Source organism: Leuresthes tenuis, unplaced genomic scaffold, assembly GCF_036924035.1.
Source record: "Leuresthes tenuis unplaced genomic scaffold, fLeuTen1.0.hap1 SCAF_21, whole genome shotgun sequence".
Classification (NCBI taxonomy): Eukaryota; Metazoa; Chordata; class Actinopteri; order Atheriniformes; family Atherinopsidae; genus Leuresthes; species Leuresthes tenuis.
Window position 1 is genome coordinate 32,255,976 of NW_027325375.1, and position 103,786 is coordinate 32,359,761.

At 46.3% G+C, this 103,786-nt stretch overlaps 5 protein-coding genes across 7 annotated transcripts; 2 read left to right on the forward strand and 3 right to left on the reverse strand.

Moving 5' to 3' along the window:
- The first annotated feature begins 763 nt into the window (after positions 1-763).
- lcp2a (lymphocyte cytosolic protein 2a) lies at positions 764-29,455 on the forward strand. 2 transcript variants are annotated; one of them, XM_072375235.1, is made up of 21 exons: positions 764-1,270; positions 7,649-7,711; positions 7,873-7,919; positions 8,365-8,427; positions 9,054-9,079; positions 10,269-10,309; positions 10,756-10,936; positions 11,132-11,226; positions 13,613-13,676; positions 13,857-13,934; positions 14,014-14,033; positions 14,289-14,311; positions 15,809-15,916; positions 15,996-16,014; positions 16,186-16,201; positions 18,375-18,450; positions 19,488-19,525; positions 19,890-19,969; positions 27,114-27,188; positions 27,577-27,726; positions 29,010-29,455. In XM_072375235.1, the coding sequence occupies exons 1-21, from the start codon at positions 1,196-1,198 to the stop codon at positions 29,145-29,147; spliced, it is 1,476 nt and encodes a 491-aa protein (XP_072231336.1). In that variant the 5' UTR covers positions 764-1,195; the 3' UTR covers positions 29,148-29,455. The 2 variants fall into 2 exon arrangements, with proteins under 2 accessions (XP_072231336.1, XP_072231337.1); XM_072375236.1 differs by having other exon boundaries at positions 14,292-14,311.
- Positions 29,456-37,787: 8,332 nt separating this feature from the next.
- foxi3a (forkhead box I3a) lies at positions 37,788-39,487 on the forward strand. Its single transcript, XM_072375582.1, has 3 exons — positions 37,788-37,844; positions 37,978-38,557; positions 39,072-39,487. The coding sequence occupies exons 1-3, from the start codon at positions 37,788-37,790 to the stop codon at positions 39,485-39,487; spliced, it is 1,053 nt and encodes a 350-aa protein (XP_072231683.1).
- A 6,390-nt stretch (positions 39,488-45,877) lies between these two features.
- Positions 45,878-50,041, reverse strand: nhp2 (NHP2 ribonucleoprotein homolog (yeast)). The gene is made up of 4 exons (XM_072374575.1): positions 49,756-50,041; positions 48,981-49,050; positions 48,648-48,753; positions 45,878-46,237 (listed from the first exon to the last, which is right to left on the reverse strand). The coding sequence occupies exons 1-4, from the start codon at positions 49,925-49,927 to the stop codon at positions 46,112-46,114; spliced, it is 474 nt and encodes a 157-aa protein (XP_072230676.1). The 5' UTR covers positions 49,928-50,041; the 3' UTR covers positions 45,878-46,111.
- Positions 50,042-51,438: 1,397 nt separating this feature from the next.
- LOC140279932 (uncharacterized) lies at positions 51,439-61,780 on the reverse strand. The gene is made up of 7 exons (XM_072375156.1): positions 61,593-61,780; positions 60,542-60,874; positions 57,154-57,234; positions 56,761-56,828; positions 54,852-54,936; positions 54,701-54,725; positions 51,439-52,330 (listed from the first exon to the last, which is right to left on the reverse strand). Exons 1-7 carry the CDS (start codon positions 61,624-61,626, stop codon positions 52,207-52,209), a joined length of 750 nt encoding a protein of 249 aa, XP_072231257.1. The 5' UTR covers positions 61,627-61,780; the 3' UTR covers positions 51,439-52,206.
- Positions 61,781-65,983: 4,203 nt separating this feature from the next.
- On the reverse strand, positions 65,984-71,362 carry LOC140279933 (uncharacterized). 2 transcript variants are annotated; one of them, XM_072375158.1, is made up of 8 exons: positions 70,173-71,362; positions 70,026-70,090; positions 68,633-68,834; positions 67,440-67,576; positions 67,301-67,345; positions 66,869-66,942; positions 66,559-66,667; positions 65,984-66,477 (listed from the first exon to the last, which is right to left on the reverse strand). In XM_072375158.1, the coding sequence occupies exons 2-8, from the start codon at positions 70,075-70,077 to the stop codon at positions 66,410-66,412; spliced, it is 687 nt and encodes a 228-aa protein (XP_072231259.1). In that variant the 5' UTR covers positions 70,078-70,090; positions 70,173-71,362; the 3' UTR covers positions 65,984-66,409. The 2 variants fall into 2 exon arrangements, with proteins under 2 accessions (XP_072231259.1, XP_072231258.1); XM_072375157.1 differs by having other exon boundaries at positions 70,026-71,361.
- Between the last annotated feature and the right edge of the window lie 32,424 nt (positions 71,363-103,786).

Genomic DNA, 103,786 nt, shown 5'->3' on the forward strand with positions numbered 1-103,786 from the left:
ATAACTGAAGGCTCTGCCTCCCATTCTGCTTTTAGGGGCCTGATAACTGAAGGCTCTGCCTCCCATTCTGCTTTTAGGGGCCTGATAACTGAAGGCTCTGCCTCCCATTCTGCTTTTAGAAACTCTGGGAACCACAAGGAAACCTGCAGCCTGAGAGCAAAGTGCTCTGTTGGGGAAATATCCAACTGTGAGATCTTTAAGATGTGATGGAGCTCGGTCATTAAGAGCTTTATATGTGAGGAAAAGAATCTTAAATTCTATTCTGAATTTAACAGGGAGCCAATGAAGAGAAGCTGAAACTGGAGAAACATGATCTCTGCTGTTAGATCTCATCAGAACTCTGGCTGCAGGGTTTTGGATCAGCTGGAGGCTTTTCAGAGAATCTGTGGGACAGAACAATAATAAGGAATTACAGTAGTTCAGTCCTGAAGGAACAGATGCATGGAGCAGTTTCTCTGCATCACCCTGAGACAGGATGGTCCTGATTTTAATGATATTACGAAGGTGAAAGAAGGCAGAAACCTGTTTTATATGTGAAATGTTGTGCAGTAAATGCAAAACTAAAGTTCCTCCATACTGCTAAACTTTCTTCTTTCGTTCCAGATGACTGAGCCGAGCCGTCAGCCCAGTGATGGAGCTGTCTGTTTGCCTTCCTCCTGTTCGACAGCCGCCGAGTTGCAGCCAGTGGGTGCAGCTGCATCGGCTGTTCCGCTCTGTGGTCAGACGGGGGGGGGATGCTGCCTTCACCCCCCCACTGTCACTTCCTCAGAGAGCGAGGGAGGAAAGAATAGCACAGAGGTAGAGACGCTGAAAGAGTAGAAAGAAGGAAGCCATTTTGGGCCCGGGTGACATGTCTGCCTGCACTTCGCCGTCTTCGGTCTGGTGTCTTCGCTCAGAAACACGTCGATACGACACCAGCGTGATTTGAGGAAGTAAAAGCTGAAGACGGTTATTTTGTGTTGTGAGTCTTTAAGAGAGGCTTGGTTTCACAGGAAGAAGCGGTGGAGAAACGAGGCCCGTCACATTGTGGACGGTCCTGCTGAGGAAGGGCAAACAGCAACGATAGCAGGAGCCCGGCAGGGTTCAAAGACCTTCTGCTCCTTCCCTCAGATGCTGGTCTGCTCTCCTTAGAGCAGGAAAAGGCGTTCGACAGCGGCTGGGCGGACGGGTCTTTGAGCGTTAAACAGACCTAAGGATGAGTCTGGAGCGGCCCTCCCGGTCGGAGGTGATGGCCTGGAGCCCACAGCAGCTGGCAGAGTACCTGAGGAGGGTGAGGCTGTCTGAACTTTCTCTGCTTATTGTGCGGTTTTTCCTGGAGTCTGACACAGCAGTAACGTTAGAGGCAGGAGGGGGAAGGTTCCTGGTGCTTCCTGGTAACTGAGCTCCTGGTTCAGATGGGTTTTACATTTTTACAACGAACCAAAACAGAAACACATGAACACAAGTTGGTCTCAGGGACTTGTTTGAGCTCTACGGCTTCTTCCCATCTAATAATTCAGCTCCTGGTATTCATAACTTGGGCCCAATTGGCTTTACCGATCCCTTTTGTTGGGTTAGGGTCAGAGATTAGTGGTCATCTGGCGTTTCTGCTGATGGGGCGAGATGATCCTGAAAAGAAAAAGAAAGCCTTTCCCCAGTAAGACAAAAAGATAGGGCCAAGACTGGGACTGGGCCTGAATCCAGGTTAGAAACACGTTCAGAACAGCAGTATCTTTCAGATTAAATGATAATCATTATCCCTAAGCAACAGAGGACAACAATATTCCTTCTTCCTGTTCCGGTGAGCATATATTAAAATGTTTACCAGCCCAAAAACTTTGTTTTGGACCTCCAGGACAGAAAATATCTCACCGAGCTGTTCATATTCAGTGTAAACTTATGTCACTCCTTAAGTTGGCTCCGCCTCCTCTGCTAAGCCCCGCCCCCTCACCTCCACCCTGCTGGACGGATGAAGCCAGCTTCTGGTGGAAATGTTCTGCTGTCAGCTGCACTGAGGAGCATGCATCTTCCATCCAGCAGCAGCCTCAGAGGATATAAGAGCCCAGTGGATAAACTATATCTGAGGCTAATGTTCCAGCAGAGTTAGCTAAAGACTGTGAATGTGCAGCAGACACTTTTCATCCCACTGTTTTAACAACTTGGTCCAGTTCAACGCTGGACTGAAGGAACTGAGCCACAAAGAGGATCAGTTCCAACTCCCAGAGCCTGAACTTCAGAGCAGGGAAATGGAAGCATCTGAGAAATAACTCCTCATGGTTTATTTACTGATTTATTTCCTCCTTTAGCAGCAGCTAACGCTAACAGCTTAGCTAATGAAATAACTCCTCAGGGTTTATTTACTGATTTATTTCTTCCTTTAGCAGCAGCAGCTAACGCTAACAGCTTAGCTAATGAAATAACTCCTCATGGTTTATTTACTGATTTATTTCTTCCTTTAGCAGCAGCTAACGCTAACAGCTTAGCTAATGAAATAACTCCTCATGGTTTATTTACTGACTTATTTCTTCCTTTAGCAGCAGCTAACGCTAACAGCTTAGCTAATGAAATAACTCCTCATGGTTTATTTACTGATTTATTTCTTCCTTTAGCAGCAGCTAACGCTAACAGCTTAGCTAATGAAATAACTCCTCATGGTTTATTTACTGATTTATTTCTTCCTTTAGCAGCAGCTAACGCTAACAGCTTAGCTAATGAAATAACTCCTCATGGTTTATTTACTGACTTATTTCTTCCTTTAGCAGCAGCTAACGCTAACAGCTTAGCTAATGAAATAACTCCTCATGGTTTATTTACTGATTTATTTATTCCTTTAGCTGAAGCTAACGCTAACAGCTTAGCTAATGAAGATGACGTACACCAACTTCTAAGGAGTTACTGCTGCTCCTTTCTGAAAGATGAACATTATTGTTCCCACATTACTTTGTTAGCTGAAGCTTTCTAGCTGAACGGTTCCGTTCTGTAACTCAGACAACCTGCAGCCCAAATCTCCGGCTTGGTCCATTACTGTTGATGAGAAAGCATTGTTTGCAAGCATCTGCTGCTAACTTACTGCTAACTTACAGCTAACTGCTAACTTACAGCTACCTGCTAACTTACAGCTACCTGCTAACTTACAGCTACCTGCTAACTTACAGCTACCTGCTAACTTACAGCTACCTGCTAACTTACAGCTAACTGCTAACTCACAGCTAACTGCTAACTTACAGCTAACTGCTAACTTACAGCTAACTGCTAACCTGTTTCCCTCTGGGATCAGTAACTATCTGTATCTATAGAGCTGGAGTGTTTCTGACTGCAGGAACAGCTTCATTCTGTCTGTGTTCCTGCATTAAATCACCAGCAGCTGTCCAGATGTTGATGAGGTAACGTCCGTAAACACAGCGTCACAGCAGCCTGACGGCGTTTCCTCAGCCAACGGACAGAAACCGACCAACGTGCTACTGAAGCCTCGATGGCTGAACCTTTCTGAGCTCAATGACTCCAGTTCAGACTGATATAAATCCACAGATCTGTCAGAGAGTCTAAAGAAGAACCCGAAGAGGCGAAGGTCTGTGCCCCAAACATCCTGCAGAGATGTTTCAGTCAGAGTCACAGAAGGAACAATGAGCTCAAACAAGACCTCAGAAAACTGTGTCAAATTATTCAAAAGGACGTAAAAGGGCCGTGAAGTCACCTTTAATTCAAGTTCTACATGAATTTACACGAGTTTTAAAACTTTAGCTGTTTCAACATAACACCTTTAAAGTAAAACCCACATTTCTTCCAGCGTTTAACTTTCTGAAGCAATTTTAAAGGGTGGCAGTGCAGCCACTTCCTCTTTTGATCTCTGCTCGTTCCAATAAACCTCAAACCACCTGTAAGAAAACTCACATTTAATTTTAGAAAGCCCACATAAAACAACTGAGCTATTGCTTGGTTTATTTTAAAAAGAAATGACATCATATTTAGAGATCCTGTTCAATTCATCTGATTAGATTTGGCCGTTCTTTGATTGGGTAACATGTGGAAGGATTCTGGTGACTTCCTGTAAGCAGGAGGCTCGATCCGAACAACAAGCTGTTCTCAGGCTGCATTAAAGCACCGAGGCACCGGGGCTTTAACCACTCTCTCACGCCCCCCCCCCCCTGTCAAAGAACAGCTCGACATATCTGTACAGATATAGAACGAATATAGTCATATGTTAAGTTGTTTAAAGATACACAGCAGAGCCCCGCAGGACCGTTTTCTTCATCCCGCTGAGTTTCTGATCATTAAACTTTGAGAATTTATGCCGCACAATAACAGAAATGCATTGATTTAGTTTCTTCTCCCGTCCAGAAAGGAGAAAACACGTCATTTTATAGGTTATTAATAAAGAGGACAGCTGAGAAACTTCTCCAAATGTCAGACTTGCCTTGTCTTTGTGCTGTAAAGACCTTCTTTGAGCTTCCTTTCCACATCATTTATTGACGTCCTGTTGCTAGGATACGTCCCGCAGTGGGTTTGTTTACAGCCGCCTGGTCCCCTGAGATTTGGGACCCAATGCAGCATAAATGTAAAGAACAAACTAACAGAAAAACATCCATGTAGGCTGTTGGACAGCCTGTTTAATTTCTCTTTATTTTATTTCTGTCGTGTTTGAGCTCCACTTTCTGGTTTCTTTACCGACATTTTCCTTTACTCACAATTTCCACTTGGCAGAGTTTAAAGACCACAACTCATTCATTGGCACATCACACGTTGACAGCCTTAATCATTAACCAATCATTAACCCCCCCCCCACATCACATCTGTACACAGACAGCAGTCAGACCACTGTGGAAGATTTTTTTCTGCCTTTGTTTTTTTCTCTCGAGCCTTGTGTTGGGCCCACTACACTTTTAGCCCGTGCATTAATACGGGCTTCGCTGTGCTTATTTTCTGGGCCTCTTTAAATCTAGGCTAAAAACATACTTATTTCAGATGGCTTTTAATACCCAGTAGTATGGAGACACTTTTATATTATCTTATTCAATTTTGCTGTATTTTATTGCTTTTACTGTTATTTTATTGTTTTGTACTTATTCTTTTCTTTATTTATTATCTGCTGTAAAGCACTTTGGTACCGAAATGGATTGTTGTAAAGGGCTGTTTAAATAAATTACATTTACATTTATCCCTGAAATGACTTCATGTGGGAGTGAAGTGTGAAAAGCTGCTGGGTTTCCCCTCTTTTCTTATGTTTCTGACCTTTCGTCTCCCACGACAGACGACCGGCATCTGTTGGCCTCTGGGACGCCTTCAGCTTCACATCTGAATCATTCACAGTTTTGGTTTTTCTCTACAGAAAGTTCTACAAAACAAACTAAAACACAGAACAGAAGCTGATTCATAGTTTATCCCCACATGAGTTTATCTCCTTTTTTACACCTTAACTCATTTAAAAAGAAAAGACTTAATAAATTCTGTCATTTTGTAAACGTTTGGTGGTCGAGAGGAGAGAACCCTATGAACAACAAGACTAATCAAGTCTGGAGAAATACAAACAGAATAAATATTAGAATAAACCCATGAACACAAACAAGAAAAAACAGAATCAAGATGAAAAAGCAAATCTAAACAACACTCTGCATCTTCAGGGCGCGATGGTTGGTTAATGTGTCCCAGATCTGGTTTATTTGGCCCAGTGTTGGTTAGCTTGCAGCATTTCTTTGGTTAATGTGTCCCAGATCTGGTTTATTTGGCCCAGTGTTGGTTAGCATGCAGCATTTCTTTGGTTAATGTGTCCCAGATCTGGTTTATTTGGCTCAGTGTTGGTTAGCATGCAGCGTTTCTTTGGTTAATGTGTCCCAGATCTGGTTTATTTGGCCCAGTGTTGATTAGCTTGCAGCGTTTCTTTGGTTAATGTGTCCCAGATCTGGTTTATTTGGCTCAGTGTTGGTTAGCATGCAGCGTTTCTTTGGTTAATGTGTCCCAGATCTGGTTTATGTGGCTCAGTGTTGGTTAGCATGCAGCGTTTCTTTGGTTAGTGTGTCCCAGATCTGGTTTATTTGGCCCAGTGTTGGTTAGCGTTTCTTTGGTTAATGTGTCCCAGATCTGGTTTATTTGGCTCAGTGTTGGTTAGCGTTTCTTTGGTTAGTGTGTCCCAGATCTGGTTTATTTGGCCCAGTGTTGGTTAGCGTTTCTTTGGTTAATGTGTCCCAGATCTGGTTTATTTGGCCCAGTGTTGGTTAGCGTTTCTTTGGTTAATGTGTCCCAGATCTGGTTTATTTGGCTCAGTGTTGGTTAGCGTTTCTTTGGTTAATGTGTCCCAGATCTGGTTTATTTGGCCCAGTGTTGGTTAGCATGCAGCGTTTCTTTGGTTAATGTGTCCCAGATCTGGTTTATTTGGCCCAGTGTTGGTTAGCGTTTCTTTGGTTAATGTGTCCCAGATCTGGTTTATTTGGCCCAGTGTTGGTTAGCATGCAGCGTTTCTTTGGTTAATGTGTCCCAGATCTGGTTTATTTGGCCCAGTGTTGGTTAGCATGCAGCGTTTCTTTGGTTAATGTGTCCCAGATCTGGTTTATTTGGCTCAGTGTTGGTTAGCTTGCAGCATTTCTTTGGTTAATGTGTCCCAGATCTGGTTTATTTGGCTCAGTGTTGGTTAGCGTTTCTTTGGTTAATGTGTCCCAGATCTGGTTTATTTGGCTCAGTGTTGGTTAGCATGCAGCGTTTCTTTGGTTAATGTGTCCCAGATCTGGTTTATTTGGCCCAGTGTTGGTTAGCGTTTCTTTGGTTAATGTGTCCCAGATCTGGTTTATTTGGCTCAGTGTTGGTTAGCGTTTCTTTGGTTAATGTGTCCCAGATCTGGTTTATTTGGCTCAGTGTTGGTTAGCGTGCAGCATTTCTTTGGTTAATGTGTCCCAGATCTGGTTTATTTGGCCCAGTGTTGGTTAGCATGCAGCGTTTCTTTGGTTAATGTGTCCCAGATCTGGTTTATTTGGCCCAGTGTTGGTTAGCATGCAGCATTTCTTTGGTTAATGTGTCCCAGATCTGGTTTATGTGGCTCAGTGTTGGTTAGCATGCAGCGTTTCTTTGGTTAATGTGTCCCAGATCTGGTTTATTTGGCCCAGTGTTGGTTAGCGTTTCTTTGGTTAATGTGTCCCAGATCTGGTTTATTTGGCTCAGTGTTGGTTAGCTTGCAGCGTTTCTTTGGTTAATGTGTCCCAGATCTGGTTTATTTGGCCCAGTGTTGGTTAGCGTGCAGCATTTCTTTGGTTAATGTGTCCCAGATCTGGTTTATTTGGCTCAGTGTTGGTTAGCTTGCAGCATTTCTTTGGTTAATGTGTCCCAGATCTGGTTTATTTGGCTCAGTGTTGGTTAGTTTCATCATCCCTTGTAGTATGGACCAGATGTGGAGCATTTTCTAGTATTCTATGGAAATAGACAATGAATCTGTATTTGAATCATTCCAGATGTACAGATAATGAAATAACTGCAAACCTGTGATTTCTGCAGTTGGTTCATCCGTCAGAACTTTAGAGTGAAGGATCTCTTGTAGCTCAGGTTCTTTTTTAATTGCCCAACAAATGTTCTGTTAATGTTTTCCATCTTTCTGCTCCCTTTAAAGCAGACATCCATGGCTGTGAAAACCATAAAAACATAGTGATCAGTGGGAACTCTGAGCTGAACTCGTGTTTTTCTTCCACAGTGTAATCTGACCGGCTGTGACAAAGTGGTGCTGAAGAGCTCCATCAGTGGTTCCAGGTTTGTGGTGAGTTCACAATAAAAAGCAAACAAAGAAACGTGATCATCTGAAAACTTCAAGTGAAACTGGTTAGATTCCCTGAGTCCTGTCTGAGGAGCCTGGATGTTGGAGTGGAGTAAAGGAGGGATGCTGGATGTAACCACAACCTCAATGTCTTTGTTTTGCAGAGTCTGACTGATAATGACCTCCAGAAATTCCCCAAACTGCACACTCCGTAAGTACTGCCCCCTGCTGCCGAGCCCAAGTACTACAGATTAACACAGCAGCAGTTTTCCTTCTTTTAGCGTTGATCTACGTCCACCAATGTACAAAAATGTGTTTTTTTGTCTGTTTTTAAAAGACTTTATGCTCACCAGAGGGAATGGAAACAACTTTGCATCTCATCTGACCAGCAAAGATTAAAATGACTCAGCAGCTGTTTCCACAAACATTAAACTCAGTTATATCCCACATATCCCCACAGATTAAAGTCATTCATAGTGAAGAGCAGGAACACCATCACCACAGCCTAATTTATTCACTTCAAACCAGGAAATGCTACATTTCCACAGCCACCAGCTCCATTTTTTGCCTTTGTTCAACAGACTGCATCAGATTTGTTTTCCTAGTGAACTGAAAGCTAGAAAATGTAACGTGTGATTCACCTTGTGTGTCTGCAGGATGATCTCAAAGATCAGCAATGAAATCAGCAAGAAGGAGGATAAAAAAGGGATATTTCCTAGGTACGTTCATGTTCTACCTAAACCGCCTGGAAAAGGAGCCTTATTCCCTGAAGGCTTCATGAAATGTCTGTGAGGTGAAGCTCTTTCACAGCTCTGTTCACAGCAGCTGGTTTTAGGGACCGATACAAACCTAAACTCAGTCTGATTACTTGAAACGTGTTATTACGTATTATTACGTGTTATTATTACGTGTTATTACGTATTATTACGTGTTATTATTACGTATTATTACGTGTTATTACGTGTTATTACGTATTATTACGTATTATTACGTGTTATTACGTATTATTACGTATTATTACGCGTTATTACGTGTTATTACGTGTTATTACGTGTTATTACGTATTATTACGTGTTATTACGTGTTATTACGTGTTATTATTACGTATTATTACGTGTTATTACGTGTTATTACGTGTTATTACGTGTTATTACGTGTTATTACGTGTTATTACGTGTTATTACGTATTAGTACGATGAACAGCTGCAGAGTGGGATTTTTCTCTGTTTTTCTGCCGGTTAAATCCTGCAAAGTGTTGAAAACTTTCAGTAAAACTCTGAAACGTCTGAAATCAGCGAAGACTGATTTCACCTCAGTTCTGAAACCTTCTTTCTGCCCTTCACAGGTGGACACCCAAAAATCGCGAACCAGGTGAGTTTGTTTCGTTTATCAGGAGTTATTTTCATGGCCTCATCATGAAGGGATGAAACAGAGAGAAAGAATCATGGTTATAAAGATACTGAAAGCGTATGACGAGTTCAGCTCTGACTCCAACGCCACTGAAAGTAACAGCTGGTTAAAGTAACAGCTGGTTAAAGTAACAGCTGGTTAAAGTAACAGCTGGTTAAAGTAACATCTGGTTAATGTAACAGCTGGTTAATGAAACAGCTAGTTAAAGTAACAGCTGGTTAAAGTAACAGCTGGTTAAAGTAACAGCTGGTTAAAGTAACATCTGGTTAATGAAACAGCTGGTTAAAGTAACAGCTGGTTAAAGTAACAGCTGGTTAATGAAACAGCTGGTTAAAGTAACAGCTGGTTAAAGTAACAGCTAGTTAAAGTAACATCTGGTTAATGAAACAGCTGGTTAAAGTAACAGCTGGTTAATGAAACAGGTGGTTAATGTAACAGCTGGTTAATGAAACAGGTGGTTAATGTAACAGCTGGTTAATGAAACAGCTGGTTAAAGTAACAGCTGGTTAATGAAACAGGTGGTTAATGTAACAGCTGGTTAATGAAACAGGTGGTTAATGTAACAGCTGGTTAAAGTAACAGCTAGTTAAAGTAACAGCTAGTTAAAGTAACAGCTGGTTAATGTAACAGCTGGTTAAAGTAACAGCTAGTTAAAGTAACAGCTGGTTAAAGTAACAGCTAGTTAAAGTAACAGCTGGTTAAAGTAACAGCTGGTTAATGAAACAGCTGGTTAAAGTAACAGCTAGTTAAAGTAACAGCTGGGTTAAAGTAACAGCTGGTTAAAGTAACAGCTAGTTAAAGTAACAGCTGGTTAAAGTAACAGCTGGTTAAAGTAACAGCTAGTTAAAGTAACAGCTGGTTAATGTAACAGCTAGTTAATGTAACAGCTGGTTAAAGTAACAGCTAGTTAAAGTAACAGCTGGTTAAAGTAACAGCTAGTTAAAGTAACAGCTGGTTAAAGTAACAGCTAGTTAAAGTAACAGCTAGTTAAAGTAACAGCTGGTTAATGTAACAGCTAGTTAATGTAACAGCTGGTTAAAGTAACAGCTGGTTAAAGTAACAGCTAGTTAAAGTAACAGCTGGTTAATGTAACAGCTAGTTAAAGTAACAGCTGGTTAAAGATGCTGATGTGGTGATTTGTGCTCCTCAGAGGCCACCGCTGATGATCAGGGATGGGACGATGAAGAGTTTGTGAGTCTGATTCTCTTCTTCTCTCTTCTTTCTTCTTCTGTACTTGTTTTTCATGTGGTGTCACATCCACATTATGAGTGAAATAACTTTTTGGATTAATAAAGTTTTATAACATGTGGAACCCAGTAAATTAATTACTTTAAAACTGAAAATATTCACATTTAGAAATAAAACATTTTCTTTGGTGCTTTTAATGTGTTTTACAAACTATTCTGAATAAGATTCTTTTTTTAATTTAATGATATTTCTGTTATAATATATACTCACATTTATCAGTTTTAAATCTTTTTATGTCCCGTTTCACTTTGGGCTTCTTTAAAAAACAGAATCATCACTAAAAAAGTGCACAGTGTTAGAAATCTGAAATGTTTTCGTGAAAAATGCAGCTTTAGGACTCCTGACAGATTAATTTCCACAGAAAAGTAAAAACGTTTCTGCTCCAACAGGACGACGCTGACGATGACTACGAGAGTCCGTACAGCGACAACGATGAAGGCAGCGGGGGAGACTACGAGTCCCCGAACGACGACCTGGACACGGCCAACGACTACGAGCCTCCTCCCTCCGAACCTCAGGAGGACCAGGCGCACAAGCTGTGTTCCACGATGCCCGTCGGGGAGTACATCGGTACCACAGCACGCCATCACGTTCCCACGGTCAAACTTTAGCCAGTCACACTTTACTGGGATAAAACAGAATGACGGTCAGGGTTCAGTAGAGACGAACTGCATGAGTGGACAAACGTGGTGTTTCCTGCTCTCAGATCAGCTGCTGAACACCATCCACTGACCTTTAACCCAACACCAACTGTGTGTGTTTTAGATAAGCGGGACAACCACATGTCACTCAGAGGCCCGCCCCCTGCTTTGTGTCCCCGCCCACCTGTCTCCAACCTGTCGGCTCCGTCCGCCCGGATGGTGAGTCTCCACCCGGTTCTGCCCGGTTCTACCCGGTTCTTCCCGGTTCTGCCCGGTTCTACCCGGTTCTACCTGGTTCTACCCGGTTCTACCCGGTTCTGCCCGGTTCTACCCGGTGTTGAAGGTCTTTGCTCAGAGAAAGATGAGAAACTCTACAGACCACGTGGCTTTCAGCTGTGACTCCTTAAAATGATCATTTCGGTAATATTTGTGCTCCGGGTTCATCAAACGATTATTCAGGTGATAAGAAACACTTTTACAATAATTTACATCATCAACCAGCTTTAAGCCTCAGTTATTTCTGTCCGATATGAACTAAAAACATTCCTCCTGATGCTGATAACAGAACAGCAGCTGTTAGCTTCCTAGCTAACATCCAGCTGTGCTAACATCTGTTAGCTTCTCTCCTCCTGATGCTGATAACAGAACAGCAGCTGTTAGCTTCCTAGCTAACATCTAGCTGTGCTAACATCTGTTAGCTTCTCTCCTCCTGATGCTGATAACAGAAAAGCAGCTGTTAGCTCCTAGCTAACATCCAGCTGTGCTAACATCTGTTAGCTTCTCTCCTCCTGATGCTGATAACAGAACAGCAGCTGTTAGCTTCCTAGCTAACATCCAGCTGTGAAACATCTGTTAGCTTCTCTCCTGCTGCCTTCATAAACTGTTTTAATGCAGCTGAAATCCTAAAAAAGCCTCTTATTTCCTGTTTTATTGTCTGTAATCAGACAGCTCAGAGACTCAGGATGTTAGTCCACATTAGACCTCCATCAGGTCAAGCTGCTACAAACGTGTGCGACAGTAATAACGGTCCGTGTGAAACGACCGCTGAGCAGAACGAGTTGAAGTGATGCATCGAAGCTGATCGTTTACATCGGGGAGTTTTTCTAATCGAGTCACTTGAGGAATCGTTTCAGCTGTATGTGTGAAGCGAGTCAAATGTTCAGATGATGAACGCTCCAACATCATAATTCAGTCTTTTCTCACGTAACTGTTTCCTGAGCTGCGCTCCTTCACAGTTTTACTCAAAGGAAACATTTCATGCAGTGGAGCTGAATTCAGCTTTTTATTAACATCACTTTTTTGGATGAAACATGTCAACATTAAAGGGGAACTCCGGTGTTTTTAAACCTTATTTCTGGCATGAAATACGTTCATCTGCTCACAGAGAACAGTTTGGTGAAAGTCGGCGTCCTTCAGAAGATATTTAGATAACTGGAGATCCATATAACGGAGAGAACGGGGCTTAGAGGATGCAGCCTCTAAATAAGGCATTATCTGTCTTTATTTCACCAATACTTTAAGAAGAATGAATGAATGAACGTGTGCTATAGCTCTGTTAGCTCATAGCTCTGTTAGCTCATAGCTGCTGTTAGCTCATAGCTGCTGTTAGCTCATAGCTCTGTTAGCTCATAGCTGCTGTTAGCTCATAGCTGCTGTTAGCTCATAGCTCTGTTAGCTCATAGCTCATAGCTGGTGTTAGCTCATAGCTGGTGTTAGCTCATAGCTGCTGTTAGCTCATAGCTCTGTTAGCTCATAGCTGCTGTTAGCTCATAGCTCTGTTAGCTCATAGCTCATAGCTGGTGTTAGCTCATAGCTGGTGTTAGCTCATAGCTGCTGTTAGCTCATAGCTCTGTTAGCTCATAGCTGGTGTTAGCTCATAGCTCTGTTAGCTCAGAGCTGCTGTTAGCTCATAGCTCTGTTAGCTCAGAGCTGCTGTTAGCTCATAGCTGCTGTTAGCTCATAGCTCTGTTAGCTCATAGCTGCTGTTAGCTCATAGCTCTGTTAGCTCATAGCTCATAGCTGGTGTTAGCTCATAGCTGGTGTTAGCTCATAGCTGCTGTTAGCTCATAGCTCTGTTAGCTCATAGCTGGTGTTAGCTCATAGCTGGTGTTAGCTCATAGCTCTGTTAGCTCATAGCTGCTGTTAGCTCACAGCTCTGTTAGCTCATAGCTGCTGTTAGCTCATAGCTCTGTTAGCTCATAGCTGCTGTTAGCTCATAGCTCTGTTAGCTCATAGCTGCTGTTAGCTCATAGCTGCTGTTAGCTCATAGCTCTGTTAGCTCCTAGCTGGTGTTAGCTCATAGCTCTGTTAGCTCATAGCTGGTGTTAGCTCATAGCTCTGTTAGCTCATAGCTGGTGTTAGCTCATAGCTCTGTTAGCTCATAGCTCTGTTAACTCATAGCTGCTGTTAGCTCATAGCTCTGTTAGCTCATAGCTCTGTTAGCTCATAGCTCTGTTAGCTCACAGCTGCTGTTATGTGGCTGCTTGCAGCTATAGGAGAGCTAACTGTGTGTAGGCAGCAGGTGGCGCTGTGGGTCACACGGCTGTAATGAAACTGAAACTGGAACAGAACCAGAGAAACATGTTTAATCACTGTTTCTGTGCAGCCTGGAGAGTCGGCCTCCAGGAGAGACCCCTCCCCCAACTCTGCAGGACGGACGCCAGGAAACTGTGAGTAAGGGTTCTGCTGCTGCGACCCGGGAAGAAACTAAACTCCTCCCAACTTTGAGCTCATTCATTATTTAACAGTTTAACTGTGAGGCTGAAGATCTTCCATCAGTTCCATCTTATTGATCAGCAGCTGATCAGCTGATCGGGTCATATTGTTCATGTGTTTGTGCTTCTGTTCAGTGCCTTCTGGACCGCCGAAGATCTTTCGTCAAAACAAACCCGGCAGAGATTCTGGATCCAGCTCGTCTCCTGTCAGAGGTACCGTCGACCCAGGCTGGTTCTGTGCTGAGGCCCGTCATGTCAGATTATGGGCTAAACTTTTCTCTCTTCTCCACAGGACACAACTCCCTGAACACGGTGAGCTTTCCTTAAACTAACTAACTGTGAATAACACGTCAGAACAGAAGCAGAGCAGCAGAACCAGAGCAGCAGAACCAGAGCAGCAGAACCAGAGCAGCAGAACCAGAGCAGCAGAACCAGAGCAGCAGAACCAGAGCAGCAGAACCAGAGCAGCAGAACCAGAGCAGCAGAACCACCAGAACTCATGCAGAACAGACAATCTGAACTTCTTAAAACATTTTCTTTGACCCTTTTTATTTCTTCTTCTTGCAGCAGCAGGGTGCACAGTCCTGGAGGTACACACACACACAGACACACACACACACACAGACACACACACACACACAGACACACACACAGACACACACACACACACACACACACACACACACACACAGTGACACACACACACACACACACACACACAGACACACACACACACACACACACACACACACACACACACACACACACACACACACACACACACACACACACAGACACACACACACACACACACACACACACACACACAGTGACACACACACACACACACACACACACAGACACACACACACACACACACACACACACACACACACACAGACACACACACACACACACACAGACACACACACACACACACACACAGACACACACAGACACACACACACACACACACACACAGACACACACACACACACACACACACACAGACACACACACACACACACACAGACACACACACACACACACACACAGACACACACACACACACACACACAGACACACACAGACACACACACACACACACACACACAGACACACACACACACACACACACACAGACACACACACACACACACACAGACACACACACACACACACACACAGACACACACAGACACACACTATTAGGGGCATTTTACTGAACCTGCATAAAGTTCACCAATAATAATATAATAATAATAATAAATAATAATAATAACAATAAATATTATTAATAATAATAAATAGTAATAATAATAAATATAATAATAATAATAATAATAATAATAAATGTGCTCTTCTCAAATAACCCAGACAAGAAAAAAACAGAAAAATAATTTCAGCTACTTAGAAATCAAAATATCAGCTCTGATGGAGGCCGTTCTGGGATTGGGACACAGAGATCAGAGCTGTCGTTTATTTTTATTCCTAAGTAGCTGAAATTATTTAAGTTCTCATAATAAACAGACACTTTTTTCAGCTTTCACACTTTTTCAGAGAAAATCTTCGAAAATCTTCTTCATAAAGAAGGTGAATAAAAGTAAAACAGCTTCACAGAAGTCTTAATGTGGGCCTTTCAAAACAAAAGCCCAGAGAATAAAGTGACCCTGAGGGTCAAGCTGTCAACTCCAACGTTACATAAAGGCACGTTACACATCATCCTAGATAGATATTAATATATATATATAATACTAATATATTATGATATAAATATATATGTATATATATGATAAATATAATATAATATATATATGACAGCCTAAAATAATCATAAAATAATAATATGACAGCCATAAAGTGAATAAATATTTGTACAGTAGCGTTTTTCAGTCTTTATGCAGGCGACACGTTTAAGAACAACATAAATACATAAATATATAAATACATGTATGTAATAATAATAACAATACATAAAAGCTCCACACATTTTACACTAAATTCAGAGATTATTGTGACTTTTATCCACACATCAGATTAGTTTCTGATCAGAAATCACTGACCTGTGGTGATGATGTTTGTTCCAGGCCGGAGGTCTCTGATCCCACCACCAGGCCCAAACCTCCCATTCTTCCTCCTCCCTTCCCCACCTCCGTCACCAGGAGCAACTCCTCCGCCCGGCCTTCGCCCGGCAGGTGCTGCTCCTGAACTGTCTGAGTCCAGCTGTTGAGTCTGTTCCACCTGATAATCGTCACATTTGGTTTGTTTTCACAGGAGTGAGGGACGGAGAGAGGTGCGACACACGAACCCACACGTGCACACATGAATACTGTGCACGCACACACGTGCACACACGTGCACACACGTGCACGCTGACAGAAACATCTGTCACTCAAACACACAAAAAACTCGACCAGTTATGCAAAATGAGTGTAAACTGACTTTTTCTTCTTTTCTCTCACAGCAAACTCAGGATGAAGGTGAGTTTAAATCTTTCATTTTTACATTTAAAGCAGAGCATCAGCGGAAGTTTTCTTTTTCAGGGCGAACGTTCTGTAGTTCATTAACAACTTCAGTTCCAAAAAAGGTTGGATTAAAAACTCGAATTCACAACTGAAAACATATCAAAGATATTTTACTGCTTCATGAAAAATCCTGGATCCAATGGCAGCATAAAGGCAGCTCCATGTTCCCCTGAGCAGCGTCTCCTCTTCCTTTAACTACATCTGTACACATCTGGAACCCCAGGAGGAGACCAGCTGCTGGGAGAGGAATGCTGTCCCAGTCCTGTCTGACGGAGGATTCTCTTCTTTGTTTAAATGTTTTCAGGTGAAACATCTGGACTGCAGCAGCTGGACTCCTCTGCTGCTGGAACAGATGCAGGATGTGGTTTAACTTTGTCCTGCTGAGATATGCGAGATATGAGATATCCTTCCCTGCAGAAGGGAGCAGATGTTGCTCTAACACCCGTTTATGTTTCTGCATTCAGACGCTTTTATTCAAAGCCACTTACAGATGAGGATATAACATCACGGCTAATGTCAAAGCTAACAATATGCTATCAATAAGCTATCAATAAGCTAACAATAAGCTATCAATAAGCTATCAATAAGCTAACGAAAAGCTAACGATAAGCTATCAATAAGCTAACAATAAGCTAACAATAAGCAATCAATAAGCTAACAATAAGCTATCAATAAGCTAACAATAAGCTAACGATAAGCTATCAATAAGCTAACAAAAAGCTATCAATAAGCTAACAATAAGCTAACAATAAGCTAACGATAAGCTAACAAAAAGCTATCAATAAGCTAACAATAAGCTAACAATAAGCTAACAATAAGCTATCAATAAGCTATCAATAAGCTAACAATAAGCTAACAATAAGCTAACAATAAGCTAACAATAAGCTATCAATAAGCTAACAATAAGCTATCAATAAGCTAACAATAAGCTATCAATAAGCTAACAATAAGCTATCAATAAGCTAACAGAAAGCTAACAATAAGCTAACAATAAGCTCCATAGAAGGAACCCAGGAGTCCGACTCTGTCAGAGGGGACAGAGTAGAGATAGGGTGCAGGCATAGAAGGAAGTGCAGAAAGATAAAGGGCAGAGATAGAGGGGGGAGGGAAGTACAAGGTAAGTGCTGGGATAGGAGATGCTCTCTGAAGAGCTGGGTTTTCAGGAGCTTCTTGAAGATAGACAGGGACGCCCCTGTTCTGGTAGCGCTCGGTAGGTCATTCCACCATCGTGGGACGACACATGAACAGAGTTTGGATTGTCTTAGGCGTGGTGTAGGAGCTGCTAGACGACAATCCTGGGACCAACGGAGGGACCCAGTTGGGACAGAAGCCTTTGCAAGAGCATCCAAGTAGATGGAGCCGTTCCATTAAGCTCTTTGTAGCTAACATCAGGGACTTGGATCTGATGCTAAGGGCAGCCAGAGGAGCTCAATGAACAGAGGGGGGGCGTGTTCTTTTAGGCTGATCCAAGACCAGACGCGCTTTTCATACCCAGTCATCCTCCTGCCTGCTGCTGATTAACCTGATTAGTTACAGCTTGTTCCTCCAGCTGTTTCTCTGCTCCTATCCCATCGTTTTTAGGCGTGTTTCTGCCATCAGCTTCCAGACGAGTTTTCATGAAACAGTAACATCTGGTGTGTTTTCTATGTTCTAATGTGAGTGAAATGATGTTTTTTCTCCTTACATTTACACAGCCCATTTTGTTCTAATAGTTGCTGCTAAACAAACTGACTGGTCTTCAGAGACCTGATACAGTTGGACTCTTTCTAATCTTTGCTCGTCAGAGACGAAGCTGAACGTTTGTTGCTGCCATGATGCTCTCATGCTCGGGCACTTTAGCGTCTCTCTGAGCGTCTCTTAGCAGTTTTCTTCTTAAAGTGTGGAAACAGAACAGGGAATAACAGGAATTCTGCTTCCAATGTGACCAAAGTGGAGGCTGTTTTGACTGCTTACAAGGAAAGAAGGTGCACATACTTATGCTTTCATAAGGACGTTCAGATATCCAAAGTTATATGAAGCGGTGTGGTCTCTTTTATTTGTTTTCAGGCTGTCAGATGAACCTGATCAATAGTTCAAACACAGCTTGACTGACTGAGGTGAACCTTTAAATTCTGCCTCTCTCCTGCAGGTCATAAACACAACACCTTCCCCTACCTGCCCCCCCGCCCTGGGATCCCTGGGCCTCCCGGCCGTCATGCAGACAGGTGTGTAGGCATCCCTAAACCTAGCCCATCCCTAACCCATCCCTAACCTAACCCATCCCTAACCTAACCCATCACTAACCCATCCCTAACCTAACCCAGCCCTAACCTAACCTAACCCATCCCTAACTCTAACCCATCCCTAAACCATCCCTATCCCTAACCCATCCCTATCCCTAACCCATCCCTAACCCATCCCTATCCCTAACCCATCCCTAACCCAGCCCTAACCCTAACCCATCCCTAACCCAAACCCATCCACTCTTCTAACAGCCAGAGCACAGCTTCAGTTTCAGTACATAATCTCACCTTCTGCGTTTGCTGTTGTAGTGAACCGAAGGACGCTAGCAGAGAACAGAAGGAAGCTAGCAGAGAACATAAGGAAGCTAGCAGAGAACATAAGTAAGCGAGCAGAGAACATAAGGAAGCTGGCAGAGAACATAAGTAAGCTAGCAGATAACGGAAGGACGCTAGCAGAGAACCGAAGGACGCTAGCAGAGAACCGAAGGATTTTAGCAGAGAACGGAAGGACGCTAGCAGAGAACAGAAGAATGCTAGCAGAGAACGGAAGGATGCTAGCAGAGAACAGAAGGAAGCTAGCAGAGAACAGAAGGACGCTAGCAGAGAACAGAAGGATGCTAGCAGAGAACCGAAGGACGCTAGCAGAGAACCGAAGGAAGCTAGCAGAGAACCGAAGGATGCTAGCAGAGAACAGAAGGATGCTAGCAGAGAACCGAAGGAAGCTAGCAGAGAACCGAAGGAAGCTAGCAGAGGACAGAAGGAAGCTAGCAGAGAACAGAAGGAAGCTAGCAGAGAACCGAAGGAAGCTAGCAGAGGACAGAAGGAAGCTAGCAGAGAACAGAAGGAAGCTAGCAGAGAACCGAAGGAAGCTAGTAGAGAACAGAAGGAAGCTAGCAGAGAACAGAAAGATGCTAGCAGAGAACCGAAGGAAGCTAGCAATTGTGCAGCTCTGCTTCAGGGCTGGAATGTGCCGACTCATGATGACTAACATGCTTGTTTCACCTGTTTTTGATCCCCAGTGTTCCCTCCGGCTCTCTGCCACACAATCTGCAGTCAGGTAAGAAAACTACAGAAACATTAAAGAAGCCTTTTTACTGTTTAACTGTGAGAGTAAAACTGCATTTAGACGGAGATCACAGCAGAGGATTGGATTCTTCACTCTGGAGGGTTTTACAGAAACTTTCAACCAGTCAAAAGACATGAAACAGATTCAGTCTGACTTTTGTCCACAATAACCCTCAAAAAACCCTCATTATTGTTCATGATGATGAAGGTTACCTGAGCTGCTGGTAAACTTTAATCTGATCTTCAAAGCTCGACATAAATCAGGTGGATGTAAAATGAAGTGTGAGAAGTCCTCAGATCAGAGGGAGGTTGGGTATAATGTCCTCAGAAGTGATGGAAACAACCGTGTGTTTCAGCGATGGCCGAACACAGAAGCAGCAGCGTGTCGGACAGACCGTCGTTTCGTCCTCCTCCGCCTGCATCTACCTGCACAAAGGTAACACACCGCCTCAGCTCCTCTCAGCTCCTCTCAGCTCCTCTGAGCTCCTCTCGGTTCCTCTCGGTTCCTCTCAGCTCCTCTAAGTTCCTCTGAGCTCCTCTGAGCTCCTCTCGGCTCCTCTAAGTTCCTCTCGGCTCCTCTCGGCTCCTCTCGGCTCCTCTCGACTCCTCTCGGCTCCTCTCGGTTCCTCTCGGTTCCTCTCAGCTCCTCTAGGTTCCTCTCGGTTCCTCTCGGTTCCTCTCGGTTCCTCTCAGCTCCTCTCGGTTCCTCTCGGCTCCTCACGGCTCCTCTGAGCTCCTCTCGGCTCCTCTAAGTTCCTCTCGGTTCCTCTCGGCTCCTCTCGGTTCCTCTCGGTTCCTCTCGGCTCCTCTCGGCTCCTCTCGGTTCCTCTCGGTTCCTCTCAGCTCCTCTAAGTTCCTCTCGGTTCCTCTCGGTTCCTCACGGCTCCTCTGAGCTCCTCTCGGTTCCTCTCGGCTCCTCTCGGTTCCTCTCGGTTCCTCTCGGTTCCTCTAAGTTCCTCTAAGTTCCTCTCGGTTCCTCTCAGCTCCTCTAAGTTCCTCTCGGTTCCTCTCGGTTCCTCTCGGTTCCTCTCGGTTCCTCTCAGCTCCTCTCGGTTCCTCTCGGTTCCTCACGGCTCCTCTGAGCTCCTCTCGGCTCCTCTAAGTTCCTCTCGGTTCCTCTCGGCTCCTCTCGGTTCCTCTCGGCTCCTCTCGGCTCCTCTCGGTTCCTCTCGGTTCCTCTGAGCTCCTCTCGGTTCCTCTCGGTTCCTCACGGCTCCTCTCGGTTCCTCTCGGTTCCTCTCGGCTCCTCTCGGCTCCTCTCGGCTCCTCTCGGTTCCTCTCGGTTCCTCTCAGCTCCTCTAAGTTCCTCTCGGTTCCTCTCGGTTCCTCTCGGTTCCTCTCGGCTCCTCTCGGTTCCTCTCGGCTCCTCACGGCTCCTCTGAGCTCCTCTCGGCTCCTCTAAGTTCCTCTCGGTTCCTCTCGGCTCCTCTCGGTTCCTCTCGGTTCCTCTCGGCTCCTCTCGGTTCCTCTCAGCTCCTCTAAGTTCCTCTCGGTTCCTCTCGGTTCCTCTCAGCTCCTCTCGGTTCCTCTCGGTTCCTCTCGGTTCCTCACGGCTCCTCTAAGTTCCTCTCGGTTCCTCTCGGCTCCTCTCGGTTCCTCTCGGTTCCTCTCGGCTCCTCTCGGCTCCTCTCGGTTCCTCTCGGTTCCTCTCAGCTCCTCTAAGTTCCTCTCGGTTCCTCTCGGTTCCTCACGGCTCCTCTGAGCTCCTCTCGGTTCCTCTCGGCTCCTCTCGGTTCCTCTCGGTTCCTCTCGGTTCCTCTAAGTTCCTCTAAGTTCCTCTCGGTTCCTCTCAGCTCCTCTAAGTTCCTCTCGGTTCCTCTCGGTTCCTCTCGGTTCCTCTCGGTTCCTCTCAGCTCCTCTCGGTTCCTCTCGGTTCCTCACGGCTCCTCTGAGCTCCTCTCGGCTCCTCTAAGTTCCTCTCGGTTCCTCTCGGCTCCTCTCGGTTCCTCTCGGCTCCTCTCGGCTCCTCTCGGTTCCTCTCGGTTCCTCTGAGCTCCTCTCGGTTCCTCTCGGTTCCTCACGGCTCCTCTCGGTTCCTCTCGGTTCCTCTCGGCTCCTCTCGGCTCCTCTCGGCTCCTCTCGGTTCCTCTCGGTTCCTCTCAGCTCCTCTAAGTTCCTCTCGGTTCCTCTCGGTTCCTCTCGGTTCCTCTCAGCTCCTCTCGGTTCCTCTCGGCTCCTCACGGCTCCTCTGAGCTCCTCTCGGCTCCTCTAAGTTCCTCTCGGTTCCTCTCGGCTCCTCTCGGTTCCTCTCGGTTCCTCTCGGCTCCTCTCGGTTCCTCTCAGCTCCTCTAAGTTCCTCTCGGTTCCTCTCGGTTCCTCTCGGTTCCTCTCAGCTCCTCTCGGTTCCTCTCGGTTCCTCTCGGTTCCTCACGGCTCCTCTGAGCTCCTCTCGGCTCCTCTAAGTTCCTCTCGGTTCCTCTCGGCTCCTCTCGGTTCCTCTCGGTTCCTCTCGGTTCCTCTCAGCTCCTCTGAGCTCCTCTGAGCTCCTCTGAGCTCCTCTCGGTTCCTCTCAGCTCCTCTCGGTTCCTCTCGGTTCCTCACGGCTCCTCTGAGCTCCTCTCGGCTCCTCTAAGTTCCTCTCGGTTCCTCTCGGCTCCTCTCGGTTCCTCTCGGTTCCTCTCGGTTCCTCTCGGTTCCTCTCAGCTCCTCTGAGCTCCTCTGAGCTCCTCTCGGTTCCTCTCGGCTCCTCTCGGCTCCTCTCGGTTCCTCTCGGTTCCTCTCAGCTCCTCTAAGTTCCTCTCGGTTCCTCACGGCTCCTCTGAGCTCCTCTGAGCTCCTCTCGGCTCCTCTAAGTTCCTCTCGGTTCCTCTCGGCTCCTCTCGGTTCCTCTCGGTTCCTCTCGGTTCCTCTCAGCTCCTCTGAGCTCCTCTGAGCTCCTCTCGGTTCCTCTCGGCTCCTCTCGGCTCCTCTCGGTTCCTCACGGCTCCTCTGAGCTCCTCTCGGCTCCTCTAAGTTCCTCTCGGTTCCTCTCGGCTCCTCTGAGCTCCTCTCGGCTCCTCTCGGTTCCTCTCGGTTCCTCTCAGCTCCTCTGAGCTCCTCTGAGCTCCTCTCGGTTCCTCTCGGCTCCTCTCGGCTCCTCTCGGTTCCTCTCGGTTCCTCTCAGCTCCTCTAAGTTCCTCTCGGTTCCTCACGGCTCCTCTGAGCTCCTCTCGGCTCCTCTAGTTCCTCTCGGTTCCTCTCGGCTCCTCTCGGTTCCTCTCGGCTCCTCTCGGCTCCTCTCGGTTCCTCTCGGTTCCTCTCGGTTCCTCACGGCTCCTCTCGGTTCCTCACGGCTCCTCTCGGTTCCTCTCGGTTCCTCTCGGCTCCTCTCGGTTCCTCTCGGTTCCTCTCGGTTCCTCTCGGCTCCTCTCGGTTCCTCTCGGTTCCTCTCGGCTCCTCTCGGTTCCTCTCGGTTCCTCTCGGTTCCTCACGGCTCCTCTCGGTTCCTCTCGGTTCCTCTCGGCTCCTCTCGGCTCCTCTCGGTTCCTCTCGGTTCCTCTCGGCTCCTCTAAGTTCCTCTCGGTTCCTCTCGGTTCCTCTCGGTTCCTCTCGGTTCCTCACGGCTCCTCTGAGCTCCTCTCGGCTCCTCTGAGTTCCTCTCGGCTCCTCTCGGTTCCTCTCGGTTCCTCTCGGTTCCTCTCAGCTCCTCTCGGTTCCTCTCGGCTCCTCACGGCTCCTCTGAGCTCCTCTCGGCTCCTCTAAGTTCCTCTCGGTTCCTCTCGGCTCCTCTCGGTTCCTCTCGGTTCCTCTCGGCTCCTCTCGGCTCCTCTCGGTTCCTCTCGGCTCCTCACGGCTCCTCTGAGCTCCTCTCGGCTCCTCTAAGTTCCTCTCGGTTCCTCTCGGCTCCTCTCGGTTCCTCTCGGTTCCTCTCGGCTCCTCTCGGCTCCTCTCGGTTCCTCTCGGCTCCTCTAAGTTCCTCTCGGTTCCTCTCGGTTCCTCTCGGTTCCTCTCGGTTCCTCTCGGCTCCTCTCGGTTCCTCACGGCTCCTCTGAGCTCCTCTCGGCTCCTCTAAGTTCCTCTCGGTTCCTCTCGGCTCCTCTCGGTTCCTCTCGGTTCCTCTCGGTTCCTCTCGGTTCCTCTCAGCTCCTCTGAGCTCCTCTGAGCTCCTCTCGGTTCCTCTCGGCTCCTCTCGGTTCCTCTCGGTTCCTCACGGCTCCTCTGAGCTCCTCTCGGCTCCTCTAAGTTCCTCTCGGTTCCTCTCGGCTCCTCTCAGTTCCTCTCGGTTCCTCTCGGTTCCTCTCGGCTCCTCTCGGTTCCTCTCGGTTCCTCTCGGTTCCTCTCGGCTCCTCTCGGCTCCTCTCGGCTCCTCTCGGTTCCTCTCGGTTCCTCTCGGTTCCTCTCAGCTCCTCTAAGTTCCTCTCGGTTCCTCTCGGTTCCTCTCAGCTCCTCTCGGTTCCTCTCGGCTCCTCACGGCTCCTCTGAGCTCCTCTCGGCTCCTCTAAGTTCCTCTCGGTTCCTCTCGGCTCCTCTCGGTTCCTCTCGGTTCCTCTCGGCTCCTCTCGGCTCCTCTCGGTTCCTCTCAGCTCCTCTAAGTTCCTCTCGGTTCCTCTCGGTTCCTCTCGGTTCCTCTCGGTTCCTCTCGGTTCCTCTCGGCTCCTCTCGGTTCCTCTCGGTTCCTCACGGCTCCTCTGAGCTCCTCTCGGCTCCTCTAAGTTCCTCTCGGTTCCTCTCGGTTCCTCTCGGTTCCTCTCGGTTCCTCTCGGTTCCTCTCAGCTCCTCTGAGCTCCTCTGAGCTCCTCTCGGTTCCTCTCGGCTCCTCTCGGCTCCTCTCGGTTCCTCTCGGTTCCTCTCAGCTCCTCTAAGTTCCTCTCGGTTCCTCACGGCTCCTCTGAGCTCCTCTGAGCTCCTCTCGGCTCCTCTCGGTTCCTCTCGGTTCCTCTCGGTTCCTCTCGGTTCCTCTCGGTTCCTCTCAGCTCCTCTCGGTTCCTCTCGGTTCCTCACGGCTCCTCTGAGCTCCTCTCGGCTCCTCTAAGTTCCTCTCGGTTCCTCTCGGCTCCTCTCGGTTCCTCTCGGTTCCTCTCGGTTCCTCTGAGCTCCTCTGAGCTCCTCTGAGCTCCTCTGAGCTCCTCTCGGTTCCTCTCGGCTCCTCTCGGCTCCTCTCGGTTCCTCTCAGCTCCTCTAAGTTCCTCTCGGTTCCTCTCGGCTCCTCTCGGTTCCTCTCGGTTCCTCTCGGCTCCTCTCGGCTCCTCTCGGTTCCTCTCGGCTCCTCACGGCTCCTCTGAGCTCCTCTCGGCTCCTCTAAGTTCCTCTCGGTTCCTCTCGGCTCCTCTCGGTTCCTCTCGGTTCCTCTCGGCTCCTCTCGGCTCCTCTCGGTTCCTCTCGGCTCCTCTAAGTTCCTCTCGGTTCCTCTCGGTTCCTCTCGGTTCCTCTCGGTTCCTCTCGGCTCCTCTCGGTTCCTCACGGCTCCTCTGAGCTCCTCTCGGCTCCTCTAAGTTCCTCTCGGTTCCTCTCGGCTCCTCTCGGTTCCTCTCGGTTCCTCTCGGTTCCTCTCGGTTCCTCTCAGCTCCTCTGAGCTCCTCTGAGCTCCTCTCGGTTCCTCTCGGCTCCTCTCGGTTCCTCTCGGTTCCTCACGGCTCCTCTGAGCTCCTCTCGGCTCCTCTAAGTTCCTCTCGGTTCCTCTCGGCTCCTCTCGGTTCCTCTCGGTTCCTCTCGGTTCCTCTCGGCTCCTCTCGGTTCCTCTCGGTTCCTCTCGGTTCCTCTCGGCTCCTCTCGGCTCCTCTCGGCTCCTCTCGGTTCCTCTCGGTTCCTCTCGGTTCCTCTCAGCTCCTCTAAGTTCCTCTCGGTTCCTCTCGGTTCCTCTCAGCTCCTCTCGGTTCCTCTCGGCTCCTCACGGCTCCTCTGAGCTCCTCTCGGCTCCTCTAAGTTCCTCTCGGTTCCTCTCGGCTCCTCTCGGTTCCTCTCGGTTCCTCTCGGCTCCTCTCGGCTCCTCTCGGTTCCTCTCAGCTCCTCTAAGTTCCTCTCGGTTCCTCTCGGTTCCTCTCGGTTCCTCTCGGTTCCTCTCGGTTCCTCTCGGCTCCTCTCGGTTCCTCTCGGTTCCTCACGGCTCCTCTGAGCTCCTCTCGGCTCCTCTAAGTTCCTCTCGGTTCCTCTCGGTTCCTCTCGGTTCCTCTCGGTTCCTCTCGGTTCCTCTCAGCTCCTCTGAGCTCCTCTGAGCTCCTCTCGGTTCCTCTCGGCTCCTCTCGGCTCCTCTCGGTTCCTCTCGGTTCCTCTCAGCTCCTCTAAGTTCCTCTCGGTTCCTCACGGCTCCTCTGAGCTCCTCTGAGCTCCTCTCGGCTCCTCTCGGTTCCTCTCGGTTCCTCTCGGTTCCTCTCGGTTCCTCTCAGCTCCTCTCGGTTCCTCTCGGTTCCTCACGGCTCCTCTGAGCTCCTCTCGGCTCCTCTAAGTTCCTCTCGGTTCCTCTCGGCTCCTCTCGGTTCCTCTCGGTTCCTCTCGGTTCCTCTGAGCTCCTCTGAGCTCCTCTGAGCTCCTCTGAGCTCCTCTCGGTTCCTCTCGGCTCCTCTCGGCTCCTCTCGGTTCCTCTCAGCTCCTCTAAGTTCCTCTCGGTTCCTCTCGGTTCCTCTCTGCTCCTCTCGGTTCCTCTCGGTTCCTCACGGCTCCTCTGAGCTCCTCTCGGCTCCTCTAAGTTCCTCTCGGTTCCTCTCGGCTCCTCTCGGTTCCTCTCGGTTCCTCTCGGTTCCTCTCAGCTCCTCTCAGCTCCTCTGAGCTCCTCTGAGCTCCTCTCGGTTCCTCTCGGCTCCTCTCGGCTCCTCTAAGTTCCTCTCGGTTCCTCTCGGCTCCTCTCGGTTCCTCTCGGCTCCTCTCGGCTCCTCTCGGTTCCTCTCGGTTCCTCTCGGTTCCTCTCGGTTCCTCTCGGTTCCTCTCGGCTCCTCTCGGTTCCTCTCGGTTCCTCTCGGTTCCTCACGGCTCCTCTCGGTTCCTCTCGGTTCCTCTCGGCTCCTCTCGGCTCCTCTCGGTTCCTCTCGGTTCCTCTCGGCTCCTCTCGGTTCCTCTCGGTTCCTCTCGGCTCCTCTCGGTTCCTCTCGGTTCCTCACGGCTCCTCTCGGTTCCTCTCGGTTCCTCTCGGCTCCTCTCGGCTCCTCTCGGTTCCTCTCGGTTCCTCTCGGCTCCTCTAAGTTCCTCTCGGTTCCTCTCGGTTCCTCTCGGTTCCTCACGGCTCCTCTGAGCTCCTCTCGGCTCCTCTAAGTTCCTCTCGGCTCCTCTCGGTTCCTCTCGGCTCCTCTCGGCTCCTCTCGGTTCCTCTCGGTTCCTCTCGGTTCCTCTCGGTTCCTCTCAGCTCCTCTAAGTTCCTCTCAGCTCCTCTGAGCTCCTCTCGGCTCCTCTTGGTTCCTCTCGGTTCCTCTCAGCTCCTCTAAGTTCCTCTCGGTTCCTCTCGGTTCCTCTAAGTTCCTCTGAGCTCCTCTCGGCTCCTCTCGGCTCCTCTCGGTTCCTCTCGGTTCCTCTCGGCTCCTCTCGGTTCCTCTCGGCTCCTCTCGGCTCCTCTCGGCTCCTCTCGGTTCCTCTCGGTTCCTCTCGGCTCCTCTTGGCTCCTCTCGGCAGGTGGCGCTGTGGTCTCTGCTGGTCGGAGACGCCGTCAGCTCACTGTAAGTATCTGTGTGCTGCAGGAACTGGACCCTCTGTGGTACGTGGGTAAAGTGACCCGAGGTCAGGCTGAAGGATGTCTGAAGCAAGTCTGGAAGGTAAGAACCTCAGTGTGTGAAAATATGTTGTTCAGAGGAGGGAAAGTCTTCTAAGCATCACCAGAAAACAGACCATAACACAGCGGGATTCTGCTGCTTTCAGAGACGACCGACTGCACACTTTCAGGCTCTCAGGTCTGAGCAGCTAACATACTGTCAGACACACAGAGAGCCAGAACCCGACTCTGAACTCAGGCCTTTTCTTCATGCTAACTCTGTGGAAACACAGGAAGAAACATGGAACATTATCTGAGACGAGAAACAAGAAGGAAACTGTTTGAGACACTCGGTCAGGTGTTTGAGCGGTTCATGGTTAAAGTCTGACTGCTGGTCTGTAAAAACATTCCTCCAGATCAATATGTCAGCTTACCTGTTTGTCTGTGTTGAGGATGGGGCGTACCTGGTGAGGGACAGCACCCGGCAGCAGCCCAACCAGCCCTTCACCCTCATGGTCTTCTACCAGGACAAGGTCTACAACATCCAGATCAGGCAGCAGAACCAGCAGTTCCAGTTAGGAACCGGACTCAAAGTCCAGGAGGTACACACACCAACATTCCCGTTATATCAGGACATAGAAAGTCACATGACCCTGTGTTTCCCCTGCAGAGGGCAGTATTCAGCTGTAGTTACAGTGTTTCCCCTGCAGAGGGCAGTATTCAGCTGTAGTTACCGTGTTTCCCCTGCAGTGGGCAGTATTCAGCTGTAGTTACCGTGTTTCCCCTGCAGAGGGCAGTATTCAGCTGTAGTTACAGTGTTTCCCCTGCAGAGGGCAGTATTCAGCTGTAGTTACAGTGTTTCCCCTGCAGAGGGCAGTATATTCAGCTGTAGTTACCGTGTTTCCCCTGCAGAGGGCAGTATTCAGCTGTAGTTACCGCGTTTCCCCTGCAGGGGGCAGTATATTCAGCTGTAGTTACAGTGTTTCCCCATGCAGAGGGCAGTATTCAGCTGTAGTTACAGTGTTTCCCCTGCAGAGGGCAGTATTCAGCTGTAGTTACCGTGTTTCCCCTGCAGAGGGCAGTATTCAGCTGTAGTTACCGTGTTTCCCCTGCAGAGGGCAGTATTCAGCTGTAGTTACAGTGTTTCCCCTGCAGAGGGCAGTATTCAGCTGTAGTTACAGTGTTTCCCCTGCAGAGGGCAGTATTCAGCTGTAGTTACCGTGTTTCCCCTGCAGAGGGCAGTATTCAGCTGTAGTTACCGTGTTTCCCCTGCAGAGGGCAGTATTCAGCTGTAGTTACAGTGTTTCCCCTGCAGAGGGCAGTATTCAGCTGTAGTTACCGTGTTTCCCCTGCAGAGGGCAGTATTCAGCTGTAGTTACCGTGTTTCCTCTGCAGAGGGCAGCATATTCAGCTGTAGTTACCGTGTTTCCCCTGCAGAGGGCAGTATTCAGCTGTAGTTACCCTGTTTCCTCTGCAGAGGGCAGCATATTCAGCTGTAGTTACAGTGTTTCCCCTGCAGAGGGCAGCATATTCAGCTGTAGTTACAGTGTTTCCCCTGCAGAGGGCAGTATATTCAGCTGAAGTTACAGTGTTTTCCCTGCAGGGGGCAGTATATTCAGCTGTAGTTACCCTGTTTCCCCTGCAGGGGGCAGTATATTCAGCTGTAGTTACAGTGTTTCCCCTGCAGGGGGCAGTATTCAGCTGTAGTTACAGTGTTTCCCCTGCAGAGGGCAGTATTCAGCTGTAGTTACCGTGTTTCCCCTGCAGAGGGCAGTATTCAGCTGTAGTTACCCTGTTTCCCCTGCAGGGGGCAGTATATTCAGCTGTAGTTACCCTGTTTCCCCTGCAGGGGGCAGTACACTCAGATGTGTTCTTTTCCTTCCAGTCTTTCCCGTCAGTTAGTGACATCATCAGACATTACTCCCAGTCTCCTCTGCTCCTCATCGATGCCAAAAACCGCAGCGCCAGCCAACAGAACCAGTGTCTGCTCTCCAATCCGGCCGGATACCACATGACAAGATAGAGCCGGTCGGATCAAACGGGATCACAGCGGTCACCAGCATCGCTTCATTTCATTGGTTGCATCTTGATGTCTGGTATTAGTTTGTTCCCGAGTTTGAATGAGAAATGTTTCCGACTCATTCTGAACCTCTCTGAGCTTTTTCCTGCCTCTTAACGTTGGAAGAAAGCTGTGTTTATGCAGCTTTACATACAAACTATTCAAATGTTTATGGAGAAAACTTTATTGCTTTTGTGACCCGAGCCTGATAAATAAAATAAATAAAACTGTAAATGTGCCAGTTTGTCACGTCAGCTACATCCTGCTTCCCCTGAAGAATAGCTCAATTGGAAACGTCTCTTTCACTTTGAATGTTTCCTATAAAATCTCAGTTTCTCCAGTTAGATTCAGACCTGTGATCTCCAGCAGAACCAGAATCAGATTTATGGGGTCAGATTGCAGTCCATCTCATCCATGTAGAACCTCATTCAGTGGGTCTCCATGGTGAGATGAACTGAAGCTACAGTTGGGTCCTTATCTGAGGGTAATTATCCTTGGATATATGGCGGTGAATGAATGGAATCACTGGCACAAAGCGTGTCATACCCCGGTACCATAGGTGGCGCTGTCCCCATTTCAGCTATCGCTAATAGAGCCACTTCCTGTTGGCGTCTTCACCACCAACAACAACAAACTCAGGCATTCAGAAAGATGGAGAACGCAGGAATATCGTCTCCTTCCACTCCCGGGTAAAACATCTGGAGCATGCTCAGAACGCTCGATCCGATCCACTGTCGTCTAAGTTTGGATCGAGTTATCTCGGGTCTTAACTCGATCCGGTCCAATTCTTAGTCAGATTAAGGCGTCTACATGAGCTGAATAACTTTAGCCTTTAATCCGACCCGATGGCTCATTAAACCCACTGACTGACTCGGTCTGTTGCAGTAACCAGGGTTAGGGTAGCTATATTATACTATATATATATATATATACTATAATAATATATATTCTTATATCCTGTATTCCATCTTTGGAACCAGAAGCACCGTTTCCCACTGACTCAATCGGCCCAGCGAGCTCGATGAAACTAACAGGAAATCGTCACCAACGTGTTGCTGAATGTCGTCAAACTGAGATATTTGTATGAAGTTCAAACTTTCTGTTTGTAAAACTCTGCTGAACCAGGTCTGTAATGAACTCACAGTGTAACACTTACTGCCACCTGGTGGTGAAGCTGCAGAAGGAACCATCTCAAAGTTTATCCGTCCTGAGTCTGTTCTCCGTACATCGTACGTTTAATCCTCTCAGCAGCCACTGATTCCTCCTCTTCCTTCTTCTTCTTCACCCTCTGAACTCTTCTTCGTGTCTTTTATGGTTGGAATACGACTGTTTTAAAGAAAGACAAAGGTTTATTCTAACGTCATAAAGGGTTAAGAGTTAAAGTCAGGTGGAAATAGTATGGTGTTACCTAACCCTGATGGGATCGATTCATTGTGAAGCGGTGCCACATAAATGAAAGCGAGGCCGAACCAGAGTCCGGATTTAAACATGTAAAAATGTTTGGACCTCAGCTCTTCTTTGAATCGGCTCCATGTGAATCGGATTAATTGAATTATGACTGGATGACAGTGAATTGGCTTGAATTGGATGAGATGAGATTTGTTGTTATTTGACGCTTTCTGAATAAAATTGAATTGAACTAAATTTTTGAAAATGAATCAAACTTTTCTGCTGTTTTTTAAAGAAAAAACGTTTTCAGAACCGGACCGGACCGGTTCCACAGCAACTGGACCGAGTTCAAGCTGCTTTCAGAACCGCTTGAATTCTCATGTCAGGTGTCTGGAGTCCAGTCGGGATGAAACGGGCCGTTCTGTGTTGGAGTCGCCCCCCCGGGTCGCTCCACCCTGCACCTGCTCTGGTTCTGTTCTGTTCTGGTTCTGTTCTGGTTCTGGTTCTGGTTCTGTTCTGGTTCTGTTCTGGTTCTGGTTCTGTTCTGGTTCTGGTTCTGTTCTGGTTCTCCTGAGCCTTAAACGTTAGTTTGCTCACTTCCTGGTTGCTCGGTTCTCTCTGAGCTGATTGGTTGATGCTTCCATCTGTTCCACCGCTGAAGGTGTTGAGTTACTTTTCCCAGGAGCCCTTTAATCGCAGATCAGTCCGTTGGTTCAGACTCTTTTGTTTTGGCTGCGTCTCCCTTGAAGGCACCGCGAGGTGAAGATTACTGCTGCCACCTGCAACTGTCATCACGTGCACGCCCACACGTGCACACTGAGTCATTTAAGTTGAACAGTTGATGGAGGCGATGATCATAAATCAGTGAGTCTGACATTAACTTTAACCTCAGTCTGAACTCAACATGTTTCCTGTTCAGCTTCATTTAATCTGGTAACAAACATCATTTCTACACCTCAGACCTGCAGCATCCCATAAAGTCAGTGAACCTTTTCCCACTTAGTTTCCTTCTGCCAACACTTAAAGCCGCTCTGACTCTGAGGAAACCAGGTGATGCAGAGTTCCAGCTGTTATTTTGTCCCATTCCTCCTTAAACAGGTCTTAAGGTGTGCAGCAGTGCGGGGGGGGTGGTTGTTTCTCTGCTGGGGACAGGTCAGGACTGCAGGCAGCCAGTCCAGCACCCGTACCTCTTCTTCCTCAGCCAGGCCTTTGGACTGTGGCAGAATGTGGTTTTCCATGGTCTGCTTGAACAATGCTGGGACGTCCCAGGAAAAGATGTGGCCTTGAAGGCAGCATATGTTGCTGTAAAATCTCAGTGAGCTTTTCTGCATTAATGCTGCCGTCACAGAAGTGGAAATGAGCTTTGCCCCCTGATCCAACCCCATACCATCACAGAGCCTGGCTGCAGGGACTGGCTGCTGACAGCAGGCTGGATGCTGCTTTTGCTCTTTGCTCCGTTTCTTCCAACAAAGATGTGGAATACTGATGGGTCTGACCACAGCACACGTTTCCACCGTGTGACGGTCCATCCCAGACGCCTCCGAGCCCAGAGAAGTGGACGAGGTTAACATCAGGCTTCTTTCCTGCACAGTAAAGCTTGTGAATGGAACTCTGTATTGTGGTGCTGGACAAAGGTTTCCACAGTAATCCCTTGTCCAGGTGCTTCTATCAGCTGCTGATGAATGACGGTTCTTGATGCAGCGTCTGAGGGGTCAGAGGTCACGGGGTCCAGCTCAGGCTCGCTCCCTCGTCCTTTACACTGAAACTCCTCCAGATTCCCTGAATGCTTTAATGATATTCTGCTCTGTAGAGGCAGAAATATGCAGATCCCTTCCAGTCTTTCTCTGAGGAACATGGTTTTAAACACAAACTGGAGCTCCTCTTCACCACATTATCAGCCCTAAAATACTTATTGTGTTGCAGCCCCTCAGGTCATCAGATCAGGATCATCCAGCCGTACCTCAGATGTTGGATGAAGAGCAGATGAGTCTCCATCTGCAGCGTTTACATGAGAATCTGAGCGCAGACGCACCGACTGTCGCTCTGTTGGTGGCTGTTTCCAGAACAATGGACCAGGGCGACGCCTCAAACAGCAGCTGCTGTTCGGTCTGAGCTCAGCCTCTGCTTCAGCTGGATATCAGCTGAATATCAGCTGGATATCAGCTGGATGTCAGCTGGATATCAGCTGGATATCAGCTGGATATCAGCAGAATATCAGCTGGATGTCAGCTGGATGTCAGCTGGATATCAGCTGAATATCAGGTGGATATCAGCTGGATATCAGCAGAATATCAGCTGGATGTCAGCTGGATGTCAGCTGGATGTCAGCTGGATATCAGCTGGATATCAGCTGGATGTCAGCTGGATATCAGCTGGATGTCAGCTGGATGTCAGCTGGATATCAGCTGAATATCAGGTGGATATCAGGTGGATATCAGCTGGATATCAGCTGGATATCAGCAGAATATCAGCTGGATGTCAGCTGGATGTCAGCTGGATATCAGCTGGATATCAGCAGAATATCAGCTGGATGTCAGCTGGATATCAGGTGGATATCAGCAGAATATCAGCTGGATGTCAGCTGGATGTCAGCTGGATATCAGGTGGATATCAGCTGGATATCAGCTGGATGTCAGCTGGATATCAGGTGGATATCAGCTGGATATCAGCTGAATATCAGCTGGATATCAGCTGGATGTCAGCTGGATATCAGGTGGATATCAGGTGGATATCAGCTGGATGTCAGCTGGATATCAGCTGAATATCAGGTGGATATCAGCTGGATATCAGCTGGATATCAGCTGGATATCAGCAGAATATCAGCTGGATGTCAGCTGGATGTCAGCTGGATATCAGCTGGATATCAGCTGGATATCAGCAGAATATCAGCTGGATGTCAGCTGGATGTCAGCTGGATATCAGCTGAATATCAGGTGGATATCAGCTGGATGTCAGCTGGATGTCAGCTGGATATCAGCTGGATATCAGCTGGATGTCAGCTGGATATCAGCTGGATGTCAGCTGGATGTCAGCTGGATATCAGCTGAATATCAGGTGGATATCAGGTGGATATCAGCTGGATATCAGCTGGATATCAGCTGGATATCAGCTGGATGTCAGCTGGATGTCAGCTGGATGTCAGCTGGATATCAGCTGGATATCAGCTGGATGTCAGCTGGATATCAGCTGGATGTCAGCTGGATGTCAGCTGGATATCAGCTGAATATCAGGTGGATATCAGGTGGATATCAGCTGGATATCAGCTGGATATCAGCAGAATATCAGCTGGATGTCAGCTGGATGTCAGCTGGATATCAGCTGGATATCAGCAGAATATCAGCTGGATGTCAGCTGGATATCAGGTGGATATCAGCAGAATATCAGCTGGATGTCAGCTGGATGTCAGCTGGATATCAGGTGGATATCAGCTGGATATCAGCTGGATGTCAGCTGGATGTCAGCTGGATATCAGGTGGATATCAGCTGGATATCAGCTGGTTTCTGTACAAATAAACGCATGGATTACAGAGCAGGACAAACATGGTTTATCCCTGGAGTCTGTGTTCGATCACACTTCTGTGACAGGATTAAACTTGAACTTCAGACGGTTAAAGCAGCTGATCAGTGAAAGCAGGAGGAAGCTGAGGGTGAATGAAAATAAGCTAAAAGACCCAAACTGGAGTCTCAGAGTGCTGTCGCTCTCCTCCGCTCTGACAGATCTGAGGTTTTCTCTCAGATCTTTCTCTCAAACAGCCGCTGTGGAATCAGGACGAAACTCCGCCCTTTATTTCCGATGAGAACAAACCAGAGATCTGAGAAACTCAGACTGAGACAGAAGTTCAGTGAATTATATTATTATTACATGCTAACAACATGCCGTCACCCTGACAACCAGGTTTAAAGAGGCTGAAAATTCAACCACCTGATTTACATGTGATGACATCACTGATGACATCACACTGGATTCTGAACACTTTAGTTTCAGCCGTTCTCAGAGAAATCATCAGTGAGGAGGAGGAACAGCAGCTCCACATCTGTCACATCTGTCTGCTCCACAGCCAACAGCCTCAGAGTGTCTGACCCCCCCGGTTCACTTCATCAGGACTCAGAAACCCAGTCAGACCCCCTGAGCTCCATCTACCTTTACCACATTACCACATTTTGAGCTTCATTCAGGGGATAATTCAGATAAAACGGTTTTATCCATTTTCAGTCCTTCAGTACTCTCACCTCCTCCTCCTTCTTCTTCTTCTTCTTCTTCTTCAGGTTTCTGAACGTAAAGGTTTGGAGCGAACGACCAAGCAGAGCTTCTCCTTTAAGTCTTTAACAAACATACAGAACATGTGAAAAGGAGGCGTTAGACTCTCCCCTAAGAATGAAGCAGAAATGCATAATAACAATAATATTAATATTATTTATTTATTAATAATATGAATCCCATGTAAAAAGAAAGGGGGGGGGGGGTTGGTGAAATCAAAATGAAAAATAAATAATAATTTGGAATTTGAATAAATGTAACTAAATAAATAAATAAATAAATAAATGAATAAATAAATAAATAAATAAATCCGTAACATGAAAAATACTCAAATTAAAGTAAAAAGTAAATAAACTGAAATGTTAATACAAACTGAAACTAAATCATTTTAAAATAACAGTAGAACTGTTTCACATTATATATGATTAATTATGCATTTAAATGTTTCTGTTTTAGTTATATAAATGACCATAAACTTGTTTATTTAGGCCTTTATATATTTTTGGAGTTATTTTGGATTTTGGCACTGTTGAACCTCCATAGCCTCCTGCAAAACTGTGACAAACAGCTGAGAAACTTCTGCTTCTATCAAGTAATAAAAAAGATAAAAAAGATGGTTAAAGATGAGATGTTTGGGCCCAAAGTCGAACCATGACTCCAGGTACTTTTTTTATTTTTACTTAAAAAACGAACGAACTGCTCAGCAGGAAACTAGAAAAATACTCAAATAAGTCATAAGAAGGCTGAAAGAGGCTGAAACCAACAACAAACTGAACAGGAAAAAAGATTAAAAACAGTAACAGGACATATTTAACTTATATTATTAAAAGGAAGCTGACTTTCAAAATAAAACAGGAAATTAAACAAAACTCAACTGAAGACTAAAAACTAAACAGAATGAAGTAACAACAAAATCCAGAATAAAACCGAGGAAACTGAGAATAAATCAGATAAATATAAAACCAAAGCAAGAAAAACAACTGAGGAAAAAAAGAACAGATACTAACGGTGAATAAAACAAGACGAGGATCCAAATTAAGAAAATAAAACAAAAACATCACAAAATAAAACAGAATAAACAAAATAAAACACAAAAAACACAAAATAAAACAGAATAAACACAAAATAAAACAGAAAAAACACAAAATGAAACAGAAAAATACAAAATAAAACAGAATAAACACAAAATAAAACAGAATAAACACAAAATAAAACACAAAAAACACAAAATAAAACAGAATGAACACAAAATAAAACAGAAAATCACAAAATAAAACAGAAAATCACAAAATAAAACAGAAAAAAACAAAATAAAACAGAAAAACACAAAATAAAACAGAAAAATACAAAATAAAACAGAATAAACACAAAATAAAACAGAATAAACACAAAATAAAACAGAAAAATCACAAAATGAAACAGAAAAATCACAAAAGAAAAAAGAAAAACACAAAAGAAAAAAGAAAAACACAATAAAACAGAAAAACACAAAATAAAACAGAAAAAGCACAAATTAAAACAGAAAAAACACAAAATAAAACAGAACAACCACAAAATAAAACAGAAAAAACACAAAATAAAACAGAAAAACACAAAATAAAACAGAAAAATACAAAATAAAACAGAATAAACACAAAATAAAACACAAAATAAAACAGAAAAATCACAAAATAAAACAGAAAAATCACAAAATTAAACAGAAAAACCAGAAAATAAAACAGAAAAACCAGAAAATAAAACAGAAAAACCACAAAATGAAACAGAAAAATCACAAAAGAAAAAAGAAAAACACAAAATAAAAAAGAAAAACACAAAATAAAACTGAAAAACACAAAATAAAACAGAAAAACCACAAAATGAAACAGAAAAACCACAAAATAAAACAGAAAAATCACAAAATAAAACAGAAAAACACAAAATAAAACAGAACAACCACAAAATAAAACAGAAAAAGCACAAATTAAAACAGAAAAAACACAAAATAAAACCGAAAATCACAAAATAAAACAGAAAAATCACAAAATAAAACAGAAAAATCACAAAATAAAACAGAAAAATCACAAAAGAAAAAAGAAAAACACAAAATGAAACAGAAAAATACAAAATAAAACTGAATAAACACAGAATAAACACTAAATAAAACACAAAAAACAAAATAAAACAGAAAAATCACAAAATAAAAAAGAAAAACACAAAAGAAAAAAGAAAAACCACAAAATGAAACAGAAAAACACAAAATAAAACAGAACAACCACAAAATAAAACAGAAAAAACACAAAATAAAACAGAAAAACACAAAATAAAACAGAAAAATACAAAATGAAACAGAATAAACACAAAATAAAACAGAAAAATCACAAAATAAAACAGAAAAATCACAAAATTAAACAGAAAAACACAAAATAAAACAGAAAAATCACAAAATAAAACAGAAAAATCACAAAAGAAAAAAGAAAAACACAAAATAAAACAGAAAAATCACAAAATAAAACAGAAAAATCACAAAAGAAAAAAGAAAATCACAAAATAAAACAGAAAAATCACAAAATAAAACAGAAAAATCACAAAATAAAAAAGAAAAACACAAAATAAAACAGAAAAATCACAAAATAAAACAGAAAAATCACAAAAGAAAAAAGAAAAACACAAAATAAAACAGAAAAATCACAAAAGAAAAAAGAAAAACACAAAATAAAACAGAAAAATCCCAAAATAAAACAGAAAAATCACAAAATAAAACAGAAAAATCACAAAATAAAACAGAAAAATCACAAAAGAAAAAAGAAAAACACAAAATAAAACAGAAAAATCCCAAAATGAAACAGAAAACCGGGTTAATGTTTTGTCCAGACACAACAAACTATATAATATTTAATTCCTTGTAAAGTGAGATATTTAACACTCGATTAAAACAGTCGGCCAACAGAAACGTTAATAAAACGGGGTTTAACCGTATAATGTCTGAGGCAGCTGCAGAGCAACATCTGGAGCCTCCATCCGTTGACATTCCAGCAGTAAATCTGCGGCTCTTATCTCCCTGAGGGAGGAGTTCAGCCCGTTCTTATTCAAATCAACCCTCACGCCTCTCAGCAGGCAGCGGCCAATGGGCCGGGCCGTGGGCGGGGCCGCGGGCTATAAGTGCTGCAGGTGAGCGGCAGGTGCAGACACTCGCTGACATCATGGCGTCCTTCCTGCTGGATCAGGCTCTGTCCGCCCCCCTGCTCGGCCGCTGCCTCCCCCAGCAGGAGCTCCCATCTCTGGGCATCGACCCGTCCGACTTCAGCCTCTACAGCCCGCCGCCTCCTCCGGAGTCCAGCCCGTGGCTGCCGCCGCCGACCCACATGGACCCGTACCACTGGGTCACCGGGTCGGACCCGGAACCCCTCCCCGGGGCCACGGGGGCCCCCCCCCCCGGCGCTCAGAGGCTTCTTCTCGCACTTCTTCGGCCTGCAGAGGACCCTGCTTCCCGGTGGCTCCTGGTTCCCCCTGACCTCTACGGATGACCTGCTGAGCCTCGTCCGGCCGCCGTACTCCTACTCCGCCCTCATCGCCATGGCGATCCAGAGCTCACCCGAGCAGCGAATGACGCTCAGCCAGATCTACCAGTACGTCTCCGCCAACTTCCCCTTCTACAGCCGCCACAAGGCGGGCTGGCAGAACTCCATCCGCCACAACCTGTCGCTCAACGACTGCTTCCAGAAGGTTCCCCGGGACGCCAGCGACCCCGGTGAGTCCTGACCTCTGACCTCCGGGTGCAGAACACGGAGCCGGCGGTACATTCTGCAACAGGAAGTTGTCTCCGATTGGCTGAAATACTTCATGTTTAACTTTATACAGGAAGTTGTCTCTGATTGGCTGAAATACTTCATGTTTAACTTTATACAGGAAGTTGTCTCTGATTGGCTGAAATACTTCATGTTTAACTTTATACAGGAAGTTGTCTCTGATTGGCTGAAATACTTCATGTTTAACTTTATACAGGAAGTTGTCTCTGATTGGCTGAAATACTTCATGTTCAACTTTATACAGGAAGTTGTCTCTGATTGGCTGAAATACTTCATGTTTAACTTTATACAGGAAGTTGTCTCTGATTGGCTGAAATACTTGATGTTTAACTTTATACAGGAAGTTGTCTCTGATTGGCTGAAATACTTGATGTTTAACTTTATACAGGAAGTTGTCTCTGATTGGCTGAAATACTTGATGTTTAACTTTATTTTACACATTTACCTCCTCTGCAGGTAAAGGGAACTACTGGACTCTGGACCCAAACTCTGAGAAGATGTTCGATAACGGAAACTTTCGTCGGAAGAGGAAGAGCAAGGCCGACAGGACGCCACCTTCCTCCGTCTCCTCCTCGTCGACAGAACCCAGCCCCAAACGTCCCAGCATGCACTGCGGCGCAGCCGTGCCGGACGGCGCCCTCAGCAGCTTCCTGTGTCACCTCCAGGACTCCAGCCCTCCCCCTCCTTTCGCCTCCTTGGCGTACAGGCAGGTGCCAGAAGGCTCCGCCTCCTCGCCAGGCGCCGTGGTGCCGCAGTGGGACGTCTGCGGCTCCTCCCACTCGTCTCCGGCACACTTCGCCCCCCTCCTCCAGCCTCAGACCGGCTCGCCCGGTGCAGACGCCGAGTTCCCTGCAGAACTTTTCTGTTTATGAGGATTTCTTTGTGTTTATGATGTAAATCTGATGTTTGTGGAATAAAAAGAAGAAAAATCAAACATTTTCACAGTTACTGAATCACACGGAACAGTTTTACAGTATAAACCCGTAAAAATACAGCTTCATAGAGTTCAGCTGCAGGTTTACTGATAATTTACACTTTAAAGTATAAACTACAGACTTTATCTGCTGATGGATGGTTTGCTACATTAGATTAGATTAGATTAGATTACATTAAGCTTCATTGTGTTTAATCAACCATAAAAACTGATTAATAACACATTTATCAGCTAAATAAATAATAAAAGGTTAAATTAGAGTTCATGGTTTTAAACTCACACATAAAACAAAACTGTCCTGTTATATAGTTACTCTGGATGGTATTTATTTGGCTTCTAGTTCTACAGTGAGGAACCTTGGAGTTATTTCTGACCAGAATCTGTCCTCTGACCCACATATAAAACAGTTTCTGCCTTCTTTCACCTTCATAATATCATTAAAATCAGGAACATCCTGTCTCAGGGTGATGCAGAGAAACTGCTCCATGCATCTGTTCCTTCAGGACTGAACTACTGTAATTCCTTATTATTGTTCTGTCCCACAGATTCTCTGAAAAGCCTCCAGCTGATCCAAAACCCTGCAGCCAGAGTTCTGATGAGATCTAACAGCAGAGATCATGTTTCTCCAGTTTTAGCTTCTCTTCATTGGCTCCCTGTTAGATTCAGAATAGAATTTAAGGTTCTTCTCCTCACATATAAAGCTCTTAATGACCGAGCTCCATCACATCTTAAAGATCTCACAGTTGGATATTTCCCCAACAGAGCACTTTGCTCTCAGGCTGCAGGTTTCCTTGTGGTTCCCAGAGTTTCTAAAAGCAGAATGGGAGGCAGAGCCTTCAGTTATCAGGCCCCTAAAAGCAGAATGGGAGGCAGAGCCTTCAGTTATCAGGCCCCTAAAAGCAGAATGGGAGGCAGAGCCTTCAGTTATCAGGCCCCTAAAAGCAGAATGGGAGGCAGAGCCTTCGGTTATCAGGCCCCTAAAAGCAGAATGGGAGGCAGAGCCTTCAGTTATCAGGCCCCTAAAAGCAGAATGGGAGGCAGAGCCTTCAGTTATCAGGCCCCTAAAAGCAGAATGGGAGGCAGAGCCTTCAGTTATCAGGCCCCTCTCTGTGGAACCAGCTGCCAGTTTGGCTTCAGGAAGCAGACACCCTCTCTACCTTTAAGATCAGGCTGAAACTTTCCTTTCTGATAAAGCTTATAGTTAGGGATGGCTCAGGTGAGCCTGAAACATCCCATAGTTCTGCTGCTATAGGCCCAGCCTGCTGGGGGAGCTCCCATGATGCACCTCTCCTCCCTCTGAGGGTTCATCTCATCAGGTTTCACTGAGCTTCAGGTAGCTAACTGGCAGCAGCTCCCTGTCTGTAAAGCCTAGAGACGTCTCTCCACATTTAACTGCTTCTTCTTCTTCTTCTCCTCCTCTAAGTCCCATCAAACGCAGCCTGAAGCCAAACAGACAGGTTTAAACGGGACATCTGCAGCCCGTGTGGAGGATTGTGGGTAAATGATGACAGCGTGGGGGGGCAGTAAGTGTGCCGCCTGTTTACAGTCTCAGCGGGTTTCAGTGGTATCAGCAGCTGATAATCTTCAGGCTGTTATTGGCACAACAAGGGGAGGAGGGTCAGAGTGTGCCGCCTGTTTACCGCCACATGCCTCATCACAGCCCCCCCCCGTCTGAAACCACAGCATTTGCATGTGACAGCGGGGGGGCTCACCTGGATCATCAGACCGCAGCTGGAGGCTGTTTGTGGTCACCGAGGAGACGCCTTGAAGCTCGTCCCGGGTGGAAACATCTTTCTGTTCTTCAGGTTTATTCAGATCTGCAAGAAGAGAGAGAAGAAGGTTAAACTCTCTGAACTATGAAGTTTCAGAAGCACGAAGCTCCCATGATGCACCTCTCCTCCCTCCATAGTTCTGCTGCTATAGGCCCAGCCTGCTGGGGGAGCTCCCATGATGCACCTCTCCTCCCTCCATGTACAGATGACATCATTGCTGTCATTAACTTGTGTTTCTCTCTCTCAGCAGGTGTCTCTGGCCTGGTGTTACGCTGCTTGTTGTCCCCTCTTTCCTGTCCTCTCAGCCCCAGCTGGTCCAGGCAGATGGACCCTTCCTGGTTCTGGTTCTGATGGAGGTTTCTTCCTGGTTCTGGTTCTGATGGAGGTTTCTTTATAAATAAAACCTGTCCAGGTGTATCCTGCCTCTGCCTGATGACCCGATGACAGCAGGAACAGGCTCCAGCTCCACTGTGACCCGGTCCAGAAGCCGGTCCAGTTTCACAGAACTTTAAAATGCTTTAAAACCAGCTCCAACCTGCAGCTCTGATCCGTTTAGTCTGTTCTTAATGAAGCTTCGTGTTGGTCAGGTCAAAGGTCAGAGGTGACCCAGGGGTCACGGCGCCGATGCTCCGAGGGCATCAGCAGGGAGCTGCGGCGTGTGGTCGACCCGCCAACTGCCAGGCCGCCGGCCCGGTGTGTGCACGTCTGTGTGTGTGTGTGTGTGCACGTCAGTGTGTGTGTGCACGTCAGTGTGTGTGTGTGCACGTCAGTGTGTGTGCACGTCAGTGTGTGCACGTCAGTGTGTGTGTGTGCACGTCAGTGTGTGTGTGTGCACGTCAGTGTGTGTGCACGTCAGTGTGTGCACGTCAGTGTGTGTGTGTGCACGTCAGTGTGTGTGTGTGCACGTCAGTGTGTGTGTGTGCACGTCAGTGTGTGTGTGTGCACGTCAGTGTGTGCACGTCTGTGTGTGTGTGTGTGTGTGTGTGCACGTCAGTGTGTGCACGTCAGTGTGTGTGTGTGTGTGCACGTCAGTGTGTGCACGTCTGTGTGTGTGTGTGTGTGTGTGTGCACGTCAGTGTGTGTAACTGTTTCTCCCAGACGATAAAAGTATCTTATCTGTTGAAATCTCCTCTTAAATAAACAGGTCGGTCCTCACAACCTGAGTAAACCCCACGCAGGTGAAGGTGCGCCTCATGCTGGTATCCTGGAGCGTTCCTGTGGGTCGCCCAAACGTTTCCCGTCACGCCCGTTAAAATGAAGCCACCTCAGATCCAGAACCATCAGAACCTTCAGCAGGCGCCAGGTGGGGCTCACCTGGACCGTTTTCTGCCCTCAGAGGCTTCCTCAAACCCAAGATCCTCTAATTCTCTGCTATCCGGGGTGGTCTGCCGGGTGGAAAGTTTCTGCCGGGTGGAAAGTTTCTGCCGGGTGGAAAGTTTCTGCCGCCTCGGGCTGCCGGTCGACACCAGCTGATAAACAGAGGGTGACGAGTCTGAGCAGGACCCAGGAAACCTGTTACTGCAGCTGCTCTGAGGGCCAGGGGCCAAACAGACAGGGGCCCCACAGGTGATAAATAAAGGTGAAACAATCCAAAACCAGTTTTATCATCGATGAGACGACTTCTAAACATCTCCGACCCTCAGACTGTAAAAAGGCTCCAAAGCTTCTGTGTTTCAGGAAACTTTCCCTCTGACGGCGCCATTATGACCACCTGCTGTCACTGAGTCTTCTTCTGTGGTGTCACGGCTTGGTGAAACGTCTCCAAGGAGAAGAACTGAAGTGGATGTTAAAGGCTCCGCTGGTCTGGCTGAAAAAAGGAGCCACGGAACCGGTTTCAGGACCGGAACCGGGTTTCAGGACCGGAACCCTGTGAGAACAGTTAATCCCCTTTAAGGAGCTCCTAATCCTCCTTAATCCTCCGACCCGAACCACAGACTGTCAGAGCTGGTTCAGTTCACAGCTGAAAGCCTACCTCCTACCTGGACCCAGTCCGGGATCCTCCTCAAGAAGACGGGAAACGCTTAAACTTAGTTCTAAAGCTACAGATCGACTTTAAGACCCGATGTCGCCCACAGCACTCTGGACTGAATCTGGAGCTAAAGCCAGAGAAAAATGAGTCTTAAAGGTTTGAGGTCAGTTTGTGTGCTTTATGTCAGTCCCAGCATGCACTGGGGCGGGGGGGCGGCGCGGTTTACCCAGCAACAGCTTCAGGACGCTCGCTCACTCAGAAATACGATAAAAAACACAGGAAATGTTCATTAGCTGCCTGATGAATCTGTTTCATTAAGAAGAAAAGCAGCGAAATCTGTTCAAATGTCACTTTCCTGCAGAAAGCAAAGAAGTGGCCTCAGTTCATGAGTGGGTTTGGGCTGCGGGTTCAGTTGGGTTCGGGCTGCGGGTTCAGTTGGGTTTGGGCTGCGGGTTCAGAGTCGGGTTTGGGCTGCGGGTTCAGTTGGGTTTGGGCTGCGGGTTCAGTTGGGTTTGGGCTGCGGGTTCAGTCGGGTTTGGGCTGCGGGTTCAGTTGGGTTTGGGCTGCGGGTTCAGTTGGGTTTGGGCTGCGGGTTCAGTTGGGTTTGGGCTGCGGGTTCAGTTGGGTTTGGGCTGCGGGTTCAGTTGGGTTTGGGCTGCGGGTTCAGAGTCGGATTCAGGTTCAGAGTCGGGTTTGGGCTGCAGGTTCAGTTGGGTTTGGGCTGCGGGTTCAGAGTCGGATTCAGGTTCAGAGTCGGGTTTGGGCTGCGGGTTCAGAGTCGGATTCAGGTTCAGAGTCGGGTTTGGGCTGCGGGTTCAGTTGGGTTTGGGCTGCGGGTTCAGAGGCGGGTTTGGGCTGCGGGTTCAGTTGGGTTTGGGCTGCGGGTTCAGAGTCGGATTCAGGTTCAGAGTCGGGTTTGGGCTGCGGGTTCAGTCGGGTTTGGGCTGCGGGTTCAGTCGGGTTTGGGCTGCGGGTTCAGTCGGGTTTGGGCTGCGGGTTCAGTCGGGTTTGGGCTGCGGGTTCAGTTGGGTTCGGGCTGCGGGTTCAGTTGGGTTTGGGCTGCGGGTTCAGAGGCGGGTTTGGGCTGCGGGTTCAGTCGGGTTTGGGCTGCGGGTTCAGTTGGGTTTGGGCTGCAGGTTCAGTTGGGTTTGGGCTGCGGGTTCAGTTGGGTTTGGGCTGCAGGTTCAGTTGGGTTTGGGCTGCGGGTTCAGAGGCGGGTTTGGGCTGCGGGTTCAGTTGGGTTTGGGCTGCGGGTTCAGTTGGGTTTGGGCTGCGGGTTCAGTTGGGTTTGGGCTGCGGGTTCAGTTGGGTTTGGGCTGCGGGTTCAGTTGGGTTTGGGCTGCGGGTTCAGTTGGGTTCGGGCTGCGGGTTCAGTTGGGTTTGGGCTGCGGGTTCAGAGGCGGGTTTGGGCTGCGGGTTCAGTCGGGTTTGGGCTGCGGGTTCAGTTGGGTTTGGGCTGCAGGTTCAGTTGGGTTTGGGCTGCGGGTTCAGTTGGGTTTGGGCTGCAGGTTCAGTTGGGTTTGGGCTGCGGGTTCAGAGGCGGGTTTGGGCTGCGGGTTCAGTTGGGTTTGGGCTGCGGGTTCAGTTGGGTTTGGGCTGCGGGTTCAGTTGGGTTTGGGCTGCGGGTTCAGAGGCGGGTTTGGGCTGCGGGTTCAGGCGGGTTTGGGCTGCGGGTTCAGAGGCGGGTTTGGGCTGCGGGTTCAGAGTCGGGTTTGGGCTGCGGGTTCAGTCGGGTTTGGGCTGCGGGTTCAGTCGGGTTTGGGCTGCGGGTTCAGTTGGGTTTGGGCTGCGGGTTCAGTTGGGTTTGGGCTGCGGGTTCAGTTGGGTTTGGGCTGCGGGTTCAGTTGGGTTCAGGCTGCGGGTTCAGTTGGGTTCAGGCTGCAGGTTCAGTTCTGAGGTACAGCCACCAGCAGACATCCCATAAAACCATGAAGGGTACAATAAAAATAAATCACCAAAACAGACAGAAGAGCTGCTGTTGGATCAGTTTGGTGCACCTGTGGAGCTCTGCTGCCCCCGTGTGGCCGGAGCATCGAACTGCAGCTGCTCACCTTTAACACGCCAAGATCCAAAATATATGAAAAATACAGAAATTACTTAAGTTCATAACGGTTCATATGATGAAAAATGCGACTTAAATTAAATAAAAAAATACACTTTACACAGAAATAATTTTTTGCTTTAATTTCAAATTTAATGAATTTCAGTTTCAGTTCAAAGTTTGGGGGAACCGCACTCACCCGAGGAACCGCACTCACCCGAGGAACCGCACGCACCCGAGGAACCGCACGCACCCGAGGAACCGCACTCACCCGAGGAACCACTCACCCGAGGAACCGCACTCACCCGAGGAACCCGATTCTGACGGACCCATCTGCTCCTTTAAAGGCCCGTTTGATGCAAGTTCTACACAGTTTTATAAAAGCTAAAAACGCTCTGCTTGACCTCCTTTAAGCCCCGCCTCCTGGAAGGATCGGCCTGCTCCGATTGGTCAGACAGGGTGAGAACACAAATGATGCGTTCAGGTGCTTCAGACTACGTCAGTTTCATGGCTTCATTTAAAGAAAACTTCAGACGTGTTGAGTCCGTTTGTGTTTAATAAAAATAAAAAAGTCAGAATTTAAAACAGAAAAATACAAAATCCAGCAGCTCAAACTGTTCAGTCCCGATCAGCTGATCAATAAACCACAAAACATCCTGTTTCACTGACTGACAGCAGACATCGATTCATGCATTTCCCGTGAAACATCTCGAGCCGCGGTTAGCCTAGCTTAGCGCAAACACTGGAAGTGGGTGGAAAGTGTTGGCGAGGCGCTGCGTCTCAGAGGGGTTTGGGCAGGCCGGCCACCTCCTGGAAACACTCGTTGTAGGCGTCCTGGTAGTCCTGGTGCGGCTTGATCAGAATCACGCAGGTCGGTCGCTTGGAGCCGGCGGACGAGCCCAGATCCTGGAAACAAGGAAGGTCAAAAATAAACGTTCAGAAGTCCACTGAGAATCTGTGTGAGTAGCTTCAGCAGCCCGCTGAAGGCGGCTGGGTCACACATGACGTGTCAGAGGGCTTCAAACAGGTTCTGCCGAGTCTTTACGGTGCCGCCGGACCTCTCGGTGCCGTAATATAATCAATCATAGAGTCTGGACCGGATCATTTGAAGTTAACAGTCTGATCGGTACGAGCTGAACGGCAGATGGTCAGAATCAAACCGAGAAGATCCGACAGAACACCAGTGACATCACAGATCAGTGACATCACAGAACGCCAGTGACATCACAGAACATCAGTGACATCAAACATCAGTGACATCACAGAACATCAGTGACATCAAACATCAGTGACATCACAGAACATCAGTGACATCACAGAACATCAGTGACATCAAACATCAGTGACATCACAGAACATCAGTGACATCACAGAACATCAGTGACATCACAGAACATCAGTGACATCACAGAACATCAGTGACATCACAGAACATCAGTGACATCACAGAACATCAGTGACATCACAGAACATCAGTGACATCACAGAACATCAGTGACATCACAGAACATCAGTGACATCACAGAACATCAGTGACATCATATAACATCAGTGACATCACAGATCATCAGTGACATCACAGATCATCAGTGACATCACAGATCATCAGTGACATCACAGATCAGTGACATCACAGATCAGTGACATCACAGAACATCAGTGACATCACAGAACGCCAGTGACATCACAGAACATCAGTGACATCAAACATCAGTGACATCACAGAACATCAGTGACATCACAGATCATCAGTGACATCATAAAACATCAGTGACATCACAGAACATCAGTGACATCACAGATCATCAGTGACATCACAGAACATCAGTGACATCACAGAACATCAGTGACATCACAGAACATCAGTGACATCACAGAACATCTGTGACATCAAACATCCGTGACATCACAGATCAGTGACATCACAGAACATCAGTGACATCACAGAACATCAGTGACATCACAGAACATCAGTGACATCATATAACATCAGTGACATCATATAACATCAGTGACATCACAGATCATCAGTGACATCACAGATCATCAGTGACATCACAGAACATCAGTGACATCAAACATCAGTGACATCACAGATCAGTGACATCACAGATCAGTGACATCACAGAACATCAGTGACATCACAGAACATCAGTGACATCACAGAACGCCAGTGACATCACAGAACATCAGTGACATCACAGAACGCCAGTGACATCACAGAACATCAGTGACATCACAGAACATCAGTGACATCACAGATCATCAGTGACATCACAGAACATCACAGAACATCAAACATCAGTGACATCACAGAACATCAGTGACATCACAGAACATCAGTGACATCACAGAACATCAGTGACATCACAGATCATCAGTGACATCATAAAACATCAGTGACATCACAGATCATCAGTGACATCACAGAACATCAGTGACATCACAGAACATCAGTGACATCACAGAACATCAGTGACATCACAGAACATCAGTGACATCACAGAACATCAGTGACATCACAGAACATCAGTGACATCACAGATCAGTGACATCACAGAACATCAGTGACATCAAACATCCGTGACATCACAGATCAGTGACATCACAGAACATCAGTGACATCACAGAACATCAGTGACATCACAGAACATCAGTGACATCACAGAACATCAGTGACATCATATAACATCAGTGACATCATATAACATCAGTGACATCACAGATCATCAGTGACATCACAGATCATCAGTGACATCACAGAACATCAGTGACATCAAACATCAGTGACATCACAGATCAGTGACATCACAGAACATCAGTGACATCACAGAACATCAGTGACATCACAGAACATCAGTGACATCACAGAACATCAGTGACATCACAGAACATCAGTGACATCACAGAACATCACAGAACATCAGTGACATCAGTGACATCACAGATCAGTGACATCACAGAACATCAGTGACATCACAGAACATCAGTGACATCACAGAACATCAGTGACATCACAGAACATCAGTGACATCATATAACATCAGTGACATCACAGATCATCAGTGACATCATAAAACATCAGTGACATCACAGATCATCAGTGACATCACAGAACATCAGTGACATCACAGAACATCAGTGACATCACAGAACATCAGTGACATCACAGAACATCAGTGACATCACAGCACATCACAGATCATCAGTGACATCACAGATCATCAGTGACATCACAGATCATCAGTGACATCACAGATCATCAGTGACATCACAGAACATCAGTGACATCACAGGACATCACAGCCACACTCACCACTTTGGAGGGGATGTATGCGTACGGCAGGCTTCTGTCCTCACACATCACCGGCAGGTGGCAGTAAACGTCGATGGGCAGCGTGTCACCTGCCAGAACCACAATGCTGCAGAGAGACGGCAGAAAGAACACAGTCAGCACCTGAGACCCAATCAGAACCAGAACCCAACAGCTGTGCAGAGAGGCCAACAATCACAGACTCATTTCTCAGCAAATCAGAACAAAACGTGAAAACATGTTCTGTGTAGCAGGTTCTGGGTTTACTGTCCGAGAGATCAGCAGAACCAAGAAAAGTTCTGACTGGACCCAACAGGAACCTCAATCTGAACTCACCCCTTCTCCCCCTTATTGATGAACTTCTGGACCTCTTTCACTCCGCGGCGGATGTTCTTCACTTTGGCAGCTGGAACAGAGACCAGAACCAGACACAATGAGACCAGAACCAGACAAAAATGAGACCGGAACCAGACAAAAATGAGACCAGAACCAGACAAAAATGAGACCAGAACCAGACACACAATGAGACCAGAACCAGACAAAAATGAGACCAGAACCAGACACACAATGAGACCAGAACCAGACACACAATGAGACCAGAACCAGACACACAATGAGACCAGAACCAGACACACACAATGAGACCAGAACCAGACACACACAATGAGACCAGAACCACACACACAATGAGAGCAGAACCAGACACACAATGAGACCAGAACCACACACACAATGAGACCAGAACCAGACACACAATGAGACCAGAACCAGACACACAATGAGAGCAGAACCAGACACACAATGAGACCAGAACCAGACACAATGAGACCAGAACCAGACACAATGAGACCAGAACCAGACACACACAATGAGACCAGAACCACACACAATGAGACCAGAACCAGACACACACAATGAGACCAGAACCACACACAATGAGAGCAGAACCAAACACAAACACACAATGAGACCAGAACCACACACAATGAGAGCAGAACCAAACACAAACACACAATGAGACCAGAACCACACACAATGAGAGCAGAACCAGAACCAGACACACACACAGAACCAGAACTCTTCTATAAGGAATTATTCGGGTCGTTTTTACCCTTTTTGACGCATTTATAGAGCTTTTTGCTGAGCTTTCGGGAGGCCAGCGGCTGGGCGATCGGGTTGAGGTGGGCGATCAGCTCCTGGTAGGACCGCTCGGTACCGGCGGCGCCTCCGGCAGGTTCCGCCGCCTCCTCCTCGTCAATCTTCTCCTTCTTCACCTTCGTCATTTCTGCTCAATAACCACGAACCGTTCTTATGTTTTCTGCTCTGAATCCAGCGAGCCGATCACAACATGCGCTGCGCGTGGAGGCAACACGTGTTAGCTCTTTACTTCCTGTTCTGAGGAACCACAGCGCCACCGGCGGCACGGAGGGGAACTGCATGTAGCCTTCCGCACAGAGCAGCTGTTTGCACGTGTTTCCCTCTTTGTTTTTTCTGTTGATTGTTTATTATGAATTTAAACCACAGACAGATGCTAACAGCATAAGAACACTTCATGTTTTCATCTCAGTTCTGACAGAAAGTCCCAGTTTCCAGAGTTAAAAATGATTTTTAACTGATTCAATCACAGCTGTCTGATAAACTAAAAACAACTGATAAACAAATGCAGTAAACAGGAAACAGGAGGTTACGTTGCTGATGACGTCATCACCAGGATGTAAAAAGAAAACGTGGAATTAAACGAGGTAAATACATCTGTCTATAAAAATTATATAATAAAAATGCAGGTTGAAACCCAATTAAACAAATAGATCTGAAATAGATACACTAAATATATCAAATATATTCTAATCAAATGAAATAAACTGCAACATTAACACAATAGTTCTAAATTAAAGCAGAAAAATTGTTGATTTGACATTCTGGGATTATTTAAGCATCATATAAACTAATTTATTTAGTATTTTATATAATTTATGTGTGAACTGGTCATGGCAGCTTCAGTTCATGCTTTTCATCGTGCTGCAGTTCCCCGCTTCAGCCACCAGGGGGGGACACAGTAACACAGAAACAGAGCTGCTGGAGCAGAAACGCTCTCTGCTCAGAGCTCCCACCTCACCTGTCCACTGGTGATGACCCACAGCACTCAGGTCACATATCACAGCTAACTTCTGGAAGCTTTCTCACCCCAAACCCCCCCAGAAAGCTCTCGGATCACATTTGAAAGCACCTTTACTCAGTGTCACATTTGCAAAGATCAACCATGAAAACTAAAAGATAAAAAGGCTTTTCAGTGTTTCTCCTTCTCCAAAGTGTCATGAAGGAAGTCAGTCTGGACTGATGTGAGTCGCGTCTAACCGCGATGAACCCGATGAACCAGTTATTCAGGTAATCAATCATTCTATCCATCAATCAGATAAGAAATACTTTTACAATAATTTACATCATCAACCAGCTTTCAGCTTCAGTTATTTCTGTCCGATATGAACTAAAATCATCCCTCCTCCTGATGCTGATAACAGGACTATAAACAGCAGCTGTTAGCTTTCCAGCTAACATCCAGCTGTGCTAACATCTGTTAGCTTCTCTCCTCCTGTCTCTGCTTCCATAAACTGTGTTTTAATGCATCTGAAATCCTAAAAAGCCTCTTATTTCCTGTTTTATTGTCTGTTATCAGACAAACAGAGACTCAGAATAACAGCAGCTAACAGCTTAACCAGCAGCTGATGTTACAGATTCAACACAAAATGAGCTGTTTTTACTCTGGTTTGGTGTGACTCAGAATATATTCACCTCCATCCTTCCTCCATCAGATCAAGCTGCTGCACACGTGCGCACGTGTGCGACAGTAATAACTGTGCATGTGAAACAGGGCGACCGCTGAGCAGGACGTGTTGGGGGGGGTAAATATAAATAATCAGGCCACTTTGTCAGTGCAGCAGAGCTCCTGCAGAGCATTAAACACACAGATGTTAGCTGCTGCCATCTGGAAAGTTCTGGTTCTGGATCAGGTTTGGACCCAGAATTATCATTGAGAGCAGAGCTGTTTTAATAAAGTTTTAAGTTCCATCAAAGTTACCATAAAGTCTCCTTTTTACGAGTAAAATGTGTAAAAACTACAATGAATGGAATAAAAACACATGAATGACTTTGTTTTAATCTCAGTGGCTTTAAATGTGCAGAATTCTGCCAAAATAAAGGGATTAAACTTTATCTTCCTGCTCAGTTGCTGCACAGTTCTGAAGGGGAGCTTCACAGTCTGACCCGGCCCAGGCTGACCCGGCCCAGCCTGACCCGGCCCAGATGTGACTAACAGCTGCTGGTCACCTGATGCACCACCCAGAACCAGAACCAGTCCCATTTGGACTGAAGCCGTGGGATCAATAACTCTTCCTCCTCCTCCTGTGAGCTTCAGATTCTGCAGGATTTCTGACTGCTGGAAGCTGCTGGTGGTCAGGGGGAGGAGCTGACCTGCAGCTCCCTGATTGGACGGTTCTCACAGCAGTGATAAAGTTAAAGTTTGTTCTGACTTCAGAGGAGCTGCTGGCCATCAGTGGGCGGGGCCTCAGGGACAGGACTCGTAGACGCCGCCGTCTTCTTCGATCTGGTAGATGTTGTCCTCGGCCGAGCCTCGATGCTGCAGCTGCACGCCGGCTGAGATGGAGGAGAACCAGGCCAGCTGCTGCGGCCTGAAACAGAACCACAGTCATTAACACCGAAGGATGGAAGACGCCGTCAAACCACACCCACCCCTTTAGTTAACTCAGAACAGAATTTAAGGTTCTTCTCCTCACATATAAAGCTCTTAATGACCGAGCTCCATCACATCTTAAAGATCTCACAGTTGGATATTTCCCCAACAGAGCACTTTGCTCTCAGGCTGCAGGTTTCCTTGTGGTTCCCAGAGTTTCTAAAAGCAGAATGGGAGGCAGAGCCTTCAGTTATCAGGCCCCTAAAAGCAGAATGGGAGGCAGAGCCTTCAGTTATCAGGCCCCTAAAAGTAGAATGGGAGGCAGAGCCTTCAGTTATCAGGCCCCTAAAAGCAGAATGGGAGGCAGAGCCTTCAGTTATCAGGCCCCTAAAAGCAGAATGGGAGGCAGAGCCTTCAGTTATCAGGCCCCTAAAAGCAGAATGGGAGGCAGAGCCTTCAGTTATCAGGCCCCTAAAAGCAGAATGGGAGGCAGACCCTTCAGTTATCAGGCCCCTAAAAGCAGAATGGGAGGCAGAGCCTTCAGTTAACAGGCCCCTAAAAGCAGAATGGGAGGCAGAGCCTTCAGTTATCAGGCCCCTAAAAGCAGAATGGGAGGCAGAGCCTTCAGTTATCAGGCCCCTAAAAGCAGAATGGGAGGCAGAGCCTTCAGTTATCAGGCCCCTAAAAGCAGAATGGGAGGCAGAGCCTTCAGTTATCAGGCCCCTAAAAGCAGAATGGGAGGCAGAGCCTTCAGTTATCAGGCCCCTAAAAGCAGAATGGGAGGCAGAGCCTTCAGTTATCAGGCCCCTAAAAGCAGAATGGGAGGCAGAGCCTTCAGTTATCAGGCCCCTAAAAGCAGAATGGGAGGCAGAGCCTTCAGTTATCAGGCCCCTAAAAGCAGAATGGGAGGCAGAGCCTTCAGTTATCAGGCCCCTAAAAGCAGAATGGGAGGCAGACCCTTCAGTTATCAGGCCCCTAAAAGCAGAATGGGAGGCAGAGCCTTCAGTTAACAGGCCCCTAAAAGCAGAATGGGAGGCAGAGCCTTCAGTTATCAGGCCCCTAAAAGCAGAATGGGAGGCAGAGCCTTCAGTTATCAGGCCCCTAAAAGCAGAATGGGAGGCAGAGCCTTCAGTTATCAGGCCCCTAAAAGCAGAATGGGAGGCAGAGCCTTCAGTTATCAGGCCCCTAAAAGCAGAATGGGAGGCAGAGCCTTCAGTTATCAGGCCCCTAAAAGCAGAATGGGAGGCAGAGCCTTCGGTTATCAGGCCCCTAAAAGCAGAATGGGAGGCAGAGCCTTCAGTTATCAGGCCCCTAAAAGCAGAATGGGAGGCAGAGCCTTCAGTTATCAGGCCCCTAAAAGCAGAATGGGAGGCAGAGCCTTCAGTTATCAGGCCCCTAAAAGCAGAATGGGAGGCAGAGCCTTCAGTTATCAGGCCCCTAAAAGCAGAATGGGAGGCAGAGCCTTCAGTTATCAGGCCCCTAAAAGCAGAATGGGAGGCAGAGCCTTCAGTTATCAGGCCCCTCTCTGTGGAACCAGCTGCCAGTTTGGCTTCAGGAAGCAGACACCCTCTCTACCTTTAAGATCAGGCTGAAACTTTCCTTTCTGATAAAGCTTATAGTTAGGGATGGCTCAGGTGAGCCTGAAACATCCCATAGTTCTGCTGCTATAGGCCCAGCCTGCTGGGGGAGCTCCCATGATGCACCTCTCCTCCCTCTGAAGCTGTCGGACGGATAAAATCAACAACTTTAACTCAAACTTAGATGGAAACGGTTTAAAACTACAGCAGAAAAATGGATTTATTTCACGTTCTGTCCGATTAGTTTAACATTTCTTCTTCTTTGATTTAATTTCAGTCGCATTTCTCATCATTTCAGAAGGCAAAGCCCTGAATCCTTATTCTCTGATAACGCTGAAATCTGCTGTTTCTGAACAGCAGCAGACCTTTAAAAGTGTGACTCTGTTTCCACTCGCTCATTTCATGTGTGTCTGACGACCCTGTGGTTAACTCCTCATCTTCTTCTGTGGTTTTTCTGTCCTCGCGCAGCATCGGTGACATTTAGAGAAGCGAGCAGAGCTCAGTCAGAGAGGAAACTCTGAATCTTTGCTGTTCTCGCTCTCAGAGCCGCAGCGCCTCATCGCTAATGAACCGCAGAAGTCAACAAACTGTCCCTGGGTTGGAGCTGAGCTTCAGTTTGTGGTGAAAACCGTCCTGAGAACGCGATAAAACGGGCGTTTCTGAGGGCGAACGTGTGATTTCACAGACACTCTGCTCGACTTCGGCTGAGTTTCACTGTGAAGATGACGTGTCTCAGGGTGAACCTGGAGGTTCCCACAGCTGAGTCAGCAGTCTGGTGTGTCAACACTCACACTTTGGGCCGCCGCCATCTTCTCTCTGCAGACACACAACACATTTAGGGTTGGAAACCAAGGTCTTAATGCAGGTCAAAGCTGTCTCTGTGGCTCTGGTTCTGGGATAAACCAAACCAGGACTTATGAGTCAGACTTTTAAATAACTTACTGAAAATGAAGAGTCCGCCTGCAGTGACCAGAATCACCAGCGTGAACAGAACAAACACCAGAACCACCGTCACCACGCTGCCATCCTGAAACACACACATTCCTGCTGTCAGTAAAAGGTCCGTCTGAGGTTCTGGAAACACGCTACCTCCACAGGGTCCAAACTTTTACATCCGTCGGACTCGTCTCGCAGCTTTGTGGGAGTCAGCTGGTCAGTTAGGGTCAGGCTGACCCACCCTGACCCTGACCCTGACCCTGACCCTGACCCTGAACCTGACCCTGACCCTGACCCTGACCCTGACCCTGACCCTGACCCTGAACCTGACCCTGACCCTGACCCTGAACCTGACCCTGACCCTGACCCACCCTGACCCTGACCCTGACCCTGAACCTGACCCTGACCCAAGCCTGTCTTAAACACATAAAGACCTGGATGACTCAGAACTTTCTGCTTCTAAATTCAGACAAACTGAAGTTGTTCTCTTTGGACCTGAGCGCTTCAGGGAGAAACTGTCCTGTTATATAGTTACTCTGGATGGTATTTCCTTGGCTTCTAGTTCTACAGTGAGGAACCTTGGAGTTATTTTTGACCAGGATCTGTCCTTTGACCCACACATAAAACAGGTTTCTGCCTTCTTTCACCTTCATAATATCATTAAAATCAGGACCATCCTGTCTCAGGGTGATGCAGAGAAACTGCTCCATGCATCTGTTCCTTCAGGACTGAACTACTGTAATTCCTTATTATTGTTCTGTCCCACAGATTCTCTGAAAAGCCTCCAGCTGATCCAAAACCCTGCAGCCAGAGTTCTGATGAGATCTAACAGCAGAGATCATGTTTCTCCAGTTTTAGCTTCTCTTCATTGGCTCCCTGTTAGATTCAGAATAGAATTTAAGGTTCTTCTCCTCACATATAAAGCTCTTAATGACCGAGCTCCATCACATCTTAAAGATCTCACAGTTGGATGTTTCCCCAACAGAGGACTTTGCTCTCAGGCTGCAGGTTTCCTTGTGGTTCCCAGAGTTTCTAAAAGCAGAATGGGAGGCAGAGCCTTCAGTTATCAGGCCCCTAAAAGCAGAATGGGAGGCAGAGCCTTCAGTTATCAGGCCCCTAAAAGCAGAATGGGAGGCAGAGCCTTCAGTTATCAGGCCCCTAAAAGCAGAGTGGGAGGCAGAGCCTTCAGTTATCAGGCCCCTAAAAGCAGAATGGGAGGCAGAGCCTTCAGTTATCAGGCCCCTAAAAGCAGAATGGGAGGCAGAGCCTTCAGTTATCAGGCCCCTAAAAGCAGAATGGGAGGCAGAGCCTTCAGTTATCAGGCCCCTAAAAGCAGAATGGGAGGCAGAGCCTTCAGTTATCAGGCCCCTAAAAGCAGAATGGGAGGCAGAGCCTTCAGTTATCAGGCCCCTAAAAGCAGAATGGGAGGCAGAGCCTTCAGTTATCAGGCCCCTCTCTGTGGAACCAGCTGCCAGTTTGGCTTCAGGAAGCAGACACCCTCTCTACCTTTAAGATCAGGCTGAAACTTTCCTTTCTGATAAAGCTTATAGTTAGGGATGGCTCAGGTGAGCCTGAAACATCCCATAGTTCTGCTGCTGTAGGCCCTGTGTTTCTGCATTAAATCACCAGCAGGTGTCCAGGTGTTGACCCGAAGAGGCGAGGGTCTGGGCGAGCTGAGTCGCTGCCCAGGGTCTGTGCCCCCAAACGTCCTGATTTCAGTAACTGAAACTGATGTTTAACTGATTTAACTGATGTTTCATAACTGCTGATCATCTCAGCAGAGAAAGGACAGAAAATGAGTGAGAATGATCCTTTTCTCAGTCAGGAGGCTCTTTCAAGCATTCAGACTCAGCTTCTTCTCCTGTGACTCATAAAATCACACAAACCTGTCCACAGCCACAGGATATCCTCTCACCTTGGCCGGGTCCGCGGCGTCCGTGGCGTGCCAGGAAACCCTGACGGTTGCCGTGGAGATCATGAGACCTGCAGGATGAGGAAACGAAAGCAGCTTTTAGGACAGTTGTGCAAGCAGCATGATGTCAGTTTTTCCACAGAAGCAGAAAAGCTTGTTCTGGTTCTGACGCAGTTTTGGCTCATTGGAGGCAGAGTTCAACTTATTCCACTGACGTGGTTAAAAGCTTTAAACTGGTTTAAACCGGTTTAAACTGGTTGGTTAAAGCGTTCTGAGCACAAACAGAACTAAAACCCGGCGAAGCCTTTCCACAGAGGCTTTACAGACCATCACTGCTCTCTGCATCCAGCTGCAGCTTAAACCTCCAACACTTCGCCACTGTGTGTGCTGGAGTACCTTCAGTCTGATTGGCTGCTGGCGTCCCCGTGGCTGCTGGCGTCCCCGTGGCGGGCGCTGGTCCTGAGGTCGGATCTGCCCCTGAAACAGATACAGCATCAGCCCACATCAGTGTGGTCCAGATGAAACTCCCCAGATGTTCTTCCTCTGGACTCTACACACGACTTCATCTCAAAGCCTTAAAGGAGGCGTTCAGGACCAGAAGCTTCGAGCTGGATGAAAAGTCTGAAAACACATTAAAAAAATGGACTGGATAGTGCAGTGGGATGATTGCCACCTTCCATGGGGGAGACCTGGGTTCAAATCCCCTGCATGAAAGGTATTACCTCCAGTAGGAGTCCTTAGGCGAGACCCCCTTACCCTACCTGCCTACCTGTAAGTCGCTTTGGATAAAAGCTAAATGCATAAACATAAAAATAAAATACTAAATGTCACATGGAGGTCTGGGACAGCAGACCCCCCCCCCCCCCCGGGAAGGTTTACTCCAGGGGGTTGGAGGCTCCGCCCTCAGACTGCGGAGCAGCAGGGGGTTTTCTCTGGTTCTGGACCAGATCTTTACCCTCAGAGTAACCCCTGTGGGGGGTTAGTTTTCCGGTCCCTGTACAACACAGTCAGAGCTCCTTCTGGGTGGTTCTGGTGCGTGTTGGACTCCACCAGTTCTGACCGATCCTGTTTGTGGTTTTCAAGGACAGGATCTGGAGGTGTAGTTGGGGTTCTGAGCCTGGAAAAGGTGGAGCGCTGCCTCCGGGTCGGGCCTCAGCTGGAGCAGTTTCAGCATCTCTGGTTCTGAACCTCCGGGTCGGGCTGAGTCTCTGCCTCAGCTGGAGCAGTTTCAGCTTCTCTGGACCTGGTTCTGATCCTCCGGGTCGGGCTGAGTCTCTGCCTCAGCTGGAGCAGTTTCAGCATCTCTGGTTCTGGTTCTGAGTGATGGTGAGTTGGATCAGAGATGGACAGACGGATCGGGGCTCCGTCAGCAGTAATGAGGGCGCTGCTCCGGTCCGTTTGGTGAAGCTGAGCCGGAAGGAGAAGCTTTCAGGTTCCTGCTCCATCTTTGTTCCAACCCTGAGCTCACAGATCTGGGTTCTGACCCAAAGAATCAGAACTCACTGCAGGGGTCATACATCCCATCTGGGAACGCCTCGGGACCCCCAGGAGGAGCTGAAGAGGGGGGCTGGGTTTAACTCCTGGACCTGTCGGTTCCGACCCGACCTCAGGTGAGAGGAAGAAGAGTGTCGTCGTTTTGCCTTGAACACACGTGTTATTCGGTCCAACTGCAGTGACACAGAAATCACAGAAGAAGAAGAGTTTTCCCTCCAGGAGGACTGAGGGGAACTGTAGTGACACAGGAATCACAGAAGAAGAAGAGTTTTCCCTCCAGGAGGACTGAGGGGAACTGTAGTGACACAGGAATCACAGAAGAAGAAGAGTTTTCCCTCCAGGAGGACTGAGGGGAACTGTAGTGACACAGGAATCACAGAAGAAGAAGAGTTTTCCCTCCAGGAGGACTGAGGGGAACTGTAGTGACACAGGAATCACAGAAGAAGAAGAGTTTTCCCTCCAGGAGGACTGAGGGGAACTGTAGTGACACAGGAATCACAGAAGAAGAAGAGTTTTCCCTCCAGGAGGACTGAGGGGAACTGTAGTGACACAGGAATCACAGAAGAAGAAGAGTTTTCCCTCCAGGAGGACTGAGGGGAACTGTAGTGACACAGGAATCACAGAAGAAGAAGAGTTTTCCCTCCAGGAGGACTGAGGGGAACTGTAGTGACACAGGAATCACAGAAGAAGAAGAGTTTTCCCTCCAGGAGGACTGAGGGGAACTGTAGTGACACAGGAATCACAGAAGAAGAAGAGTTTTCCCTCCAGGAGGACTGAGGGGAACTGTAGTGACACAGGAATCACAGAAGAAGAAGAGTTTTCCCTCCAGGAGGACTGAGGGGAACTGTAGTGACAGGAATCACAGAAGAAGAAGAGTTTTCCCTCCAGGAGGACTGAGGGGAACTGTAGTGACAGGAATCACAGAAGAAGAAGAGTTTTCCCTCCAGGAGGACTGAGGGGAACTGCAGTGACACAGAAATCACAGAAGAAGAAGAGTTTTCCCTCCAGGAGGACTGAGGGGAACTGCAGTGACACAGGAATCACAGAAGAAGAAGAGTTTTCCCTCCAGGAGGACTGAGGGGAACTGTAGTGACACAGGAATCACAGAAGAAGAAGAGTTTTCCCTCCAGGAGGACTGAGGGGAACTGTAGTGACAGGAATCACAGAAGAAGAAGAGTTTTCCCTCCAGGAGGACTGAGGGGAACTGTAGTGACAGGAATCACAGAAGAAGAAGAGTTTTCCCTCCAGGAGGACTGAGGGGAACTGTAGTGACACAGAAATCACAGAAGAAGAAGAGTTTTCCCTCCAGGAGGACTGAGGGGAACTGTAGTGACAGGAATCACAGAAGAAGAAGAGTTTTCCCTCCAGGAGGACTGAGGGGAACTGTAGTGACACAGAAATCACAGAAGAAGAAGAGTTTTCCCTCCAGGAGGACTGAGGGGAACTGTAGTGACAGGAATCACAGAAGAAGAAGAGTTTTCCCTCCAGGAGGACTGAGGGGAACTGTAGTGACACAGAAATCACAGAAGAAGAAGAGTTTTCCCTCCAGGAGGACTGAGGGGAACTGTAGTGACAGGAATCACAGAAGAAGAAGAGTTTTCCCTCCAGGAGGACTGAGGGGAACTGTAGTGACACAGAAATCACAGAAGAAGAAGAGTTTTCCCTCCAGGAGGACTGAGGGGAACTGTAGTGACAGGAATCACAGAAGAAGAAGAGTTTTCCCTCCAGGAGGACTGAGGGGAACTGTAGTGACACAGAAATCACAGAAGAAGAAGAGTTTTCCCTCCAGGAGGACTGAGGGGAACTGTAGTGACAGGAATCACAGAAGAAGAAGAGTTTTCCCTCCAGGAGGACTGAGGGGAACTGTAGTGACACAGGAATCACAGAAGAAGAAGAGTTTTCCCTCCAGGAGGACTGAGGGGAACTGCAGTGACACAGGAATCACAGAAGAAGAAGAGTTTTCCCTCCAGGAGGCCTGAGGGGAACTGCAGTGACACAGAAATCACAGAAGAAGAAGAGTTTTCCCTCCAGGAGGACTGAGGGGAACTGCAGTGACAGGAATCACAGAAGAAGAAGAGTTTTCCCTCCAGGAGGCCTGAGGGGAACTGTAGTGACACAGGAATCACAGAAGAAGAAGAGTTTTCCCTCCAGGAGGCCTGAGGGGAACTGTAGTGACAGGAATCACAGAAGAAGAAGAGTTTTCCCTCCAGGAGGACTGAGGGGAACTGCAGTGACACAGAAATCACAGAAGAAGAAGGAAAGACTTCAGATTAAAGCAGAAACTTCTCACCTGTAACAGTCAGCTTTAACTGCTCTGTTTGGTCATTGAACCACCCGGGTATCTCCACTCTGCATCCGTACCATCCAGCATCTTCTTCTGTCAGGTTCAGGATCGTCATGGAAACGTCTCCCTCGCCCAGTCGTCCCAGCAGCTGATACCTGCTGGAAACTGGTGTCCACGTGTTTCCATCTGAGGAGATGAGCTGGTTGCTGCAGCCTCTGCTTGGTATCTGTCCTCGACCCCAACAAAAAGACAGAGCTCCGTGGTACTTTCTGTCATAGTTACAGGGCAGAGTGGCGCTCTGACCCGTTCGACCAACCAGGCTGACGTCACATGCAGCCACTGAGAAGGCAGAAAAGATTCATTTAACTTCATGATTTCAGCTCCGGCTGCTAAAATCTGCCTCAATGATTCATCATCTGAAGCCCGGTTTCACTGTTACTGAGGAAACATCTGACATCAGATCCCTGTGCAGCTGCTTTAAAATATGAGTTTCTGAGCTGAAGCAGCCTGTCAGACAGCCGAGTTACTGTCAGCTGGGACCTCAGTGAAGTTTCAGCCTGAGTTACTGTCAGCTGGGACCTCAGTGAAGTTTCAGCCTGAGTTTCAGCCTGAGTTTCAGCCTGAGTTTCAGCCTGAGTTACCTTCAGCTGGGACCTCAGTGAAGGTTTCAGCCTGAGTTACCTTCAGCTGGGACCTCAGTGAAGTTTCAGCCTGAGTTACCTTCAGCTGGGACCTCAGTGAAGTTTCAGCCTGAGTTACCTTCAGCTGGGACCTCAGTGAAGTTTCAGCCTGAGTTTCAGCCTGAGTTACCTTCAGCTGGGACCTCAGTGAAGTTTCAGCCTGAGTTACTGTCAGCTGGGACCTCAGTGAAGTTTCAGCCTGAGTTTCAGCCTGAGTTACCTTCAGCTGGGACCTCAGTGAAGTTTCAGCCTGAGTTTCAGCCTGAGTTACCTTCAGCTGGGACCTCAGTGAAGTTTCAGCCTGAGTTACTGTCAGCTGACAGAAGCTGTTTATCTGTAATAAAGTTTCAGAAAGCTGTTAAAGTAGAAAGATGTACCTGAGAGGAGCGTGAGGAGCACAACGGTCTTCATGCTGCGAGTGTCAGTGCAGCTGCTGCCAGTGCAGCTGCTGCCAGGAACAGACTAAAACCACCAGAGGAAGGAGGAGACCTTCAGCTGAAACCACAGCAAGCAGCCAAACATCCTCAGCTCTGCCTTTAACAGTTAGACCGCTGGTCCTGCTGCTTCCTCTCCACAAAAAGCATGCCTGTGAGGTTAACTGGTGGCTCTGATGTGTCCCTGGGAGTGAGCGTGCACGGCTGTGAGCGTGCACGGTTGTGAGCGTGCACGGTTGTGAGCGTGCACGTTGTTCCTCCTGTGTCGGTCAGCTTTTAATTTCCTGTTTGCAGCAGCTTCCTGTCAGCGAGCCGGACTCTGAGTTTCACTTCATGTTTTCATCCTGCACAGCTGGCTGTGCACGTGCACGTGCACTTCTGTCTTTCTGACTTCAGTCATGGTGCAAAGCTTCGTCACCGCAGCAGATTAAAAAGATCTTTTAGTGACCTTATCATCAGTTTAATCACAGTAAATGCTGATAAATATCAGGTTATTTACACAGTTTAATCACAGTAAATGCTGATAAATATCAGGTTATTTACACAGTTTAATCACAGTAAATGCTGATAAATATCAGGTTATTTACACAGTTTAATCACAGTAAATACTGATAAATATCAGGTTATTTACACAGTTTAATCACAGTAAATGCTGATAAATATCAGGTTATTTACACAGTTTAATCACAGTAAATACTGATAAATATCAGGTTATTTACACAGTTTAATCACAGTAAATACTGATAAATATCAGGTTATTTACACAGTTTAATCACAGTAAATGCTGATAAATATCAGGTTATTTACACAGTTTAATCACAGTAAATGCTGATAAATATCAGGTTATTTACACAGTTTAATCACAGTAAATGCTGATAAATATCAGGTTATTTACACAGTTTAATCACAGTAAATGCTGATAAATATCAGGTTATTTACACAGTTTAATCACAGTAAATGCTGATAAATATCAGGTTATTTACACAGTTTAATCACAGTAAATACTGATAAATATCAGGTTATTTACACAGTTTAATCACAGTAAATGCTGATAAATATCAGGTTATTTACACAGTTTAATCACAGTAAATACTGATAAATATCAGGTTATTTACACAGTTTAATCACAGTAAATGCTGATAAATATCAGGTTATTTACACAGTTTAATCACAGTAAAGGCTGATAAATATCAGGTTATTTACACAGTTTAATCACAGTAAATGCTGATAAATATCAGGTTATTTACACAGTTTAATCACAGTAAATGCTGATAAATATCAGGTTATTTACACAGTTTAATCACAGTAAATACTGATAAATATCAGATTATTTACACAGTTTAATCACAGTAAAGGCTGATAAATATCAGGTTATTTACACAGTTTAATCACAGTAAATGCTGATAAATATCAGGTTATTTACACAGTTTAATCACAGTAAATGCTGATAAATATCAGGTTATTTACACAGTTTAATCACAGTAAATGCTGATAAATATCAGGTTATTTACACAGTTTAATCACAGTAAATACTGATAAATATCAGGTTATTTACACAGTTTAATCACAGTAAATGCTGATAAATATCAGGTTATTTACACAGTTTAATCACAGTAAATGCTGATAAATATCAGGTTATTTACACAGTTTAATCACAGTAAATACTGATAAATATCAGGTTATTTACACAGTTTAATCACAGTAAATGCTGATAAATATCAGGTTATTTACACAGTTTAATCACAGTAAATGCTGATAAATATCAGGTTATTTACACAGTTTAATCACAGTAAATGCTGATAAATATCAGGTTATTTACACAGTTTAATCACAGTAAATGCTGATAAATATCAGGTTATTTACACAGTTTAATCACAGTAAATACTGATAAATATCAGGTTATTTACACAGTTTAATCACAGTAAAGGCTGATAAATATCAGGTTATTTACACAGTTTAATCACAGTAAATACTGATAAATATCAGGTTATTTACACAGTTTAATCACAGTAAATGCTGATAAATATCAGGTTATTTACACAGTTTAATCACAGTAAATGCTGATAAATATCAGGTTATTTACACAGTTTAATCACAGTAAATGCTGATAAATATCAGGTTATTTACACAGTTTAATCACAGTAAATGCTGATAAATATCAGGTTATTTACACAGTTTAATCACAGTAAATACTGATAAATATCAGGTTATTTACACAGTTTAATCACAGTAAATGCTGATAAATATCAGGTTATTTACACAGTTTAATCACAGTAAATGCTGATAAATATCAGGTTATTTACACAGTTTAATCACAGTAAATGCTGATAAATATCAGGTTATTTACACAGTTTAATCACAGTAAATGCTGATAAATATCAGGTTATTTACACAGTTTAATCACAGTAAATGCTGATAAATATCAGGTTATTTACACAGTTTAATCACAGTAAATGCTGATAAATATCAGGTTATTTACACAGTTTAATCACAGTAAATACTGATAAATATCAGGTTATTTACACAGTTTAATCACAGTAAATGCTGATAAATATCAGGTTATTTACACAGTTTAATCACAGTAAATGCTGATAAATATCAGATTATTTGTACATTTTTGCCTTCATCATTTGTTAATCTAAGAAATTTAGTAATAATATTATAAAAATAAGGCCTCCCTGTCAGGGAATTGAACCCCGGTCTCCCGCAGGCAGGAAACTCACTAATGAGGAAATACTTTGTGCAAATAATTCTCTTTTTACATGTTTTTATGTGTGCACATGTATGTTATATCTGTTACAAGTGTCACATTATTCTTGTCTAAGTTGCAGTTTAAGCGTTTTGGGTCCTTCTGACGACGCAATACATCAGAATGAGCCGTAAACACATGGAAATGAACAGGCCGCCTGTGGCGCCATCTGTTGGTCAAACACAGAACTGCAGCTGCCGGTTCGGTCCTTAGCAGTGACCAGGGTTCGGTTCTTCTTCTTCTCCTGTACTTTGTTGTGATTTGGCGCCATAAAACTGAATTGAAGTGAACAGCAGAAGGTGGTTTTCTTATTCTTTCTGTAATAATCCTAAACTGAGGAGAATGAATGCTGCATTTCAGCTGCATTTGAATAAGCTTGAGTTTCAAAACGGAATTATATTTTAACTATTGATTTTATCTTTCATATATATATTTTTTCTGATTTTATCTATTGTTCCTATTTCTTTCTTTTGCTTACATTTTAAATCATGCTTTTTATTTCTTCTGTTTTAATCTCTCTGTAAAGCACTTTGAATCACCTTGTCGTTGAATTGAATTGTGCTGTACAAATAAACTTCTTCTTTCTTTCTGTAATAATTCTAAACTGAGGAGAATGAATGCTGCAGTGCTCCGACAGGAAAATGTGTTCGTAAAGCTGATGTTAATGTGCACACATCCTGCTTTTTATAAGTGAACAGCTGACAGTGCTGTGGAGCTCTGGCGTTATCTGGTCAATGGAAGAAATGCTAAAGCTAATACATTAGCTTTGTTGCTAGCTCCACCAACTCCATCAAATTACAAACTTTGTTTATAACCAGCTTATAATCCCTCTGAAGTATGACCACAGGTAAAATCAAAGCAGATTTTAATGATGGTTTTACATCATTTCAGTGAAGGTTAAACAATGTTCTCTTCTTTTGCTTCTCATTGAACTCAAAAGACCACAGAAGCTAAACAATTTGCAGCAAATACAAAGAAGTTTCATAGTTTGACTCCAGCAGACTTTGTTCATGTGACCCAGATCGTGTCTATTTTTGGCAACTCAAAGCAGTTAATGTGGCGAAACTACACAAAACCACAAAAGAAAACAACTTCAGGTGTTGTTTTGTGCTCATTTTAAGATTTGCTCCAGTGTTTCTCAAATGCTGCTTTGTTAACGTGTTCATTTCCACGAATTATCAGTTGAATCAGTGGTTCTCAGATATTCTTTAAACTGGGAACCCTCAAACATACATTTAATCTTTCTGATGGTTACTGAGCTCAGCGTTCCTCATCTGTCCATGAGATGAGCGACACATTTATGATGATTTTGTCACAGTTTAGTCATCCTACCATCAGTAATTTTCCATTGATCCTGCTTCTGCCACTCAGCCTGTCAGCCACACCTCATCAGTCCACTCACCTGTGCACACAGCTGCCTCTCATCACATGCAATCAGCCCAGCATATAGTCACCAGCTCCACACTCTATCCTTTGCCAGATTGTTCTTTGTCTTTCCAGCGTTCTCCTGCCAGCTTTACCGGTACCGACCTGTCCCTGATTCCCTGCTTCGTCTACCTCCTGGTAATTCGACCCCTGACCTCCTGTCCCTGACCAAGAACTTTGCCTCTCCTCTCCTGATTCCTGTTTGCCGGTTTCTAAACCGTTTGTCTGTCTGCCAGAGTCTCAGTAAAGCCTCAAACTTTTTACCTCTGTCTTCTGACTCCTTTGTACTGCAATTGGGTCCAAACACCACCTGTTACAGATATCATACATTGAGCGACACATTTATGTCTCTTCACAGCTTTATTTCTTCTATTTATTCAACTGGAGGTGTTCCACAGGGCTCAGTGTGAGGACCTTTGCTCATATGTATATATATATATATATATGAGCAAAGGTCAATGTTTTAGTTAATGAACACTGCAAACATAAATCTGAGGAATAGAAAGAAGGATATTTAATTCTTGAGTTCTGGGAGAGAAAAGGCTTCAGTGAGGATTCCTCTTCCTAAGGAGTTGGACAGGCGTCTTCACACAGAACTGTCCTCCTCTGACGGCTCCACTCCAGGCTCGAATCTCTTCTTAGATCCACAAAGTCCTGCAGCAAACAGATGTGATCGAATCATCTGTAAAAGTGTGTTTTATGCATGTATATAAATATGTGAGAGTGTGCACTGACTGAAGGCAGCAGTCAGGAGCAGAGCAGGGATGAAGATGATGAAGGAAACTCTCAGAGTGTTTCCAACAAATATCTGCAGCGTGTTTCCTTTCTGCTGCCAAACAGGCGACTGTCAACAAACAAACAAACAAACAAACAAATATTAATGAAAAACGCGCTCAATCCAAACAGTGAAAAACAATCCAAAACAACAAAAAGATACAATAAACACACAAAAAACAAAATCAAACAAGCTAAAATAAGATTAAAAAGCAAATAAATGAATACATTATTGAACAAAGAAAAAGAAACAGATCAGTGATGTCACTACCTGAACCTGAGCCACCATTGGCTCAGTGCTGTTGCCTCCTGTGACATCACTTCCTGTCTGCTGTGCTGTGCCACCTGACAAAAAAGATCAAAGAAGCTCATATTTGAGCTGTTAAAGGGAGTTTTTCCTCTCCAGCATCGCCTCGCTCAGGACGGCAGATTAAAGAAGTTTGCAATCCGTCTGTTTCAGTTCACTTCAGTTCATTCCAACTGAATTCATGCAGCTCCAAATCACAACAAACGTCATCTCAGGGCACTTAAAGAAACATTCCAATTAAAGCCAATTACAATCCACTTTATCGCAATACAATCATGTCAAAATAATTAAACTCCAAATTATTCATACAGAGCCAATTAAAAAAGGCGCTAAGCTCAGGAAACTGAAGCTTCTCTTCGATCCAGTCCCTAAATAAACGAACAGCGCTGCACTGACCTGCCGTGTGTGGTGCGTTCAAGCTCTCCACATCGTCTGAGGGAGCTGCAGGGTGCAGGCAGAAGAAAGGTCAACGATAAATGAAAGTTTCTTTTCAGCCTCTGAGGGACAGAAACCGAGAGCAGTAAAAGGAACGTACGGCTGATGATGATGAGGTGGACGGTGGACGTTTGGTCGTTGAAGAGTCCGGGCAGCTGAACTCTGCAGTGATAGAAGCCGGTGTCTGACGGCTGAGAGTCAAAGATGGACAGGGAGGAGGAGGAGGAAAGAGAGTACCTGCAGAGGAAGAAGAGTCACACAGACTGTGTAGATGAGCAAAGTCTCATTAGTTATTAAAACTGCAGTGGGCCCAGTGTGAACCCCTGAGGGAACTTTCCACTCATATAAACTCGTGTTATTTTTGATATTAACTCTTCAGTCTGCAGTAGGTTTTAAATCCTCCAGAAAGATCAAATATTATCTTTAAAAGAAGACGGGACTTCCTCTTTCTTTGATTGGCTAGAAGTAGTTTAAGCATGAGTCATAATGAGAAAAAGAAAACCCTCCATCTTTCAGTTTGAAGTTATCAGTCTCTCTCCAAAGGACATTGTTCCAGAAGTCTTGAGCTTTGTTCAGATGCAGCTTTGCAAACCTAAGCTGTGCTGCCATGTTCTTTTTAGAGAGAAGAGGCTTTCTCCTGCAGCCCTTCCAAACAAGCCATCCTTGTTCAGTCTTTTTGTAACTGTGCTGTCATGACCTTTAACCTTTAGCATGCTAACTGAGGCCTGGAGAGTCTGAGATGTAGCTCTGGGCTTCTTCACCTTGGGGTGACCTTTAACCTTTAGCATGCTAACTGAGGCCTGTAGAGTCTGAGATGTAGCTTTGGGCTTCTTCACCTTGGGGTGACCTTTAACCTTTAACATGCTAACTGAGGCCTGTAGAGTCTGAGATGTAGCTCTGGGCTTTTTCACCTTGGGGTGACCTTTAACCTTTAACATGCTAACTGAGGCCTGTGGAGTCTGAGATGTAGCTCTGGGCTTTTTCACCTTGGGGTGACCTTTAACCTTTAGCATGCTAACTGAGGCCTGTAGAGTCTGAGATGTAGCTCTGGGCTTTTTCACCTTGGGGTGACCTTTAACCTTTAACATGCTAACTGAGGCCTGTAGAGTTTGAGTTTTTTTTTGGCCAAGTTGATGTTTATTATATCCTTAAATGTAAAACCTTGTGTCTACATTTCTTATACATAAACATAAGATCCTTTAATCTTAGAGCCTTAAATCTGTGAAAGTTGACTGATAAATGTTCTGTGAATCTGTTGTTAGTTGAAGGGTTTGTGGATGAATTTGAGCGTACCTGTGCGAGCGCCGGTATTTGACGTGGTCTCCGGCGCCGTTGATCAGCGTGTTGTGGCAGGTGAACACCGAAGGCTCTCCCGTCCCCCAGCACACCTCCACCCCACTCTGCCTTTCTGTCCCACAGCGACACGGCAGCGTCACCACCTCCCCGGCCACACCCACCACCGTCTCCTTGGCAACCGCTGACACACTGGCCAGCACTGACACAAACGCACAGAAATGTGTCTGAGTTCATTTAAACTGGTCAGTTAAAGGTTTGTACACATTTCTGAGGTCTTGTTGAGACAGACTTTGGTTAAAAACTTGGTTTAAGCACAGCGGCTCTCTGTCTCAGCCCAGTTTTAACACCTCTGCTGACAGCTCACTGTTCTGAGGGATGTAACCTTAATTAAACCCAAATTAAACCGGCATGAAGGAGCTACCGGAGAGGTTCAGCCATCAAGGCTTCAGTCTGAGACTTGAACATGTTATTGGGATTAAAGGAGCTGCATTAGGCTGGTTTAAGTCATATTTATCTGATAGATTCCAGCTTGTTCTTGTAAATGAAGAATCTTCCTCACACATCAGAGTAAGTCATGGAGTTCCTCAGGGTTCTGTGCTTGGACCGATTCTTTTCCCTTTATACATGCTTCCATTAGGTAACATTATCAGACAGCATGGCATAAAGTCCATTGTTATGCTGATGATACTCAGCTGTACTTATCTATGAAACCAGATGAAACCTACAGGTTGGTCAGACTACAAGCCTGTCTTAAAGACACAAAGACCTGGATGACTCAGAACTTTCTGCTTCTAAATTCAGACAAACTGAAGTTGTTCTCTTTGGACCTGAGCGCTTCAGGGAGAAATTGTCCTGTTATATAGTTACTCTAGATGGTATTTCCTTGGCTTCTGGTCCCACAGTGAGGAACCTTGGAGTTATTTCTGACCAGGATCTGTCCTCTGACTCTCATATAAAACTGGTTTCTGCCTTCTTTCACCTTCATAATGTTGTTAAAATTCCCTTTTGTTAAAGTTTCTGATTGAGTCTCAAACATAAGCCAACTGACTATTCACGATTTTAGGGAACTTCTTCACAGAAACAAAGAGACTTTCCATTGGAAACAGAAGCCGAACATTACACTAATATTATTAATATTCCACTGCTGTTACCTTGCCCTGTTTACAGTTGTAGGGAGTTCTGGATCTCTCTGTAACTCTTCAGAGACACCGTCATCCATCACATTAAAACTGTTGAATCAGTAGATAAATTCCCAACTCTACACATATGATCTCATCTTAAAGTTCCTCGTTTTTCCACCCCTGACGATCTGAACCCAAACACAGTTTAACAGGATGATTCACATCACTTTGAACAGCCTGAGCCGGATCGTCTGCAGGTCCAGACTCACCTGAGAGGAGGAAGACGAAGGACAAAGCGTGAAGAAGCAGCAACAGCAGCATGTTGTTGACACTCCTGCAGACAGACAGACAGACGACTCATTGCTCTTACTTCCCTTTTCCCTCCTCTCGGATATTTATAGTCAGACTTCGGTTACCAAACAAGAGTCAGAGAGCAAAGAACTTCAACAAGTTGGGGTCAAACAACACAAAGTGTTCCTCAGATTAGTCTCCATCAGCTGGTTTGTAGTTGGGTGTAGTTGGGTCAGCAGGTGGTGCTGTAGGCTGTGGTGGACAAAGCGGTGGTCGTTTTATTCAGTTTTATTCATAATGCACCAAATTAAAACAAGTTTAACTTCAAACATGACTTAAACCAATTACAAACCAATTCATGGTAATGCAATTATAAGTGGCTGGGCCCATAGCAGCAGAACTCATGCTTTTAGTGCCTCAGACATACAGATAAAAACACTCTCTTTAACATTTCCTCTGAGGGTCTGATCATATGTAAAGATGATGTGAAAAAGACCAAAGAAAGGAAATCCTTAAGGCCCGTACTGACCCAGGTGACGTTCAGCTGCCAGGAACCATGGTTTTACCCATTCTGTGAGGTCTTTCCCTCATTCTGTCCTCATGATTATGTGTCTGAGCAAGGATAGGCAGACTCAATACAAACTGCAGCTAACTACGAACAAACAACACAAATATATCAAGAATAACCTAACGAGCACAGAGCAAACAAAGCGTGATCAGGCCTGTGAGGGCTAATGCAGGTTTAGAGACCTTTGGCCAACATGACCCACCCCCAGAAGGCTGAGATAAATCGATTCAGGGGTTAGGGTTCGCAGTGGGTTTCGATCATCTCTCTCCAAAAAGGCAGCAGCCCTGGACAGGCATGGATGAAGGTGCCCCCACAACTGGTGCATTTTCATGATATGAACACTTGAAAGACAGAAATAAAGCTGAATTGGGTTGTCATCTGCAGATATTTGCTTAACCGCACATCCTAAAGCGCTTCTCAATCATAAATACCTCCAAAAATGGGCCTAATGTTGTAAATTGAACTGCGTAGTGAGTTCCTGATAAGATCTGAGTGAATTATTAGTAATCAAATCAGCCAAATTCTGAATACCCCTCAACCGCCAGGAATGCCAGAAATATACTTGCTTCCTTAATTTAATCAGTGGTTTATTCCAGGGTGAAGAATATAACCGTGTACGGTGAAGATTTTAATAGTTTCTAAAGTTTAGTTGAAACATTCATGGAATGACACAGTTCCACAGTTCCACTCCTGTCCAGGATCAACTCCTGTCCAGGTTTAACTCCTGTCCAGGATCAACTCCTGTCCAGGATCAACTCCTGTCCAGGATCAACTCCTGTCCAGGATCAACTCCTGTCCAGGTTTAACTCCTGTCCAGGATCAACTCCTGTCCAGGTTTAACTCCTGTCCAGGATCAACTCCTGTCCAGGTTTAACTCCTGTCCAGGATCAACTCCTATCCAGGATCAACTCCTGTCCAGGTTTAACTCCTGTCCAGGATCAACTCCTGTCCAGGATCAACTCCTGTCCAGGATCAACTCCTGTCCAGGATCAACTCCTGTCCAGGTTTAACTCCTGTCCAGGATCAACTCCTGTCCAGGTTTAACTCCTGTCCAGGATCAACTCCTGTCCAGGTTTAACTCCTGTCCAGGATCAACTCCTATCCAGGATCAACTCCTGTCCAGGTTTAACTCCTGTCCAGGATCAACTCCTGTCCAGGATCAACTCCTGTCCAGGATCAACTCCTGTCCAGGATCAACTCCTGTCCAGGTTTAACTCCTGTCCAGGTTTAACTCCTGTCCAGGATCAACTCCTGTCCAGGATCAACTCCTGTCCAGGATCAACTCCTGTCCAGGATCAACTCCTGTCCAGGTTTAACTCCTGTCCAGGTTTAACTCCTGTCCAGGATCAACTCCTATCCAGGATCAACTCCTGTCCAGGATCAACTCCTGTCCAGGTTTAACTCCTGTCCAGGCTTAACTCCTGTCCAGGTTTAACTCCTGTCCAGGATCAACTCCTATCCAGGATCAACTCCTGTCCAGGATCAACTCCTGTCCAGGTTTAACTCCTGTCCAGGCTTAACTCCTGTCCAGGTTTAACTCCTGTCCAGGTTTAACTCCTGTCCAGGATCAACTCCTATCCAGGATCAACTCCTGTCCAGGATCAACTCCTGTCCAGGATCAACTCCTGTCCAGGCTTAACTCCTGTCCAGGATCAACTCCTGTCCAGGATCAACTCCTGTCCAGGTTTAACTCCTGTCCAGGATCAACTCCTGTCCAGGATCAACTCCTGTCCAGGATCAACTCCTGTCCAGGTTTAACTCCTGTCCAGGATCAACTCCTGTCCAGGATCAACTCCTGTCCAGGATCAACTCCTGTCCAGGTTTAACTCCTGTCCAGGATCAACTCCTGTCCAGGATCAACTCCTGTCCAGGTTTAACTCCTGTCCAGGATCAACTCCTGTCCAGGATCAACTCCTGTCCAGGTTTAACTCCTGTCCAGGATCAACTCCTGCACTCAGCAGCTGTCCAGGTGTTGATGAGGTAACGTCCGTAAACACCTGAACTCTCCACAGCAGCCTGACGGCGTGTCCTCAGCCAGCGGACAGAAACCGACCCGTCACCAACATCCTGCTGAAGCCTCTTCTGAACCTTCCTGAGCTCACTGACTCCAGTTCAAACTGCCATAAATCCACTTTCTGTTCAGACTCCAGAAAGAAGCTTGTTCTGACAACAGAATCAATCTATCTGCCGAACTTCATGCAGCCGTCAAAGTAACTCCCAGATTTTTCATTCTTTATTTAAAACTTGAGGTCAAATAACCAACAACGTCACTCTGGGGAGGGGTGAAGGGCAGATGTGAGACTGCGGGGTCCAGGTTCAGACCCTAAACTCAGACCTCTTTAAGCATCTTTGCTGGAACAATATCCAAAGGACAGTTTGTAGGTTTCTTCTGTTTCACCAGGTCAGCTCAGTAAGAAAGGGTTCAAACTCAGAGAAACCGGCAGCTTAACACTCCTGTTAGAAGCAACATTTAGCCTTTAACCCCAAGCCCTGAAGAAGAAACAGCTGCTGTGTGTTTCCTGGTGTTGGACAACAGGGGGCGCAGTGGGCTAATCAGACAGAAATGTTCAGCTGGGAGCTTAAAGTTTCTTCTTGTTTACTGAAACTAAATCCCTGATGAGTGATGCAGCAGCTGATCTTAGCTGATGAGACACAGAGAATCTTTTAATATCTGAGGATCGGTCCACAGAGGGATTCAAGATGAAAGCATGGTGGCGCCATGGTAACCCGGATTTCTCCAGGAGGAAGCTTGAACTGCTTCATCCACAGTTTGAGCGTTTCTTTGGGAGATAAAGAAGCTGAAAACACGAGATAGTCTGATAACAAACCAGATCACAACATCAGGCCAGACTGATTCTTTTTAGGCTCATAACTTATTTATCTTTGTGTTCTTATATGACGAATAAAGATCTTTATCCACTATCAGCCACAACATTAAAACCACCTGCATCCCACTGTGTTCTGGACTCAACCCCCCCTCCTCCCTCTCTCACACAGTGGAAACATCAGGGGTCAGAGGTCGTGTATTTCCGGCCTCTCATCTCTCCAACATCATTTCTTGCCACATTCCTCTTTAATCAGAATTCCTGCTTCATGTGTTTATACAACATGAGAAGGAGGAGCTCCCATCATGCATCTGTTTGTAGTTTCTCCTCCTCTGCTCTGTGCTGAAATAAAGCAGAGATGAGTCTGGATTTGACTTCCTGTCGACCTCTGACCTGCGCCTGTAATCTCCCTCTGCGCTGCCACATAACACACACTGCGTTTCATAGGAAGCTTAAAGTGTTTGTGGACACGAACCATCATCAGGCTTCAGAGACAAACAGAGAGAAGATCAACAGAGATAAACAGAGCGAGGTCATTAATATCTGAGGAGATTATCTGGATAAATGGAAGAAACAAATAAGACTAAATGAGACTGTGAGGTCAGAGCGAGCAGCTCCTGCTACACAAGCTTTTACTGGTCTGTAAAGTCAAACCTTTTGGTCTGAGGATACGGAGCGGTCGTCCGCCGATCACAGTGTTCGATCTCCACCTGAAGCGCTGAGGAGGTCGATGCTGAACGCCAGGCAACACAGTGATTCATGAACGACTTTTCTTTAACCTCAGTCTGAACTCAACATGTTTCCTGTTCAGCTTCATTTAATCTGGTAACAAACATCATTTCTACACCTCAGACCTGCAGCATCCCATAAAGTCAGTGAACCTTTTCCCACTTTGTTTCCTTCTGCCAACACTTAAAGCCGTTCTGACTCTGAGGAAACCAGGTGATGCAGAGTTCCAGCTGTTATTTTGTCCCATTCTTCCTTAAACAGGTCTGAATACCAATAATGACCAAATTACACCAAATAATGATCAAAATATACCAAATAATGACCAAATTACACCAAATAATGACCAAATTGTACCAATTAATGACCAAATTATACAAAATAATGATCAAAATATACCAAATAATGACCAAATTATACCAAATAATGACCAAATTATACCAAATAATGACCAAATTACACCAAATAATGATCAAAATATACCAAATAATGACCAAATTATACCAATTAATGACCAAATTATACCAAATAATGATCAAAATATACCAAATAATGACCAAATTATACCAAATAATGACCAAATTATACCAAATAATGACCAAATTACACCAAATAATGATCAAAATATACCAAATAATGACCAAACACTTTGTGTCCTTCTGCCAACACTTAAAGCCGTTCTGACTCTGAGGAAACCAGGTGATGCAGAGTTCCAGCTGTTATTTTGTCCCATTCCTCCTTAAACAGGTCTTAAGGTGTGCAGCAGTGCGGGGGGGTGGTTGTTTCTCTGCTGGGGACAGGTCAGGACTGCAGGCAGCCAGTCCAGCACCCGTACCTCTTCTTCCTCAGCCAGGCCTTTGGACTGTGGCAGAATGTGGTTTTCCATGGTCTGCTTGAACAATGCTGGGACGTCCCAGGAAAAGATGTGGCCTTGAAGGCAGCATATGTTGCTGTAAAATCTCAGTGAGCTTTTCTGCATTAATGCTGCCGTCACAGAAGTGGAAATGAGCTTTGCCCCCTGATCCAACCCCATACCATCACAGAGCCTGGCTGCAGGGACTGGCTGCTGACAGCAGGCTGGATGCTGCTTTTGCTCTTTGCTCCATTTCTTCCAACAAAGATGTGGACTGAAAGATGAACAGAACTAACTCAGGTCAATCATAAGAGACAAGACATAAAAGGAATAAATAATGCACTGATAAGTAAAGCAGAACCAAAGCAAAGCTTACAGACTACGCTGGAAAGAATGGAACTAAACCAGAATATGAAGAGCAAAAGCTCCAAAAAGCAATAAAACATCCTAACTGTGTGTCCTCAGCAGCCCTGATGCTGCAGATGTTGATCCCCCCCCCATACACAGTGCTTATTTTACAGTGCAGCCTTTCTCCTGCTGCTGGTTTTAATCCTCAGTTTATTCCCTGATCATGTCGGCCGTGTTGCTGTCTGCAGCAGGTTGTGCACAGACGTAATTCTGACCCGCTTCATGCATTAATAATGACTGCGTGTCTCATCCTCTGCAGCTAACAGCTGATGCAGCTAACAGCTGATGCAGCTAACAGCTGATGCAGCTAACAGAAGACTCGCTGCTGATGCTAATTACATTATGTTAATGAGGACGGATGGCGGCGGCATTAATGCTGAGATCAGCCACACGAAGGCTGCCGCCAAGAGGCCTTTGGCTGGCTGCAGGAGGCTCATTCACATGCTAACGAAGGAGCTGCTGCCCCACTCTGAGCGGCTGAGTAGGAGCTGCTGCCCCACGCTTTCATCCTCTCCTGACAGCGTTGGACACGAAGCCTCCTGCCGACGCTCTTCTTCTTCTGCAGGGTTCCTGGAGTTTTCCTCCGGTTCCCTCCTTCCTCGGGTCAGCCGTGAGCAGCAGAAGCGTGTCGTTTCCTTCTCTGAGACACTCAAAGAAATGAAGGTTTAAACAGCACCATGACATCAGCTCAGTGAAGGTCGACCTCGTTTCCTGCTCCTCTGCCAGGTTAACTGCCCCCCCCCCCCCTGCCCCCTCCCAGCGGGCGGTGAGTTCCTGTTGTTGATGCTCAGCAGCTACATGATGTTCTGCAGCACAAATTGAGTCTGATTGCACTTTAGTATTCAGTCCATCAGTCGAAGCAGCTTTCACCTGTTTCATAAACCAAACAAATTCACCGTGTTCTTCTGTTCTTGTGGGGTCCTGCTTTTGACGTGATGCATTCACTGACCCCCAATCCTAACTCTGGATCCTCAGAAAGCATTTAACCCTTTAAGCTCCTTTTTAAAAGAAACAACAAGCCAACACCCAGGCTGCAGATTAAAAACAGTCAGAAATAAACCCAAACTTTATGATTTAATCACCTAATTTACATGTGGTGACATCACTGATGACATCACTGATGACATCACACTGGATTCTGAACACAACTATGAACAAAGCTGCTCCAACTTCTGATCTTTTCATGTTTTTCTGTCATTTTATCCACATAAAATCAGTTAAATGAACATCAGGAAGAATCAGTAAAAAGTCTTTAATCAGATCCTGATTCTTCAGCGTTTGAGTGGCCAAGAACTGGTTCATATCTGTCAGTTCATCTGTTCATATCTGTTAGTTCATCTGTTCATATCTGTTAGTTCATCTGTTCATATCTGTTAGTTCATCTGTTCATATCTGTCAGTTTCATCTGTTCATATCTGTTAGTTCATCTGTTCATATCTGTCAGTTCATCTGTTCATATCTGTCAGTTTCATCTGTTCATATCTATTAGTTCATCTGTTCATATCTGTTAGTTCATCTGTTCATATCTGTTAGTTCATCTGTTCATATCTGTCAGTTCATCTGTTCATATCTATTAGTTCATCTGTTCATATCTGTTAGTTTCATCTGTTCATATCTGTCAGTTCATCTGTTCATATCTGTCAGTTTCATCTGTTCATATCTGTTAGTTCATCTGTTCATATCTGTTAGTTTCATCTGTTCATATCTGTCAGTTTCATCTGTTCATATCTATTAGTTCATCTGTTCATATCTGTCAGTTTCATCTGTTCATATCTATTAGTTCATCTGTTCATATCTGTTAGTTTCATCTGTTCATATCTGTCAGTTCATCTGTTCATATCTGTCAGTTTCATCTGTTCATATCTATTAGTTCATCTGTTCATATCTGTTAGTTTCATCTGTTCATATCTGTCAGTTCATCTGTTCATATCTGTCAGTTTCATCTGTTCATATCTATTAGTTCATCTGTTCATATCTGTTAGTTTCATCTGTTCATATCTGTCAGTTCATCTGTTCATATCTGTCAGTTTCATCTGTTCATATCTATTAGTTCATCTGTTCATATCTGTTAGTTCATCTGTTCATATCTGTTAGTTTCATCTGTTCATATCTGTCAGTTCATCTGTTCATATCTGTCAGTTCATCTGTTCATATCTGTCAGTTTCATCTGTTCATATCTGTTAGTTCATCTGTTCATATCTGTTAGTTCATCTGTTCATATCTGTCAGTTCATATCTGTTAGTTTCATCTGTTCATATCTGTCAGTTCATCTGTTCATATCTGTTAGTTTCATCTGTTCATATCTGTCAGTTCATCTGTTCATATCTGTCAGTTCATCTGTTCATATCTGTCAGTTTCATCTGTTCATATCTGTTAGTTCATCTGTTCATATCTGTTAGTTCATCTGTTCATATCTGTCAGTTCATATCTGTTAGTTCATCTGTTCATATCTGTTAGTTCATCTGTTCATATCTGTTAGTTCATCTGTTCATATCTGTCAGTTCATATCTGTTAGTTTCATCTGTTCATATCTGTCAGTTCATCTGTTCATATCTGTTAGTTTCATCTGTTCATATCTGTCAGTTCATCTGTTCATATCTGTTAGTTTCATCTGTTCATATCTGTCAGTTCATCTGTTCATATCTGTCAGTTTCATCTGTTCATATCTGTCAGTTTCATCTGTTCATATCTGTTAGTTTCATCTGTTCATATCTGTCAGTTCATCTGTTCATATCTGTCAGTTCATCTGTTCATATCTGTTAGTTTCATCTGTTCATATCTGTCAGTTCATCTGTTCATATCTGTTAGTTTCATCTGTTCATATCTGTTAGTTTCATCTGTTCATATCTGTCAGTTCATCTGTTCATATCTGTCAGTTCATCTGTTCATATCTGTTAGTTTCATCTGTTCATATCTGTTAGTTTCATCTGTTCATATCTGTTAGTTTCATCTGTTCATATCTGTCAGTTCATCTGTTCATATCTGTCAGTTCATCTGTTCATATCTGTCAGTTCATCTGTTCATATCTGTTAGTTTCATCTGTTCATATCTGTTAGTTTCATCTGTTCATATCTGTCAGTTCATCTGTTCATATCTGTCAGTTCATCTGTTCTCAGAGAAATCATCAGTGAGGAGGAGGAACAGCAGCTCAGCATCTATCTGCTCCACAGCAACAGCCTCAGAGTGTCTGACCCCCCCGGTTCACTTCATCAGGACTCAGAGAAACCCAGTCCTCATTCCTGCTGACTCACTGGTTTCCAGTCAGACCCCCCTGAGCTCCATCTACCTCCACCTTTACCCCATCATCACCACCTGGTCGACCCGTTTAAAGCCCCGCCCTCTCCGACCCGTCGCTCTCTGAGGGAAACTCTCACCCTCTGAATCTTCATCAAAGATTTGAACCAAAACATCTTCTCTTGTTTAACATTTGGATTCATTTTCTCTGATTTTCACCCGGACAGCTTCCATATAAACGCTTCCTGTTAGCTTCCACATCCAGTCTTCTCTCATCTCTTCCGTCTCCTTGGTTCATCATGGCCTCTTCTTCATGTAAAAGCCAAACAGCAGAGGCCTGCCGTGAAAAACTACAAATGTTGGTGTGTTTGTGCAGGCTGTGAATCCTGAGCAGCTATTTCTGGGGGGATAAACTTCTCCTAAAGATGAAAAACCATCGTTCAACAGTATTCGGCTGCTTCATAATCCTCCAGCTGCACTGTTCCTGTCTCATTATGTAAAATATTATATATTACACCACAGGAGGAATTAGGATGATTTACAGAACATCAGTAAAGGAAAGATCAGGGATAATTGTGTGGTGGAACAGAACCACGAGGCCCGGCTTCAGCACAGAGAGCAGGAAGAGGAAAAGGAAGCCCCAGCAGTTTGACCACACTGAATCCTGGCTGATAAACTCATTTCCAGCTCGACTTCATTCATCAATACTGCGTCTGCTAAGAGAGAGCCTGAAGCCTTTCGCAAGATCAGAAAAAGTGCTGCGCAGTGGATTTTGAAGACTTCAATTTAACAGATCGTTACTCCTGACTGCTGCCATCGGTGCTGCTGCACCCCGACGGTCGTTTTCAAGGCTTTCTCACTGTATGAACTGTGTAGAGCGTTCAGGCTGAGCCTCCTCTGAACGTGTCGGATCACTGACTGTAAAGACTGAAAGAGTCCTGCTGTACCTGAAGGCACCTCACGGGACGCATTAAATCTGAGCTGAAACCAAGTGCCTCAGAGTTAAAATCAGCTTTTAAAAACTTATTTCACACACTCGTCTTCTAACTCACTCCCACATTCCTGTAATCCTTGTTTTTCTTATGATAATACACTGCAGCAAAAATAAATACCACGTTATGAGTTTTCTGCAGTATCTGATCCAGCTCTGCGGAACCAAGCCATGGAGTTCAGGGCGAGGTAAAGAGCGAGGTAAAGGGCGAGAGCTCAGTATCGTCCTCTCCGTCTGTTCCTCTCACATGTGTGCTCAGTATTCCTGCCTCCAAAGCCAGTTTATGAGTCACATCAAACACATGAACCCTTTTAGGGTTGCATTTTAAAGACAGCAGTTGTGGCACGTTTGTTTAACTCTGATTTCATGAGCAGCTGAAATGGAAACATCTGAAAGGCCGTAAAGGATCTTTAAAGCTCCATCGGATTCATGGTGGAGGGACAATGCTTTCAGGTGAAATGTACAGTCTGGATTTATGAGTGCTGGGGACATGTTTTACTCAAAGTGCAGCATTAAATCTTATAATTGCTGTACTTGGAATCATGTAATGCCACTTTGTTGCACTCAAGGTATTATTTTGACCTAAAGTTAGACTGATAAGATAACGATAAACTCATGACAAGACGCATAAACAAACACATGGTCCCCACAAGACACATAAACAAACACGTGGTCCCCACAAGACACATAAACAAACACGTGGTCCCCACAAGACACATAAACAAACACGTGGTCCCCACAAGACACATAAACAAACACGTGGTCCCCACAAGACACATAAACAAACACGTGGTCCCCACAAGTCAGTGAGTCAGTGAGAAGAGTGGGAAGCGTGTTAAGAGTGAGAAGTGTGAGAAGAGTGAGAAGTGTGAGAAAAGTGAGAAGAGTGAGAATAGTGTGAAGCGTGTGAAGAGTGAGAAGAATGTTAAGAGTGAGAAGTGTGAGAAGAGTGTTGAGAGTGAAAAGAGTGTTAAGAGTGTTAAGAGTGAGAAGAGTGTGAAGAGTGAGAAGAGTGTTAAAAGTGAGAAGTGTGAGAAGAGTGTTAAGAGTGAGAAGAGTGTTAAGAGTGTTAAGAGTGAGAAGTTTGAGAAAAGTGAGAAGAGTGTGAAGAGTGAGAATAATGTGAAGCGTGTGAAGAGTGAGAAGAGTGTTAAGAGTGAGAAGTGTGAGAAGAGTGTTAAGAGTGAGAATAGTGTGAAGCGTGTGAAGAGTGAGAAAAATGTTAAGAGTGAGAAGTGTGAGAAGAGTGTTGAGAGTGAGAAGAGTGTTAAGAGTGAGAAGTGTGAGAAGAGTGTGAAGAGTGAGAAGAGTGTTAAAAGTGAGAAGTGTGAGAAGAGTGTTAAGAGTGAGAAGAGTGTTAAGAGTGAGAAGTGTGAGAAAAGTGAGAAGAGTGTGAAGAGTGAGAATAATGTGAAGCGTGTGAAGAGTGTGAAGAGTGAGAATAATGTGAAGCGTGTGAAGAGTGAGAAGAGTGAGAAGTGTGAGAAGAGTGTTAAAAGTGAGAAGAGTGTTAAAAGTGAGAAGAGTGAGAAGAGTGTTAAGAGTGAGAAGAGTGTTAAGAGTGAGAAGAGTGTTAAGAGTGTGAAGAGTGTTAAAAGTGAGAAGTGTGAGAAGAGTGTTAAGAGTGTGAAGAGTGAGAAGAGTGTTAAAAGTGAGAAGTGTGAGAAGAGTGTTAAGAGTGAGAAGAGTGTGAAGAGTGTGAAGAGTGAGAAGAGTGTTAAGAGTGAGAAGAGTGGGAAGCGTGTTAAGAGTGAGAAGTGTGAGAAGAGTGAGAAGTGTGAGAAAAGTGAGAAGCGTGTGAAGAGTGAGAAGAATGTTAAGAGTGAGAAGTGTGAGAAGAGTGTTAAGAGTGGGAAGCGTGTTAAGAGTGAGAAGTGTGAGAAGAGTGAGAAGTGTGAGAAAAGTGAGAAGCGTGTGAAGAGTGAGAAGAATGTTAAGAGTGAGAAGTGTGAGAAGAGTGTTAAGAGTGAGAAGAGTGTTAAGAGTGAGAAGTGTGTTAAGAGTGAGAAGTGTGAGAAGAGTGTTAAGAGTGAGAAGAGTGTTAAGAGTGAGAAGAGTGTTAAAAGTGAGAAGAGTGTTAAGAGTGAGAAGAGTGTTAAGAGTGAGAAGTGTGAGAAGAGTGTTAAGAGTGAGAAGAGTGTTAAGAGTGAGAAGTGTGTTAAGAGTGAGAAGTGTGAGAAGAGTGTTAAGAGTGAGAAGAGTGTTAAGAGTGAGAAGAGTGTTAAAAGTGAGAAGAGTGTTAAGAGTGAGAAGAGTGTTAAGAGTGTGAAGAGTGTTAAAAGTGAGAAGTGTGAGAAGAGTGTTAAAAGTGAGAAGTGTGAGAAGAGTGTTAAGAGTGTGAAGAGTGAGAAGAGTGTTAAAAGTGAGAAGTGTGAGAAGAGTGTTAAGAGTGAGAAGAGTGTGAAGAGTGAGAAGAGTGTTAAGAGTGAGAAGAGTGTTAAAAGTGAGAAGTGTGAGAAGAGTGTGAAGAGTGAGAAGAGTGTTAAAAGTGAGAAGTGTGAGAAGAGTGTTAAAAGTGAGAAGTGTGAGAAAAGTGTTAAGAGTGAGAAGAGTGAGAAGAGTGTTAAGAGTGAGAAGTGTGTTAAGAGTGTTAAAAGTGGGAAGAGTGAGTAGAGTGTTAAGAGTGAGAAGAGTGAGAAGAGTGAGAAGTGTGAGAAAAGTGAGAAGAGTGTTAAGAGTGAGAAGAGTGAGAAGAGTGTGAAGAGTGAGAAGAGTGTTAAAAGTGAGAAGTGTGAGAAGAGTGTTAAAAGTGAGAAGTGTGAGAAGAGTGTTAAGAGTGTTAAGCGTGAGAAGAGTGTGAAGAGTGTTAAAAGTGAGAAGTGTGAGAAGAGTGTTAAGAGTGAGAAGAGTGTTAAGAGTGAGAAGAGTGTTAAAAGTGAGAAGAGTGTTAAGTGTGAGAAGAGTGTTAAGAGTGAGAAGAGTGTTAAGCATGTGAAGAGTGAGAAGAGTGTTAAAAGTGAGAAGTGTGAGAAGAGTGTTAAGAGTGAGAAGAGTGTTAAGAGTGAGAAGAGTGTGAAGAGTGAGAAGAATGAGAATAGTGTGAAGAGTGAGAAGAATGTTAAGCGTGTGAAGAGTGAGAAGAGTGTTAAGAGTGAGAAGATTGAGAAGTGTGAGAAGAGTGTTAAGAGTGAGAAGAGTGTTAAGAGTGAGAAGAGTGTTAAGAGTGAAAAGAGTGAGAAGAGTGTTAAAAGTGAGAAGTATGGGAAGAGTGTGAAGAGTGTTAAAAGTGAGAAGTGTGAGAAGAGTGTTAAGAGTGAGAAGAGTGAGAAGAGTGTGAAGAGTGAGAAGAGTGAGAAGAGTGTTAAAAGTGAGAAGTGTGAGAAGAGTGTTAAGAGTGTTAAGCGTGAGAAGAGTGTGAAGAGTGTTAAAAGTGAGAAGTGTGAGAAGAGTGTTAAGAGTGAGAAGAGTGTTAAGAGTGAGAAGAGTGTTAAAAGTGAGAAGAGTGTTAAGTGTGAGAAGAGTGTTAAGAGTGAGAAGAGTGTTAAGCATGTGAAGAGTGAGAAGAGTGTTAAAAGTGAGAAGTGTGAGAAGAGTGTTAAGAGTGAGAAGAGTGTTAAGAGTGAGAAGAGTGTGAAGAGTGAGAAGAATGAGAATAGTGTGAAGAGTGAGAAGAATGTTAAGCGTGTGAAGAGTGAGAAGAGTGTTAAGAGTGAGAAGATTGAGAAGTGTGAGAAGAGTGTTAAGAGTGAGAAGTGTGAGAAGAGTGTTAAGAGTGAGAAAAGTGAGAAGAGTGAGAAAAGTGAGAAGAGTGAGAAGTGTGAGAAGAGTGCTAAGAGTGAGAAGTGTGAGAAGAGTGTTAAGAGTGAGAAGTGTGAGAAGATTGTTAAGAGTGCGAAGTGTGAGAAGAGTTTTAAGAGTGAGAAAAGTGAGAAGAGTGAGAAGTGTGAGAAGAGTGCTAAGAGTGAGAAGTGTGAGAAGAGTGTTAAGAGTGAGAAGTGTGAGAAGAGTGTTAAGAGTGAGAAAAGTGAGAAGAGTGAGAAGTGTGAGAAGAGTGCTAAGAGTGAGAAGTGTGAGAAGAGTGTTAAGAGTGAGAAGTGTGAGAAGAGTGTTAAGAGTGAGAAGTGTGAGAAGAGTTTTAAGAGTGAGAAAAGTGAGAAGAGTGAGAAGAGTGCTAAGAGTGAGAAGTGTGAGAAGAGTGTTAAGAGTGAGAAGTGTGAGAAGAGTGCTAAGAGTGCTAAGAGTGAGAAGAGTGAGAAAAGTGTTAAGAGTGAGAAGAGTGAGAAGAGTGTTAAGAGTGAGAAGAGTGAGAAGAGTGCTAAGAGTGAGCTCTCTTTTCTCTCTGTTTCAAAGACCTTCGACTCTCAATGACAGCATTAATGAGAGAAATCTCAAACAGGGACTGACTTTATCAGATTTAATTCTATTTAAAGTTTAAAAGATTTCCTGCTGTTGTTTATTCATCTTTTACAACATGCAGCTCAGGAAATGTTTCAAAATCAATGAACTTCTGATTTTCCTTCTCTCTCAGATGGATTTCTGTTTGTTCCTAATGAAGTGAAACAGACGGTAACAGATTATTCTAATGAAGTAGCATCCTGACTGCAGTCAGACCTTTGATGGTGGGACGCTGATGAGCGCAGCGACACAGTCAGAAATCCTCCTGAAAACCTGAGCTGACTCTCCAGCATTTCAGCACCACTTACATCCATTTTTCACCAGTGTTTAGGAGCTGATACACCCACTAACAGAAGCTATTTAAACCCTCTGTCGCAGCGGGCCCAGAGCTGCAGTTATATCCACTGCCTCTCAGGGGTCAAACTGGAACAACTGAAGCTGTTCTCTTTGGACCTGAGCGCTTCAGGGAGAAACTGTCCGGTTAGATAGTTACTCTGGATGGTATTTCCTTGGCTTCTAGTTCTTTCCGTGTTCTCCCCATGTTCTTTCCTTGTTCTTCTCCACGTCACGTTAACTGGTGGCTGTAAGTTTGTCCCTGAGTCCCTGAGTCCCTGAGTGTGTCCCTGTGTTACCTGTACAGGTGTCCGTTTCTCGCCCAATGGCAGCTGGTATAGGCTGACCTGAGCCTTGGTAGTTCTTCTTCTCTGAGGAAAGACTTAATTTTCTGTAAGTTCATCTTGATTAGGACTCGTCCTGATCAGCTGGTAATCAGGCTGAAACGAGTTGTTTGCAGAAACTTTGAGCTGAAACTCCTGAAGAAGAAAACTGACACCAGAAGATAAAAGGTTCCTGCAGGAGGCTTCGTGGGTTTGAGCAAAAAATAGATGTACAGCATCCAGAGGACTTAACCACCCACAGGAGCTGTGTTACTGTAGAGCAGATGCATAACTTCCAGGGTTTTATTTTCTCTGCATTGCTCATTTAAATCTGCAGTGTACTTTTCTCTAAGCTCAACAAATCCAGTTTAACTTCTAGTTTAACTTGACCTACCCATCAGTTCACACTCAATCCTTTTACACCTGCTAACATCTGCTAACACCTGCTATCATCTGCTAACACCTGCTATCATCTGCTAACACCTGCTAATATCTGCTAACACCTGCTAACATCTGCTAACACCTGCTAATATCTGCTAACACCTGCTAACATCTGCTAACACCTGCTAATATCTGCTAACATCTGCTAACATCTGCTAACACCTGCTAACATCTGCTAACATCTGCTAACACCTGCTAATATCTGCTAACACCTGCTAACATCTGCTAACACCTGCTAATATCTGCTAACACCTGCTAACATCTGCTAACACCTGCTAATATCTGCTAACACCTGCTAACATCTGCTAACACCTGCTAATATCTGCTAACACCTGCTAATATCTGCTAACATCTGCTAACACCTGCTAATATCTGTGTAACCATGCCAGTACCAGTCCTTGGTGATTCCAGTTGTTTAACAAGTTCAATATATTTACAAAGATCTTTTCACAGAATTTGATGAAATCTGAAATCTACAAAAAAAAGAATATATATTTTTTTACTTTATGGATCAAAACGATCCCTGAAAATAAATATATTTGCTTTCAATCAACAAACTAATAATGAATCCTGAACTCTCTGCTGAGCTTACATCCTTCCCAAAGATGATTTACATGTAATCTAATGTGTTTTTCACGAGTTAAAAACTCTATTTAGTTTCAGAATAATCTGATTTTTATGGAATGATGTTGGCAAATTAAAATTAGCTCATAACTGATGGAAAAAGCCACATCACTTGGGACCAATGTGGGCTCCTTAAAATAAGTTAAATCAAAGGTTTGAGCCATTAAAGCCAAATTAAGAATAATTCTGGGACATCAACATGGTGAGCAGAGAGATTTATTAGCTTAGAGAAAGAAGAAGAAGGCTGGTTTTAACGGGACAAGCTAGGAATTCAGCTGAGTCGTGTTAGACGGCAGCAGAGGGACGTTTGGACTGGAATCTGAGCCACTTTCACATGATTTACAGACAGAAACAGAGAAAATAGACGCGGCAGTAAAGTTCTCTAAAAATAACCCACAAGGCCATAAAAACAGTTTGTGTGCATGTGTTTGTACTTCTTTGCGAGGACCTTTAACGGTTTAAATATTGTGAGGACATGAGTGAAAAGTTAAAGTCTGAACCTCCGACACAAACCGCCAGAGTCTGAGTGATGCTTTTAGGGACCTGGATTCCGGATCCTTTTATATCTTCATCTTCCTACACATCTTCTCACCGACCTCCACCTGCTGCTCATCCTCCATCATAAATCTGCTGTTTCTCCTCCGATTCATCCTCTTATATAACGACTCAATCTGCTGACAATCGGAGCAGCAAAGCTTCCTCCTTTGCTTCTGATATTCGGCCGTCTGTTCATCTCTCCTCCTTCACTCTCCAACACTTCCTCGGGTGGAAAGTCTTTAAACGCAGCTGTGACATCACAACAACCTGCTCTGAAGGGACAGAAATCGAACTCAAACTATCTTCCAGCCCTGTTATTCCTGCTTCCTCCTCCTCCGCCCATCAGCAGTGAAGCTGCCACCACCGGCTGCTGCCGGCCGCCATAACTCAGCTCCAGCTGGACCGGAGGAGGAGGAACGGCAGGAAACCAACAAACTCTGAGGCATGAAAACTTAAAAAGTACAGAAACATCACTGCATAAAACAGAGCTGCAGCCTGAAACTGAAAGGGCCGTGCTGCTAGTGGCCCTCAGCGTTAGGAGGCCCTCAGCGCCGGGAGGCCCTCAGCGTTAGGAGGCCCTCAGCGTTAGGAGGCCCTCAGCGCCGGGAGGCCCTCAGCATTAGGAGGCCCTCAGCGTTAGGAGGCCCTCAGCATTAGGAGGCCCTCAGCGTTAGGAGGCCCTCAGCATTAGGAGGCCCTCAGCGTCGGGAGGCCCTCAGCGCCGGGAGGCCCTCAGCGTTAGGAGGCCCTCAGCGTTAGGAGGCCCTCAGCGCCGGGAGGCCCTCAGCGCCGGGAGGCCCTCAGCGTTAGGAGGCCCTCAGCGTTAGGAGGCCCTCAGGTTCAGGAGCGTCCCTGAGGTGATGTCAGAAGGATGCTCGTCCTGTCAGGTGTGCAGGTGTGCAGGTGTGCAGGTGTGCCGTCGCTCTCTCACCTGTTGGAGACGTCTCTTATGCTTATCTTAATGGTGGAAATCTCAGAAGTGAAGGGGTTAAAGAGCAAGAGCGAAGCAGACATTCCTGTTTTATGAGTTTGCGTCGCTCTGCTGGGAGACTTTCTCACAATCATCACGGCTGCAGACGCTGTTAAAGGAGCCGTCGCTCAGCTTCCCTCTGACCTGCTGCAGCTTCCCTCTGACCTGCTGCAGCTTCCCTCTGACCTGCTGCAGCTTCCCTCTGACCTGCTGCAGCTTCCCTCTGACCTGCTGCAGCTTCCCTCTGGCCTGCTGCAGCTTCCCTCTGACCTGCTGCAGCTTCCCTCTGACCTGCTGCAGCTTCCCTCTGACCTGCTGCAGCTTCCCTCTGACCTGCTGCAGCTTCCCTCTGACCTGCTGCAGCTTCCCTCTGACCTGCTGCAGCTTCCCTCTGACCCCCTGCTGCAGCTTCCCTCTGACCCCCTGCTGCAGCTTCCCTCTGACCCGCTGCAGCTTCCCTCTGACCTGCTGCAGCTTCCCTCTGACCTGCTGCAGCTTCCCTCTGACCCTCTGCTGCAGCTTCCCTCTGACCTGCTGCAGCTTCCCTCTGACCTGCTGCAGCTTCCCTCTGGCCTGCTGCAGCTTCCCTCTGACCTGCTGCAGCTTCCCTCTGACCTGCTGCAGCTTCCCTCTGACCTGCTGCAGCTTCCCTCTGACCCTCTGCTGCAGCTTCCCTCTGACCTGCTGCAGCTTCCCTCTGACCTGCTGCAGCTTCCCTCTGACCTGCTGCAGCTTCCCTCTGAACTTCCCCCGGTGGTCACCACTCTGACAAACTGCAACCAGTGCTGTGATGGGGAGGAACCAGATGTAGAACTCAACAAAAACAAGATTTATCTTCAAAAAGCAAGAACAAAAAGCGCGGCTGAGCCGGGTAGCAACGATCTTAACTGTGGAAATAAAACAAAACCAGACGAGACGTAAAACCTGACAAAGCAAAGGAGACTTGGACCACAGGAAGGGAGGAGAGGATCCTGCTGCCTCCTGAAACCTGGAAACTGAATACTGGAGCGGCTGATTGGTGATGGAGTCCAGCTGTGAAACAAAACAGCTGACTTCACTGAAACTAAGTGAGAACATGACCAGAAATTACCCCAAAAACCTGAAAACAAGACAAAACATCACTGAAAACATCACAGAAGTTGAACTCTTTCCATCACCCATGACAGAAGGGAGCTTTCTTTTTCTCTTGGCAGTAGATTGTTCATTTGATTTAAGTGGAATTTAATAATGTTTCTGTTCTTCATCCATGAGGCCTGTGAGCTGCAGGTTTCTGAGTAAAGACCCTGACATCTCTAATTGAGGTCAGCAGGGGCCTGGGGCCCTCAGGAGGTTATTTCAGGGCCTCCATCAGAACACTGAAGTCCTTTTCTCTGCGTGAGATGTTTCCTTTACAGACATTCTGGTGACATGGCGACCGAGGAGGTCATGGGAAGAAGTCCCCGGGGCCGAGTCCCCCTAAAAGTCTCATAATCAGCTGTATTTGTGTTGTGGATTAAAGGGATAAGTGACATGTTTGAGGCTGAAGGAGGAGCCCTGTCCGTCTGTGCTGCGTTTGGGTCTGAGAGACGACCGGCTGCAGCTGGAGGATGGGCTGCAGCACAGCTTTAAACGTCTGCTGAGCCAGCGCTGGCTCGCTCTCAGACCTGTCCTGCAGAGGATATCGAACACACGATGATGCCAAACACACTGCGACAGCCCTCTGCTCATCTGACCGCCTCCAGCAGCGAGGGACCGGCCAGGACAAACAAACCTGGAATTCAGCTGGAGCCCGTTTCATGACGATGAAACCAGTTCCTCAGTTTTTACAGTAATTTGGAAAAATACTTATAATCCTGCAGCTGATCCAAAACCCTGCAGCCAGAGTTCTGATGAGATCTAACAGCAGAGATCATGTTTCTCCAGTTTTAGCTTCTCTTCATTGGCTCCCTGTTAGATTCAGAATAGAATTTAAGATTCTTCTCCTCACATATAAAGCTCTTAATGACCGAGCTCCATCACATCTTAAAGATCTCACAGCTGGATATTTCCCCAGCAGAGCACTTTGCTCTCAGGCTGCAGGTTTCCTGGTGGTTCCCAGAGCTTCTGTGTTCATATTCATGCTGTGAGGAATCTGTAAAGTCTTCACGGTTTTACATTCAGGAACATTTGCTGAATCTCTGCCTGGCTTCACCTCTGAGAGCCTCTCTGAGGTTCTCCTGTTGCTGACCTGCTGATAAAGAACTGATTAACAGCTGTTTCTGTTCAGAAGCACCTCCTTTTCCAGCCTTGTGTTTTAGACGTGTTTCTGGCTTCAGACTGAAGATGAGCTCACACTTTTCTATGTTTTCTATGTTGGAAGGTGAGGAAAATGTTCTGTTTTTACTGGTTAGGAGTCGTCCGGCTGGCATCTCCTTCATCATCAGTTATGATGTTATTCACCGTCTCTGAACATCTTCATGTTGAGCAGCATCTTTATCTCATCTCCTAAGTCCCGCCTTCTGCTTTCCTTCCTGATTTCCTCACTTCCACTTATGCTATTTTAAACTTTTATTTGGCAGATTGAACCAGATTTAACCAACAGATTTAACCAGATTTAACCAACAGATTTAACCAGATTTAACCAACAGATTTAACCAGATTTAACCAACAGATTTAACCAGATTTAACCAACAGATTTAACCAGATTTAACCAGATTTAACCAACAGATTTAACCAGATTTAACCAACAGATTTAACCAGATTTAACCAACAGATTTAACCAGATTTAACCAGATTTAACCAACAGATTTAACCAGATTTAACCTTCAGATTTAACCAAATCTAACCAGATTTAACCAACAGATTTAACCATCAGATTTAACCAGATCTAACCAGATTTAACCAGATTGAACCAGATTTAACCAGATTTAACCAACAGATTTAACCAGATTTAACCAGATTTAACCAACAGATTTAACCAGATTTAACCAACAGATTTAACCAACAGATTTAACCAGATTTAACCAGATTTAACCAACAGATTTAACCAGATTTAACCAGATTTAACCAGATTTAACCAACAAATTTAACCAACAGATTTAACCAAGATTTAACCAGATCTAACCAGATTGAACCAACAGATTTAACCAGATTTAACCAACAGATTTAACCAGATTTAACCAGATTTTTCCATCCTTTCTGCCTGCTGATGTCTTCCACAGAGCAGTGTGCCGTCGGGTCGTTTTTCAGACCTCAAACTGGGACTTTTTCCTCCTCCAAACTTCTCACTTTGCCTTATTTCCGATGATCTAACATCTGATGCATCGGAGCTCTGTCTTCCTTCCTTCCTCTCATCAGCCCAACAGCTCACATTTATCTCCTGAGAAGGTCCAGAGTGAGTTTGCACACCGATTCTCCATCGTTGATGATCCAATGCAGAGTTCTCAGAGGCAGAACCAATGGAAAGCCTCTGAGGACTGAGGAGCTGCTGTCCATCAGGTCCTCACTGCTGGAAGAAGCTCCTTCAAAGGTGACACATTCAGAATAAATCAGGTGTGTTTTCAACAGAGAGATGGACCAAACAGTACCACACACCTCTTAATTAGCTGGAAATAAGTCCAGCTGGGACTGAGCTGCAGGATCCTTCTGTGTTTGGTGTCATCAGGTGGGTTCAACAGATTAAAGTCTCCACCAGACACCGAAGCTGAGAACGCTCCAGAGGAAACATGGGCCTCTGTGTCCAGTTTCTCTTGGACTAAATGTTTTCCCATCAGCCCCCCCCCCCCCCCCCCCCCCCAGCAGCCTGTCAGCAGCAGATTTAGGTCTGAGAGGAATTTAAAGCTCGGTCCTCACTTCAGGACCACTTGAAGCAGATTTATGTTTTCCAAGCGGAGATTAGAGCTGAGCCACTGTTTGAACGTGCACTTCTACACTGGATCAGCCTTTCTTGGCCCATTCAGTTCCCCCTCCTCCCGGAGATGTTCCACTGGACCCAGCTCTGTGACTGTTCACCCCAGAGGACCCAGAACCAGGCTCTGCTGTGCTGATTAAAGCCCTGAAAGCGCTCGGTCCACAGCAGCAGCTCAACACAAACTCATTGTTGCTGTGCCTCCGACGTCATGGTGCACATTTCTGACTGATCCAAAATAGAGCGCTCATTCCCAGAGGGCCACTCATATCACCTGAAACCGGACGACCTTGGCTGGGAATGATTTAATCCTGACCTCGTACACATGCACACGTGCACGCTCACACGCACGTTTGTGTGTCAGATGCAGTCATGTGAAAAATAAGCTTCAGTCTCTTTGTGTATCGGAACATAATAAAAATCATCTGGTCCTCCAGCCTCAGAGAAACAACAACACATGACACTGAGTCATTATTTATGGCACAAAAACTGAGACAAAACACAGAAGCAGGGTGTGAAAAACTAAGTGAACCCACTGCTTCCACAGTAAGAAGCAGCCAGGAGCTGCTGATCAATGCTCTGATTAACTGATCAATGCTCTGATTAACTGATCAATGTTCTGATTAACTGATCAATGCTCTGATTAACTGATCAATGCTCTGATTAACTGATCAATGCTCTGATTAACTGATCCTCAGTCAGTGTGAGCAGCTCTATAAAAGCAGGAGTTCTGTCAGTTTAACACGATGCCAAGGAGGAAAGACACCAGCAATGATCTCAGAGAAGCAGCTGCTGCTGCCCATCAGTCTGGGAAGGGTTATAAGGCCATTTCCAGACTATCTGGAGTCCATCGTTCTACAGAGAGAAAGATTATTCACAAGTGGAAAACATTCAGGACAGCTGTCAATCTTCCCAGGAGTGGACGTCCCAGCAAGGTCACCCCAAGGTGAAGAAGCCCAGAGCTACATCTCAGACTCTACAGGCCTCAGTTAGCATGCTAAAGGTTAAAGGTCACCCCAAGGTGAAAAAGCCCAGAGCTACATCTCAGACTCTACAGGCCTCAGTTAGCATGTTAAAGGTTAAAGGTCACCCCAAGGTGAAAAAGCCCAGAGCTACATCTCAGACTCTACAGGCCTCAGTTAGCATGCTAAAGGTTAAAGGTCACCCCAAGGTGAAGAAGCCCAGAGCTACATCTCAGACTCTACAGGCCTCAGTTAGCATGCTAAAGGTTAAAGGTCACCCCAAGGTGAAAAAGCCCAGAGCTACATCTCAGACTCTACAGGCCTCAGTTAGCATGTTAAAGGTTAAAGGTCACCCCAAGGTGAAGAAGCCCAGAGCTACATCTCAGACTCTACAGGCCTCAGTTAGCATGCTAAAGGTTAAAGGTCACCCCAAGGTGAAGAAGCCCAGAGCTACATCTCAGACTCTACAGGCCTCAGTTAGCATGTTAAAGGTTAAAGGTCACCCCAAGGTGAAGAAGCCCAGAGCTACATCTCAGACTCTACAGGCCTCAGTTAGCATGCTAAAGGTTAAAGGTCACCCCAAGGTGAAGAAGCCCAGAGCTACATCTCAGACTCTACAGGCCTCAGTTAGCATGCTAAAGGTTAAAGGTCACCCCAAGGTGAAGAAGCCCAGAGCTACATCTCAGACTCTACAGGCCTCAGTTAGCATGTTAAAGGTTAAAGGTCATCCCAAGGTGAAAAAGCCCAGAGCTACATCTCAGACTCTCCAGGCCTCAGTTAGCATGTTAAAGGTTAAAGGTCACCCCAAGGTGAAGAAGCCCAGAGCTACATCTCAGACTCTACAGGCCTCAGTTAGCATGCTAAAGGTTAAAGGTCACCCCAAGGTGAAGAAGCCCAGAGCTACATCTCAGACTCTACAGGCCTCAGTTAGCATGCTAAAGGTTAAAGGTCACCCCAAGGTGAAGAAGCCCAGAGCTACATCTCAGACTCTACAGGCCTCAGTTAGCATGCTAAAGGTTAAAGGTCACCCCAAGGTGAAAAAGCCCAGAGCTACATCTCAGACTCTACAGGCCTCAGTTAGCATGTTAAAGGTTAAAGGTCACCCCAAGGTGAAGAAGCCCAGAGCTACATCTCAGACTCTACAGGCCTCAGTTAGCATGCTAAAGGTTAAAGGTCACCCCAAGGTGAAGAAGCCCAGAGCTACATCTCAGACTCTACAGGCCTCAGTTAGCATGCTAAAGGTTAAAGGTCACCCCAAGGTGAAGAAGCCCAGAGCTACATCTCAGACTCTACAGGCCTCAGTTAGCATGCTAAAGGTTAAAGGTCACCCCAAGGTGAAAAAGCCCAGAGCTACATCTCAGACTCTACAGGCCTCAGTTAGCATGTTAAAGGTTAAAGGTCACCCCAAGGTGAAGAAGCCCAGAGCTACATCTCAGACTCACAGGCCTCAGTTAGCATGTTAAAGGTTAAAGGTCACCCCAAGGTGAAAAAGCCCAGAGCTACATCTCAGACTCTACAGGCCTCAGTTAGCATGCTAAAGGTTAAAGGTCACCCCAAGGTGAAAAGGCCCAGAGCTACATCTCAGACTCTACAGGCCTCAGTTAGCATGTTAAAGGTTAAAGGTCACCCCAAGGTGAAAAAGCCCAGAGCTACATCTCAGACTCTACAGGCCTCAGTTAGCATGCTAAAGGTTAAAGGTCACCCCAAGGTGAAAAAGCCCAGAGCTACATCTCAGACTCTACAGGCCTCAGTTAGCATGCTAAAGGTTAAAGGTCACCCCAAGGTGAAAAAGCCCAGAGCTACATCTCAGACTCTACAGGCCTCAGTTAGCATGCTAAAGGTTAAAGGTCACCCCAAGGTGAAGAAGCCCAGAGCTACATCTCAGACTCTACAGGCCTCAGTTAGCATGCTAAAGGTTAAAGGTCACCCCAAGGTGAAAAAGCCCAGAGCTACATCTCAGACTCTACAGGCCTCAGTTAGCATGCTAAAGGTTAAAGGTCACCCCAAGGTGAAAAAGCCCAGAGCTACATCTCAGACTCTACAGGCCTCAGTTAGCATGTTAAAGGTTAAAGGTCACCCCAAGGTGAAGAAGCCCAGAGCTACATCTCAGACTCTACAGGCCTCAGTTAGCATGCTAAAGGTTAAAGGTCACCCCAAGGTGAAGAAGCCCAGAGCTACATCTCAGACTCTACAGGCCTCAGTTAGCATGTTAAAGGTTAAAGGTCACCCCAAGGTGAAAAAGCCCAGAGCTACATCTCAGACTCTCCAGGCCTCAGTTAGCATGTTAAAGGTTAAAGGTCACCCCAAGGTGAAGAAGCCCAGAGCTACATCTCAGACTCTACAGGCCTCAGTTAGCATGCTAAAGGTTAAAGGTCACCCCAAGGTGAAGAAGCCCAGAGCTACATCTCAGACTCTACAGGCCTCAGTTAGCATGCTAAAGGTCAAAGGTCATGACAGCACAGTTAGAAAAAGGCTGAACAAGGATGGCTTGTTTGGAAGGGCTGCAGGAGAAAGCCTCTTCTCTCTAAAAAGAACATGGCAGCACAGCTTAGGTTTGCAAAGCTGCATCTGAACAAAGCTCAAGACTTCTGGAACAATGTCCTTTGGACAGACCAGAGCAAAGTGGAGATGTTTGGTCCTAATGCACAGCAGCAGGTTTGGAGGAAACCAAACACAGCATATCAGCACAAACACCTCATACCAGCTGTCAAGCACGGTGGTGGAGGGCTGATGATCTGGGCTGGTTCTGCAGCCACAGGACCTGGGCACCTTGCAGTCATTGAGTCCACCATGAACTCCTCTGGATACCAAAGTATTCTAGAGTCAGATGTGAGGCCATCTGTCCCACAGCTAAAGCTGGGCTGAAACTGGCTCATCAACAGGACAAAGATCCCAAACACAGCAGCAGATCTACTGGGAGGAGGCCCAGAACTCACTGGAGGGATTATATATCCTGTCTGGCCTGGGAAGCCCTGAGGATCCCCTGCTGGGGAGAGATGTCTGGGTTTCTCTGCTGGACCTGTTGCCTTTCTGACCTCAGATAAGAGGAAGAGGATTCTCCATGCTGCCTGAGGGCGAGTGAGGAAGTATTTTCTTTTTCACACGACTGTATGAAGGCAGGACTAAGAGTGTCTCGTTTGTTCCTGTGTGGGTCCAAACTCTGGCTGATGTCGAGGTTCTGCTACACAACAGACTGACCGAAGTCCAGTGAAGCAGAAGTCTGCTGACTAAAGGATAAACACTGTTTGTTCCTGTGAGAACTCAGCAGTCCTGAGACACCTTTTATCCAGGCATTAAATCACTAAACGAGAACCTGTCAGCACTTTCAGGAGATTTATTAGTCCTGATTAATGGAGCTTCCAAATGATTTCTCTGTTGGTGGCTCAGATTATTTCCTCCTATAAAGCGGCACTGAGAAAGTATTAAACCGGTTCTTTACAGTCACATGATGAGTGTCAGGGATGAAAGGGCATCAGGTATTACCCCCCAGCGGTAATCTTCAGTGAAAGTTAAATGTTAGGGGTAGGTAACCGGCTCTCACATGGTTTTTACTGTTTGTGTTGCAGGTTCAAAATAAATTAAATGTTTCAGAATCTCATTTCAAAATGAACCCTTTTAGGAGGCTGTTTTCAGTGGACTGATTAAGTAACTTGGAGCTTGGGAGTAAAGGCTCAGTCATTTTTCACAGTTTTATGATATGTAATATCCCAAAACATTCATTATAAAAGGAAATGACCAAAAATAACTGCTTTAATTATTACCACCTCGCCTGAGGTTTTTCAGCATTAATTCTGCAACACGTGGATGGAAATTTGAGCAAGGTGATAAAACACATGTGAACTTGAATAATTCAGACCTAAAAACGCGTCCCTCCTCAGAACCAGAACCACAGGACGGCGGACTTTACGTCAGCTTTATGTCAGCTGTGACCGCCTCAGCTTCTGAGGAAGGCTCGGTCCGTCATTCAGAGCAGAACTCTGATGGTTTCTGGGAAAAAGGTTAATTAAACAGCTGGAAGCTGTCGTTTCATCCAGCAAACGTCAGGAAACTGTGTTGCTCAACGGAGCTCTGAATGTGAAAAGGTTCGTTAAACTCAATGTGCCACAGCTGGATTCTCTCAGAACATCTGTCTCATCTTATGTTTATGCATTCAGCAGACGCTTTTATCCAAAGCGACTTATGAAGGAGGATATAACAGGACAGCTAGCATCAGAGCTAGCATTGGAGCTAGCATCAGAGCTAGCATCAGAACTAACATCAGAGCTAGCATCAGAGCTAGCATTGGAGCTAGCATCAGAGCTAGCATCAGAACTAACATCAGAGCTAGCATCAGAGCTAGCATTGGAGCTAGCATCAGAGCTAGCATCAGAGCTAACATCAGAGCCAGCATCAGAGCTAACATCAGAGCTAGCATCAGAGCTAACATCAGAGCTAACATCAGAGCTAGCATCAGAGCTAGCATCAGAGCCAGCATCAGAGCTAACATCAGAGCTAGCATCAGAGCTAGCATCAGAGCTAACATCAGAGCTAACATCAGAGCTAGCATCAGAGCTAACATCAGAGCTAGCATCAGAGCTAACAGTGAGCTAGCATCAGAGCTAGCATCAGAGCTAACATCAGAGCTAACATCAGAGCTAGCATCAGAGCTAACATCAGAGCTAGCATCAGAGCTAACAGTGAGCTAACAGTGAGCTAGCATCAGAGCTAGCATCAGAGCTAACATCAGAGCTAGCATCAGAGCTAACAGTGAGCTACGCAGCAGGGGTGTCAGAACCTGTCAGCTCCTGAAGGTCGGCGCTGAAGCTGCAGAAGAATCATCAGAACCAGCCGGTGGTGGACAGACGCTGCATCCCAGCACCTGCAGAAAACTTATTTTCTCTTTCCAAGAACAGCTGTTCAGCTGCTTCTGAGCATCAGGTTGCATTAAGTGACCCTGGAAGATTCCCTTCCACTGCACTCTTTAGCATCCAATTACTTTAATGTGGAGCCTATTAAAGTTACTCAATTATTCACTTAAAGGTTGCAGCCACATGTCTCTTCACTGAAATGCAAATGCCATGAGACCAAGAACATTAGATAAGCACTAAAAAGCAGACTTAGAGGTAAGAGGTTACGATGCAGAAGGACAATGCTCAAGGAATTCTGTTCCCATGTCAAGCAGGAAGCTTTACTGCACCACAACCATGAGTTTAATCTCCAACGCTCTACCAAAAAGACATTTGGTTTAAATCCTCCAAGGTTTCACAGAAAGCTGAGAACAGATTCTTTCACCATCACTCATTTATTTCCTCACAGCCGCTGTAGGTTGTATCTTTGAAATGTCTTTATGGGCTGAATCTTTTCTGAAGGTTTTCTGTGCCTTACGGTTACTGAAGGTACAGCTGTGAGGGGGCGTAATCAAAGCCGAATGGAGTGGGAAGTGCTCCCATATTCATTGGCTGAAGGCCTGTTGCCCACCTTCCTGACCCTGACACCTTCCTGACCCTGACAGCTTCCTGACCCTGACACCTTCCTGACTCTGACACCTTCCTAACCCTGACACCTTCCTAACCCTGACACCTTCCTAACCCTGACACCTTCCTGACCCTGACACCTTCCTAACCCTGACACCTTCCTGACTCTGACACCTTCCTAACCCTGAAACCTTCCTAACCCTGACACCTTCCTGACCCTGACATCTTCCTGACTCTGACACCTTCCTAACCCTGACATCTTCCTGACTCTGACACCTTCCTAACCCTGACACCTTCCTGACTCTGACACCTTCCTGACCCTGACACCTTCCTAACCCTGACACCTTCCTAACCCTGACACCTTCCTAACCCTGAAACCTTCCTAACCCTGAAACCTTCCTAACCCTGACACCTTCCTGACCCTGACATCTTCCTGACTCTGACACCTTCCTAACCCTGACATCTTCCTGACTCTGACACCTTCCTAACCCTGACACCTTCCTGACTCTGACACCTTCCTGACCCTGACACCTTCCTAACCCTGACATCTTCCTAACCCTGACACCTTCCTGACCCTGACACCTTCCTAACCCTAACCCTGACACCTTCCTAACCCTGACACCTTCCTAACCCTGACACCTTCCTAACCCTGACATCTTCCTAACCCTGACACCTTCCTGACTCTGACACCTTCCTGACTCTGACACGTTCCTAACCCTAACCCTGACACCTTCCTGACTCTGACACCTTCCTAACCCTAACCCTGACATCTTCCTAACCCTGACACCTTCCTAACCCTGACACCTTCCTAACCCTGACACCTTCCTAACCCTAACCCTGACACCTTCCTAACCCTGACACCTTCCTGACTCTGACACCTTCCTAACCCTAACCCTGACACCTTCCTGACCCTGACATCTTCCTGACTCTGACACCTTCCTAACCCTAACCCTGACACCTTCCTGACCCTGACACCTTCCTAACCCTGACAACTTCCTAACCCTGACACCTTCCTAACCCTGACACCTTCCTAACCCTGACATCTTCCTAACCCTGACACCTTCCTGACCCTGACACCTTCCTAACCCTAACCCTGACACCTTCCTAACCCTGACACCTTCCTAACCCTGACACCTTCCTAACCCTGACATCTTCCTAACCCTGACACCTTCCTGACCCTGACACCTTCCTGACTCTGACACCTTCCTGACTCTGACACCTTCCTAACCCTAACCCTGACACCTTCCTGACTCTGACACCTTCCTAACCCTAACCCTGACATCTTCCTAACCCTGACACCTTCCTAACCCTGACACCTTCCTAACCCTGACACCTTCCTAACCCTAACCCTGACACCTTCCTAACCCTGACACCTTCCTGACTCTGACACCTTCCTAACCCTAACCCTGACACCTTCCTGACTCTGACACCTTCCTAACCCTAACCCTGACATCTTCCTAACCCTGACACCTTCCTAACCCTGACACCTTCCTAACCCTGACACCTTCCTGACCCTGACATCTTCCTAACCCTAACCCAGACACCTTCCTAACCCTGACACCTTCCTGACTCTGACACCTTCCTAACCCTAACCCTGACACCTTCCTGACTCTGACACCTTCCTAACCCTAACCCTGACACCTTCCTAACCCTGACACCTTCCTGACCCTGACACCTTCCTAACCCTGACACCTTCCTAACCCTGACACCTTCCTAACCCTGACACCTTCCTAACCCTGACACCTTTCTGACCCTGACACCTTCCTAACCCTGACACCTTCCTAACCCTGACACCTTCCTAACCCTGACACCTTCCTGACCCTGACACCTTCCTGACCCTGACATCTTCCTGACCCTGACACCTTCCTAACCCTGACACCTTCCTGACCCTGACACCTTCCTGACCCTAACCCTGACACCTTCCTAACCCTGACACCTTCCTAACCCTGACACCTTCCTAACCCTGACACCTTCCTGACCCTGACACCTTCCTAACCCTGACACCTTCCTGACCCTGACACCTTCCTGACCCTGATATCTTCCTGACCCTAACCCTGACACCTTCCTAACCCTGACACCTTCGTGACCCTGACACCTTCGTGACCCTGACACCATCCTAACCTTGACACCTTCCTAACCCTGACACCTTCCTGACCCTGACACCTTCGTGACCCTGACACCTTCCTAACCCTGACAACTTCGTGACCCTGACACCTTCCTGACCCTGACATCTTCTTAACCCTGACACCTTCCTAACCCTGACACCTTCCTGACCCTAACCCTGACACCTTCCTAACCCTGACACCTTCGTGACCCTGACACCATCCTAACCTTGACACCTTCCTAACCCTGACACCTTCCTGACCCTGACACCTTCCTGACCCTGACACCTTCCTGACCCTGACACCTTCCTGACCCTAACCCTGACACCTTCCTAACCCTGACACCTTCCTAACCCTGACACCTTCCTAACCCTGACACCTTCCTAACCCTGACACCTTCCTAACCCTGACACCTTCCTAACCCTGACACCTTCGTGACCCTGACACCATCCTAACCTTGACACCTTCCTAACCCTGACACCTTCCTGACCCTGACACCTTCCTGACCCTGACACCTTCCTGACCCTGACACCTTCCTGACCCTAACCCTGACACCTTCCTGACCCTGACACCTTCCTGACCCTGACACCTTCCTGACCCTAACCCTGACACCTTCCTAACCCTGACACCTTCCTAACCCTGACACCTTCCTGACCCTGACACCTTCCTAACCCTGACACCTTCCTAACCCTGACACCTTCCTAACCCTGACACCTTCCTAACCCTGACACCTTCCTGACCCTGACACCTTCCTGACCCTGACACCTTCCTAACCCTGACACCTTCCTGACCCTGACACCTTCCTGACCCTGACACCTTCCTGACTCTGACACCTTCCTAACCCTGACACCTTCCTACCCCTGACACCTTCCTAACCCTGACACCTTCCTGACCCTGACACCTTCCTAACCCTGACACCTTCCTAACCCTGACACCTTCCTGACCCTGACACCTTCCTGACTCTGACACCTTCCTAACCCTAACCCTGAAACCTTCCTAACCCTGACTCCTTCCTGACCCTGACACCTTCCTAACCCTGACACCTTCCTGACCCTGACACCTTCCTAACCGTAACCCTGAAACCTTCCTAACTCTGACAACTTCCTAACCCTAACCCTGACACCTTTCTGACCCTGACACCTTCCTGGCCCTAACCCTGACACCTTCCTGACCCTGACACCTTCCTAACCCTAACCCTGACACCTTCCTGACCCTGACACCTTCCTAACCCTAACCCTGACACCTTCCTGACCCTAACCCTGACACCTTCCTAACCCTGACACCTTCCTGACCCTGACACCTTCCTGACTCTGACACCTTCCTAACCCTAACTCTGAAACCTTCCTAACCCTGACTCCTTCCTGACCCTGACACCTTCTTAACCCTGACACCTTCCTGACCCTGACACCTTCCTGACCCTAACTCTGACACCTTCCTAACCCTAACCCTGAAACCTTCCTAACCCTGACTCCTTCCTGACCCTGACACCTTCTTAACCCTGACACCTTCCTGACCCTGACACCTTCCTGACCCTAACCCTGACACCTTCCTAACCGTAACCCTGAAACCTTCCTAACCCTGACACCTTCCTAACCCTAACCCTGACACCTTTCTGACCCTGACACCTTCCTGGCCCTAACCCTGACACCTTCCTGACCCTGACACCTTCCTAACCCTAACCCTGACACCTTCCAGACCCTGACACCTTCCTGACCCTAACCCTGACACCTTCCTGACCCTGACACCTTCCTAACCCTGACACCTTCCTGACCCTGACACCTTCCTGACCCTAACCCTGACACCTTCCTGACCCTGACACCTTCCTGACCCTAACCCTGACACCTTCCTAACCCTGACACCTTCCTAACCCTGACACCTTCCTGACCCTGACACCTTCCTGACCCTGACATCTTCCTAACCCTGACACCTTCCTAACCCTGACACCTTCCTGACCCTGACACCTTCCTGACCCTAACCCTGACACCTTCCTAACCCTAACCCTGACACCTTCCTAACCCTAACCCTGACACCTTCCTGACCCTGACACCTTCCTAACCCTGACACCTTCCTGACCCTAACCCTGACACCTTCCTAACCCTGACACCTTCCTGACCCTAACCCTGACACCTTCCTAACCCTGACACCTTCCTGACCCTGACACATTCCTAACCCTGACACCTTCCTAACCCTGACACCTTCCTAACCCTGACACCTTCCTGACCCTGACACCTTCCTGACCCTGACACCTTCCTAACCCTGACACCTTCCTGACCCTGACACCTTCCTGACTCTGACACCTTCCTAACCCTGACACCTTCCTACCCCTGACACCTTCCTAACCCTGACACCTTCCTGACCCTGACACCTTCCTAACCCTGACACCTTCCTAACCCTGACACCTTCCTGACCCTGACACCTTCCTGACTCTGACACCTTCCTAACCCTAACCCTGAAACCTTCCTAACCCTGACTCCTTCCTGACCCTGACACCTTCCTAACCCTGACACCTTCCTGACCCTGACACCTTCCTAACCGTAACCCTGAAACCTTCCTAACTCTGACAACTTCCTAACCCTAACCCTGACACCTTTCTGACCCTGACACCTTCCTGGCCCTAACCCTGACACCTTCCTGACCCTGACACCTTCCTAACCCTAACCCTGACACCTTCCTGACCCTGACACCTTCCTAACCCTAACCCTGACACCTTCCTGACCCTAACCCTGACACCTTCCTAACCCTGACACCTTCCTGACCCTGACACCTTCCTGACTCTGACACCTTCCTAACCCTAACTCTGAAACCTTCCTAACCCTGACTCCTTCCTGACCCTGACACCTTCTTAACCCTGACACCTTCCTGACCCTGACACCTTCCTGACCCTAACTCTGACACCTTCCTAACCCTAACCCTGAAACCTTCCTAACCCTGACTCCTTCCTGACCCTGACACCTTCTTAACCCTGACACCTTCCTGACCCTGACACCTTCCTGACCCTAACCCTGACACCTTCCTAACCGTAACCCTGAAACCTTCCTAACCCTGACACCTTCCTAACCCTAACCCTGACACCTTTCTGACCCTGACACCTTCCTGGCCCTAACCCTGACACCTTCCTGACCCTGACACCTTCCTAACCCTAACCCTGACACCTTCCAGACCCTGACACCTTCCTGACCCTAACCCTGACACCTTCCTGACCCTGACACCTTCCTAACCCTGACACCTTCCTGACCCTGACACCTTCCTGACCCTAACCCTGACACCTTCCTGACCCTGACACCTTCCTGACCCTAACCCTGACACCTTCCTAACCCTGACACCTTCCTAACCCTGACACCTTCCTGACCCTGACACCTTCCTGACCCTGACATCTTCCTAACCCTGACACCTTCCTAACCCTGACACCTTCCTGACCCTGACACCTTCCTGACCCTAACCCTGACACCTTCCTAACCCTAACCCTGACACCTTCCTAACCCTAACCCTGACACCTTCCTAACCCTAACCCTGACACCTTCCTGACCCTGACACCTTCCTAACCCTGACACCTTCCTGACCCTAACCCTGACACCTTCCTAACCCTGACACCTTCCTGACCCTAACCCTGACACCTTCCTAACCCTGACACCTTCCTGACCCTAACCCTGACACCTTCCTAACCCTGACACCTTCCTGACCCTAACCCTGACACCTTCCTAACCCTGACACCTTCCTGACCCTGACACCTTCCTGACCCTGACACATTCCTAACCCTGACACCTTCCTAACCCTGACACCTTCCTGACCCTGACACCTTCCTAACCCTGACACCTTCCTGACCCTGACACCTTCCTAACCCTGACACCTTCCTAACCCTGACACCTTCCTGACTCTGGCACCTTCCTGACCCTGACACCTTCCTAACCCTGACACCTTCCTGACCCTGACACCTTCCTGACCCTAACCCTGACACCTTCCTGACCCTGACACCTTCCTGACCCTGACACCTTCCTAACCGTAACCCTGACACCTTCCTAACCCTGACACCTTCCTGACCCTGACACCTTCCTGACCCTGACACCTTCCTAACCGTAACCCTGACACCTTCCTAACCCTGACACCTTCCTGACCCTGACACCTTCCTGACCCTAACCCTGACACCTTCCTGACCCTGACACCTTCCTGACCCTGACACCTTCCTAACCGT

Bases quoted from the DNA above. Each gene is read 5' to 3' on its own strand.
- nhp2 (XM_072374575.1), bottom strand. From the start codon at position 49,927: ATGACGAAGGTGAAGAAGGAGAAGATTGACGAGGAGGAGGCGGCGGAA. The intron at 49,051-49,755 runs GTAAAAACGACC...TCTCTGTTCCAG, and splicing joins CTATAAATGCGTCAAAAAGG to CTGCCAAAGTGAAGAACATC. The intron at 46,238-48,647 runs GTGAGTGTGGCT...CCTTGTTTCCAG, and splicing joins CATACATCCCCTCCAAAGTG to GATCTGGGCTCGTCCGCCGG.
- lcp2a (XM_072375235.1), top strand. From the start codon at position 1,196: ATGAGTCTGGAGCGGCCCTCCCGGTCGGAGGTGATGGCCTGGAGCCCA. The intron at 7,712-7,872 runs GTGAGTTCACAA...TTTGTTTTGCAG, and splicing joins TCAGTGGTTCCAGGTTTGTG to AGTCTGACTGATAATGACCT. The intron at 10,310-10,755 runs GTGAGTCTGATT...CTGCTCCAACAG, and splicing joins GATGGGACGATGAAGAGTTT to GACGACGCTGACGATGACTA.
- foxi3a (XM_072375582.1), top strand. From the start codon at position 37,788: ATGTCTGAGGCAGCTGCAGAGCAACATCTGGAGCCTCCATCCGTTGAC. The intron at 37,845-37,977 runs GTAAATCTGCGG...TAAGTGCTGCAG, and splicing joins CATCCGTTGACATTCCAGCA to GTGAGCGGCAGGTGCAGACA. The intron at 38,558-39,071 runs GTGAGTCCTGAC...CCTCCTCTGCAG, and splicing joins CCGGGACGCCAGCGACCCCG to GTAAAGGGAACTACTGGACT.
- LOC140279932 (XM_072375156.1), bottom strand. From the start codon at position 61,626: ATGAAGACCGTTGTGCTCCTCACGCTCCTCTCAG. The intron at 56,829-57,153 runs GTACTCCAGCAC...CTCATCCTGCAG, and splicing joins AGCAGCCAATCAGACTGAAG to GTCTCATGATCTCCACGGCA. The intron at 54,726-54,851 runs GTAAGTTATTTA...GTGTGTCTGCAG, and splicing joins AGGCGGACTCTTCATTTTCA to AGAGAAGATGGCGGCGGCCC.
- LOC140279933 (XM_072375158.1), bottom strand. From the start codon at position 70,077: ATGCTGCTGTTGCTGCTTCTTCACGCTTTGTCCTTCGTCTTCCTCCTC. The intron at 68,835-70,025 runs GTGAGTCTGGAC...CGTTTGTGTCAG, and splicing joins CTTCGTCTTCCTCCTCTCAG to TGCTGGCCAGTGTGTCAGCG. The intron at 66,478-66,558 runs GTCAGTGCACAC...TGTTTGCTGCAG, and splicing joins GCTCCTGACTGCTGCCTTCA to GACTTTGTGGATCTAAGAAG.